The sequence below is a fragment of the Polypterus senegalus genome, chromosome 11 (assembly GCF_016835505.1).
Source record: "Polypterus senegalus isolate Bchr_013 chromosome 11, ASM1683550v1, whole genome shotgun sequence".
Lineage (NCBI taxonomy): Eukaryota > Metazoa > Chordata > Cladistia > Polypteriformes > Polypteridae > Polypterus > Polypterus senegalus.
This window is the reverse complement of record NC_053164.1, coordinates 48,202,642-48,330,607: the sequence shown is the minus strand read 5'-3', so window position 1 is coordinate 48,330,607 and position 127,966 is coordinate 48,202,642. Positions and strand designations below refer to the sequence as shown.

General features: G+C 40.7%; 1 protein-coding gene and 1 long non-coding RNA gene across 2 annotated transcripts; both read right to left on the bottom strand.

Moving 5' to 3' along the window:
- Positions 1–6,831: 6,831 nt before the first annotated feature.
- Positions 6,832–15,969, bottom strand: LOC120538933. The gene is made up of 3 exons (XR_005635535.1): positions 15,720–15,969; positions 7,467–7,527; positions 6,832–7,097 (listed from the first exon to the last, which is right to left on the bottom strand). It is a non-coding gene; the product is annotated as an uncharacterized LOC120538933 (long non-coding RNA).
- An 18,744-nt stretch (positions 15,970–34,713) lies between these two features.
- LOC120538931 (neuropeptide Y receptor type 1-like) lies at positions 34,714–88,669 on the bottom strand. Its single transcript, XM_039768553.1, has 2 exons — positions 88,433–88,669; positions 34,714–36,205 (listed from the first exon to the last, which is right to left on the bottom strand). Exon 2 carries the CDS (start codon positions 36,075–36,077, stop codon positions 34,950–34,952), a length of 1,128 nt encoding a protein of 375 aa, XP_039624487.1. The 5' UTR covers positions 36,078–36,205; positions 88,433–88,669; the 3' UTR covers positions 34,714–34,949.
- Positions 88,670–127,966: the final 39,297 nt, after the last annotated feature.

Here is a 127,966-nt window from a genome sequence, read left to right as displayed (position 1 = left end):
AAACTACAGGCTTAAAAAGGGCCCAAGTAGTAAACAAATCTTACTGTTAAGAGTAACTTTATACAAAGCAAGAAAATTAGCTTAAAATGTTCCTTTTTTGAGATTGAGGAATCATTTGCACAAAAATGAAGACAGATTTTTTTTTTAAATCATACCTTTAATGTTATTTTGGCAATATATGCAGAGTAAAAGAGAAAGATCAAAAGTATGTATAATATTTGTTTTTGTTCTGTGGTGCCTTTTTTGTGTTCCTCAGAGGACAATTTTGGCTTTAGTCTCATCATCATAAATTCATTATTTGAGTTTATTTTACAACATCTACACTATTCCTTCCACCTTAGCACCCATTCTTCAGACCATTTACATTGCCGCAGTCACTACTTAAGGACATCATCTCAAGTCAAGCAATTGAAATAAATGACTTTGAAAACACTATAGTAGTGTTTATATTAACTAGGTAAGATATACTGTAGGTGGAAATGGCACTGTCCGCCAGTGACTGAGGAGGGGAAGCGGGACTCCAATTCAAAAGCTTGGTCCCATGTCAACACATTTCCTGAATGTGCATTGTTCTGGTTTTTCCATTTAATGATTTAAAGTATAATGTAAAGAAATTTTAAAAAGAAATGTCAATGTTTTACCTGGTTTAAGCATACGACTGGATGACTTGACATGTAGCACAAGTAACTTTGAATGTTTTCATTGGCATTTTTATACTGTTTGCTGTGCTCAGGCATTGTTGACTATAGACTCGCATTATATTGGAAATTTGATCTTTTTCATGAAAATATGAAATAAAACCTTTTGCTTGGCCATCACTACAAACGTCAGGGGGTGCGTAACACGCTATATGGCCAATAGTATGTGGACACCCCCCAAATAATTTAGTTCAGGTATTTGAGCCACAGGTGTAAACAATCGAGCATGTATCCATGCAGCCACCATTGACAGTAGAATGGGTTGTATTGAGGATGTCACAAGTCGTCATGTGAAATTGCTGGCCCTTGGCTAACTAAACTAACATTGTGAAGTTTGAATTGTCTAGGAGCAACTACAGCTCAGCCATAAAGTGTTAGACCATGCAGACTCGCAGAGTAGGGTCAGCAGGTGCTGAAGTGCATAGTGTGTGGGGGAAAAAAAAATCTCCCATCTGCTGCATCACTCATGAGAGTTCCAAACTGCCTTAAGAAGCAACATCAGCACAAGAGCCGTACCCCAAGCAGCTGCAGACAAGCCTAAGATAACTGCTGTATGTGCAATGCCATGTGTCGGGTAGAGTGGCATGAAGTGCAGATTCAGCGGGTTAGAAAATGGATGGATGGATAGTTGTAACAGTTCATGTCTCACTCTGGCAGTCTGGGTTTGGTATATGGCAGAAGAACTCTACTACGTAGTGCCTACTGTTAGTTTGGTGGAGGATGGATAATGGTCTGAAGCTGTTTTTCAGGGTTTGGGCTAGGCACCTTGGTTCCAGTGATGAGTGCTGTTAATGCTACAGCATACTGTACAAAGACATTTTAGACAATTGTGTGTTTCAAACCTTGTAGCAATAGTTCAGTAAAGGCCCTTTTCTGTTCTATCATGCCGTAGTGTGACAAGTTTGGTGTTGAGAAACTTAGTTGTCAGCACAGTCTTGACCTCATCCCCAGTGAACATCTGTGGGATTAACTAGAACATCAATTGGTGATCCAGGTCTTATTGTCCAACATCAAAACCTCACCTCACAAATGCTCCCTTGATTGAATGGAGTAGGTATGGGGCACATATGTGATGGTGCGGTGTCCACAAATGTTTGGCTTTGTATGGTATAGAAAAGTAAGTTTTAATACAGCTGTCTACTTCAATTTCAGTGAGCAGCCTATTATGTGAATTAGCTTCAGTTCCCTTTCTCAATATGAGGACCGGTAACATAATTTGTAAAAACATTTCTCTTACTTGCCAGCAGAGGGCACTAACAGGTTTTTTTTTTTTGTTGGTTTGTTTGTTTTAAACTTGTGTTTTGCAACAAAGTCATTGCAGTGCAGGTGAGAACTCCACTGGGTTACTGCTGCATATGACTTTCAGGATTTAAAAAGGGTATGTTAGTCCTGCTGTTGTTTGAAATATAAAACCTTGAAAGATTCTGAATTAAAATACATCAGCCAGAATGACCTTTTAATGGAATCCCTGGTACCAAACCAATCAGTTAGTGAAGGGCATCTGCAAAAGGAAAAAAGGTAAAGGTTACTCCTACTCTGAAAAAAGCAAGGGAAGAGACACAATGATTTGGGCTGTTTAGCCTTTATCAGGTAATCTGGTGAAGATGACACCACTGATGAAGGCTACACAAGCCACATTGTGTCTCTTACTGTTTCTTTTCATTTTTCGGTGTGGAAATAACCTGCGTTGTATATTAAGTTCTTTTATAAACTTTTAAGCAGACTGAAACATTCAGGGTTTTATACATTCATTAGAAATGAAGTATTGATAGAAATACACAATGCCCCATGCAGAGGTCGCCATCACAAAACTGCATCATACCATAAAATTCAATGCTTGGGGAAGCGTGTGATCCTAGGCACCTTGTCTACTGTAAGTGATGGCACCCATACTGTATAACTACAGATCTATGAGTGTGCAGAGCTGAAGAGAAGAAGGCATGTGTGTGTGCGTGTGAAATTTGACCACAAGACACTTTGCACACCTCTGTCGGGGAAATGCAACAAAAGCTCACCAGCTCTTACCTTCAGACATTTCCTCTGCCTCTATGCCGTTCTTGTTCAACGGACATTTTCTTATGGAAATTTAATAAGAACAGCTTTTAGTCTCTCTGTGTAAAAGAGCTTACTTTCTTGGAAAACTATGTGCATGCCATGGAACAGATGCCAGCTAATTATTTTGGTAATGTCAAATTGAAGGTGACATATTTTTGAGCAGAAGGTTGCCAGTAGTAAAAAAATGAATAAATTGCAGCAATTCTAACAAATATGTGGGCATATCTCTTGTTCAAATAGTGTAATTTAATTATTTTTTTTTTTTGTAATTATTTACAAGTTACTGGTTGAAGTTGGGTGACTCTTTGCAGGCATCACCAAGACAGTCTCTCAGTTTATAGGATCACATCCTAATCAGTCTGTGTGTTTATTTTATTTATTTTTTATGCAGCATGTGTTTTCACCAGGCCTGGAGGATGGTGTCTGTAGTCTTTACTGCAATTAGAGATCACACATGTTCAGATGTTAACACATAAAGGAAGGATTTCATGCCTTTGACTGCCAGGTGGGTTTCCTCCATCCATTTATTTTCTAATGCCTATCTGGGTCTGGGTTGTGTGGGCAGCAGTCTAAGTAAAGATGCTTAGACGTATCTTTTCCCCACCACTTCATCCAACTCCTGTGGGGGGATACCGAGGCACTCCCAGGCCAACTAAGAGATATAATCTTTCCAGAGTGTCCTAGGTTTGCCTTGATGTCTCCTCCTGGTTGGACATGCCCAAAACACCTTCCCATGGAGGTTTCCAGGAGGCATCCTGATCAGATGCCCAAATAATGTGGAGCTGCTAATCGCCATACCTGTGCAATGTCCCTGTTATAAAAGGGGGATTGTGGAGAGGAGAAATAAGGAAAAAAGAAAGATGGAAGAATGAAGGTTAGTGGAAAGAAGAGGAAGGCAGGAGCAGAAAAGAGCTGGTGCGGGTGTGAGTGAGCAGGAAGAGCAGGCTCGCTGGTGAATTCAGGCAGCTGGGAGGCAGAGCCTTAAAAGAGTGTTTGGCCAACACTCGCAGGCAGTAAGAAGCGGTCACTCCAACTGAGCAATTTACAAGAGCTGGAGTGACAAGAATTGTAGACAATTCGCCACGGGAGTCGAGGAGGCTTGGGAGGGAGAGCCCCAGTGTGAGCACCCTGATCATTGGGGACCTGAGTCTCGGTCCGGCGGATGAGCTGTATGGACCTAGAGGATGGAAGGCAACAAAACAGAAGTAAGGTCAGCTGCACCTGCTAATAGGGTGACCCCCCTGTTTAAGTTCCCATATGGGAGAAGCAGGAGCTCCTAGCTAAACGGAGAAGGCACCAGGTTTTTTTATAAAGGACAGCTTCCAGCCTGTTGATGTTAACCTAATTTATAGATTGTGGAAATTATGACTCGACACTCTTAAAAAGATTTGGGGCAGCCACCCGTATATTATCCCTAGCTGTAATGGGATGAATTCTGGTAAGAAGTTTCTTGGTTGGAGTCCTGAAATAAACTGATGATGGTTTGTAAAGACAGTCGTTTTAAATAGACCGGAAGTGACCTTCTGACGTCAATTGCGGCTCCAGAACCAGAAGTGATGTTAGTTGAGGCACCGGAGCCGGAATTGACATCTTCAAGATTGAGTCAGACAGGTTTTCTCATGGCTGGTCTGCAGAGATAACCGGAGAAGATTTAGTGCACTCCGCCACCCCCTGGCCTGGTGTGGAATTACCTTCCTTTGGTCCATACAATATACTCTACTCGCACATGTGTGACAAGGATTATTTATTTATCTTAACTTCCACCTTTTATTTAATTATTTTTATGGATTATTTATTTATGGAGATTTGAAGCACTGCACTTTGAACACTGTTTTGGGTTTGTTTTTAATAAAAACACTTGCACACTTTACACCATCCCCTTGCTCCATGTGTGATTTGTCCACATTTGCACAACTCTTCCGGTTACATTACCGACGGTGTTGTGATCAAGAGGCTCCCAAAACTGGAAGAGAGAGTATGGAGCAAGACCCGCATCATCAAAACAACTGACCATTCCTATCCACCTACTCCTTTCATCCCTCACTCATGAACAAGTCCTTGGGATACTTAAACTCCTCCATTTGTGACATCACCTCATCTCCAACCCAAATAATGCACTCAACCTTTTCTAGTTGAGAACCAGGACCACAGACTTGGAGGTCCTGATCCTTATTCTGGCCGCTTCACATTCGGCTGCAAACCACTCAAGTGCACATCTGAGGTAACAGCCCATCCTAAGATCGCTGAACTGGACACCCTACACTCCTTAGCTGTGCCTAGAAATTCTGTCCTTAAAGATTTTGAGCACTTCAGTGACAAAGGGCAGCTCTGGTGTAGTCCCACATTCACTGGGTATAAGTCTGACTTGCTGCCAGTCATGCAAACAAGCTATAGATCTGGTTAAACAGAGTGAATATCCTGAATACTCCTGAAACACCTCTCATACAATATCTCAGGGGATGCAGCTGTGAGCCTTTTCCAAGTCAACAAAACACATGTCCACTGGCTGGTCATACTCCTGTGAACCATAAAGAATTCTTCTGAGAGTAGTAGGCCCACACCTCCAGGAAGGAGCCATAATGGTCCGGTGTATTGTGTGCTTTGGGTGGTGGTGCCTTGGTGGACTGATTTACCAAAACTCTATGGACATGGAATGGGACCTCTCTGGATGGAAAGGAACCTGAACTAGTGCAGTAGGTAGAGAGGTATAGTTGGGCTCACCTCAACGCACAGCACAAACACAGGAACCAAACTCCACTCTAGAGTTGCCCAGGGTGAGATGTTTGGGGTATGTGTGGGCTTCTTTATAGCCCTCCAACTTGGCACATGTGGCACAAGGTTACCACAGTAAGCAAAAAAAGTCCTCTCACTGCAACTTCTGACCTTAGAGGGTGGATGGATATGAATCTTGTCTGTGCTTACGGGCGTTTTGGGGGAGTCCTGGAAAGAGCTCAGACAGTTATTCTTCTGGGGGCCTTTAATGCTCATGGGGGCAACAATGGTGAAATTCAGAAGGGTGTGATTAGGAGGAGCAGTCCTTGAAGAAAGCCTGCTCCAGAGTGCAAGCTATTTCAGACTAGGGTGATGGTTCACCTTTCAGCATGACAATGACCCAAAGTATACAATCAAGAGAATGCTGTAGTGGCTTTGGGGCAGAACTCTGAATGTCATTGAGTGGCCAAGCCAAAGTCCAGACTTAAACCTCATAGAACATGAATACAGAGACCTAAAGATGGCAGTTTATAGACACTTCCCATCCAGTCTAACAGAGACTGAGAGGATCTACCAAGAAAGCTTGTAGAGACCCACCTGAGAAGATACAATGCTGAAATTTCTGCCATAGGGGCTTTTACAAATTACTGAATAAAGGGTCTGAATACTTTTATGAATGAGAGACTTCAGTTTTTGTTCTTTTATGCATTTGTAAACCTTTCTGAAAAAAATATTTTCACTTTATCATTCTAAGTTATTGGCTGTAGACTGTTAGGCAAAAATGTCAAACATATCCATTTATAATTAAAGCTACAGCATTATAAAGTGTGCAGAAATCAGATGTTTCTGAATACTTTCTGAATCCGCTGTACATTGATGCTGTGAGAGGAAATCCTAATGAACCTAGGAAAAGTGTTTAAGATCCACAGAGGTGCACTCCAACTGGGTTTTAAATGCTATGGAGTCAGTCTTCACTGGCCTGGCTGCCACACATGTTGTTTTCTGATTTAACAGATTAACTGATGTTACTTCTTGCCTTCAGGTTTTTAGCAAAATAATTGTTGTGGAGTGTGGATGCTGGTTGGGGTTAGTAGTGTCTATTCAGATGGCCCAGTGACACCAGTAATAACACTATTTAATTTATATAACACATTATCATAGAACAATGTAGCTCACAGCGCTTTACAAGAAGTTAAAGAGAAATTACATGAAAAAAACAATTAAGATTATGCAATAATATTGAAGAATAAGTAACAAAGAAAAAATCTATACAATCTAAAAAAATGATGCAGTAAATATCAAGTAGAAGAGTAGTTAGTGTCCATTGTGAAGAAAACACAGTAAACAATCATTAAGGGTTGGGAATTCCATCCCAGTATACTGTTGATTAAAAATAGCAAAGCCAACGGTCAGTGAACAAACAATGTATAACAGACAAATGATTGAGATGGAGTTCGGACATTTATTGAGGAGGGAACGGAAATGGGGAAGCTGGGAAAAGAGGTGCTGAGATTCTTGGGATGGAGTGATGTCATCAAAGCAGTGCCGGAGGGAATAAAGGAACCCGGAAGTGGCTCTGACTTCTGGTTAGGGTATTGGAGTCAAATTCACTGCAGTGTTTTCTCGTATTTCCTGTTGAAATAAAGAGAGATCGGTTAGTACATTGTCGCTGTCCCCTGCCTAGCGGTTTTGCGCTGCTCGTCGGGTCCTTTAGCTGTTCCCTAATCGCTCGTGTGTGACACCATATATACAATATCATGATTTAAGTAACTAATAATGAATATACTGATAAGGTCAGATGGATGGGATAACAGAAATAAAAATTCAGATAAGATGGGAGAAAAAAAAAAAAACATCTGCAGATTCCAAGGCCAAAAGACCACCCAGCCCCCACTGGGCATTCTACCTATCATAAAAATTCTTAACTCATTCCTCTTTGTTTCCAGGCTTAATATGAGAGGATTCAGTGAAGTTGGGCTTGTGGGCTGCTGAGACACCCACCTTCATTCCAGCATCATAGGTGGCTGCACGGTGCCTCAATCAGATTGCCTGCACAGAAGAACTGCAAAAGACAGCAGAGAAAAACAGAGATTATTATTGCAAATACTTGAAGAATAGGATCATTCTAGCAGGAGATCATCCCCACCACTGCCCCTGAAAATGGCAGTGTGAACCCCACCTGAGCGGACAGTGGGATCCAGTGATCATTAATGAAGAGTTAATATGGCGGGGTGAGTGTGGAGATTTACCAAAGACTGTGCATTTACTTTCATGTAAATTTGAGGACAGTCTGTTCAAAATGTGGCCCCCTGCTGTCCTCAGTAAACAGTTTTTTGATTTTCATGTCTTCACTTATAATTTATTTTTGGATGAGAACCGAGTGGTGGGTAGAGTGAGGATCTTAAGAGTGAAAATGAAGCATTTGTCAGGCACTGACTGAATGTTTTTAGATGTGAATGATGACAGATAGGAGCTCTCCGGACCACACAGCCAACCCTTCACAGCTGGAAGGGTGTGGAGAAGAAGCTGAACGTCATTTGCTGTGGGTGTCAGTTTGGGGCAGAATAACTAGAAATGTAAGCTTTTGTCACAGGAGTGTGGCTCTCATGAACACTGTCCAGCTGTTGACTGATACATACTGTACTGTACTCTCTCACAGCGCAGAAAAAGAACGAAAATCAACATGGACATCGTTATCAGTCCAAAGTCTGAGTTCACTGGGGTTCTGGCTCATTGCTGGAGGGAATGTGCATGGCTTCTGTATTCTGGGATGAATGAGATGGTTTCCATGGCAGCAGCCAGTTTCTCTCTCTCTCTCTCTCTCTATCTCTCTCCATATACAGTAGGAACCTAGTCAGGAATTTAATATTCCATTTATTATTCACAGGCTGGAAAGAGCTAAACTGACTTAGGCAGAAGAGCAAGAAAAAGGAGAAAAGTTTCATCAGATGTGAACATGAATGGTAGGGTGTATCATCTGCCCCATGATTTTAAAAATTGTAAAATAAGCTGTTGGCCCCATGCTGATTTTGTTCTAGCGCCAATACAGATATAATGTGCAAAATATGGTGAAAATATGGCCATGCCTATGTGGGCCTTGATCTACATGAAGTTAAAATTTAAAAATAACAGCAAAATACGTCATATTTTTTATTCTATGAACAAAATAACTGCATACGAGTACATTGACACTTTTCTCACAAAATCAGTAATAGGTGTTCACTGGCATTAATCAGAGATTTAAGAGACAAAAAAAACACTGCAACAGTACAATGAATGTTTGTCATTATCAGTCAACAATCAACATGCTTGTGCTTTCTTAAGTTTGAGGACAGGAAGATATGGAAAAAATTATCCACTGTGTCAACCCTTAACGGGAGTAGCCGAAAAAAGAAGGTGTTTGAGGACGATCATGTTCAATATTTTACAGCGTTGATGTTGACTGGTTTGGTGTTTTATCATTAACATCCATGCTGCGGATGTCAGTGGGAACATCAGTGTCATAAGCAATGTCAGATGATTCCTGCTTTTTATGTTTTGCGACGAACACATCATACCAAAATTGTCGTGGCCCGTTTGCTCTGGATTTCTTTGTCCAACAACACATCACATGCACCAGATGTTGCTGTATGATCGTTCTTCATAGACTGCAAAAAGCGCAAGTTGTCCAGATTTTTTATAATCTTTTCTGCATTGGAAGGCCACAATTGCAATGTTCTGTTTGTGAAAGTTGGCAACACACGACGAGCTTTTGGTATTGCTCTTAGCTTGGCATTGTCATCCAGAAGTTTTATCATTTTTTCACACACTTCTCGTTGAGTTATATCAGAATGTTCACTTCTTCATAGAATATCTTAACCTGCAACAACACCAGCTTAGCTGCTTCCCATTTGGTGCACTTTTCATGGGTCCCACCTTAAATATGAAACATCAGACATCATAAGACGTGAACCAGTTATTTCTGAATCAGCCTGTGTAATTCCACCACCTAATCCATACAGTGCCACATTCTGCCGAGTACTTGGGCTGTGCCCACAGCTTCTTACAGCAGCAAAAATGAACTTTTGTCGCTTGATTCTGCCACTGAACTAATTTTATCTATAAATTAAACGCAATAAAAATGTTTGTACTTTGTACTACTAGTATCACAGGAAATAATGAATGTTTATGAAATAAATGTGTCATGAAAAGTCCCGAATGAAATAACTATAAGCAAATTAGGCAACTGCTGCTAATAAGTATAATCTGTTGTTTAATATAAAATGCAACCAATCATGACCTACTACTAATGACCATTCAATAAAACAAGAGCCGACAAAACCTAACAAAATCTATTAAAAGATGGGTGCTACAAGAATGTGAACACTGCCTGCAGCAAAGAATATTCATTCCTGTAAAAGAAACTTCACATAACTAAGTAAAGCTGCAGTAATTAGCATTCGAGTAATTAACAAGCACTACAAGGGAAGTGTGACTGTGGTGAGGTCTGCAGTAGGAGCGACGGATTCATTCAAGGTGGAGGTGGGATTATGTCAGGGATCGGCTCTGAGCCCTTTCTTATTTGCAATGGTGATGGACAGTTTGACAGACGAGATTAGACAGGAGTCCCCATGGACTATGATGTTTGCTGATGACATTGTGATCTGTAGTGAGAGTAGGGAGCAGGTTGAGGAGACCCTGGAGAGGTGGAGATATGCTCTAGAGAGGAGAGGAATGAAGGTCAGTAGGAACAAAACAGAACACATGTGTAAATGAGAGGGAGGTCAGTGGAATGGTGAGGATGCAAGGAGTAGAGTTGGCAAAGGTGGATGAGTTTAAATACTTGGGATCAACAGTACAGAGTAATGGGGATTGTGGAAGAGAGGTGAAAAAGAGAGTGCTGGCAGGGTGGAATGGGTGGAGAAGAGTGTCAGAGTAATTTGTGACAGACAGGTATCAGCAAGGGAAGGACTAGAGGACGGTAGTGAGACCAGCTATGTTATATGGGTTTGAGACAGTGGCACTGACCAGAAAGCAGGAGACAGAGCTGGAGGTGGCAGAGTTAAAGATGCTAAGATTTGCATTGGGGGTGATGAGTATGGACAGGATTAGAAATGAGTACATTAGAGGGTCAGCTCAAAATGGACGGTTGGGAGACAAAGTCAGAGAGGCGAGATTGTGTTGGTTTGGTCATGTGCAGAGGAGAGATGCTGAGTATATTAGGAGAAGGATGTTAAGGATGGAGCTGCCAGGTAAGAGAAAAAGAGGAAGGCCTAAGTGAAGGTTTATGGATGTGGTGAGAGAGGACATGCAGGTGATGGGTGTGACAGAGCAAGATGACGAGGACAGTAAGATATGGAACAAGATGATTCGCTGCGGCAACCCCTAACGGGAGGAGCAGAAAGAAGAAGATAAAGATTGAACTATTCAGACTGAAGGAGGTCCCCCTAAATGAAGTAATAATTGAAAGATATTTTGCACTTTTAACAGCAGTGTAACATGGAACATTTTTAAACTAGGAACAGGTCAGATTTCAAATGTTGGGGCAAATGATGCACCCTAATGAATGGGTAAATCACCTTCACCAGCGTCTGATCACTGTCATCAGTACAGCTCCTCCTGGCAGGAGGCCCGAGCTCTACCTTTGAGCTGGAGCAGGGTGTTTAATATTCAACTCTCCATGTTATTCTTGTTTTACCCCACTTGCCGTCTCACTCCACTGTTTAACAGGAGATCAGGCACCTTGAGACCAGAGCTGTCCCTGGTTGTCTGGTGCTTTACTATGAAGTGACAAATCCTCATGCAGGTGGGCCACCCCTTCTTTGGGATAATATCCAGTTTTCAAAACAAAATTGAAAAGCTTTTTCATGCTGCAGTTTCTTTCCTCTGAGCAACATGCCCTCTTCAACTCTTTTCTTCGTTTCTTGCTCAGGCTTTGAGCTCAGCAGCATCCATACTGTCTTGGTGTCACTTATCTCTTGGCCGTATCTAGAACTGATGCTTTCCACCTTATTTAGCAGGAGTTGTGCGTGACTACGGAGTTCAGTTATAAGACCGATGTCATCAGAAAAACGAAGATTGTTAATCGTTCTGCCATTCACGCATGCTCCTTTGCTTTCTAGTCTGTCGAGTGCCTCCCGCATAATGTGCTCTAGATAGATGTTAAAGAGATCCGGCGACAGTATGCAGCCTTGGCGTACTCCAATTGCTAGTTTGAACCACTCTGTCACCTCTCTTCCGACTCTTATGGCACTCTGCGTTCGCTTGTACAGGTTCTCCATCAGACTGATCAGCTTTGGGTGTATGCCGTAGTGATATAATACTTTCCAGAGGCCTTGGTGCCACACTCGGTCAAATGCTTTCTTGAAGTCGATGAAAATCAAGTGAAGCTCTTTATCCTGTAATGAGAGATACTTTTCACATAACAGTCTGAGTGAGAAGATCTGCTCAATTGTACCATGTCCTGACCTGAATCCGGCTTGCTCCTCCGCCATTTGCACTTCTATCGCGTTCTTCATCCGGCTCCTGATAATCTCCAAGATGATCTTACTTGCGTGACAGATAAGGCTTATCATGTGGTAGTTCTCGCATTTAGTGGTGTCCCCTTTTTTTGGAATAGTAACTATAAGAGACTTAGTCCAAAGCGTTGGAAATTTTTCTGTGTCCCATATCTTGTTGCAGATCTTGTGCATGATTTGAACCATTGCTCTTCCGCCGCTTTTGATTAGCTCTCCTTCAATGTCGTCGATACCAGGAGCTTTCTGTATCTTGATCTTCATAATGGCTGCTCTTACTTGGCTTTCAAGAAGGTCTGGCTCTTCTTCCTCTCTCTTGCAATTAGGCCATAATTGTTCAAGAACGTCACCATCCGTTTCAATGTTTGCATTGTAGAGGCCTCTACTATATTCATACCATTGCTTAAGAATGTCGATGTCCTTGGTGAGCAGGTTGCCATCCTTGTCTCTGATGTTGTTGCACCTTTCATTCAGCTTAACTCCTTTCTTGAGCGTTTTGACCTATTGAAAGAGAGTGCGCATATCATTTTTTCGGCTTGCTTCCTCTGCCTCGCAGCACTGTCTGTTAAACCAATCCTCTCGGCACTCCTCAATCTTTTTGTCTATGATGATCCTGAGCTGTGAGTATAGTTGTTTCAAATTCTCGTCCTGTGGATTATTGTTCTTCATTGCCTTCACAGCTCGTCGTTGGTCAGACAGGTCGAGCATTTCATCACTAATCCATGGGGCCTTTCTGTATCTCTTAAGGCCAATTACCTCCTCCACTGTTCTCTTAATCGTGTCGTTGACGGCCTCCAGTGCTTTGTCCACGTTCATTTCTTCAACTAGACCGTCAAGCGCTTCAAAACGATTTTTTAGTTCAATCCTATAACTTTCTTTGACTTCGGGTATTCGCAGTCGTTCGATATCCGCCTTCTTTGTGACCGTTCTTTTTTGGATATTGAATCTTAACTTGAAGTTGCCCATCATGAGGTTATGATCGTTGTGCACATTCGGCACTATTGCGCTTGGGAAGCTGCGTGTGTTATGGGCACAGCTACGCCATCTCTGATCGATCATGATGTAGTCGATCATCTGCTGGGTTCGATCTCCGGGTGAGCTCCATGTCCGTTTCCTTGATGGCTTATGGCTGAACCAGGTGTTCATGATGTTCAGTTTATTTAGCCTGCAGAATTGGAGAAGTCGTTCCCCTCTTTTGTTCATTGAGCCGTAGCCAAAGTGTCCCAGCACGCCTTTCCATTGAAGTCGCCCATTATAATCTTGACGTCCCTTCTTGGCGCCTTGTCGATGACTTGCTGTAAGGTCTGATAGAAGTGATTGACAGCCTCATCACTATGTCTTGTAGTTGGTGCATACACTTGAATGATGGTGATGTTATGGCCTTGTCCAGTGAACCGTGCACTGATGATTCTTGGCGACGCCGCGTTCCAGTCGATTAAGCTCTTAACTGCCTTTTTTGAAAGTAACAAACCGTGTACTTTCTCTTCGCCTGAGTACAGAAGTTTGTGTCCATCGTGTTCCACTAAGCCCTGTTTCATTCTTCTCACCTCTGACAGACCGATGACATCCCATCTGAACCCCTTGTTAAGATGGTCGACAAGTAGTTCAAGGCTCTCGTCCTTCCAGAGTGTCCTCACGTTCCATGTTCCTAATGATGCATAATGTTTTGCATCAATCAGCCTCTCTGTTTGTCTGGTCCTTCCCTGTAACTCATTTAACGAAGTAAACCCCAGGGTTGTTGTAAGTCTAAGACGGGGAGCTTGTTTATCCAGGCGACCACCCAGCTGGCATTCTGTTTTGTTAAGTCGTCCTCTCATGTTTTGTTTCTTGTGGATTGATTCACGAGACGGTTCCACAGTCCTCTCCTCGCTAAGCTAGTTCTCTAGCATAGGTAGACGCCATTTACCTCTCTGTTAGGTTCATCCGCCGTTTTGGTAGCTTTTAACTACCAAGGGTATCACCACACCCTGCTCGCAATTAGCGAGTTAGACCAGTTATTTGACCGGTGCCAGTCGTTTGCCGTTGTTATTCGGCTTGGTTTACCGTCATGAGCTGGACAGGATTATTATTATTTGCTTATTATACCAATGCCCTTATCAAAGGCAACTTACAACATTTGAGATATACAATCGGCTACATTCCTTTTGTTTTTTCCATTTGAAGCACAGGCAGTTGAAGATGAGAATTACTTATGGTCACAACTTAGCTTTGATTCCTCTCACCTCCAGAAACTTTGGTTAAATGGCATTTTTCACATTCGCTCCATATGTCTGTGGGTGTCCTCCAACATTCTAAAGACCTGAATCAGCAAAAGTAAGTTTATGTTCACTGTGCCCTCTAATGGACTGTCACCCTGCCCTTTGTTAATTCGTGCCAGAAAAAGCTGATCACAGCATGAAGAAAAACAGGTTGAGAGTATGGATTCACTGAATGTCAGGTAATTGTCTGAGCTGCTTTCTCATTCCCCATTAAGATTCTCTTTGTGACACCTGCTCCACAGTTCTGTAGATTTACTGGGTTCAGGGTGTGACCCCGAGGGTCTCACTGCGCATCACAGTCAGGATTGGCGACGGGACGACTTTTGTTTAATAAAGACCCACGGGGCTGCTGTGCACGCATGTATCCCTGTTGATAGCAATGGTTTTGCTTGTTTAAAATGTAATTTACATTGCAGGGAAACTGAAACGATCTTGTGTTTACCTACATGCGTTCTACGTGTGTCCAAAGCGAATGTAACCTGCGCAGCTTTTCACAAGCGCATACGACTTTGATCCGAAGTTTAAAGCCAGTGCCCTGGCCAGGTGTCTGTGGGCTGACGGACGAGCTCACTTTAATTGACATGGGGGGAATGATTGTTTGAGGAACTCCAAATTTTAGATTACATTTTGATTATCATTTCGACTTTCTTTGTTTGTTTTACATTTGATATATATATATATGGAGAGAGAGAGAGAGAGAGTCCTTTATGTTTTGTTTAAGAGCTGCAATACTGCTGGAGGTGTGAAGGTGAAAAGCGACCCCCACCTTGACTATTGTAGCGCTCAGAAGCCGCTGCAGATTAGGTGAGAACAGCTTTCCCTTAATAAAGAATGCAATTGCCGAAGAGCGGGGTAGGTCGGTCGATCGATCTAAACAAGAGCTCTTCGTGAGAGCAGTGTGGTGGCTCAGCAATCAATTGCACTATAGGAGCGGATTACTCCTATAAGCAAAATTAGGCTAATGCAATAACTGTTAAATGAAAATGTACTATCAGTAAACTGGGTTAGATAGAGTGTGGACATTTAGCAACATGGCAAAGCCGAGCTTTGCAACTTCGCTTATTTTAAACTTAATTATCTTCTTATTTCAAAAGCCTACTCTTTTAGAAAATATGGGCTTTGAAATTTGTTATGTGACCACTAAGAGCAAATAAAACCGACCACAGATATGAAAATCAGCCTGCCTGCAAAGTAGAGGCAGCTATATTTGTACAGAACTTTTCAGGACCAACCGGCTTGGTCCACACCTACCACAGCGAGGCGTAACCACTGTTCAGCCAAGAAAGCTGGTGGTCTGTCCTTGTGTTACCTCTTCTTCATGGTGGGTCTCACATTAAGTTTATCTTCTAAAACGACTTATCTATAGCAGCATCTGGCCTTAGAGGCAGAGTTTCACAGAAAATGCCATATCTGAAACTGCCAAATAAAATGAAAAAAATAAAAATGGAGAAACAAATCCCAACATTGGATAGAAAATGCCAGAAAAGTATTATGGTCAGCACCTGGAGTCATCTTTTCTCTTTGCATCTTTTCTCTTTGCATCTTTGCAGACAACGCTGGTATTTACTGTGTATTTAAGGAAGAAGCCCACTGAAGACCAGTACGTTTCTCAGACTGTACGCTCTTTCTTATTCTTATATGCAGTTGTCCACCTGACCCTTCTTTTTCCATCTTTGTTAGATCCAGTTTGGCCTCTTCTGTCAAGACAGTAATAGATACATTGCATGAAATCTTCAGTTTTCTTGGTGATCTGTCGCATTTTGAAAAAAATGAAAAAAATTAGACCAATATGTTTCTTGAGAAATATGTTTTATTTGGGCCATTTTTAGAAATCCTCATAATATCTTGGTTGTATTTTAAAATCAATGCAATGATATATTGATAAAAAGGTATCAATTTATATTAGACACATGAACCTATCAGGGCAAGCCAAGACTTTCAGACTAAATGGTATTGTATATTGCATGTATAAACCAGTTTTATATATCCAGTATGTATACTTACTTATATTTTTACTATATTACAAATTGTTTCCTTTAGCCTCACTTAAACATGGCGTAGCTTGGATTGGTGATCGGTTGTGTATTTGAGTTTCTTACCTTCCTAGTACCTTCCCACAGTCTACAGAATGACTTTGTACTTTTTAGCTGTCGTTATTGCCTTTGTCTATATAAGCTTAGGAATCTCTTTTTCAAGTCAGCGTGGTTCAGGTAGAATGAAGAGTTTACTAGCCTTTCTCCAGTTGATCTGTTGAATTAAAATGAATGTATTTATACACCAAATCTTTTGAAGAATGATTTTGAAACATTTATTTAATAGAAATCCCTGACACGTACCTGGACTTAAATATCTGAGCACTGGATGGAATGAAGCCATTGAGGATAAACTCCACTATACACCTGTAGAAGTTAGTGAGGACAGATGGAAAACATTCAGGCTTGTTCTTGGGTATTAAGAGAGTACAATAAAGGCACTGGTGAGCTTTCTTGACAGTAGTCAAAATGTTCTGTGTGCACTTCTGTTGAACAGTGATGGCCACTCCAAGAAATGTAAAGTCTCTCACTTTCTCAACAGCATCCCCTCTTTAGGGGATGTTTATAGATTTTGTCTATAGATTTAAATGAGATGCACCAGCAGGTCAAGAAGGCACCGGATGTGGCAGTGGCCAAAGTGATGGGTTGTGTGACAATGAAGTTTGGACCATGACTTCAAAGGAGTTCTGGTGAACCATTTAAAGACTCAGGAAGGGTAAGGGGGATGTGGCTCTGCAAGAGATGGAATACATCAGTGTTTCTCAACCTTTAATTATTTACGACCCGAGTTTTCATAACAGTTTTAATCGCGCCCCCCTAACATTTTTTTTGAAAGGAGCCCACTTTTACCAATTTGATCTTTTTTAATTAATGATATATCTTAGATGCATATTTTATTATACCTACTTAACTTTTATGGACATTTATCTAACTCTATATTTATTTTTCTAGTATCATAGTTTAAGTTAATTTGTTTTGGTTTCAATAGATGTATTTTTCATATTTTTGATTCTTGTTTTCTCTTTTTCACATCTTCGCGCCCCTCTAGGGGGGCCCGCCCAACAGTTTGAGAACCACTGGAATACACTGACATCAAATGGGGATATTATTAAAAAATGGAAGAAGAATTTCACCTGTAGATGTAAGAGAAAACCTGTTTAACAAGCACGTAGCAATTAATGACTAGGTCAGGGAATGCTTGGAATACAAAACATTTAATGTGCTACTTTAGTTATGATGGGGTTTGAGAAACTTTGTTAAATAAAACCTTGATTTTAAGATGAAGAATATAAAGTTCTACTTTAATGACAAACAAACTACGAGATTAAAGTGAAAGATTCAACATGAAAGTTGACATTTCTACTTTAATCTCGACATAAACCTTTTTTTCATTCACTGTGTCCCTATTTTTTTCTTCTTTGTGGCCCTATGACACTCAGAAAGTGGGTTGTGACTCACCTTTTCACATCCATCCATTATCCAACCTGCTATACCCTAACTACAGGGTCAAGGGGGTCTGCTGGAAACAATCCCAGCCAACACAGGGTGCAAGGCAGGAAGCACACATACCACAATACTGTAGGGACAATTTAAGATCACCATTGCACCTAACCTGCATGCCTTTGGACTGTGGGAGGAAACCCACGCAGACACGGGGAGAACATGCAAACTCCACGCAGGGAGGACCGGGAAGAGAACCCGGGTCTCCTAATTGTGAGGCAGCAGCGCTACCCACTGCGCCACATTTACTTTGATATCTGAGCACTTCTTTTTGATTTCAGACACTGTGTGACTTTCTGAACTTGAACTTTGAGTGATTTTGTCACGCTGTCTCACACAATTTCCTTTTGTTTTTTATACCACTGCTTAAGCCACCAAATGGTATGTTTTTCCTTGCCTCCACTTCACTGAACAGGACATCCATTTCACATTCACTGAAATTCTTCTTTTGTACACATGCTTTTACCATTGTCTTTTAACAAAACCGTATTGATTTGCATATTCAAATAGCCATTAGTCTGGGAGGAGTTGGGGTGGATCTGTAGGCTTGTGCCCATATGTTAAAATTCATGTTGATTGAGATTTACACAGTTTTATACATTTTAATTTTTTTGTACATATACACATTTCTTGTTTTCATTCTCTTACAATAATTCTTGGATACGTAGATGTCTCTTAATAGAAATTTTCTGAGAGTAATGATATTGTGGCTATGTCTTCCCAGTGTGGCTACTACTACTACTCTACCAGAGCTGAAACTTTGGACATTGATTGGAAGTGTTTTTAAAGTAGATCCAAAATTGTGAGTTAAAGGGTAAAATGCAGAAAATGGCACATAATTTAAGGTGAACAAGAACACAGGGGGATAGGCAGAAATGGAAGACATTATCCTACATTTTGTAAAAATTGATTGATTTGTATGAAATGATTCCAATAAAATGAATAAAATGTCAAAAAAAAAAAGAAATGGAAGACATTAAGCAAGAGAAAAAAATGAGCCTGACCCCACTTGTATGATCTACTAAGAAGTTAGATGGGCACTCCATCCCAATTTGGTTATTGTTTACCAGCAATTCAAAATGGTGTTTAGTGAGTTCTTTCATCTTATACAAAAATGTGCAAAGTGAAATCAATGCATTCCTGTGCTCATTCATCAGAAACTACAGTGCATACTGTCCTATCTTTGGCATCCAGTTGGTACCAATCAGGCAGCCAGCAGAAGTTGGTACCTCTTGATGGACAGAGGGTTCTGGTTCTTTTATTTTTAAGTAAACAGAAAATACTGAATATGATGCATAGATAACAATGTCAAAACATACTTTTGTTACAGCAAGCACTAATCGTACCAGAATACTAAGTGGAAGCATTTCAGTTTTTCTGTATTCTTTAGGAGATGCTTAGGAGAGTGACTTTTGTTGTCATAAAATTATATTATGGTGAAGAAATGAATGCCTTTTGGTTAAACAGACTGACAAATGTCATTTTAAAGGCAATGGAAAAACAATTAGGCTACAGAAAAGCTCATCTTGAAAGTGGACAGTGCCTTAAGTTACACCAAGTCTCTCCACCTCTCTGTGCTGCAAACACATAACAAAAGATCTGGACTGAGTTACAATCTCATGGTGGTGTTTTCCATGTAAGGCACACTAGTGAAGTGGACTGATGTTAATTTATCAGCTGTGGTGACTATTAGCAGAAGAGGGAAGCATGTCACCCACTTTGCAGGAGGATCGACTCTGATTAAAGCTCTTCATGTGTCTTCTTGACAGAAGGTTACATGGATTAATGACCATCTGCTTGAAAGTATTCCATCTTTTTTAAGAGCTACACTGACACTTCCAGTGCCATTACTCTGTGCATGGCCAAACTCCAACTGTTGTTTCAAAAATAAAAGACAAAATGAAAAAATCTCTGAGGTTCCCTCTTCACCCTGCCTTGAAACACGACACTGATGTTTAATTCTCACTTGATATTTCTCAAGATAGTGCTTTAGGGAGCTGCTAAGATGCCATTATGTTCTCTGTTCATTACAACTTTTGCAGTGTGGAGGACTGCCGGCTTCCCATGCCGGTCCGCACCCCCAGGCCACCAGGAAGAGCTCTCCCGACAGCAGGATTGTGCCCCGAGTTCCAGCAGGGCCTTATGGACTATGTAGTGTTTTTACACAGCCCTGCTGGATACCTTGGGGACCACCAGGAGTCGCTGTAGGAGGGCTCATGGGCCCTTGTGTGCCCTATAACCCGGGAGTACGTCACGGTCACATGACGGGAAGAAACAACGTGCTCCCGGCGTGAAGTAAAGGACTGATTGCCCTGACCCGGAAGGAATAAGGAAATGTGGACTGTTGGGACAGAAACACCTCTGGGTCAGGGGCTATAAAAGAGCGGTACCTCACTCCAGACAACGAGCTGTGCTGGGTGGGAGAGGAGCAAAGTGTCTGGGCGAGGAGAGAGAATATTTGATTTATTGTAGTTTGTGGTTTAATATATGAGTAGTGTGGAAGGTGCTTGGTGCACTGTGATCCAAAATAAAAGGTCTTGGACTTTTACCTGGTGTCTGGAGTTGTACCTGAGGGTTCAAGGGAGCACTAGCTCCCCCTACTGCCACAGCAGGCTTTACTCTCCACCATTTACTTTACACCAAAATGAAGAACCATATCATAGCTTTCACTTTTATATTACTTTAAAATGAATTGTAATGGTATGTCCTTTGTAAGGTGCTATATAAAATAAGGATTGATTTTATTTTTTAATCAAATTCTCTGTGTCTACAGAAGCCTTCTTTACCAGTCCGAGGTGTTGTTATTCTGTACTTTGATGTTTAAGTTTGTCTTCTTGTATTTGCAAAGCTGTTTCTCAGTTTTCCACAAGAGTGGTGGGGATACGCACCACAGATATTACAAAAACAACAAATGTGTTCACATCTTGAGTAGACTTCTGGAAAGGAGATGCCCAGATATTTTGATGTCTCTGCTTCACATTAACTCACTTATCCTGGAGAGGGCTGCAGTGGTATTCTGAGCTTGATTGAACAGGCTATGCTAACTCTAGCAGCTTCCTCCAACTCCTTCTAAGGAATTCCTAATTATTTCCAGTCCATTAGAAAGACATAATCCCTCTTGTGTGTCCTGGCTTGGCCCCTGGGTCTTCTCTAATTTTGTTGTTCTTGATTCAGGCATCCTAATGCCTTGACCAAACCACCTCAACTTTTCCATATCTGGAAAGGAAACAGTTTCTTCTCAGAAGTCCTCCCATATTGCTGAGCTCCTAATACCATGCAGGAAACCCATTTCAACCACCTTTGCTTGCAGTCTCATCAGTTTTGTTGCTATGCACATCTTGTGACCAAAAGTAATAATGGAGATGTAGACCAGTACATCTCAAGTTTTGTCTGACGACTTGATTCCTACTTCACTACCACAGACTAAAACAGCTTCCACAAAACTGCAACTGTTGCTCTGATTTGTTGGTCAATAGCCTGTTTCCTCTCCCTTAAAATCAACACTTCTGGATACTTGAACTCCTCCATCTGGGGAAGGTTATTACCCCTTACCTGTAGGGAACAAACCAATCTTTTCAGATTTAGAGGTGTTAATCATCATCTCAACTGCATCATACTCAACTATGAAACGTTCCAGTGCAACCTGGAGATCACAATCTGATCAGGTGAAAAGGACAACATCACATGCAAACAGTAAAACAGTAAAGATGGAAGCCTAAACTGGATAATCTACAAACCTATGCTGAATCCTGAGATCCTGTCTACGGCAGCCCAAAACATGCAAGGGGAAAAGATGCATAGCAATGTGACATACTGTATGTGAACACAGGTCATGGTTTGTAAAAAGAATAAAAGGAACTGAATCACATGCAAAAATACTCGATACTCTCACAGCACTTTCCAGAGCTTGCCACAAGTTACATTGTCATTTGCCTTCTCATTGTACTGTATATAAAGCATATTTAAACATAAATGGCTGACTCTTAAGATCCTTTAAACAAAACTAGATCCTTTCCTGGATGTGATGTTCAAACTTTTGACAAAGTATCCCACCTTAGAATTTCGCTGGGTGGCTATGTGTGATTGCATATTGCCTAGCATGAAAAGATTTTGGACCACCACCCGACTCTGCCTGTCCCAAGGCACCTGCCTCACCTTCCCATGCAATGTTGAAGAGGTGAATTAGCCACTACACTAGTCTTGCCATGATAAGACTGCAGCAATGTCAGTGATAAAGATGGACCCAACCCCACTCAATAATTCTAACATTACGTTGCTTTTGAGTACATCACAATTATTTTTAACAATATCCCCATTACCAGTAGGTCAGTATCTTCTCTCTCTTGAAGAGAAAACTGCCCTAGCCACATCCCACTTACCCTTCAGGAGTCCTTAAATGGTTTGCCTGAAATTCTTTGAAGTCATTCACCATGGTCCACACTCCATCTTCACACCATCTTAACTTTAACTTAACACATCCACTGCCTTTTTGGCCTGCTGGTGCATCTCATTTAAATCAACAGACAAATCTCCCATTTAAATCGCATCGAGGCTGATTGCTTAAACTTAAGGACTTCCCTTACAGCTGCAGTCTACCTGTGAGTCCTTTTAGATTTGACTACTACTGAGGTCTTAAACAGGTTTTATTTAAGCTTGATGGCACTGATCTCTGCCAAGATTAAGGAGAAGCTTTTCCAGAGGTAAAACCTGAACTTATTTTAAACAGAATTATTGCTATCATTGCAAGAAAAGCTGATGTCCTGTTTGGATCTTCTGTGTCCGTCGGTCTGAGCCTGATAATAACCAAGTGGTGATCGGTTGATAGCTCAGGACCTTTCATGATTGAATTCTCCAGAATATATGACATAGTGAATTGAAAGACAATTCCTAATTCCTGATACCAGGTATGACTGCAAAAAAGGCTTGCGAGTATTTCTACATACATGTGGGACCTGTCCACCTCCAGAGAAGCAGAGAGAGAGATACCACATGATTGAGCCGATGGGTTCCAGAGCAAGTGCTGTGTGTAGAGGTGAGTCTGACTATACCCAGTCAATGTTTTTCAGACTTTCAAGCTTTAGCGCTTCTCCTGTCAGAGTGATTATGCTCCTTGTCTCAAGAGGCAGTTTCCATTACCAAGGTCTGTAAACCTGAATCTGTCCCTCTCTTGCCTGTTACGCCACTGGCATTTCACCCAACCCGATACACATGGAAGAAAAATTAGAAGTTAGGGGTCACATGGTCATTTAGGGCAAAGTGATATGCTTTCCATGTTAAAATATAAACGTTCTTCTTATAAAAATAGCATAAAGGAGTTAATAAATGTCAGAAACCTGTTCAGGCATATCAGGAAACCAGATAAAGTGAACAACAAAGGCAAGAACGTAGCAGGAGCAGGTTGATGTAATACACCAAATGTATGATTAAGAGATTAGCAGATGTCTTGTAAACAATAAAACTGGACAGTTGTCACATACATGGAGATTTCAAGGGTAATGTACAAACTAAGAGATTTTGAAAAACAAGAATATAATGGAAAAAGACTTTTATTTAGGCTGGTTATGCTTTGTGCTAAACACGTCATGTCCTTTAATGATATGTAAGCATTAATCGGCACTGTTATGTGATTTCAGTTATCAATAAGTATGAGCATCTGCTTTTATTCAATGATCATTCTGACCTCACTGTAACAGACTGCTGTGACGTATGCTCCCTCCTCAGCTTGGTGCTGCAAGTGAAATAAATGACGCAGATGGACATGCTTTACTCCAGCCTGATTATTGACGAAAAAAAAAGTTTTATCACACTTATCTTGTTAGAGGATAAGTTTCTTTCTTTAATTATGATGTCACTTTCCACCATACACCTTACACATCAAAATCACAAATTTTAAAGAACACTTCAAGTGTGTACATATAGTTTTGAGGATTACATTTAGGGTGTAAGAGTAAATTGAACAATGATGAGTTTGCTGTGCAGCATTGTGGATGGTGGCTACCTCACAGTTATGTTTTAGGCTCCGCCCAACTGGGCTACATGGGTCTCATAGCCACCAGATGCTCACCTGTAAACACAACTCTTAAGCCTGGCTCCAGGAGTGGTCCTATTATCTCTGATTTGGATGGAATTCTTTAAGATTTCTAAAAAAAAAAAGTAAGTACACCCCATGAAATGAAATGAAATGTTTTTTTTTTTGTTTTTTGACATATGTGGACATATCAAGATTTGATCTTATTTTAAACAGTATCCATAGATAAAGGTAGTAATAACGTCATGCCATGTTTACACTTTGAAGTCCTTTGTATAACTGAAATAAACATAAATGCAAATTTCACTTATGGAAAATGTAAATCCATTTCTACATTTATGACTACCGCAAACATCTAAAGTTTGAATCAATTGCACCAGATCAGATAGGAATGATTAGAACATCATTAGAGATTATCTTGGCTGAACCTACCTTATTAGAACTTCAGACATTTTGTTGAAGTGTGTGTCACCACCAATCTTAGATTGAAAGAAAGTTCAAGCAGTGTAGTGTGATGTAGTGGTTAAGGCTTTGGATTTCAAACCCTGAAGTTGTGGGTTCAAATCCTGCTATTGTCACTGTGTGACCCTGAGCAAGTCACTTGACCTGCCTGTGCGCAAATTGGAAAACCAGAAAGGTAATGTAACCAATTGTATCATAAATGTTGTAAGTCACCTTGGATAAAAGTGTCAGCCAAATAAGTAAATGTAAATGAAAGAACTTGAGGCTTTCGAAAAGAAGGCTGTGGATGCCTTATGCCTGGGAAGGGGTTTAAAACAATCTCTAAAGACTTGGAAATCAACCATTCTACAAGTGAAGAAGAATTGAAGCAGATGTCAACTTAACCTCCCCTATAAGTTCAGCCTGAAAGCAGAACATAAGATGCTGAAAGATGTCTCTAAGAACCCAAGAACTTCATTATGGGATCAACAGGTATTCCTTGTGTTTTGGTGTGAAATGTTGTATAAAAGTTGATAAATATTTTGTATGTCTTTGTTTGTAACTTAGACAAAGCAATGTAATATTAAGAACAGCAATGGTTTGATGCAACACACACCCCTTTAGGACTGAGTCTTTATAATTTTATGTCAAGGATCGGTGCCTAAAACCAGTTTGCCAAGTAATTTTCTGCAGGGCTCTCTCAATCAATCACCACAGGAAAGAAAACTTACCCAGCTGGCAAGCATCAGCTTAACAAATGGTATTGGGGGCAGTTTGAAACTATTGTGAAATACCAGAATTCTATTGGTCTAAAGTTGTCTGTTTTATTTTAAATCAGAAGCCATTAAGTACCATGACACCCTATTGGCTGTAGGGTTTGGACAGAGAATCTATAAATTTACTTGTTTTACTCCTCCTATCCTCTTATACACCATTTGATGAAGGATCATGTCACACACCATGAACTGAAAAGGACAATACAGAGAAGAGCACAGCTGGGCAGCCATATTGAGACAGGCATGCGGCCTGTTCTGAAGAAAGCTGACTAAAAATTAGAACTTAACCAGAATCATTTTAAGTAACAAACAAGTCTGTGTGCCGCCTAAACTGCACATCAGCATTTAACAGGTTGTATGGTTGCTAATATTCACTTGTACTTTGCTTATTATTATCCATCCATCCATCCATCCATCCTCTTCCGCTTATCCGAGGTCGGGTCGCGGGGGTAGCAGCTTAAGCAGAGAAGCCCAGACTTCCCTCTCCCCGGCTACTTCTTTCAGCTCTTCCAGGAGAATCCCAAGGCGTTCCCAGGCCAGCCGGGAGACATAGTCCCTCCAGCGTGTCCTGGGTCTTCCCCGGGGTCTCCTCCCGGTTGGACGTGCCCGGAACACCTCATCAGGGAGGCGTCCAGGAGGCATCCTGATCAGATGCCCGAACCACCTCATCTGACTCCTCTCGATGCGGAGGAGCAGCGGCTCTACTCTGAGCCCCTCCCGGATGACTGAGCTCCTCACCCTATCTTTAAGGGAAAGCCCAGACACCCTGCGGAGGAAACTCATTTCAGCCGCTTGTATTTGCGATCTCGTTCTTTCGGTCACTACCCATAGCTCATGACCATAGGTGAGGGTAGGAACGTAGATGGACTGGTAAATTGAGAGCTTATTATTATTATTTATGAATATTATCAATAATGCATTATTTAAAGTGCAACTTAACTCGTGCTTGTCTTTTACTACACCTAATTGCCTAAGTTATAAATGTACAAGGGAAAGTGGGAAGAAATTTTATATTACAATACCTTATAAACAGTGGTAAGTCTGTGAGATATAAGGCATTCTGACAAAGGCTACACATTAATAATACAAAAGGAGAAAGTAGAGTAATATAGAACTCTACCAAGACAAAGCACCTTGTCAGTGTTGATGCCAAAGCGCATTAGTCTGCCATTAAAGAGAGACTACACAAATGAGATCTGCATTGGAGTTGTTTCCACATTTGCTGTCTAGAAAGAACATAAGCGTAAGAATACTGTACCATTTACCTGTGAACACTTCGACAAAAACCAGGACCTCTGGAACAAGGTGCTTGGTACAGATGAAGCATAGGTAGAGCTGTTTGGCCACAGTATCAAAACACATGTTTAGTAAAAGACGAAAACTGCATCTGACCAGAAGAACCTGATAAAGGCTGTAAAGCAGAGCAGGGGAATTATTATAGTTTTGTTACAGGTTGGACTGCTTTGCTACATCAGACCCTAGGTAGCTCATTGTACATTCTTCATTGTACCAGAAGGTGCATAATGATGATGTCAGACATTCTGTCAGAAGATTGAAACTCACCTGAGACTGGATGAACATGACCCTGACCCTAAACATACCAGTAAACTCACCAAGTAATGGCTGAAAAAAAATGGAGAGTTCTAAAACGGGCAAGTCAAATCCCACATTTCAATACTATTGAGATGCTGTGGGGGGTTTGAAATGGGACTCTCAGGCACTGCACAGCTGAAAGAATTCGGGACAGAGGAGTGGGAAATCCTTTCTCCCAACTGATAACATAGACTGATAGACAGTGTCGCAGGTGGCTGGGGGGGAGACCAAGCCGGGACACCCCGGAGGACCGGAAGAGGGCTTACGCCTTTCCCAAACCACATGGGGGTGACCACGGGTACAGAGCTTGGAAGTTCATCCCTGTAGGGGCTCATGGTCACCGCCAGGGTGTACCCGGATGCCTTGGGAGCCCTGGACCTTGGCACTTCCACCACACTCGGAAGTGCTGGGAGGAAGACAAGTAGGGACACCCGGAGTGCTTCCGGGGATGCAGCCGACACTTCCGCCACACTGGGGAGTGCCGGTGGAAGATTGTCGGGAGGCACCTTGAGCACATCCAGGTGCATATAAGGTTGCACATAGGTTGACTTGAGTCGGGTGGAAGCAGGACGAGGTGGCAAGGAGGTGGCCTAAAGAAGTAAGACATTGTGTTTGTGGCCAGGACTTTGGGGACTTTTTGGGGAAAGTGGAGCCCTTTTGTAAATATGACTTTGTATAATAAATGTGTGTGGGGTGATTCAAACATGTCCGCCTGTCTGTGTCCGGGTCATGTTCCACAACAGTTATAGGAAATGCCTACAGAAAAATACCAGGTATTAGAGCCAAGGTTGGACTTATTTTTTCCAACAGACAGAAATGACATACATGTTCATTTTTAATTGAATAAAATTAATGCAAAGTCAACTTTTTATTGTTTTTTTTAGTCATGTTATTTTTATCTCAAGATCCTGCTTAAAGGAAATCCAAATCTTAATATATTCACATATGTTAAATAAGAACAAAACATTCACAGGGTGCACATACTTTTTCACACGACTGTTTTTGGAAGAACAGTCATGAGAGGTGTTCTGTTTTTGCCCCCTCTCCTTAGACCATTTTGTTGTGAGTAAGTCTGCCTGGAGCACGTATCTCCAGAACCATTGAGGCACACAAACCTTCCATGATGCCAATACCATTGTTCTAGGAGTTGAGAATTTAATGCTTCTTAAGAGCAAATTATGGGCTGCCAAAATTGCACTGACTTGGCAAGCACTCAAGTGTATTTCTGTAAGTCATCTATTTTAATAATGCCTGCTAAATTAAAGGAAATAATTATAATTCTTGTTTATTCTTGTATTGAGTTTTCCATTTTTAGAAAGGCATGGTGGTTCCATGCCAAGTGCTAATTGGCCATGTCACAGATAAACGGCTTTAAATCCTGGACCAGTTACTGTAAGCAGTTTGCTTATTCTCTCCCTCTAACTTAAGAGCCTTTCCCCCAACATCCATTGTGTATTTATTTTAAATTAATTGGTGACTCTAAACTGTATATATAAACTGCTCAAAAAAATTAAAAGAACACTTTGAAAACACATCAGATCTCCATGGGAAAAAAAATCGTCCTGGATATCTCTACTGATATGGACTGGGTAATGTGTTAGGAATGAAAGAATGCCACACCGTTTGATGGAAAAGAAAATTATCAACCTACAGAGGGCTGAATTCAAAGACATCCTGAAAATCAAGGTGAATAAAGGATGCAGCAGGCTAGTCCATTTTGCAAAAATGTCATTGCAGCAATTCAAAATAGTACTCAGTAGTTTGTATGGCTCCCACATGCTTGTATGCATGCTTGACAATGGTGTCCTGGGGGATCTCCTCCCATATCTGGACTAGGACATAACTGAGCTCCTGGACAGTCTGAGGTGTAACCTGGCGGTGTCGGATGGACCAAAACATAATGTCTCAGAAGTGTTCTATTTGATTATGGTCGGGAGAGCGTGTAGACCAATTCCTTCATCCTCCAGGAACTGCCTGCATACCCTCACCACATGAAGCCGGGCATTGACATGCACCAGGAGAAACCTAGGACCCACTGCACCAGCATAGGGCCTGACAATGGGTCCAAGGATTTTCTCATCTGTGAAAAGCACAGGGCGCCAGTGGTGGATCTGGAAATTCCGGTATTCTATGGCAAATTCCAGTCGAGCTCCATGATGTCGGGCAGTGAGCACAGGGCTTAATAGAGGACATCAGGCCCTCAGGCCACCCTCATGATGTCTGTTTCTGATTGTTTGGTTAGAGATATTCACACTAGTGGCCTACTGGAGGTCATTTTGTAGGGTTCTGGCAGTGCTCACCCTGGTCCTCCTTGCCCAAAGGAGCAGATACCGGTCCTGCTGAAGGGTTAAGGACCTTCCACGGCCCTGTCCAACTCTCCTAGAGTAACTGCCTGTCTTCTGGAATCTCATTCATGCCCTTGAGACTGTGCCGGGTGACACAGCAAACCTTCTAGCAATGACACATATTGATGTGCCATCATGGAGAAGTTGGACTACCTGTGCAGCCTCAGTTGGGTCCAGGTATCAGCTCATGCTACCAGTAGTGACACTGACCATAGCCAAATGCAAAACTAGTGAAAAACAGTCAAAAAAGATGAGGAGGGAAAAATGTCTGTGCCCTCCACCTGTTAAACCATTCCTGTTTTGGGGGTTGTCTTATTGTTGCCCCTCTAGTGCACCTGTTGTTAATTTTTATTAACACCAAAGCAGCTGAAACTGATTAACAACCTCTTCTGTTACTTAACTGACCAGATCAATAGCCCAGAAGTTTCAGTGACTTGATGCTATACTCTGATTAACAAGTGTCCCTTTAATTTTTTTGAGCAGTATACAGTATATATATATATATATATATATATATATATATATATATATATATATATATATATATATATATATATATATATATATATATATATATATATATGCAGTCATATGAAAAAGTGTGAGAACCCCTCTTAATTCTTTGGATTTTTGTTTATCATTGGCTGGCCTTTCAAAGTAGGAACTTCCCTTTAATATATGACGTGCCTTATGGAAACAGTAGTATTTCAGCAGTGACATTAAGTTTATTGGATTAACAGAAAATATGCAATATGCATCATAACAAAATTAGACAGGTGCATAAATTCGGGCACAGAGATTTTACATCAATACTTAGTTGAGCCTCCTTTTGCAAATATAACAGCCTCTAGATGCCTCTTGTAGCCTTTGATGAGTGTCTGGATTCTGGATGGAGGTATTTCTGACCATTCTTCCATACAAAATCTCTCCAGTTCAGTTAAATTTGATGGCTGCCAAGCATAGACAGCCTGCTTCAAATTATCCCATAGATTTTTAAAGATATTCAAGTCAGGGGACGGCCATTCCAGAACATTGTACTTCTCCCTCTGCATGAATGCCTTGTAGATATCAAACTGTGTTTTGGGTCATTGTCTTGTTGGAATATCCAACCCCTGCATAACTTCAACTTTGTGACTGATGCTTGAACATTATCCTGAAGAATTTGTTGATTTTGGGTTGAATTCATCTGACCCTCGACTTTAACAAGGGCCCCTGTCCCTGAACTAGCTACACAGCCCCACAGCATGATGGAACCTCCACCAAATTTGACAGTAGGTAGCAGGTGTCTTTCTTGGAATGCGGTGTTCTTCTTCCACCATTTAAAGCGCTTTTTGTTCAGTCCAAAGCACTTTGTTCCTAAATGAATCTGGCTTGTCTAAATGAGCATTTGCATACAGCAAGCGACTCTGTTTGTGGCATGAGTGCAGAAAGGGCTTCTTTCTCATCACCCTGCCATACAGATGCTTTGTGGAAATTGCGCTGAATCGTAGAACGATATACAGATACACCATCTGCAGTAAGATGTTCTTGCAGGTCTTTGGAGGTGATCTGTGGGTTGTCTGTAACCATTCTCACAATCCTGCGCATATGCCGCTCCTGTATTTTATTTGGCCAGCCAGACCTGCTGGGTTTAACAGCAACTGTGCCTGTGGCCTTCCATTTCCTGATTACATTCCTTACAATTGAAACTGACAGTTTAAACCTCTGAGATAGCTTTTCGTAGCTTTCCCCTAAACCATGTTACTGAACGATCTTTGTTTTCAGATCTTTTGACTTTGAGGATCCCACGCTGTCACTCTTCAGAGGAGAGTCAAAGGGAAGCACAACTTGCAATTGACCACCTTAAATACCCTTTCGCATGATTGGACACACCTGTCTATGAAGTTCAAGGCTTATCGAGCTAATCTAACCAATTTGGTGTTGCAAGTTATCAGTATTGAGTAGTTACATGCATTCAAATCAGCAAAATTACAAGGGGACCCACATTTTAGCACAGACAGTTTACCAATACCAATCAATCATCACTTGACTGTCATGGCCTATTTGAGTGCTGTTGCTGATCATGTGCATCCCATCATGGCCACAAATTATTTATCTTCTGATTGCTACTTCCAGCATGATAATGCACCATGTCAGAAAGCAGCAGTCATCTCAAACCGGTTTCAAGAACATATCAATGAGTTCAGTGTTCTTCTATGGCCTTCCCAGTTACCAAATCTGAATCCAACAAAACACCCTTGAGATGTGCTGGAACGGGAGATTCACAACCTGAATGTGCAGCTGAGAAATCTGCAGCAACTGTGTAAGACAATCATGTCAGCATGTTCCAGAATCTCAAAGGATTGTTTCCAAAATCTTGTGGAACCCATTCCATGAATAACCGATGCTGTGTTTAGAGCAAAAGGAAGCCTTACCCAATATTAGTATAGTGTGAATAATAATTTACTCACTGGGTCATACCTCAGTACTAAATTAGAATAAACTTGTTCAGAAAATGGATGGATATTCTTCCAGCCAATGGCAGCATGGTGGTTTATTCAATAATGGTAAGTCCCCCAGATTTAAACCCTGGCAATCATCTAGGTGAACTATGATTTTTTACAAGCACTCTGTTTTCTATCTTGTTTAAGTGACATCTCTAAGCTAACCCAATTAAAAAGAGATTCTTATCTTGTGCCAGGGAGATTCACTCGAAAGAGGCCCTGAATATTCTGTAATAACTCTCACTGGAATAAGCAATCTAAACAAAACATGTGCAATGTGCTTCTTAGTATATGGAGGTTCCAACAAGCCAGGATGCCCCTGCGTCGTAGTGATGAGGTTGACGCCAGACAGGCATTGTGATGTTTAACCTCTGTTTGCAACTTATGGGTCCATACCGCCTGTACCCCCTCACTCACTCACTCGACTTCTCATCAAGATAGTGGTGTACAGCATTAGCAGTGTGTCTTCATGGTGCAAACCTCTCGGGTCACCAATTTATTTAATTGATGTCAGAATCAACTGGATGATCGTGAGTTAACGGAAGGCTACTTCCAGCAAGATGGAGCAATGTGTCACACATCATCAAGGAGCATGGCAACAAGGTCATTTCAAAGGGGCTTTGGCCACCACGGTCGCTGGATCTCACACCACCAGACTCCTTCCTTTGGGGTATGCTCAAAGGAAAAGTCTATCGGAACAAGTCTCACAATGTGGAAGATTTGAAGGAAAACATCCAACAAGAAATCGCTGCTAATCTCCCCGAAACGCTTGCCAATACATTCAGGAACATGGAATGCTGTGTCGAAATGTGTCTGGCAGAAAATGGAAACCAATTCTAGCATCACATGTAATACAATCGATTACAAATATGTTAAGGTATATAATGTATTTCTTTGGTTCAGATTGCTTCATCCTAATGGGAGTTACACTAGAATATTCGGGGCCTCTTTAGAGTAAATCTTCCTGTAGAATAGAAAAGCAGATACAGAAAATGAATGCCTGGGTAATGTTCACTACCATTGTCTTGTATGGTCACACTGGTTTACCTCAAGGGTGGACTGAATTCAACCAGCTGTACCACCTTCACTTCACAACAGGTAAGCATGTTAGTACTTACAAAGGAGACCATCTAGGAAAAAGCTTGGGTTCTTACTGGAAACGGTGTTGGTGCGGCCAACAACTCGCACTTACTCTGTAGTCTGAATGTTCCAATGCCCCAATGCAGTGATGGGGATGCTGTGATGTAAAAATGGTGCTGTTCTTCAGGTGAGATGTAAAACCACCGTCCTGACTCATTAAAGATCACTGAGCATCCTTCGAAAAGAGTAGGGGGTACCCCTATGTTCTGGATATATTTCCCACCACAGCCTAATCATTCTGGCTTCCTAGTCTTCCCCTGTCCCTAACTGGCTATCTTTCTCATCCATTCACCACCCAGTAGCTAATGTGTGTTGAGTATACTGGCACCAAAATAGCTGCCATTGCATCATCAAGGTGGGTGCTACATGTTGGTGCTGCTGAAGTGGCTCTCCACTCTCAATACAAAGTGCTTTAAGCAGTGGGAAAACACTATATAAATGTAAATAATTATTATCATCATCATCATCATCTTTATTATTATTATTATTATTATTATTGTTATTAGTATTATTACATCTCTTGTTAGTCATCTGCTTGTTTTTGAAGTCAATCCACATTCTTTAACCCAAGCAATTATTAAATTACAAATGATAGGTTGGCGTTTGTTTATTTTCTTTTACATCACTTCAATTAACTTTGGATGCAGGAACCACAATCATTTATAAAATATTCTGTTTTCTTACAAATTTAGCAGTACAGTGCTAATGCACATAATCGCCTTTACCTCTAAGGGATGGGGAGACATGATGTTTCTTTTCAAAATAATTCCAGAATTTAAAATTGCTTGTCTTTATTGCAGAAGTTATGAATTTTTACAAATAAACGTCATTTTTTTTATTCAAGGCTTAGAGCTGACACTACTGAAACCATTTAGGACAAGATATAATATTTCTGAGGAAAACATTTTTGGACAGGGGCTGCGCCCAGTTTTTCGATGCAAAAGTGCATCTGCAAGGAGAAAACATCTGATATACTATGAATATTTTGCATTTTACATAGCAATTGGAAAAAAAAATACATTGTGTCTATACAAAATATATACTGCAGGGGAAACTTTTTACAAAGGACCATTTTATAGCAGGACAAAGACTAGAAAAATGACCAAACAGGCCTGAATAACTAGGGATACAATCCTGAGAGTAAGTTAACTCATTTTGCAATGGACTCAGGTAACAAACTTCAGCAAAAGAAATCAGTAGCAAAGACAAGAAGGAGAAAAACTCTTCCAATAGGACTCAGTTGCTTGAGATCAGTTTAAGGTGCTTCTAAAGGTAGCATTCCCAACCATAAGTATTGCAGAATTCCATTACCATTCCATTGTCCAGTTCAATATAATCCACCTGCCATCATCAGATCATGTCGGTCATGCTTCTGGTTATCTCTTTATCCTAATTGGTGCCTTCCTTGATGCTTGCTGAGAATTCACACCACTTGCTTCTCTGATTTTGTGCTGGTGAGCCTTAAGTCTACCAAACATTGTCTTTACCTCAGCATTGGCTTTTACCTTTGATCAGATGATTCCCTTCAAAATGTACAAAGAGGAGTTATAACTGTCAGAAAGTGTTTATGTAGGTGAAACACCCGATCTAGCCAGTTTACTGCTGGGTAGAAATTCCTTTCTGGCTTTGGACTTTCATCACAGGAACCATAAATATTTGGCTGGACTTGAAGCTCCTTTGATGAATCAGCCAAATAAAATATTTCATACAGCAACTTCTAATCTTGAATATTTCTTTGAATTTATTACAGATGCCTTTGAACCTACCAGAAGCCCCTCGTTCTTTGCATGTTTGGGATCATTTGGATATTTCTTTTAGCCTGATTCACAGCTCATCTTTATCTATACCATATTACAGTTGTGATTGTCCTATATTTATATTTAAACATTAAAACTCAACATAGATGGTATGTACAAGTGTCATGGGATATTCCCAGCAATGCTTCCACACATATTCCTTTGTCAACTTCTTTTCCAGCTGTATTAACAGGATAACAATAAAGAAGTTGAAATAAAGAATTATAATAATGGGTGCTGAAGACCTGGTCCAGAATATGTTAAAGGTGATGCTCAATCTATTGATTTTTTGGCAGCCGACATGCCTGATTATACCAGCAATGTTGTTCACTTTTGAATAAAGTCCAAAAAATGCACATAGTCTTTATTGATTCACCGATATTGGGTTGTATTACTGAACAAATACAGAATCAGGTACAAGAATCCATGGTCAAACAGCCAGTCGGTTGTCCATGGAATTTCATTCATTGGCTTAACAATGGGCTTGAACATTATTTAAATGGCAAGAGAGTCTGAATATAGCAGTGAGGATGCATTAGCGGGGATCCTGCAATAATAAGCAGACCCCGGACATTTCAAGGCACACTCTTCTTCCGTTCAAGCGTTAAGACTGACTGATCCATTTCTGAGGGAGGAAGCTTTGGAGATCTCTGTGCTAACAGTGGACAGTGGGAAGTTCTCGTAGCTCTCAGGGGTGCCTCCACAGCGACAACGATACAGAATTGACTTCACCTCCTTCTGAAAGTTGCTATTAAGAAACCCATAGATGATGGGGTTTATGCAAGTGGATGCCATGGCGGTTAGGTGGCACACTGAGAAGATCAGGTTGTGCTGGCAGGGAGGGATTGCTTGGTAGTTCCAATCAAAGAGGGTGTTGAAGACGTTGAGTGGCAGCCAACAGATAGCAAATGCTGCAACAATTGATGCTAACATTACATTGACCCTGTAGCTGTTCCTACCAGATTTCTGGCTTCCATCCCTTGCACGGTCAACCATGTCCTTCCTCCTTCTAAGCCTAAGAAATATGCGAAGATAACACAGCAGGACAAGAAAAAGAGGCAGACAGTACTGGAAGAGAAGCAGGCAAGTTGCATAAGCAAGACGGTGTTTCTCTGAGGGCCACTTCTCCATGCACACAAAGTGATCAGTGAAGGGATCGAAGGGAAGACTGAGATTCTGAAATGGGACATCTGTGAGGATGTTAAAGGACAGAAAAGGTAAAGAAATAAAGCAACCCACCATCCACGTAACAGCCACTGCTAGGTAGGAGTGGCCCACCACTGGCTTCCAGCCTGTGGGATGAATGATAAGCTGGTGTCTCTCAAGGGCAATAAGGACTAGAGAAATAATGGAGACAGTCACTGACATGCACTGAATGAAGGGAGTAACTTTGCACAGAGCCTCACCCAAGATCCATCGGTCCATAAGAGTGTATATCACTGTGACCGGCAGGCACACTATACACATGAGAATATCAGAGCAAGAGAGGTTGGCGATGAGAACGTTGGTGACATTTTGCATCTCCTTCTGACGAGAAATGACAAACACCAAGCAGGTATTGCCTAGAAGACCCACAGCAATCACTGCACTGTAGGCGACAATCAAGAAGGTAGTCCCTCCCACAGACGAGCCACAAAAGTCATCTTTTAATATCTCATCCCATGCAGGAACATTGTTCCACTGGCCACTGTTGTTGAGATAAACAAATTTTGGCAGCTGCTCCATACTTCTTGAAGAGAAGAGAGAGGAGAGCAGGATAAAACCAACAGGACAGCGTATGTCGGAATTTTGGGCAGATTAGCTTCTGAGTTGAGGAATGTAGAAGTTACCTTCTGAGAGTCTCATTGTACAAGCTGTGGAAAAACAAGAAAAGGAGTAAACAACTCTGTCATAACTCTTAACCAAAGTCAGTCTTAGGATTTCTAACTTGGTACTGGATGACTCATTTTTAGAGGGCAGTCCATTAAGACAGTTATGGTGAAAAATAAAAGGACTTTCCACAGTAAAGATGTCCAGTCAGCATCAATATTCTGACTTTCCCTACCTTGTTTAGATTTTTCAGTCTATGGCAGGCTTTTGGGACTTCATCATTGCTTGAAGTGGATCATCTACCTCCCCATTCTCCTGTTAGGAGTCCTGGGAGTTAGTGTATGCGTACTGGTGTGTACCAACACTACTCACAATGCATTATGTAGAAAAAAAGGTTGTTCTTTCAATGGGCGTTCACACTTGGAAGTGGCACCCCACACCCCTGCTTTACAAAAGAGTTTCTGTGTATCAGAACACTTTCAGACCTCCAAGGGGGACATTGTAATATTAACATTTCATCAAGAACATTATATATGTTGGAGGAGAACAAAGATGCTGAAGCTACATGGAGTACCACCAATTCGTTTTTCCATTTCAACCACAGGGCTTCTTGAATATGTAGTGAAAGGAACAGTTGGACAATATTAAAACAAATGGAAACACTGAACTAACACGTCATTTTAGTCTTATAGATGAACTGAAATAATTAAATCAGACTATGCAGTTTCTCATGAGGTCCTCTCCAGACCATTGAGTGTAAATTAAATACCTATGAAAGAAGGTATAGCTCTGGTGCCTTGAGAGCAACAGGTGGAAATTCCTTTACCACACTCAAAAAGGTTGGCTAGCATTGTGAACACACACTAGATTCACCTGAACCTTCTTGTCTCCAAGAAGAACACAATTTCTAATTTGATAATGAATGGATGGCGAAATAAATAAGACGGTTTCATGTTCAGAAGCACTTCGCCTCAGAAACCTTAGTCACGTTGAGTTTCAGTTTATCTATATATGTTTCATAATGCGAGTGGGTTTTCATCTAACCTTTGATCATTTCTTTTGTATTCATGTGCTTTGGGTTGTCATTTGTGGTCGAGGTAAGACATTGGAAGCCCTAAGAATTCCTGGTGCCAGCTGGGTCACCCCAATTAATATGATGCCTGAAGTACAGAAAGGAAATGAGTGTGTGATGGTACAAAACCAAAATGAAACAGTAAGCAATGGCTGCTGTTGAAGGAGATTAAAGCTACTTAGTAGAGTGGGTCTGGCATGGCGGGGCTCTATTCTGTGGTCAACTTTGGTCCAAGTGAGATCCCATCTTCTGGGGATGATGGGCTTTTATAGGATTCTGACCAAAAGGAAAGAAAAGAGACAATACTCTTAGTGGCAGCAGCACCTGCTGTCCCGGAGTGGTCCAATGAGCCTGATCGTCATGCATGCGTGACACATTATAAACAGTTTCTCTGCATGTGCACCGGTGCTCATATTATAGAGGACTGATGAATTTGCTGTGATGCATCACTTTGTAGGTGACTGAGTTCCCTTGCCATGGAGCTGACTTTTTCTGTCTTGGTCAACTGTGTCAGCATATTGTATTGTTTTGGTCTGTTTCTTATTTTCTGAATAAAATTGGCAAAGTCTAAAAATATGATATTTGGTTGGTTAAAGCCAATTAAAAGTGCAAAGCAAGTAGTGTCAGGTGCCAATTTCAAAATGTTTTTCTCTGAATAGGCCTGATATTTCATCCGTCTATTTGTTAAAGAGGCTAACTGTGGTTAGAAGCTACCCCACCAAAAAAATCAATTGGCTGTCCTATGATTTGGCTCGCATTCCAGGCCTGTAAACCTTACTCAAAATTTTATGAGTGTGTAGACCTCATTTCATCTCATTTTCCTGGTAAGGGTCACAATGGCAGCAATCCAAGCATGTCAGCCAAGACCTCCCTGTGCCCAGCTACACATTCCAGATCTTCCAGAAGAATTCCCAGGCGTTCCCAAATCAGCCAGAAATGTGATCTTTCCAGCATGTCTCGGTTCTGCCGCAGGACATACCTGGAGCAGCTCTAGTAGAAGACATTCACGTGGTATCCTTATGAAATGCCCAAACCACCTTAACTGGAGTGGTGACTCTGCTCTGAAGTTCTCCCGAATTGCTGAGCTTCTCACCCCATCATGGGGTGTCAAGCCTAGCCATCCTGTGAAGAAACCTCATTTCTCCCACTTGTGCTTGCAATCCCTTTCTTCTGGTCATTACCCATGACCATAGGTTAGGACAGGGATCTAAATTGACTAATAAATTGAGAATTTTGTCTTTAGACTCAGCTCCCACTTCACCACTATGGACCAGTACAGCAATAGCAAAACAGTTGTTGCCACTCCAATCTGCTTGTAACAAGATCCTAAGACACTTGAACTCATCTACTAAGAGCAGTTGTTCCCCCTCAGCTGGTGAGAGCATTCCACTCCTTTTACAAGATAATACCTCAGACTTGGAGGTGCAAATCCTCATCCCAACCGCTTCACACTCTGCAGTAAATTGCTTGCTTGCATGCTGAAGTTAGTCAGATTAGGCAAAGAGGACAACATCATCTATCTAAATCAACAATACTACCTTTTGCCTCCCCAAATGGACACCCTCACGCCCTTGGCTGTGCCTTGATATCCTGTCCATGAAAGCCACAAACAGGAGTGGTGAGAAGACACAGCAGTGTCAGGTGTTTGGACACTGTTCTTACTGCACTCAGATAGGAAATTAATAGGATGAAAGAATGGCCCTGTCACCCTACATTCCTGCTGCACCTCTCACGGCACATGCCGAGGGACATAATCATTTACTTTTTCCAAATCTACACATGTAAACTGGCTCTCAGTGGATATAAATAAGTGCCAGCATTCAATGTTTTAGTTAATGAGAAGAAAGTGGACACTTTGACCAGCATGCTTCTCTAACATTCAATCGTGGAGTGGGGGACTAGGATCCCCCTTGGCGTTTCTGTGATACACATTCAGATGTTCAAAGAGCATGTGGGGTGATGGTCTCCTTTGGAGTTTCAAATCCTTCCTTACGCTGACATTCATTCAAATAGAAACAATGCTGGCATGTGCCAAACCCTGCTAGAAATTAGGAAGCACTACCTTACATCAAGCCCTGTTGGCTTATCATACTCCTAATACAGCAACTGTGCCATGGGAAGGGGTGGTCTATTGTTCTATGGCCAGGATGGAATCCTCTGTTCCTTCTGTATCTCTGGATCTTCCTTTCAGCACCCTTGCGTATATGTTACCTGGGATGCTGAGGAGTGCGATTCCTCTGCTGTTGTGTAGCAAAATAAAAATCAGGCAAATCTTGGTACTAGAAGTCATTTAAGCCTGCCTGTGTTTGTTTATTTCATGTCAATTGGCACAGTGGTGGTGACGTGCTATGCTACTCTATTTAATTATATTGAATGATGGATGATGAGGCTTCTCTTTTGATTATCATTTTAGACTTAGATTTGTCATTAAATATCACAATTAAAAACATGCACACTGGATTCCTTGGCCATTCTTACTTGGCCCTGTGTGGGTGGGAACTATAATGGACCAGCACATAGCAAGATTGAGTCCTGCCTTGCGTCTGATTCCGTTGCTGCCATGAGTCAGAATTGGATTAAAAGGGTTTGAGAACGTTAATAATTACATACTTCATAACAATGTCTTTTTATGTTTGAGATGAATAGTCAAAGTTAAAATGTTAATACATAAATATTGTTTTTCTTTTGTTAAATTAAATCAATCTGCAATTCTTCCATAATTCTCATTTCTATCATTTTCATGTTGTGACTTTAATAGCCACCTTCTCCTACACTGTCACTTATAACCTGCACACTGGGCCTCGTCCTCCATGATATACACTTCTGCACCACTGTGTTAAAACCGCTGACCCAGACCAAGAAAGACAATGACAATGGCTGGTCAAACATGGAAGCAAGGATTGCCATTCCATCCTGGCTCTCCCCTTTTTATTAGTAGCAAAAACATGGGTTGAGCAACAACCAAAAGCAAAAAAGCTCAAAAATAGCAGCTCAAATTACAGGACAATTCTCTGGTGGGTCCTTCAGAATGAATGCCCTCCTCTTTTCCGCATCCAAATTTATAGTGAATGTCTCAAAAGGGGTGGGGCTTCTGAAGCATGGGTGGGGGTGTGGTCATAGATATTTGGGTGTTTGCTGCTCAGAGCTGCAGGTAAAAAGGGAGCGATAGTTAGTGACAGTCCTCCCTCTCGTCTTAGAGTGGAACAACTTACCTCAACAGACCCTTGAAGGCGTCCCCTAAATGCACGTGTGGCAAAACATTTTCATATGTAACAATTACTTTTTAGGTGCACATTCATGTAGAAGTTGTGATAAAGTATTTTGAAGCAAGCCTTCTCTTACACTGGCTACTACTATTTACATTTTACAAGTAGTCAGACTTCCAGTGTGATGGAAGTGTTGGTGCGGACAGCTGGGTCTCACACAGACAAAATCACAATCACCATCTGTGTCTCCAACATCCATCAGTAAACAAACGTGGCTGTTTAAATGCCTCACTAAAAAGATTTCAGTTTAAATGTGCAGTGCTGCTCCCTATTTAGAAGAAAGAGCAAGACGAGCACTTAAAATTTCATTGTTGCTTTGTAAATATTGTTACTCTCACTCCAGTATATTGTCTTATTATTTTTGCTGACATCTAATAAAGTGCAATCAGTTGTTATTATGTAACTAAATGTTGAAGAAAATTAAATCAGCCTAGCACAGCTGAATTTGACCAAGTACAACTGTCATTGCATTCTTCCCCATCCCCAATAAGTAAAGAAAAGCATTTGTGATTTTAGTCTTTAATGTCCATTTTCAGATAAATCACAAGAAAGGCAACATGGGTAAGTCTGATATTAGAATATGCAGGGAAGGATCTAACATCATGATGCCAACATGGGATTTTTCAGAAACAACTAACCCCCACCCAAAACCCAAAGACCCCAAACCCCTGATTCAATGTGGTGTCTGCAGGCCGAAACAATCAGGGGGAAACCCCACCCTGCTCAATAAAATGGTCAAGTCTGCATCAAAATCAAAAGTGAGAAATACTGTGCGGCATTTAAAGTATGATCGTCGCTCTGTTAAGAAATTAAGTCAGCCAGGGGCCTGAAGTGGTCTTAATCCAGCCTTGAGAAAATGAAAACTTTATAGTTGGCTGTTTTTAATATTGTTTAAGGTATCTTCATAATAACTATTCACAGTGGCTCCAAAATCTGTACTGACCCCTACTCTCTCTTCTGTTTCTTTTTCCGGTTTCTTTGTGGTGGCGGCCTGCGCCACCACCACCTACTCAAAGCATCATGAGGCACCAACATTGATGGACTGAAAGCCAGAAGTCTACGTGACCATCATCATCAGGTCCTTCCATGAAAACCCTAAATACAAAGAGGACTATTTGACTTATGTTAGGTAGATTGCCCAGAGCGGACTGGGCGGTCTCTTGGTCTGGAACCCCTACAGATTTTATTTTTTTCTCCAGCCTTTGGAGTTTTTTTTTGTTTTTTCTGTCCACCCTGGCCATCGGACCTTACTCTTATTCTATGTTAATTAATGTTGACTTATGTTTATTTTTTATTGTGTCTTCTATTTTTCTATTCATTTTGTAAAGCACTTTGAGCTACATTTTTTTTGTATGAATATGTGCTATATAAATAAATGTTGATTGATTGATTGATATAGTAGCTAAACAATGGGCCTGATGTTAGTGGGATAGGCTGTGACTCCTTGTGATCCTGTGGCTGTGATTTTTTGCATTTAGTAGAGAGGACTGATTAGACACGGCTATCTGTAGACAAACTGTGACTGACCAGCTGCCATAATTTTTAGATTAAGTCTAAACTCAATTTCAAGACAACAAATTTAGTCTATTAAATTTAAAGAATGGCTGATTCATTCCAGTTATCGGAATGCACAGGATGATTAATAAAAGGCAGATTTTTTAGGAATGTATTGTAAATTATTGAAACATTGATATCATATACAAATTAAAACTAAAACTCCAAAGGTCGTTTGGTCCAGGTAAATCCTAGAAAAGCCTGAATTACTTTGCACACACTCTCTCCAGTGAAGTCCATATTAAACCTCTGAAACACCTCAGCTATATCTTCCATTCCAGCTGGGTTGCCTATACCCCTCAGCTCCCAGATAGCTACCCTTGGGAGGACTACCTCAGAAAACGTTAACAAAGGCCAGAAGCCTACTGTATATGTTTCAGCTTTTACAGAAAAAAGCCTGCTCCCAGATTGTTATCTTTGAAAGGATTTTGAACAAAATCCAAAAAGCCTAGCAGGGACTGGCTACTGTTAAAAGACTTGCATGAAACACAGAGTCCAGGAGATCCTGCACTTACTTGGTTATCTATATCCTTTAGCTCCTGGATCACTGCCTCTTAAAGAGTTTAATCTGAGTGAACCCAGCTTGCTATATTAACACTGGTCGCTTGCGGTACAATTGCTGATGTCAGTTATCAAGGCTGTTTAGATAGATGGAGTTTAAGTGAAATAATATCCACATTTTCCTTTCTTTTAAACTTTCAAACACTTGAAGTCAAAATAGAAGACAACATACAACCTGAGTGATTCAAATCAACGTCAATACTGCAGCCTTCATCTCAATAAAACCTAGAGACTCCATCTCTACGTAAATTAAGTGACCTTACTTCTGAATCCAGCTGAGGTGTTCTTTATAAATATTAGTTGTTGCACAGCCTTTTACTTCCTAATGCTTGTCTCTGTTGCAGTGCATTTTCATTTCGTAGGTGGCGCTATACTTTTGTCCTCTGACAGAGTGATGTTTCGTTGTGTCTTTACAGCTGTCTCATTCACATTTCTCCTGCACCCCCTCTCTCACCTCTTTAATATCAAACACTGTGTCTCTTCTCTCTTGTTAAAAGTTCTGTGTCATTAAATACTCTCAAAACCCTTTCTTTAATATAAGACCTTGGTAGCTGATTATGCAGGATTAAATTACTGTATATACTCACGGATAAGTGAGTCTGGACTTGATTTTATCGTATAATTTCTTTTATTTTATAATGTCGGTCGTACAAGTCGAATGTGAAAATCTCATGCTATTGGTCCAAGAGATTATGATATGCTAATGCCCACCTGAGAGAGAAACCGTGGAGCACACTGAGTTTTTTTTCTATGTGAGTGTGGCAATGCCTATGTGACCACACGATAATACCCCAAATATTCCGAAGCAACGTTTGCACTGATTTGTGTTTTTTTGTATCTCACACCCTCATACACCTTTATCATAAGAGCATCCCTTATCAACAATGGAATGTTCGATCAGAAGAAAATATGAAGTTGGTTTTAAATTAAACATCATTGAAGTAGAAAAAAAAATTGGTAACTGCTGCAACAAAATTCGATGTGTCTGAGAAACTGATGTGAGATTGGAGGAGGCAAGAAGGTGAAAAAAAAATGTAAGTGTTGCATTTTTGAATGGGTGTGTAAGTCTGGGTCTGATTTTATGATCGATTTTTTGGGTTTCAAGACCCGACTTATACGTGAGTATATACGGTATATCAGTCTAAATCGGACAACTGATAATTTCTCATTTTCTGGGTACTTGTCAGTTAAGTTACTTTTAGCTAACTATGAAAAACATGTTAAATGCACAGTCCCAATCCTCTGCTTCACACCTTTTAAGAAGCATATACTCACTGGCTGGTTTATCTTAGTTTAAACATATACATAGCTATAATACTAACACTGTTTTTAGTACATTATTTGCTTTACATTTGCATATTTTAAATGTTATTTGCATACTCCTATCTCTTGACAAATATCCTATGAGTCATTGATCATGTGGCCCTGCCTTCTGTTATTGTTACAGAACACACTCGGTTTATTCACTTAAAAGCTACCGTGGAATGTGCTACCCTAACCCTAAAATAAATACACACATAAATTAAATATTAAGAGTCGTATTTAGTAAACTGTAAAAAAAAAAAAATATATCCCCATTAAATGTACTGTATATACAACTGCTAAATATGATCAGAAACATAAAGGTGAATTTTTCACGTTCATTAATTCTGAAACTGAAATGTATATTGTATACAAAAGGTAAATAATGTGTGCTTTCAAGCTGCATTGCTGCAAATTTCCTTTCAGTTTCAAGCTGTCATTCTGTTTGATCTTCAAAGGGTTGACATGCAACTGTAATTGCAAATAATTGCACTGACTGATTACCACACTAAAGCTAATTTTCAGAGGAGAAGGTAGCTGATATTGCAATTTGATTGATGGCAATGAAATCTTTACACATCCAGGACTCCCGGTTACATGATGAAGTAAAGAGGTAAACTATCTGTACTAAACTTCAAATTTGACACTTCTTCCTTCCACTGACAGAGATCACGTGTAAAACAATATTTTGTCATTTGAAAAACATTTGTAAGTAAGTGTGTTTTTTCCACATCTTTAAAGCCAGGATGGCTTTTATACTTAAATCCCTTTAAGTGAAACTTCATTTGACCATATTTTACAATATGCAATTAATCGCTATTAATCCCAGTAAACCCTATGTTTAGGATTTGAATTTTTAGTAATTTGACAGCACCTCCCCTCATCGTCCTTTTCCTTAAACTACAGTTCCATGGCGATTTTCTCCTTCTCTCTCTGCTTTTACAGTCTTAAAAAAACATCCTTGTGCATTTTTATTCTCCTCTAGATTCCCATGTGGGAATTTAGCTTCATTCATGGACATTGCCAGTTGTTGAGTTACGTGTTTAGCTTATGTTAGCTTTTCAGTATTTACTGCTGTTTTTTTTATTATTATTATTATCCAACCATTTTTGTCATATACAGTATCTACGTCTCTCTGAGAAGTACTTTCTAATATGGCTATGTAAATTGCATGTAAATATTATCCTGTTTTTTTGAAAAACATAGATTTTATGTAAACTAAGATTATGCAGCATTTCGACTTAATTAATCATTAAATTAGTAACCTTTAGAGTTTCTCTAGGGTGGGAGGTGGTAGGGGGCTTCTTTTTGCCAATTTTGTTTTGTAGTTAGGATTTCATGTTGGCGATGGGGACGGTGGATTATATATATTTATTGGTTAGGATGGAAATTTGTCATAGCAGTATTATAACTGCTTTTCTGATCTTTTTGATTGTTTATTTTTATTCCACTAAAAATAAATAAACAAATAAAAATGTGATCACAAAAAATGAATAAACTCTTTTCTCTTTAACAATTTTTACCTATTGTTGTTTTTATATGTTTTGGAAACTTTGTTTTAGTTAGCATTCTTTTGAATGATTGTAGTAGTTCCCATACTCATCAAGTGCTTGTAGTACGGCCAGGCAACTACGGTACTAGCCACTTCGAAGGAGGCTCATGTTCACTTGTGGAGGGCTGCAGTGGTTGCGGGTTTTTTAATTAACTTCTTAATTAGTCAATCCTTGCTAATATAAGAGATTCTGTCAAAGAATGACAGCTCTGATGGACAGAAGAACTCGCTTATTAGAAGACACTGATTTTATAACTGGAAGTGACTTTAATTCAGTGAGGAAAAGGTTCGACCTTCCTTTAAAAACAACAAGCATCCCATCTCTCAAAAGAGAGGATGAAGCCCTTGGGGATATTAACTGGATACTTACTGAACTCCCTATGGAGTCTTTTGGGATACCCTCTCTGGGAAGGGGAAATATGCAAAACGACCTTCTGAAACCTGGTCTCTGAAACCTAAAAAACTATGAGCTGCTCTTCCTTGGAAAGCCAAATCCTACAAACTCTTCACTTTGTGAACCTGAGAGCTGAGATCCAGTTTGCCAAACCAAAACACTGAAAAGGGTGAGAAACAGCCATCACTTCTAGAAGTGAACTTCACCATGTACAGTAAACTCTTGTGCCAGAAAGACAGCACAGAAAAAGGCACTGCACACCACAAATAAAGGATCATGCAGCAAAGAATAAGAATACACTTTGACACATGAAGAATCTTCCACTTGAACCCGGAGCAACAACAAAGCAACAACTCCACACAACATCAATCATCCATAAAGACTTGGTATCGTAAAACTATTCAAATGTGGTAAGATAAAGTAGAACTCTAAATACCAATAAACATCCATCCTATATGTTTTATATTTATCTGTCTATTGTGTTTCCGTCCAGTCTTATATGTCAATATACATATGCATTTATCATACTTTTGTAATCCTTGTTTTTATTAATAAATTGCCTTATTCTGTTTCATTAAGTAAAACGAGTGCCTAAGTGACCCTGACATAACTCTATTGCCAAAGGCATAACTGATAATCATCCAAGCGAAAATTTCTTTTTCAAATCCTACACCATTGTGGATTTTCTTTGGGTACTTCCTTTTCACCATGTTTTCGGTTAATTGGAAACTCTTAACTGACCGAGTATCAGGGAGCTGGTGTGTGTGTATCCATCCTGGGTGTTGTCTGCTTTCTGACTCATTTAGCCAGGATAGACACCAATTCCATGTTACCCTAAAATGTGACAGATTCGGTAGCTGACTTGTAATTGCACTTATTTGTGTTTTTCATAAAATTAAAATTTCTCTCTATTTTACATTTTTTCCAGTTGCATAATGAATTTAATTTGAGGACCAAAGCAACAACTTTAAGAGAAGAGATTTCACTTGGTCATTAGTTAAATACCGGGACGTCCTATTGGAATTGCCTATATAGTCAGTCATCTAGGTTTGGTCCATGTGATTTGTATTTAAAAAAATATATATATTTTTGCATGTTTTACTCTTGCCAGGTGCTGCACAGTTATGCATTAGTTAAATTTTACAAGTGGCATGGAAACAATTGAGTACATGATTTGAGCTAATTTATGTTTTCTGTTCAATGATGTCTAAAAATTCTATTTGGACGAGAAAGGTCTAGCTACAGACCTCCAGCGACAGATCCCTCTTTGGCTGCTCCAGCTACAGACCCCTGTGACATCATTCAGGGGTCTGTGGCTGGATGTGGAAGGAATGTTGGTTGGAAAGACCACCTACATTGATTTGGATACACTCATGCTACCGGGGAGTGGTGTTGTGTCGCTTGTTGGTTGGACTCTCTGTGTTCTGTACTTACTACAACAAACAACTACTGAATGAAAGTTTTAATTTAATTTGTAATCTACAAATGATGTCCAGTAAATTTCAGATGTAATCTTGTTACAGCACTCTCAGCCTGTACTCACAGAAGAATTCTAAACAAAAATAAATGGAATTAAGTGTTATCATAAGCAGAGGCACTGCTTCTGTTTCCGTTGTGTGATGGAATAGCGTCCTGCCCCATCAGGTCATTTTTAAATTCAAAAGACTTGTAGCTCTGATCAGGTTAATACTTTTCAGTTACTTTTATCTTCAGTTTCTTTCCAAATATTTTATTTAAATGAATATTTCGTGATGAACACACATAGATGCACTTAGGAAAATGTTAGATGTTGAACTTCTGGTTCCTTTGTCATCTGTATCTCATTGTCAACTGGCAGCTGTTTAAGAAAACAAGAAGTAGCTAAGACAAGAAATGAAGACATCTTTAGTCCAAAAGATCGTTCTCAGTTGGTTCCTGCCTTTTTTCTGATCCACTCGATTATGCTACAACTTCCCAAGACCTAACTGGGATTAAGTGCAGTTAATGAGTGGATGAACCTGGATGTGAGAGTGCATATGTTCTGTTGTCTCACACGTGCGAGTAGGAGGCAGCTAAAGGGCCTGAGTAAGTGTAATGAAACATCTGACCAGGGGGTGGCGGAGTGCGCTGACTATCTTTCTTAGTTCCCTACAGACTTGTCCTGGGAAATCCTGCAAGGTTCTGGCACCTCAGAAGACGTCACTTCCGAAGCCGGCCCCTTTGCTGACGTCACTTCTGGTTCCGGCCATTTTGATGACATCAGTTCCTCTCCAGGCCTTTAAAACCTCCATCTTGGGCTACTATAGGCAGTTCTAGTTTGGACTCTATGAGATGCACATCATATTTCTGATACAACAAACCCTTTTGCATCTGGGAAAAACAATATATGGGTGGCTGCCCCAAACCTTTATGATGTCTTTGGCGTATTATTATCACACTGTGAAGAAATGGTCCTTCCTTGGTTATTTCTTACTTTTTTCCATTAGTGTGCTCTAGCTGACTGTGATCTTTTAATAGAAAATTTAGATTCATAAAAATAATGTTACTGATTTGTGATAATAACAATGGGATAGACCAGAGGTGCCAGTGACTAGTTACTCCTCTTAGCCTTTCTTCTATTTTTTTTGCCATGAATGTCTTATTGGGCCTTCAGTTTCTTTAATTCTGAAGCCACAAAATCTAATTTTATGTACCTGTGTAATTATGTTTGTGTGTGGTTTACAATTCCAGACTTGATTGTGTTATCCTGAAATAAATTCCTTTCTTCCTCACCTTAGCAAATTAGAAAACAGGTGGATTTGTGGATTATTGTTATTATTGAATAGATGACGCTCCTTTTCTCTGATTTTTTTTTATTTATTTCTCCAAATCCATTGTTCAATCCACACCTTTTTTATTTACTTCAACCTTCAGTTTCCCACATGTTCCTGTCATTCACTTTCTGCTGCTCATTCTCTGAGTCACATTAAAATTTAAAAACATGATTTTTTAAAGCATTACTAATACATTAGATGACCAAGATTCTTCATCGATACAAAGAGAAATAAAAACAAGCACTCCTTCATTAGTAAGGTCTAACTAGATTTTTTAACAAAATTTTTAAAAGCGAGAAGATGCTTGAAGAGTGGAGAAGAAGTATTCTTCTTCTTCTTCTTCTTTCAGCTACTCTCATTAGGGGTTGCCACAGCAGATCATCTTATATTAGTACCAATTTTCAAGAATAAGGAAGATGGGCAGAACTGCAGTAACTACAGGGGTATAAAGCTTATCAGCCACACCATGAAGATATGGGAAAGCGGGGTGGATGCTAGGCTGAGTGCGGAGGTGGTGATCTGTGAGCAGCAATATGGTTTCATGCCAGGAAAAAGTACTACAGATGTGATATTTGCTTTAGGAGTGCTGATGGAGAAGTACAGAGAAGGTCAGAAGGAATTGCATTGCATGTTTGTAGACTTAGAGAAAGTGTATGATGGGGTGCGAAAAGAGAAATTATGGTACTGTAAGAGGAAGTTGGGAATAGCAGAAAAGTATGTGAAGGTGGTGCAGTATATGTATAAGGACAGTGTGACGGTGGTGAAGTGTGTGGTAGGAATGACAGCCTGGTTCAAGGTGAGAGTGGGGTTACATCAAGGATTAGCTCTGAGACCTTTCCTATTTGCAATGGAGTTTGACTATGATGTTTACAGATGACATTATGATCTGTAGCGAGAGTAGACAGGAAGTTGTGGTGAACCTGGAGAAGTGGAGGTACTGGAGAGAAGGGAAATGAAAGTCATTAGGAGTAAGACAGAGTATGTGAGGGAAGGTGGTGGTGCGAGTGCAAGGAGCAGAGGTGGTGAAGGTAGACAAATTTAAATGCTTGGGTTCAAAAGTCCAAAGCAATGGAGAGTGCAGTATAGAGGTAAAGAAGAGAGTGCAGGCAGGGTGGACTGATTGGAAAAGAGTGATTTGTGATAGAAGAGTAATGCAAGAGTGAAAGGGAAGGTCTGTAAAATGATAGTGACACCAGATATGTTGTATGGTTTGGAGACGATGGTACTAATGAAAAGACAGGAAGCACAACTGGAAGTGGCAGAGTTGAAGATGCTACGATTTTTAGACAGGATTAGAAAAGAGTATAGTAGAGGGAGAACATTTAGAAATGAGTATATTAGAGGGAGAACATTTAGAAATGAGTATATTAGAAGGAGAACATGGGTATGATAGGTGGGTGACAATGTGAGAGACAATGTGGGACTGCGATGGCTTGGGCACATGCAGAGGAGAGATGAGGGGTACATCGGGAAAAGAATCTTGAGGATTGAAACCTCCAGGCAAGAGGAAAAGAGAAAGGCCAAAGAAGAGTTTTATGAATATGGTGAGAAAGGACATGAAGGCAGTCAGGGTGCCAGAAAATGATGTAAAAGGCAGGGATAGATCCGCTGTGGCAACCCCTAAATGGGAGCAGCCAAAAGAAGAAAAAGAAGAAGAATCTTTTGTGAATGATGTTACTTGCGAGCATGTAAAGATAGTTCTCCTCTTTGGATCGTGGTGTGTTTTCCTGCTACCCATTAAAATTTCAATTTCAGATAAATGTTGTTCTGATTTTAATAGTTAAATGATGGATTGTTTCATTAACGCCTATGGAGCCTTCACTTAAACATATCTATAATTACACTTTAATTAGACAGAATTAGAGATATCTTTAGTGCGCCTCAATTAATGACATATCTAATATATACCATTAACTAGTCAAAATGTAATTGAAAACATCTCTAATTTTAATTATCAAAACTCAAAATGGAATGGCTGACATTTGTAATAACGGCATCAATGGCTGAAAACTCTCAACTTGGACAAATAATGATGAAATGCACCTGCTGACCAATAAAATTATTCTTTAGATATTAAAAAGGTAATTTTAATCTGTTAACCTGTTTTATTGTGTGAATAGTTGAGGTAAGGTAGTAAATGTTACAGTTAATTATTATTTATCATTTCCCCAGTATTGGTAGACTAGGGCAAGGGTGGGCAAAGTCGGTCCTCCAGGTCCATAGTCGCTGCAGGTTTTTGATCCAACCTAACTTTTTGATTAGACACCAATTCCTGCCAATAACAAGTTTCTTTTTATGGTTGGTTGGTGTTTTCATTCTGCCATATCAGGTCATTTTTAAATTGTTGATTTTCACCTTTCTGAGGATATCATCCAAATCATTTGTAGCCTGAAGTGGATTAGTAATTATTAGACTTTCAGATTTTTCTCTCCAGTTTCCTTCCAAATATATTATTGATCAAGAGAGTTCACTGTGACTACACAGGGGTGGCAACTGCAGCAAGTTAGACGGAGAACTGCTGGTTCCTTTGTCATTTGCATTTTATTGCTAATAAGAAGCCATTAAAAACAGTGAATGCAATTGCTTGGGACGAAAACAAGCAATTAAAGGTGCATCTTATTGCTAATAAGGAGCTATTAAAAACAGTAAATGCAACGAAAATAACATCTAAAAATTTTGCTTCAGCAGTAAGAGCTTCAACTTCAAAAATTGGCTTCTCATTAAGATACTGGGTTGATCTTAAAAAACTTGCATCCACTGCGGCCCTCCAGGACTGACTTTGCCCACCCCTAATCTAGGAGCTGTGGTCTGTTTACAACTTATTTATTAAAGACTTTATATGGTTAAAAGCGAATGTTTTCTTTTTTCTTAAAATATTTATTTCTCAGCTTTAGATATCTGGAGGCACACATTATGCCCGATTATTTCTTCTCGCTCAGTGAAAGTCAGCATGACCTGACGTTATTTTTTGTTTAACAAGGAAAAAAACAAAACCACAGGGAAAGGAACACATTTGTGGAGGTGCCAGATAACACGTCTGGGGAGTGCAGAAGCCCACCATTGCTCTCCAAAGAGTTCCTTCCTTTAATATAAACTTCAATTCAAACCCACCTACTCTGCATGCCAAGTGTCATTTGTATCCTTGTGTGGTTCTCCTTAATTCAGGGCTGCTGTGGCACTCCTTCCCTGGTGTTCCTGCCAGGCACTTTACTATTCCCATCACTCTGACCCCATGGCTAGAATTGCTCATGTCACACAGTGTACCATGTCAAATGTTTTTGACATCTTCATTTGTCATGGAGTTGATGGTGATAAGGTCAGAGCAGAGCTGGAGCCACTGCTCCTTTTTAATAAATATGACTGATTTAGATTTAAATTAATTGGATAAGCGGGTTAGAAGATGGATGGATAGACATTTACGCTACATTGTAGTAGACTAACAGTTGACTAGCGTTGAGATTGAAAGAAGCTATTACTGGAAAGAATTTAAAAACAGGCACATACTGAATGGGACAAAATAAATTTAAAGTAAAAAAAGATATGGTGGTGCAGTGGTAGCAATGCTGCCTCACAGTAAGGAGACCCAGGTCCGCTTCCCAGGTCTTCCCTTCGTGGAGTTTGCATGTTCTCCCCGTGTCTGCGTGAATTTCCTCCCACAGTCTAAAGACATGCATGTTAGGTGCACTGGCGATCCTAAATTGTCCTATGTGTGTGTGTGTGTGTGTGCCCTGCGGTGGAATGGCACCCTGCCAGGGGTTTGTTTCCTGCCTTGCACCTCCTGTGTTGGCTGGGATTGGCTCCAGCAGACCCCCGTGACCCTGTAGTTAGGATATAGCGGGTTGGATAATGACTGACTGTCTAAAAAAAATATATATTATCATACACTTGAAAAAGACAAATATCAGATATAACAGTAACTTGCAGATGGAAATGAGATACAGTAAGTCATACAACATAAAGTTCATTGCAAAGAATTTAGAGTACATTTAGAGTAATAAACTCTTTCCAAAATTCCCATTATAAGCAAGCAATGAAAAAAGTACAGACAATTCTCAATTAAACTTTCTGTGTTGAATTCTGCAATAAAAATTATCAAAAGCATTGTTCAAAGAATCAGGAGTATTATTACAGGCGGCTAAAAGCCGATGTCACATTACATGACTTCTAGTCGCCAGGTATGTCAGACTTGCTGACTGCTATTATTGATTCATCACTGGACCATATTAGTTTATACAAGTGAACATAACCAAGCATGTCACATTTACCAACAGTCATGGTACACATAAAAAAACGAGATATCAGACATACAAGCTTCTGTTCTATTTGTGAGATCCAAAACACTTAACGTTCCTTTCCTTTGTTGCTGCATTCTATTCATTGCACTGCCGAATGAGCATTCATTGTTCTCATCTATAAGTTCTCATGCACACAGCGCCCGCCCTCATGGCTAAAGACAAAATCAAACCTGCCTGATTTATCGGAGCTTCTCCTCCATAGTTGGAATGAGTTGCTGGGCCTGCCTGCCACATTAGGCGATCGGCTTCACCTGCCTGGGACTTGCTAAGATTATGTAAATGAAGCCTACAACTAAAAATAGCCAGAAAAGTTGGGTAATGTGACATGGCTTTAATATTTTATATTGCGCCCATCTGCATGGCCAATCAAGACAATTATGTTATCTATGCTATTAAAATACATTGTGGAAAGAATCCAGGAAAAGGTTTTTGTTAAGCTGCTATTTTATAAAACGGTGAGTGTTGTCACAGAGAGGAATCAACTGATGTCACCAGGAGGCGCATCGCTCACAGTGTTCGGGGACGGGCTCTGTGTGGCTGACTAAAGGGGCTCTCCATTTAGCCCACACTGCAAGGTGCTCCCCTCTGAGCTGGAGACTGCGGCTTTGCAACTCGTTGCTGACAATCCACCACAGAGCAAATCTTTGAACTCCCATAGAAATGAAGAATCAAAAAGGAGACCTCTTTAATGTCTTTTTGGTTTCTCCTAGACAACAATCAGATCAGATAGAAATGGAGACATTTTCTTTTATCATGCTTCTCAGAATTTTGTCTCCTGATCAGAAAATACCCCGATATCATTAAAAGTGTCTCCTCTTGGGTTTCAGTAGAGATCTCAGTAAAGTCATACAATGGGCTCAGATTTTCCAAGTCATGTCTTGACATGGGTGGCATGGTGGCGCAGTGGGTAGCGCTGCTGCCTCGCATTTAGGAGACCTAGGTTCGCTTCCTGAGTCCTCCCTGCGTGGAGTTTGCATGTTCTCCCTGGGTTTTCACTGGGTGCTCTGGTTTCTTTCCACAGTCCAAAGACATGCAGGTTAGGTGGACTGGTGATTCTAAATTGGCCCTAGTGTGTGTCCTGCAGTGGGTTGGCACCCTGCCCAGAATTGGTTCCTGCCTTGTACCCTGTATTGGTTTCAGCAGACCCCCCGTGACCCTGTGTTTGGATTCAGTGGGTTGGAAAATGGATGGATGTCTTGACCTTTTTTTTTTTTTGCAGTTTAAAAGTATTTGCATTGTGTGCTCAGTATACAATATGAAATGTATTGGCAATTGTCTGTAGTAATAAAACACTTTACTATGATTACAAAATGATAGTCATGCCTCTGAATAATACTTTAACAAATAGACACACTTGATTTTTCAAGAAAAACAGTTTTTCTTTACTGTTTTCTTGATACTGGTAGCATTCACGTAATGCAGACAACCACTAAAGGGGTAACATTTAAGTTAAGTCCTGATATTGGGATGCATATACCAGGTATCATTGGTTTGTGGTGGAATCCGATTCTACCACAAACTTCATTTAAGCACTCCCATTGCCAAAAGCTACAAACCAAAATTAAACACAACAACTATTTGAAAACCAACATGAAAGAAATCATAATTAGAAGTCTAAATTTAGTTGCAGCGCCGCAGAGCCTCCTGGGACGTCAGCATCGTCCGCTGCTACAATAGTATTAGTTGCTGTAATTCATGTCGCTGTGCTACAATTAGATCACACTCAGGCAGGGAGAAAAGGCACGCAGTGTGATGTAGTGGCCAAGGCTTTGGGCTTCAAACTCTGAGGCTGTGGGTTCACATCCCACTACTGACACCTGTGTGACCATAAGCAAGTCACTTCATCTGCTTGTGCGTTAACTGGAAAAACAAAAGGCATGCAACATTTGTGTTTCAAATGTTGTAAGTCATATTGGATAAAGGTATTAAATCCAATAATAAGGGGAATCTGGGGAGCAGATTAAGACAAAATTAGAAACAGACCTCACAACATGTTATGTGCTTTTTAAATTTTGAATCCTTTTACCCGAGTTGTACCTTGTTGTCTCCTTTTTGTCTAAATCTATTTTACCTACGGACTTTTAGGAGAAACTTCTCTGACAAAGCTGATTCTTAAATGAAACATAAATGAGAATATCTTTTAATTCTCATGAGCCATCAAAGATCAACCTATGAGCTGTAAAAATTGACACAATTGCAAAGTATTGAAAAATAAATTACAAATCAGTGAGTATTTCTCAGTTAATACTTCTGAACATTAACACTTCTAATAGAGAGAAATAATTAGTGACAAACAATGAGCAAGGATTAAATGCAGAACTTATTTCAGTTATCTTTTAAACCTAATGTGCACAACCTGAACATTTAACGTCATACTTTAATGCTTCTCAGTGTAGAAACACTACTAACATGGAAATGGTGCTTGTTTCATGCCTGCCTGATTGCTTTCTTTTCCTTAACAAGTGTATATTGATATGCAGCCATATTTCTCTTTTTTAAAAGTTTGTTATCTCTCCAAAACCATTAAATAGCTCAGGCATATTAACATTGTCATGGGAATTAATCACTTTTATTAGTTTTAAAAAATGAATTTGGCTTTGTGTTTTCCAATTGGAAGTAAGAAGGGCAGGGGCAACAAAAGGCCCCCGGCCAATGGGGGCTGATGATGCCTACAAAGTGTCCCATATCAAATTTGGATATCTATTCCCCATCTTCAACTTTGTGACATGTATATGAGACAATTTAGTATTTGTGATTAAAGCTGGTGAATTGACAAATATTTAAAAGCATTACAATGTGTAAATATATTTTATGTATGTACATCATCAGAGAGGGTGGCACGGTGGTGCAGTTATAGCGCTACTGCCTTGCAGTTAGGAGACCGGGGTTCGCTTTGCATGTTCTCCCCGTGTCTGCGTGCGTTTTCTCCGGGTTCTCCGGTTTCCTTCCACAGTCCAAAGACATGCAGGTTAGGTGCATTGGCGATCCTAAATTGTCCCTAGTGTGGTGTGGGTGTGTGTGCCCTGCGGTGGGTTGGTGCCCTGCCCGGGGTTTGTTTCCTGCCTTGTGCCCTGTGTTGGCTGGGATTGGCTCCAGCAGACCCCCGTCACCCTGTAGTTAGGATATAGTGGGTTGGATAATGGATGGATGGACATCATCAGAGATCCCTAAGGCACCATCTCCTGCAAGTGGTTTAAATGCAAAGTGTTGGTGTAGTGGGCTGCACATTTTTTATGCTGAAGAATAAAAATAAAATCTCTGATAGGTACAGGAAAAATGCATTCATTTTCAATGACAAAAATAGTTTTTAGGATTTTGGTAGGCTACTGATTACTTTCTTTAAGTGGAGAGTATCAATACTATACCTTTAAACATCTTAATGGGGTTAACACAAATACAGTCAGAAACAAAAAGGAAAGGAAAAAACTGCTGCAAGAACAAATAGGGTCCTGTAATGGCCTTAATGGCAAGAAATGTATGGAAATTACCGTAATTATATATAAACCAGTAACAGCGTACTGCATGATAACGTGTAGTGAATACACTTGACGTGAGCATTCCTAGTTTTCATCCTCTTTTTCTGTATGTTTAGCGTTCGTTTGCTCAGAGGTTGATGTGTTTGCTGTTTCCTGAGAAGCTCTTCTTTTCTCCAGCCTAGCGGTCCGCTTCTTCTCTTCTTTCATTGCCATCTTTTCTCATTAAAATGTATTAAGTAAGTGATTGTGTTGCAATTACTTTGTAAGTTTTTCATAATTCTTCACTTAAGCTTGCACTTAAGTGTTCAGTCTGCCTCCATAATGATTTAAGATATGAAGAGGCAGAGGAAGTGACAGTGAAGATGGTAGGGATTAGAACAGCGCCCATAGGCATGTGCTACACGGCTGCCCAGCTACCTGCTGCTGAGAGTTGATTCAACAATAAATAAAATAAAAATAAAAAGAGTAATAAAAATCATCACCCCAAAAGCAGACAGTAGATGTCATGTAGTATATGTGTATCAGATTTCAGGTCAATAGGTGAAACGGTTTGCGAGCTACAGGTGATTTAAAATCCTGGACAGAACAACTGACAGCCATGGTAGCGTATTATATAAGAAGATGTGTCTTAAAATACAACCTGATCTTCATCTAAGTTACAATAATGAACAAACACAGTGTGTTTTAAACTACAAACTCACAAATTATTGTAACATTCCTGTACAAATTGAATACATCATTCAAACATTCACAAGTTTAGGCTGAAAAAAGTAAGTGAACCCCTAAGCTGAGTCAGCAAACCTGGAGTCCAATCAATGATATGAAACTGGACGTGTGGTTTAGAGATACTTGGACTTGTCAATAAAGAATGAAACATCAGGAGCTTGATGTTCACAAAAAGCTACTGCTGATATGAAACATGCCTTGGAAAAAAGATCTTAGAAGATCTATGATCAAAAACTTTTGATTTATATAAAGATTGAAAGCGTTACACAGTAATTTAAAAAATGTAGATATTTGTCAGTCCACAGTTCGACAAACTGTGTATAAATGGAGATGATTTAATACTTTAGCTACAATCCCCAAAAGTGGTCACCAGCCAAGATGACTCAAATGGCACAACATAGAATACTCAGTGAGATAACACAAACAACCGTCAGAGTAACAGCTAAAGGCTTGTAGAAATACTTGGTACAGGATAACATTTCTGTTCATGAGTCTACCATGCACAAAATTTTTAACAGGCATGGTGCCCATGGCAGGGCACCAAGGAGGTAGCTGCTGTTACCCATAAAAAGATCACTCCATACCCGAAGTTTCCTGAAGATCACCTTGACACTCCACAATGTTATTGGGAAAATGCTTTGTTAATTCATGAAACTATGGTTAAATATGTTTGGATGAATATGCAGGAGTTCATATGGCATAAAAACGTCACAGAACACCAACATGAAAACATCATTGCAATAATGAAGTAGGGTGAAGGGAAATTATTTGCTCTCTCAGGTCCTGGAGTTCTTGTCACCATCAAGGGGCAAATGGATTTGTACATTTATCAGGGTATCCTACAGGATAATGCAGTAGCTGTAGCTGAAGTTCAGTAGACGTTGGGTGATGCAGCAGAACAATGACCCTAAATATTGAAGTAAATCTACTACAGAATGGCTTAAAAAAATGAAAATCTGCTCTATCGGAGTGGCCCATTCAGAGTCCACACCTTAACTCAGTGGAGATGCTGTGGAATGACCTCAAGTGAACTATTTATACCAGATATCCTAAGAATTCAGTTAACCTGAACAATTCTATAAGGAAGAATGGTCCAAGTTCACTCCATAATGTTGTGCAGGTCTGATCTGCAGCTACCGTGTTAGAGGCACTTGTTAGAAGTTTATTGCTGAGACAGGAGGTTCAAAGAGATATTAAATCCAAGGATTTACTTACTTTTTCACCAAAACATTGTAAATATTTGATGGTTATGTTCAATAAAGACTTGAAAGATTATAACAGTTTATGAGTTATTATCATAATGTGTCTGTCTACACTTGTGACTTAGATTAAGATCAGATCACACTTTATAACCACTTAATTCAGAAAAACAGGCCATTCCAAGGGATTCACATTCTTTTTATTTTGTTGCCGCTGTAATTTTGAAACGAAGGGTTTGGTACTGAAAATATTTTTGGAGAAGATTAGATTTGTTCACAACTAGACCGCATACAGTAATGATCTAAATTTAAATCAGTGCTTAATATCTCATTGTGTGCAGGTGGGGCCACATTTGTAGTGTCAGATGCATTTTTGATTTCAGCATAACTAAATGAACATTACAGAACTAGGAAAAGTCCCAAGAACAAGCTAATACAGTAGTGCCTCGTACTTTAAATGATTCTAACTTCGAACATTCCAGAGATCGAATGCTTAATTTGAGAGAAATTTGATCCAGAGTTCAAATGATACTTCCATGTTTGAACTGCACATGCAGTGACAAAATGTAGCATCAGATGGCGTTTACGTGTGCCAAAGTCATCTCTTGTTCTCACTGAGAAAGCATTTATTGCATTACGCTTGTGTGTTTTCAATGCTCATTTTGCTTTATTTTTGGTGTGTTATGTTATATACAGTAGTATGTATAAGCCCTATCTATTAACCATGGCATCCAAGAAGAGTGCGGAAGCAACAAAGCCTATGAGGAAGATTGTAGTTGTTGTATGGACGATTGAGGTGAAAAAGGAACTTATTGCAAACCATGAAGGCAGTACATGTGTGGAATATCTGGCGGTCCTCAATCAGTAGCGTTAAGAGGCAGAAAGGAGAGAGAACACCAGAAGTACAGTTATTTGGAGTAATGATGGAAGGTGGCTCCCCTGCCAAACAGTAACCTTTCTCTTACTCTCCACCAGCCAAAAGGGACTCAGTTAAACCTAATTTGCGTATTTTATTTATTGTTTTCATGTTTTAATTTACTGCGGTGGGTTGGCACCCTACCCAGGATTGGTTTCTGCCTTGTGCCCTGTGTTGGCTGGGATTGGCTCCAGCGGACCCCCGTGACCCTGTGTTCGGATTCAGCGGGTTGGAAAATGGATGGATGGATGTTTTAATTTATTATTTAGGACATTTAATTGTGTTATTTGTACCTTAAATTATGTGTATTTGGGTTTAAGTTTATGAAAAAAGGGCATTGTTTAGGGTCTGGGATTATTAATTATTAATTCACTTTCCAGTATTTTTAATAAGGAATATTGATTCAGACAATTCAGAGTTTGAACAACCTCCTGAAACAAATGAAATTCAAAGTACGAGGCACCACTATACTTGGAGAGTAAGAGGTAAGATGAAAATTAAATAATTTGATCTTAAATAAACCACGCATATAACATAACATGATTCTAAGACTTAAAGTATAAATGGAATAAGCAAATGGGATGCCACCTTTTATATTATAATACAGTATGTTCTTTGCCAGTGATACGAGGATTGAAGCTGGTTAAGAGAAGATGTTGCACCAATCTTAGAAGCGTTTCTTCTCACAGAACACTGTAGATGCATGCAGCCATTGAAGGCAGCACTTTGTGCACATCAAATATTAACTTGACAGCAGTTCGGACTCATTATGTGTATAGGGATTGGAGATCTGTGTTGCCTGATTAGCCTGTTTGTATCAAAACTTTACCAGCTGTTCTTGTTATGTTATAAACCAGGGATCCAGTTAAAGGAAATAATTGGATTTCCGTTAAGCAATTTGAATGAAATCTAATGATGTCGGTTCGGCTTATTGAGATATTTGTCAGTGTCATGTTTATTTGAATAATTTATAAAAATCAGAACCTTGTGTGTCACACTATTTTGAGTTCTTGTAATGCAGTTGAATTAAACAGATATCATGTACCCAGTACTATCCACTTACTGCACTCCTTTAATCCACTTTTAGGATTACACTGAGTGCAGGGCAGTAACCAATCCTGACCAGGACAAGATTCCATTTCAGGTCACACTCATGAATACATACTTACTTGTTCCCACTCTGCCTTAATTATCACTTTTTTTTGCACATTTTTCCCTGGGGAGTGCATTCACCTCCATTGTTAATAATACATTATGTTTCTCCGTTCTTCAGGCAGAATATATAATTAGCCTTTTGTAATAAAAATTGCTGGAAATGAGTCTCCAATTTATCCCAAGTATATTTACTTCTGACTTTTGTGGTAACTTGTTGACATTGAAATGAGATATTGGACTTGGTGCACTGGGAAATTTCCCTCATAAAAATTTACGCAACCCAGCTGTATGACTGCCATTGACTACACATAAATGAAGGTAGGAAGAGAAGTATAAATACACTGTATATGTACTGCTTATATTCACCAGTAGGAATAGTAGGAGAAAGGGAACTGTCCAAGATGACGATAATTAACTCTGACATTTCAGATATGTTTCATTCTCTTCGTGGTGTAATTATTGCCTCCATTGTTTTTGTGCTTATTTATTCTTCAATTATAACATCATCTCACAGAAACATTGGCTCCAAACAACATCACAGCTATAAGGCACTGAATGATATCTCCCATAAAACTCCCAAGTGAACGTTGCCCTGTGCCTAGAGCAGGCTCATTCCTTTTCCTTGCTGTTGGTTCTGTCAGAGCGAATAGTGCCTGTCTACAGCCCTCCCTGTTCCCAAAAATGAGTTATGATTGCTATGGAACATTATGCAAAAAAAAAAAAAATCAATAACATGAAAGTGCAGGCCTGCGCACATTGAGACGCTGCGAGCGTGATTTATGAGTCTAATTAAATGCAATCTGTAGATGATGTGACAGGGTGCACGGCTTATTTACAGTACCCTCAGCCAGACAAAGTGAAACCATGTTCAATATTTCAGCTGTGTGTGCACCTCCACATACTGTAGAAATTTAAATATTAATCCATCAGTTTTCAAACTCACTTAATCCAATAAGCAAATGTACAAAAAAAAAAAAACATGAACAAAGTACAGCTGGATACAATATGTCAGAGATGCCTACTGATGAAACCATTCAATTTTTTTGTATATTGTGCTTTTCTGAGAGAGTACAAAACACTTTTCTATAAAGTCAAGAGTAATATGCGTTGTAAGCAATAAATTAGATGATCTTAATATCCACAGGCAAAATAGGATGCTGAGTCATTTAAAAAGTATTTTAACTTTCAATTTCTCCATCAGTTTCCTTATGTAGAACAGGTTGCATTTTCTTACACTCCACTAACACTGGCATAACTATTGGATTGTAGGCCAGTATTAGAGGTTTAGTGGACCCACCCTAGCCCTGTGTAGCTATTCTCTCGGCTCATATTTCATTATGCTATGCCTAATTTTATTTTTCTAATGTTGAGTGCACACCAAACCACCACACTTGAAATGACAGCAGCATGTGTGTTATTTTTCATTAACCATTTCTGAATATATTCAAACACAGTAAAGTCAAGAAGCTGGTGGTCTCAAATATTCTATCTAACACCCTTCTTGAATGTTACCTACAGTTTGTACAGTACTCAGAACCCTTCCCTTTTTACACATTTTGTTTATGTTTCCGGCTTGTTCTAAATTGTTTAAATTTATTTTTCCACACGTCAAACAACACTCAAGTATTAAAAATAAAAAACTGAAACATCACAATGACAAAAGAATTCAAACCTTTTGCGATGACATATGAAATCTAGCTCAGGTGCATCCCATGCTATCGATCACCATTGAGAGTTTCCACACCTTGTTTGGTGTCCACATGGGGTCAGTTCAATTCATTGGACATGACTGTGAAAGGCACACACCTGATTATAGAACAGGGGTGTCCAACTCTGGTCCTGGAGGGCTGCAGTGGCTGCAGGTTTTCATTCTGATCTTTTCCCAATCACTGACCAGTTTTCACTGTTAATTAACTTTTTTCCCTTAATTTTATTAGCCCTGTTTTTAAGGACTCAGCCCTCTGAATTGATCTGTTCTTCATTAAATGACAGTCAAGTGGGAATGACATGTGAAACGAGCTGACAGATGACCAGCTAAATAGGGGTTTCAGACTCCAACCAATTTCACTCCAATCAGTTTCTTAATAAGAAGCCAATTCTTGCTGTTAAATAAACCTGTTATTTAATTCCATGGCTTGTTGCTGCTCTCATTCCATCACAGCAGACATTTCCAGAACTGTTGATTTTCTGTTTTGTCTAAGAACACCATCACAATGTTTTGGTGACCTGAAAAGATCAATCATATTGAGACCTTCACCTTTCTTCATTTCCAGATATTGTGGTTAGCTGGTCATGTGTCGGCTTGTTTTGTGTCTCGTTATTACTTGGCTGCTAATTAAGGAAAAAGAAACAACTAAGGGGCCCGAGTCAAGTTAATTAAAACCAAGACAAAAGAAGTTAATTAGCAGCAAAAACACTGGTCACTAATTATGAAGATGGTTATAATTAAAACCTGCAGCCACTGTGACCCTCCAGGTCTGGAGCTGGACACAATGCTATAGAAGGTCCCAGAACTGATGATGTGTATCAGGGCAAAAACCAAGCCATGAGGTTGAAGGAATTGCCTGCAGAGTTTAGAGACAGGAATGTTTCGAGGCAGCCTTGAAGGTTCCCAGGAACTCCGTGACCTCCGTAATTCTAAATGAAATAAGTTTAGAACAACCACAACTCTTCCAAGAGCTGGCCATCCAGCCAAACTAAGCAATTGGGGGAGAAGGGCCTTATTAAGAGAGATGACAAATAACATCTGGGTCACTCTGGCTGATCCCCAGAGAAACTATTTGGAGAATAGAGATGTCTAGATGGACAGCCATCACTTTAACACTCCACCGAGTTCAGCTTTAAGACAGAGGGGCTAAACAGAAAGATCTCCTCAGTAAAAGATACATGAGTTTGAAAAAAGACACCAAATGGACTCCCAAATTGTGAGAAACAAGATTCTCTGGCCTGATGAAATCAAGAATAACCTCATGTCTGTAGGAACACATACACAGCTCATCACCTATACAATACCATTCCAACGGTGAAGCATGGTGGTGGCAGCATCACAGGGTGAAGCTACACAGGGTTGAGGAAAAGCCAAACAGAGCAAAGTACAGCGATATACTTAATGACAACCTGCTCCAAAGTGTTCTGGACCTTAGAATGTGCTGAAGGTCCACTTTCCAACAGGACAGTGACCCTACATGCAAGGCAAAGACAACAATAGCTTAGAGTCAACTCTGGGAATGTCCTTGAGTGGCCCAGCCAGAGCCCAGACTTGAACTCAGTGGAGAGACCTGGAAATAGCTGCCCAATGACGGCCTCCATCCAACCAGACAGAGCTTGAGAGGATCTGCAGAGAAGAATGGCAGGGAATCCCCAGTACAGGTGTGTAAAACTTGTTGCATCATTCCCAAGAAGACTACAGGCTGGAATCGTTGCCAAAGGTGCTTCAACTAAGACCTGAGTTAAGTGTCTGGATGCTTGTGTCAGGTTTTCTATTTTTAATACATTTGCAAAAACGTGTCAAAATCCTATTTTTTGTTTGTCATTCTGGCCTATTGAATGTTGGTTGATGAGGGAAAAATTAATTTAAATGATTTTAGCATGAGACTGCAGCAAAACAAAATATGAAAAAAGTGAGGGTGTCTGAATACTTTCTGAATTACCTGGGCTAATCGTCTTTAATCTACTGCATAACAATCCTGATTTTTTTCCAAAACTGTAAGTGAAAGAGATTGCTGACACAGTTTCTTTTGTGTAGCTTAAACACGAGTACTCAGTGCCATGTGGTGCCTCTGATATCTCCTCCTTCTCTTCCTGCTGCTCTTCAAGCCTCTGCTTTTGCTGTTCTAATCTCCATCTTTCTACTAAAGTCACTTCTAGCAGCAAAGAGACTGCATGAGAGCAGGTCAACACTTCAAGTCTGTGTCATTCTCTCTCTCTCTTGTTTGACTTTGTTTCTAAATTTCACTGACAACTGCATTTTGCTATGTAGTTGTAATTTGCCACTGTTTACTGACAATGATTTTTCAAATTCCATTTTATTCTTGTTTTGGTTTGCTAGCTTTTGCATCTGTTTGTCTCACAAGTAGTGAATGATATCTGTTAGTGAAGCCTAAGGTGCAGAATTGCTCAGATTCTCTCAGCTCCCAGTATGGCACTCAGTCATTCCAATTGTGTTGGATTCCTATATCATTTTTACTTTCACTTTATTATATTTTATGTCACTTGAAGGAAATATGGGTAATTTGAAATAATTAATGACTGCTTAAGGTACTGATGCAGTTCACGTTTCCAGAAACTTTAAAACTGAACAAAGACATGGGCTTGGCATATGAAGTATGACACTTTAAAATGGTCAAAGATTCAATTCAACATGCAGTTGTAAAACAGACATGTCCTCATTAACACAATAAGCCAGGATAGAATAAGAAAAATGTGCTGCTTATTTTTGAAAAATTTAGAATCAATACATTTTTAATGTACTGGTATAGTTATACTTAGTAGATCTCTCAGTGCTCTCGGACTATCTACAGTTACAGAGCTCAATGGCATTTCACCCATCCCTACCTGCTTGTATGGGCAAAAAATAAAAATAATGATCATACTTGAAAGATAATACTTATTCTGCAAAAATTACATGCATTCTGGTTTAAATTTATCTTTAACAACATACTGTATATTTCAGAAATGAGGTTGAAACTGAATTCTTTAATACCTGACATTCAGAGTCCATACTAGGTTATTTGTCTGTGCCATGGGGCATCTTCCAACAGCACTTCTGATTTGATTTAATGCACTTTTCACTAGCCAATCAACAAGCAGTTCAGAAAACTAGTAGGTTAGGGGATCGAACCTTGGACATCAGCACCAGAGGCATAGTCTCAGACGTTGTATCACAATGGTGGATTTTCTTACTTGATAGAGTGCAGATTCATAGGTCTGACGCGAATGGCGCTGACGTCTAAGGTTCGATCCCCACAAAGGGAAGCAAAAGTGCGTACACCTGATGAGCCCAAATTAAGGTGAAACACGTATTGTGTATTCTTCGTATTATCTGGGAAGTACTATATATCATATTTATATATATTTTTTTCTAGGTAATAACATTATCAACAGGTGATTTATTGTATATTCTATAGTACCAGAGTAAGATGTCAGTATTCACCCAACATGTAGCAGTAATGGGACCCTCAGGATTACCATTAGGTATTTCGCATACTGCTTGGAATCCCATAATATTTGGTATGATAAAAAAAATCGTTGGATGCACATTACATTATTAGTATGACGGACTACACGGTCTCACCAAGTGGGCAAACCATGTAATACAACTGACAGAATCAACAAAAATGAACTCTATCTGCTGTCACGGTGAGTTTGCTCCAACTCCTGGTCATCTTTTGGCAGGAAGTATACCTTAACACAAACGGCCATATTTCACAGATGGTCACACACATAAATACTTTTTAACTCCTTGAAATATTCTTTTAATTTATTTTTCAGTTTTGTCCAACATATAAATGTTGAGAAAGAAGTACTCGAGGTTCACTGGCCTCAGTAATGCTGTCAAGAATGACCAAGTGTAAAGAAGTTTGTTCCACATGGTTGTTTTCCTTACCCAGAGTAATTTCTGTAGGACACACTCCATGAAGAAAGCTCATTTAGAACTTTTGAACCATTTTTCTAAAAACAGCCATTCAGCCCAAAATAACACACCAGTTCTATTTACCTACTTTGTCCAAAATGACATCAAGCCGAGTTCTAATCATCCCTAAGTTCTGCTCTCTACCACACTACTTTATAAATTCCTCTGTGTGTTTATGGCTCACTATGTGAAGAAAAACTTTTAATATTTGTGTGAAATTTATGCTAAACAAAATTCTCCTGTGTTCTTGATAAACAGCTCATTAAAAAAAAACAGCAAAAGCTTTGTTTATGTGTTTATTCATGCTTTGACTGCAAGTGTTAATTTGGTAAAAACACATTTCATTTGTGCCTTTTTAAACAGAATTTAGCATCTGTTAAATCCTCTAATACAAGTGAAATCCATAATCAATTAATAGCATGCATTATGGTATGATCTGGTGTGGTGTGGTGTGGTATGGTCTGGTATGGCCTTGTAAGTTATGTATATAGTATGGTATGGTCTGGTGTGGTGTGGTGTGGTGTGGTGTGGTGTGGTGTGGTGTGGTATGGTATGGTCTAGTAAGTTGAGTGTATGGAATGGTATGCTCTGGTCTGGTGTGGTGTGGTATGGTCTTGTAAGTTGTGTATAGAGTCTGGTCTGGTCTGGTCTGGTCTGGTCTGGTGTGGTGTGGTGTGGTGTGGTGTGGTGTGGTGTGGTGTGGTGTGGTGTGGTGTGGTATGGTATGGTATGGTCTAGTAAGTTGAGTGTATAGAATTGTATGCTCTGGTCTGGGGTGGTATGGTCTGGTATGGTGTGGTGTGGTATCTCTCCTGTTTCTTTTTCCGGTTTCTTTGTAGTGGTGGCCTGCGCCACCTCCACCTACTCAAAGCATCATGATGCTCCAATAATGATGGATGGATTAAAAGACAGAAGTCTACGTGACCATCATCATCAAGTCCTTCTGTGAGAACCCTAAATCCAAAGAGGACTGTTTCATTTATGTTAGGTAGAATGCCCAGAGGGGACTGGGTGGTCTCATGGTCTGGAATCCCTACAGATTTTATTTTTTTCTCCAGACGTCTGGAGTTTTTTTGTTTTTTCTGTCCACCCTGGCCATTGGACCTTACTCTTATTCTATGTTAATTAATGTTGACTTATTTTGTTTTCTTATTGTGTCTTTTATTTTTCTATTCCTTATTATGTAAAGCACTTTGAGCTACTGTTTGTATGAAAATGTGCTATATAAATAAATGTTGTTGTTGTTGTTGTATGGTGTAATGTGATGTAGTGTGGTGTGGTATGGTTTGGTATGGTATGGTCTGGTATGGTATGGTCTGGTATTATGGTCTTGTAAGTTGTGTATATGGTATGGTATGCTCTGGTCTGGTATGGTATGGTATGGTACTGCATTGATTGAAGTGCGGTACAGAGACCAGTCTTCAGCCAATGGGTCTTGGGAGGCCACAGAGACAGCTCAATTTTGTTCTACTTTCAATAAGAGATTAATTTCATCCACTTGATCATTTTGTAGAGTCTTGAGATACTGGAAACCACCTCATCAAACCCTTGGAGAGGCCTCAATTCCACTGCTGAAAGAAATACTGCAAATAACAGTATTAGTTTATATCCTTCCAATTTCCAATTAATAATTAAATTAGTCATCTTTTGGCAAGAAGCTACTTAGAATTTTAATTCAAATCCTCTACTAATTAATTGTGCCGTTTGTCTGTTTGTATACTCATTTGGTGGGATTAAAGCAAGGGTTTCAGTCTTGATTCCTGCTGGGCCTTGCTGCACAATCAACATCATTCTGGTCATGTTCTTTATGAAATGGTTATTTGATACATTTATTTCATTGCACATCTTGTTTTCCTATTTGCCATGTACTTGTAGATGTAGAAAAGCCCAGGAAAATTGCATTGCTATTTAATTTTATAGAGTTCAAGATTACAGAAATCTGTTTTGGGTATTCCAATTTTTTTTTTCTAGCTAGTTGACTCATTATTTGCCTGAGACCAATAAGATCTTCTCAGTGGATGAGTATACTGATATCATGTAGGAGGCTGAAAGTCACTGCCTTTTAATAGACCCTCATATATATGATTTGTGCCGTACACTTCTGATTTGTTATGGACATTTTGTAATGCTACATGCCACAGTCGGTGGAGTGTTCAGGACTGTAGTACACCATTATGTAAATGGAAGGAATTCTCTTTCCAGAATGTGTCAGCCTAGTTTAAGGGTGTCCCATTGACTAACCTAACCTTAACATCTACTTCTCGAAGATGCTGTCTCCTGGGTAAGTAACTCCAGATGCCTAAATAAAATGACCAGTAAAGTCAACCTAATTACAACAGTGACACTGGATAGTGGAAGGAAACAGGATGATGACAAGATTAGAAACCACTTGAAAAATGCTGCCTGTCCACTGCCTGATGTTTTATCCTACAGACATTGTAGTTACTGGCTTATCCCAACATGGTGTCCCCCATAATGCCGGTCATCGCCTCATCTGGCTGTAACAGACACATTGGAGACAGACAGTGTTTCTGAGAGACCGGATACTAAAAGGACACTGGATGATTGAAAGTACAGTTCTAAGCCGCCCATTAGTGCATCGGCTTGCACTTCATATTTAATATTTTCCTGAATATGTCTGTGCACGTTTTGTTTTGTGCTCCTGTAGATGAGGGATTAATACAATATTTGGAATGTGGGAGGAAACTAAATATTGGGAGAGCTTGTAAAGTCCATATACATAATAGTCAGGCTTAGGGTGAAGCACAAAATTGAGATACTAACTTGTTTTCCTTTCTCTCCATTAGTTTTAAAATTATTGGTGTGAAGCAGTCCTCTCTTACTGAGCTGTATAACAAGCAGGTCATAAAAAAGGTCAACTTGATTCTGCCAGACAGCATCCGTCTTTTCTTCCTGAGGTTTCAGGCTACAGATTTAAATTCCCAGAACTCTTTTGTTCACAGTGCCATAAGCAATTGAAATTTTAAAAGCTATATGGGCCTGATGACCTCTGAGTTACTCCAGTGTACAGTTATAACTCAACATTCTTATCTGTAAGTCTATGTTTTGATTGTACATTTTTTTTTCATTTCTTGTCTCTTGGCTTACATTGTTGTTCCTGGGGATTAAAATTTCAAACCTAAATGCAAGCTTACAAAGCAGTTCAGTTCAAGTGTTTGTGATAGTCTGGGTTGGCTTCACAGTCCCTCTGTCATAGACAGATGATGAACCATGTCAGGGATGCCAGGGGCCATGACCCGGCCGGGACGACGGGAAGGACCAGATGTGGGTCTGCACCCACCCTGGATCACGTGGGGGTTGCCTTCCGGGTTGCTTTGGGGGCCACGGGTACAGGGCATGGAAGCCCTACCCTGTAGGGGCCCGTGGTCACCGCCAGGAGGCGCCCCAATGCCTTGGGGACCTGTTACCTCAGAAATTCCGCCACACCAGGAAGTGCTGGGGGGAAGATTTATGACGGCGCCCGGAGAGCAGCCGGGAGGAGAGCCGGCACTTCCGCCATGCTGGGGCGTGGCCAGAGGAGGAATGCCGGGAACACCTGGTGCTCATCCGGGTACTGTATAAAAGGGGCCGTCTCCATTCATTCGAGGCTAGAGTCGGGTGGAAGAAGGACGAGGCAGAAGAGAGTGGAGGTGGCCCGAAGAAAGGCATTTGTGGCCAGGACTGAGTGTTTTGGGGTAATTGTGCACGTGACTGAGGTCTGAGTGACCTTTATTTGTAAATAATCATTGTAAATAAACGTGTGGTGGTTTGAAGACAACATGTCCACCTGTCTGTGTCAGGGCCGGGTTCACAACCACGACAAGTGAGGACACACATAGTCAGCAAGGGTTGGAGTAAATTATCTAAAACAAACACTGTCCAAAGTGCAGTGCTTCAAAAAAGATGTAATCCATAAAAATGAGATGCAAAGTGAAGGTTAAAAATATTAACTAGATAAATCCAATAAAAAATAAGGTTAAGACACATGACAGGCATGAGCTCTGGTGCATCCTTCTAAAAACTGATGTCTCCTTCGCTTACCCCAGATGGGATCCTGCAGCCAGAGGAGACATCCACCCGATAGCCAGCCTTTAAGATCCCGTCCTGGGCCCCTGCTGGCATCACAGGGCACCACCCTTCCGACTCCTGTTGCCACTTTCGGACTTAACAAGGGAGCTCTCTTGAGCTACCTTTAGGAGGGTCAGCTGGAATGACCCTCTTCAGCCCCTTTGAGTGCCAGGCATACATTCTGTCTGTCCTTGTGAATCGAGAATTTGTTCTTTTTGGGTCCAGTTGGATTCCAGAATTTCAAAAACTCCTTGCTGGGTCATAACCATGAATGCTGTCATCTCTGACTTTTTCCGCTAGTTCAAGGTGGACAGTTTGCTGTGCTTAAATTATGGAGGAAAACCCACAAATCAGGAGTTAAACAACAACCCTTTGATGCTCCTTTGTGTTGCCTGCAGTTCCAGTCTCGATCAGGCCACCCTGATTAGCACCCCCTGCTAAAGCACATGATATGTCTTTTTTTAAAGTACAATAGATAGAAGCGGCGTATGTTTAGATCCGGTATTAGGCCTTTTGCTGCCCTTTGTCAAGTTGTAAATGGCGCCCCGCCACCCTCTTTGCTATGAGAGCAATCATCACTGCCAGACCTGTAAGTTGAGACCTGGGGACAGGACTGGGGACAGTGAAGTATTTAGGCCCTCAAATTCACAATTTGGGAATGTTGAGTTATAGCAACATCTGTTTACAAGACTGTACCAGAAAAATACACTCTTGAGGGGTGCCATTTCAGAAAAATGGAGGAATTTGGTTGTACTATTGTAGTAGTCTCTACTCGTTGTTTTAATTATATTGTTAAAGGAAATTATTAAAACCCTAAATTATTTCAAATATCAAAATTATAATCTATTGTTAACTATTTATTTAAACTAAAAAAGCTAAATGTATCCATTTTGATGATGGTGAGTTTATTTATTTATTAACTAAGATATTACTATAACATATATACATGTCATTTAAATTAATAAAATAAAATGAAAACTTAACATAATGACAACATTCAGTGAACCTGAGACTAGAATGATTATTTTAAATAGGAATCTTTACCCACAATTCCTAGTTACCGTATGCAAATAATGCAATCTACTTATCCGAAAAAACGCACAACTGCTTTAGCGTGCCCAGACAGAACCTCACAAATGGTGATGAGCAACAGAGGACAATATTTGGTAAGTTTTATCATAAGTTTTAATGTATGTCCATCTGAGAGACGATCACAGTTTGGGTTAAATCAGCTTTTAGCAATTCACTCAAGAGCTACTGTCCTGTTGCTGTTTTGATCGTTTAATTTTATTTCGCAATGCCAGTCTCTTCTGTGCTACAGTTTGAGGATTATTATTATTAGCATCATCATCATCATCATTGTCATTGTTGTTGCTGTTCGTGTTATTGTAGGACTGTGTAGGTCGTCAGATGTTAAGAACGAACATTGCTAGTATGCGAAAATAATAATAAACAATATAATCGGTTTTGAGTCCGAGTGTTCGCAGGTATGTATTGTTTAAAAAAAAATGTTGCGTCACCTGGAGCTGTTTCTGTACAACAGCTTGTGTTGTGCATAGTAAAGACAGCGCAGGCGCTGCTGAGATGCACAACATAAACATGTCTTTGTATTCCATTCAGGACAAATTAAAAATAAAAAAAAAAAGATTGGACTCTCTACATGGGGCTGAAGTAATGCACCGTGACCACCAGATAGCGCCCTAGGCGCTTGCCTAGTCCTCCCATGCCCAGAAACAGCCCTGCATATGGTGTTTATTGGGTAAGTAATGTTAAGCTCGGGTCGTTTTGTCTGCTAGTCTGACTCAACTTGCTCTCAGCCAGACTGCAGCATGCAGCGGAAAAAATCTAGTGGGATCCTTAGGGTCAAAGGTGGGAGTTCTAAAGTAGTCTGTCTTGTCTGTACGGTCCTAAGGAATTTGGTCCAGATCAGTCATAGGGTGTAGTATTGCTTAAGAAACATACAGATATTCTATTTTATATATACGGATGTGAGGGGAATGGGCCTGTGGATAGCACTGCTCTGTTCAGGATTGATTCCTCCCTTACATCTAATCTTTTATTATATGTGATGATATACTATAGCTAGGAAAAAATTAACATCATCAGTAGTGACTTTATCTATCAATCTAGTTTATGTTATATTCATTACCATTTATAGCTAGCACGATCAGGAAATTGTATTATTATTATTTTCCATCCATCCATCCAATGTGTCTGCATTACATTGACATAGGTAGCTGGACTGAAAGCAATGCCAGGATCAAGGCATTAAACAATACTCGATGGCACAACACAACATAACATTCTCAAATGTAGATGGGCTGTGACTTGCCACATTCATCAAATCTCAAAGTGTTCTGCACCAAGGACCGCCATGTCAAAGTCAAATACATGAAGGACTAGATAATGACAGCCACTTCTTACCACAAATTCGGCGTTACAATTGTCACATTGTCACAAACTCATGTGAAAAATAATGTAACAACCTGAGGTGCCAAGAAGAAGAGCTGGCACAGAGGTGGTAAGGCTGTCTATTGGAAAACACCCTCTCCATTTAAATGCCTGTCCTTCTCCCACTGTTATGCCTTTGGAAGGAGCCCTAAGGGAGGAAACAAAAATCTCAAATGGAACTCTGTTTAATTCTTGTACTGTTTCTAGTACTACTATGAGCTATCATGCTAATTCCTTTTTGCTAGTTTTACCCACAGGTTTCTATCTCTCACCTGATGTATTCTCTGACGTCTGGGTGGCATACATCATTCCTAATTGAATCTCTTGCTTACCAGATACTCAACCCTGCCCATCTAGAAGGAACGTCTTCACAACAAGGCTACCATTCAAACCTTGCTGGGTTTTGTTTCAAAGTCCCAGATGATCCATAACAAATCATTGAACATAGTGACACTGTACAAAGACTTAGAAAATGAAGACATCAGAACCAGTCTGAATCTGCACTTGAATTGGTACTTGAGGTGAATGTCAAGGTGAGTCCCTCTAGTGAACAACAACAAAGTTTTATTTTTGTATAGCCCACAATCACATCAAGAATAGGCGTTAACAGACCCTGTTTATTTGATAGCCCCCAGCCTTGACTCCATAAGAAGGCAAGAAAAAACTCCCAAAATACTTTGCAGGAAAAAAAGGAAGAAGTCATGGAAAGGACAATTCAAAGAGAGACCACCTTCCAGGTAGTTTGGGTGTCCAATGGTTGTCAAAATGAGATAATATAACACACAAAACAGAACACAAGTAGTCCTCTTCTCAGAGCTGGATGGGCAATCTATTATTGCCACCTCAGAAATATAATATGGGCGGCACGGTGGCGCAGTGGTAGCGCTGCTGCCTCGCAGTTAGGAGACCCGGGTTCGCTTCCCGGGTCCTCCCTGTGGAGTTTGCATGTTCTCCTCGTGTCTGCGTGGGTTTCCTCCGGGCGCTCCGGTTTCCTCCCACAATCCAAAGACATGCAGGTTAGGTGGATTGGTGATTCTAAATTGGCCCTAGTGTGTGCTTGGTGTGTGGGTGTGTTTGTGTGTGTCCTGCGGTGGGTTGGCACCCTGCCCAGGATTGGTTCCTGCCTTGTGCCCTGTGCTGGCTGGGATTGGCTCCAGCAGACCCCCGTGACCCTGTATTCGGATTCAGCGGGTTAGAAAATGGATGGATGGATGGAAATATAATATAATAACACAATATGATCTCTTCTTGAACAGCGGTCCTCACTAAGTGCAAACACAGAGCACTATAAAAATTCCACCCATCCATCCATTATCCAACCTGCTGTATCCTAACTACAGGGTCACTGGGGTCTGCCAACACAGGAGGACGCAAGGTAGGAAACAAACCCTGGGCAGGGCGCCAGCCCACCGCAGGGCGACTATGACAATTCCCAAGGCAAAACATAAGAAAAGATTATACCATTCATTAAATACAGAGCTACAGATAGAGATTTGTTAAAATACACAAGCAAACAAAGTAGAAACTGATTAATGTAAATTTGAAACTGACAATATACCAATATGTCAATTAATTAATTAAAAGAACTATGGCCAGCTGACAAAGGAGTAGATAGAAATGTAAGAAAGAGATTCAAAGACAAAGTCAGACATAATCAAAGTCCTGGAGACCTCCTGAAAGAGTTAGGTTGGAAGGGAGAGTGAGTGCGAGTTTGAGGAAATGTAGAAAGAGAGAAAGCAATCACTACAGCCATGCAGGATCAGAGCAGAAAGGAGTTGTATAGATTTAAAAGATGTTGCTGTCTGCAAGAAAGTCAGGTAAAGCCTTTTAGAGTCATTTTATGTGCCTTGTCAGTCAGAAAGTTGGCTAGGTCTGCCCACGGACCACCGTGTTCACAGATGGCCGCTACTTTGAGAACCAATGCGCTAATGGGAATGGTAAGTTTAGACAAGATAGACGATGAAGATGAAGATGATGATTATAATAATACGAGCAGAGTCAAGCTAAAGTTAGAAAATGGGATACATTAGAAAATGGAAGGAACCATAACAAAACTGATAATGTCATTTCTCAATGTCGTCTCCACCCTTCTCAACACACTTGCACCACCTGCCTGGAAGTGCCAGCAGAACATAAGGTTTTGTCTTGTCCTTGCAGCCACTTGTTCACTCCGAGTTATTGTTGAACATTACATGCTGAGCGAGGGGTTATGCAGCCAAAAGTGCAAGTTACTGTGACTTGCTGGAGACCAATGTGAAGCCTCAGGTAGTCCTTTTGCTGCAAGACAATGCCTGCCCACACACTGTTAAGAACACCAAGGCTTATCTCCTTATTCGACAGATTTGGCACCGTAGTGTGATTTCCACCTTTTTGGACTGTTAATAAAACATCTGGGTGGTCGTCGATTCAAGGCAGATGACGACTTGAAGAAAGAGGTGCGCAAGTGGTTGTGAGGACAAGACAAAACCTTTTATTCTGCTGGAATCCTGGCACTTCCAGGCAGGTGGCGCAAGTGCATTGAGAAGTGTAGAGACTCCATTGAGAGATGACATGATCAGTTTTGTTAAGGTTTGTTCCATCCATCCAACCATCCATTTGCTAACCCGCTGAATCCGAATACAGGGTCACGGGGGTCTGCTGGAGCCAAACCCAGCCAATACAGGGCACAAGGCAGGAACCAATCCTGGGCAGGATGCCAACCCACTGCAGGACACACACAAACACACCAAGCACACACTAGGGCCAATTTAGAGTCACCAATCCACCTAACCTGCATGTCTTTGGATTGTGGGAGGTAACCGGAGCGCCCGGAGGAAACCCATGCAGACACGGGGAGAACATGCAAACTCCACGCAGGGAGGACCCGGGAAGTGAACCCGGGTCCTCTAACTGCGAGGCAGCAGCGCTACCACTGCGCCACCCTATTTTAATAGATATTACTACTATTAGTAATAATTTGCAATAATTTAATATTGCTACGGTTAGCACTGCTGTCTCAAGGATCCAGCATCCAGGCTCGGACATTCCCCGAGTTCAGGTTGGTGTGTTTTGATTTGGTGAACTGGTGACTCTTACCTGGCCTGGCATATGTTAGTGTGCCCCATAATCAGAGTTGTTCCATGTGCGTGAACTTGGAAAAGCAGATTCGAAAACTGAAGGAAAAATAAATTTAAAGTAAAGGAACAAACAGTGATTGAAATGGAATCCAGCACTTCCCAATGACTGGATTTGAGATTGTGTTATTTTTGAAATAAGGACCTCACTGATGCTGTAAGAAGGACAGTGGGGAATAGAAAGATGACAGATTTGCACATCATGTCTCTAGAAAGACCCTGCCTGGGTGTTAAATCACACCAATTACACAGTACATGTCAACTGTTGAAAATAGGTGGAGAGCACTTAATTTGCAGAATATTTCTTTTCAAAAAGGAAGCTCGTTCCATACCAATGCCAAAAAAGGGAATGTTGCTATTGAAAATATGAATGCAGATGGAGTCAGCCTAACCCTCTTCATCCCTCAAAACTCAGCATCCTCCCCCACACAGCGCACAAATATTCCACATTCTCACAGAGGAGCACATAACATTTCTCCCTAACAATAAATGAGTTTGACAAATCTGAAAATGATCCACAGATTTGATTGAAATCCTCCTAGGCACTTCATCTGACTCTCTCTATCTCTTTGGCATCTGTGATCTGCTTTGGGGAAATCTTGTAACATGTTTCATGTGTCTGCTTTGCTGAGAAATGATGACAGAAGTGGGAAACAGGCATTCACATTTAAGAATAGAACAAAAAAGTCTCTTAACAAAACAGGGAGGAAAAAACAATATGACGCTAATGTAGCAAAGCGATTGTGAAACGGGAGGATTGGCATGGACTTCTAGTCTGCCATGCACAGTAAGAGACTCTGATGTAGAGAAGAGGCATAACAATCAGATAGAAATGCTTTGCATTGTGGGTGATGCTCATAATATAGCTGGTCAGCGCTTTAAACCTGCAGCATGGGTGGGGCAGGGTGCTTGTGGTCAGTTGATAGTCTAGGGCAGGGAGTTAACCTTAGGTGGTGTGGGACAAACCTAATACCACAAAGGTCGGCACCACAGACAGATGAGTTCATTGGAGCCATGGCTCCTGTCAATCATGGAGAATCCACTGAACAGGATCATCTCCAGACAGAGGAGCAGCTTCAGCGACACACTGCTGTCACCGTCCTGCTCCACTGACAGACTGAGGAGATCATTTCTCCCCCACACTATGCGACTCTTCTGTTCCACCCGGGGGGGTAAACGTTAACATTATACAAAGTTATTGCCTGTTATACCTGCATTTTTATCACTCTTTAATTTAATATTGTTTTTTATCAGTATGCTGCTGCTGGAGTATGTGAATTTCCTCTTGGGATTATCTATCTATCTATCTATCTATCTAGATGCCCTTTAATTAAATAAGTAAGAAAAATATTGGACATTCTTTCAAAGTTGCTTTTCAAATAGTGGTGTTACACAAGGCACAGAAAATACACAAAACAATTGACAGAGTAGTGACCCCATGTTTTTTTCATGTATAGTTACCTCATACATTTAGCCTCAACCTCAGGACCCTGCTACACTCGAAAGTTGCTGTGAAACTGGAAAATCCCTTACACCCACTTGATGTCTCCCTGTAACTCCCATCCCACCCTAACATTCTGCCATCCCACAGGTCAGTCTGATCCATCCACAGGATTCTTTTATTCCTAACCTTCCCTGGATCTCCTCCTATTGATCAGCTAACCTACGCAAACTTCTCGTCCACAGCTCACTTTACAGAAGAGAGCCATATTCCCCACCAGGCACTTTGAGCTGTAACAGAAGCAGCTGTGTCACTAGAAAATATGTCACCAACAATACCCTAGTGACTCTGTTAAATTTAATATTAAACAACGGGCCTGTTGCCAGTCTAAAAATCTAATTTACTGCATTTCTTGTAGGAACGGTCCAGCCATCTACATAGATGAAACAGGGAGACGGCTAGCAGACTGTTTCAGGAAGCACATTTTAGCCATTAAAATCAAAAATCTCATTAAGTATATTGTAGAAAACATGTCACATCCCTTGGTCAGAGCCACACTCAGCTCTCCATGTGTGTGTTTCAAAGAAAATCAGAAGATGCAAAGCTCATTCTCAGCCTGGGATCACATATTTCTCTGGGTCTTAATAACCAATTACTTTTTTTAATCTCTCCCTTCATCTACTGTAATGGAAGCTTTTGCTCACCTTCTCTCATCTTCTCCTTTCATCTGTCCCAGCCTGTGTTCCCTCTGTCTCCTTTTTCTGTTACTTGCTCTCTTTTTTTTTAAGCTGCACATCTGATGAATGATATACAGACAAAATGTTGCATCTTTACACTTCCGTTTTCAGTGCTTCAATAACTTTTAACCCTTTTCGTTGTGTCACAGAGAATATTCCCCTGATGCCAGCCTCCTCATTTATGAGGGCAACAAGAAAAGTGGAAGCACATTCCAACATCTAAACCAGGTCTTACACCATTGGCTTGCTACCACAAATGCCTTTTTTTCCATGGTGCCTTTGCTCTCTTTAGATATTGGCATCTTTAGAGACCACCAGCAATGCATTTTTACCGTTCTAATACTCACTCTCACTCCATGTGAGTCTGCGATGGAAGAGACTTTAAAACCCTCGTGGGGTGACTTGCAGTCAACTTTAGAAATAACTTCTAAAGTCTGGGAGGCCTTTCGTTTTCCCCAGGGACCCCAAGTTAGAATTCTCTCTAGTGGTTAGTGCTGTTCCCACATTCCCAGCCATTCCAGTTTCATGCAGTACAATTCTCTGTTAAATGTCTGAACTTTCTCATCTCACTTTGTGCTTTGTATTCCCATAGGGATGTTCTGTCCAAGTAAAGCTTACAGTCCTTTTTTTCTTATTGCGATAAGGAAAGGTACGTACCCAGGTTTCTCCAGGTGCCCACACTGTCTATTAAACATAATTCTGTTCTGGGGCTGTGTGCACTCTATGCCATGAGCCTGGCAGCTACTGGGAACACTCCATGTAGGGTGCTGCTTCCCTTTATATGTGCCAGTGCCCTGCCCATTGTGAGGCACTCAGTACACATGCAGGGTTTATCATCCCCTAGCAGCACTGGCATATGCAGGGACCAGTGGGGTTTGGTCTGTTCTGAAGAACTGATGCCAGTCCTCTGCCAACCTGATGGTGCTTCTACCAGCCACACACCCACCACATACCTTCTGTATATGCAACAAATAGTTTATGTAATTTTATACATTAAAATGCATATATTTTATACGTTGATGCTGACCATTAAGAAAGATACTATGAAGCAAAAATGAATGTAACATTGGCAGCTACTGTAGCTCATTGTCTTACCCAATGTTCTGATTAAGTTGGTGGATTGCTGGGCCAGCAATGCTATGCCTACTGCCAGTTGGACGCCGTATGTGTGCAAGTATCTTGCTCATTTAAATAACAACTTAATTATCCTTCTTTGAAGTCATCTATGTATTATTTACTTATTTGTAACTTGCCAAATGTGAGGGGTGTCAAAGGAGATGCAGTCCACTAATGGCTACAGTGCCAACTTGACCTAAATGTGTTTACTGCACCCCCTTTAGCTCCCCATGCACAAATACAAAGCTGTAGCCCCTTGCCCTGCTCTGGGCAAACTTTTACAAATAACCTATGCCAGGCATAACCCTAAATCATACCAGGCTGTCTCTCCTGTGAGGTACATCAAGCAAAGCAGATGCACATTCCAACCATCAAATTTTGCCATTATCTCTTAATGTTATCTCATCAATTATTTAAAATGTATTTTTCAGATTTGTCCCAGTCACGATATAAGAAGCAGCTGTAAATACTAACTACACGCTTCATGGCTGGCCTGTTGCATCCAGTTTGGAAAGCTGTGTGCACGACAAACGTTAAGTGCCAGGCCATTTCCTCCATATTAAGACTATAATGTTTGTTCTTCACCTGCCTGAGCTGTGATCATCTTATACTGAAGCCCTAGGACTCCAATGTAGAGTACACGTGGAATGTGGTCATCAGTGGGGTCCTTCAGGGGTCTGTCCTGGGACCACTATGTTTTCTGATTTCTAGTAATGACATAGATTCTGGTGTAGTAAATAAACTTGTCAAATCTGCAGATGACACTAAAATTGGAGGAATGTCAGACACTGAGGAGGCAGTAGAAAGAATTCAAAAAGACCTGGACAAGCTTCAGAACTGGGCAAACACCTGGAAAATGCAGTTTAAAGAAGTGTGAAGTGCTACATGTGGTCAAAAGGAACATCAATTATATATAAGATGGGAGATGCTGTCGTACAGGAAGCACAGGGTTAAGGGGTTTATGTTGACAGAACGTTTTCTTCATCAAAGCAATGGGCAGAAGGAAACACAAATGCAAATAAAACATTAGATTGTATCATAAAAACTGTTGAATTCAGGTCAAGGGATGTTATGCTCTGACTATATAATGCATCAGAGAGACCACATGTGGAGTATTGTGTGTGGTTCTGGTCACCAATCTATAAGAAAGACACTGCAGCACTTGAAGCTGTGCGGAGGAGAGTGGCCAAGTGCATCCCAGGTCTTAAGGACATGTCCTACTCTGACAGACTCGGAGAATTAAACCTGTTTAGTCTTGAGCAGCGGAGTCTGTGGGGATCTACTCCACATCTTCAAAATCCTCAAAAGCGCTGATAAAGGAGGCCCAGGAGATTTCTTTCAGTGTAAGGGTGAATCAGATACTCGAAGGTGGAAATTAAGAGGAAGTGCATTTAGGATTGAAGCCAGAAAGCACTTCTTTATGCAAAGAATTTTGGGAATCTGAAACAAATTACCTAGCCATGCAGTTGAAACAGAATCCTCGACAGCCTTTAGGACGTATCTGGATGATCTATTAACTAAGCAAACAAGACTAAAAGGTTTCCTCTCATTTGTTAAATTTCTGATTTTCTTATGAAGATGCCCAACTACACAAACGCATATCTTGCCAGGTGGAGCACCTGCCTTGGAATATCTGTGGAAGTGAATTCCAGCTTCTGTATCCAGAAGGGGTGCCATACTCATATCTGGGAAGCTGCAATGGCCATTTCATTTGTATTCCAGCTTTGCTCATTATTAGAGTTGACAGTTTCACTTTAATTGGAATCCAGGCATAGTTACACTTCTTCTTTTATGTCTTTGATCTAGCAAAACTGATAATAGTACCTTATCTCATTTTATCACCTACGATTGTGGCTGAAACTGAGACGCTCCTTCATTTCTGTGGAAAAGATAGTGTCATGATCAGGCTTTGATTTTATTTTTTTTTAAACTGTTCCTTGGTGTTTAAAAATAATTTGCACATAGTTCACAGAGTTTTGAAGGTCAAAGAATAAATTGGCAATATTGTGTTTATAAGAATTACTTCTGAATGCTTTGTAGTACTAGGATGTTAGCCATTAGCCTGAGGAAGGGGCCTGAGTTGCCTTAAAAGCCTGCATATTGTAATCTTTCTAGTTAGCCAATAAAAGATGTCATTTTGCTTGACTTCTCATTGCTTTCTTTGAAATTCAGAGTTTTGGTGCCTCCTGACTCAGCAGTCTGAGAAAACCTCCACATATATTACATCACTGATATCTGATTGTGCAAGACATCAACCTTTTTGGGATAGTGCCTATTTCTGGCACTCTAGACCCCCAAAACACTCACTTTGAGGCCATTATTGGTCCTTATGTTGTGCAAGAAATGACACCCTGAAAAGTGAAGCTGTGCATGCCACATCAACCAACCCCAGGGGTTCACCCACTAATGGGATATGAGGGGTCAAAGTTAGCTCTTTTAAAATAATTGGAAGTGTTGTTTTATACTATTTCGAGTTTACTGATCATGCTTATGCTTATGCTATATTTTTGATATTTAATTCTTTACCAGTGGTCCTAGTCCTGCTCTCTCAGAAGGTTCAAAATGACAGATTTCACACATAAGCATGAAGGGGTCGTTTTAGACTATTTCAAGGTCCGTGATTGTGAATATGTTGTTATTTTTGATTTTTTATCCTTTACCAGGGATCTAGTCCTCTATGGACCTCAATGAGTGGGTGACAAATAACACATTTCTGCTACAATTGAGACTTTTAAACTGACACACACGCATTTTAATATTTCAAATATTTGATGCGGGCGGCACAGTGGCGCAGTGGATAGTGCTGCTACCTCGCAGTTAGCAGACCCGGGTTCGCTTCCTGGGTCCTCCCTGCATGGAGTCTGCATGTTCTGCTTGTGTCTGCGTGGGTTTCCTCCCTCAGTCCAAAGACATCTAGGTTAGGTGCATTGGTGATTCTAAATTGTCCCTACTGTGTGCTTGGTGTGTGTCTGTGTGTGTGTGTGTGTATATGTGCCCTGCTGGCGCCCTGCCCGGGGTTTGTCTCCTGCCTTGTACCCTGGGATTGGCTCCAGCAGACCCCTGTGACCCTGTAGTTAGGATATAGCGGGTTGGATAATGGATGGATGAAATATTTGATGCAACTATTCTTGTTTATTATGTACTTCCATCTTGTTTTCTATGAACACCCTGAATTAGGATGACTTATGCCAATTTAAATTTTGCTATTTTTTGCTCCCATGTGTTTTTACCAGTGTTAAATATGATTCAAATTTTCCTGTGGTGCTATTTTATTTTTTTATGGGTACCTCCATTCTGGGTATAGCTGTGTTGACAGTTGCTAGGCTTGATGACTTGAAGTGTGCGACACACGACGTCATTACTGTTAACAGTTGGCATCTTACACTCACTTGTCGTCCCAAGATTTGGATTCCCAGATGAATAACTGTCTTGTTGTTAGCTTCTGAAATGCTGGCAATGGGATTTTTTCCTGCTCTCTGACTACAAATGACTTCTCATGTATTTCTTTTGGCTCCTTTTTTGGCTTACAACTTTCAGCTCTGTTCTTCAATCACGATTCTGGCTACACATCCTGATCTTTGTTTGTTTTAATGTTGGCTTCCCGGTTATGAACCCTGCTTGAATTCTCTTTTGTCCGTGTCATCTCCTGATTTCGTTCTCATTCTCTCAAAATTGCTGTCATTCTGTGCAAGCAGTCCAAACAGTGATGTGATAGACATTCCCACTCTCTGAAAAGAATTTGATTTATATTCACTACTTACATTTATCAAGTTGCTCTTTTAAAAAGGCCGGGAAAATTAAACCCAAAAATTACTAAAAAGGATTCTCAAAAGCACACATTTCACCGAAGTTACTGTTTATATACAGTACTTTACAAATGGATGTTTCAGAGTTTCAAAATCATAGTGAGGCAGTAGTGGGGTTAGTACCTGCAAAATTCGTAATGACACGTTTGCATTAATCAACCGGATGACAATTAACAAATCAATGCAAATGGCAAAGGAGCCCTCAGTTCATTTTGTCATATGGGCCCATTTACACCTGAGGGTGTTAATCATGAAGTATTTTTATTAAACGTATTTGGAGAGAAACAGATGAGAACAAAAATGAAGGATTGAGAATTGCTTATCTGCTCTGATCCATGAACCATTTTGATGAAATTCTTAGGAAAGTAACATCTACGGCATACTGCGAATGGAAGAATAAACAGAAAAACTTGACATTAAATTAAATAAGTTCATTCTGAGTTTTAATTAGGAAGCTGGGATTGAACAAAAACCTGCAGCCCGTGACCCGTCATTTGCGTGATAGACATATGCGCGCCATCAAAATAGCGCCGATTAAAACGCGCCGTCAAAATCGCGAAAGTGTCATTAAGTATGAATTACTAGTTTAAAGCATATATATGTGTCTGCGGTGGGTTGGCACCCTGCCCAGGATTGGTTCCTGCCTTGTGCCCTGTGTTGGCTGGGATTGGCTCCAGCAGACCCCCGTGACCCTGCGTTCGGATTCAGCGGGTTGGACAATGGATGGATGGAAATCATATATAATAATGTTTATTTTACAAGTCAAAATTATGAGACGCGGTATGCCTAAGCACGGCACGCCGATAGTACTTTAGATCACGCCCTGCATATGTAGGAAGAATTGCAGCAAGGGCGTCCCACTCTCTTGGCCTCTCTCGCGATTTTGTCGGCGCGCATTTGTCGAAAACCAGTTAGCGGGTTTGTCGGCACTCATTTGTCGGTCGCGGTTATATGTCTATCGCGCTTTTGTCGGTGAACCCCTGCAGTTCAGGGCTGAACTTGAGGACCCCTGGTGTAGAGAATGAGTACAAATCCTTTACTGTCATTATCATTTCATACTGAAAATACGTCACATGCTTTGTATCCGTCTTTGAAATCTCATCTCATTTTCCCAGAATCCTTATGACATGCCCAAACCACCTCCACTGGCTCCTCTTGATCCTGAATTGCTGAGCTTCTCATCCTGCTATGCAGTGTCAGGCCAGACACCCTGTGAAGAAACCTCATTTCTGACGCCTGGTACTTGCGATCTCATTATTTTGGTCATTACTCACAGTTCTTTGAAATGTAAAACATTTTTGATTATTTGCTTCTTTTTTTTTTTTTTTTTTAGAAAAAAGGGAAGTGAGAAATCTGATTTAGGAAAAAATAAATAAATATGTGAAACAGACGCTCAATGACAGAGTGACTGAATGAATTCGGCAGACCAAAAAAGCACTTCACACAGAAAGCCATGTTGTCAAGTCTCAGTTCGCTTGGTCTGAGCCTTAGAGTCATTAGTCACTGTTCTTCAATTAATTCTTAATTGTCCCTGGCAGTGGTTTCGCCTACTTGCTCAATAGCTTACTGGCATGTTCACGCACTGGGCCAAAGCCTACTTCACTTGCACTATTTAATATTGCTCGGGGATGGCATATGTGGCCACTTGCCCCAAAGCTCAGTTAAGTTAATTGGTAACTGTAAATGGTCAATAGTTCACATACTCAGTAATGGACTGAGGTCAACATTAGCTCTGTAGCCCTTTAACCCTGAAATGAATACACGACACAAATGAAATGATTGTGAAATCATCACTCGTCATTTAATGTAATTGTTTGTATTTTTTTTTAAATATTGCAAGGTAGCACTATGTGCTAAAATCTATTTCCATCCAAACTTCTAACATTTAAGTACCTAAACCCTCCTGCGTCATTCAGAATAATCTTTACAGGCCCACTTTACAAGCATGCACTCCCTGTTGAGATCTACTTCAAGATCAAGTTCATTATCATGTGCTCAAGTCAAGTCAGGTCAGGTTGGGGAGCATGCACTGGTACAGTGTTGCCGCACCCACTACACAATGAAACAACTCGGGATCCCAGTTGGCAAACCCCCAGACAGACACGCTGCCCAGTCCCACCCTCCGGAAATGACCCCCTATCTCCCGCAGCCAGGTGTTACATGGCCACCCCTTGGCCTGGTCCAGCCACTCGAGTCCCCAACAATGAGGATCTTACAAGCCGAATCACCCTCAGGGAAACGCGCCACATGGCCGTAGTGCCGTAACTGATGCTCCCTCACAATGTGCCTCATTCGGGACTCCATGAGCAACGGCTCATTCGACACAAAGTCAAACCAACGGTACCCAAGGATTCTCCGGAGAGACACAGTACCAAAGGAGTTCAAAACACAATAAAAATCTTCAGACTGGTGACAATAATAGAATACCAAAATCAGACAAAAGAAGACAATCAATTCAACATCACACACTGAATGTCACATAGACACACAACATATACAGTACTTACTGAAGAACATGCCTTTGAAAATATGAGTGGCAGTTAATCTGGGGATAAAACGCCTCTCTGAATCTACCTGCGTGAATTTTAACAGCTGTTTATAAGGGAGGATCAACATTGACAGTACAGGGTAGCTCAGGTCCATAATGGCACTGTCTGCCTTCCTATTGCAGTATGTGTTGAATATGTCCTCAACAGAAAGAAGCTCTGTGATATTGTGTGCCAACTGTACCACCCAATACAATGCTTTGGAAGCCTCCGATGAGTAGATGCCACACCAGAGTGTTGTTCAGCCAACAAGTATGGACTCATCTGTGCACTTGCAGACATTGGTGAACATGTGTGGAGATAAACTGGGCTTTTTCTCACCTGAGGAAATAAAGGCATTGATGAACCTTCTTGACAATAGTTGATATGTGTTGTGCCCATTTCAGAGCATCCGTGATGGTGATTTCAAAGAAAGTCGCAGTCACTGTGTCAAATTTTGTAAATGTTAGCGCGGTCTGCTTCTTGAAGTCTGCGACCAGTAAATTGGTTTTGCTGACACGGAGGGTGAATTCCCTGTCCTGATAGCACTCTGCTCAAGTCTGTTCTTCGTAAGCCATCTCAGAAGGTGTGTGATCAGAGTTAGAGCTCCGTTTGCCCACGCAGTCATTGGGAAAAAAGGAATAGAGAAGAGGACTTAGCAAATCACCCTGAGGAATACCTTTCTTGAGGACCACTTTGGAGGAAGAGATGATGCCAGTTTGCACATGCTGGGGTCTGTCAGTTTGGAAAATCAAAATCCAGCTTTTAGAGTGTTTACATGTGTGGTGTTGAGCTTTAATAGTACAACAGTGCATTATCTGTAACGATATAGTATATGAACGAGAGGTGGTCCACCGTAAAAGATTTCAGTTCCATTAAGTTTACTTTTGAATAGCACACTTCACTAAGTGCAGGTATAGAGTGCTATAATAAATTCACAGGCGGATCCAAATACAAACTTTAAAAATAATGAGTACATATGACAACACAGATTTATTTAAAAAGACAACAAAAGAGTAGTTCCAGACTGATGCTTACATGTTGTAACGTACGTATAATACTTGACACTTTTACTTTTAAGAGTGCAGAGATAGGAGAGTTAAATTTAAAATGTACATTTCCGGAAAGCGGCTCACTGATGATAGCATTTGCATCAAGTCGTGCAGACCGGACAGGCTGCCGCTCCCCAAATACCTCGTGTAATTCAAGCATTGACTGCCCTTGCAGTTTCAGATACACAGTTAATTTCGATGAGCAAAGAAAGAGCATTCTGGCTCCGGAATAAGTTCAATTAGCTGCGCTAAAATGTCATTCGGGAATTGTGTAACAATTACAGGAGGACGGGGCCACCTGCTACTCCTCAACCAGTGTATCAACTCCAAATTATAACGGACATTTGCCGCGGCCCCGCAGAACACACCGAAGAAACTGCGCAGAGTTTCCTTATTTTCGAAACGTGCGGACCACCAGATTACCCCGAAACTTTTCGATTCCTTGAAGATCACAGAATCCCTTAAGGGTTAACTTTGCAAAGATGTTATTAAACCATTTTCTTGCATTAAACAGAATAAAACACTTGTCAGTTAACGTTGCCCAGATAAACAGCGGCGAGATGAGGGAGTGTTCGGCAGTTGACGTGCACGTGTATCAGGCTACAATTTCAACGCCAGGTGCTTTAAAACATTTAAGAATCAGAAGAAAGCGGACGTCTGCAGTCCATCTCGATTCGAACTATCAGATATTGTTAAATTTGTAGGAAAGCACTCGGAGACCGTCCAGATCATTGGCTACTCCAGTCCGCTACTTCTGCAAGCAACAGGCGGGCTGCGTTCGATTCTCATTAGCAATTCAAGCAAGATGTTCTTGTGCACGAGGCCGTTAAATGCACCGCACAATTTTTATCTTAGAAGATGAGCGATCTGCAAAGTCGGGCTCACCGCTGTCATCAGTCATCAGTATTCGTGGCGGTACGGCTCTGAGCCCGATCTTATGCAAGCGTAACAAAGACCCGCATGCTGCTTTATCTGCAGCGTCCGCCAACTAAACGCAAAGGGAATACAATGCAGGATGTACGCTACGTTCTCATTTTCGGCTTCGCTACAGTTATGGAAATGTAATCATTCTGGCATCAATAATTTATACTGTATTATCACAAAGCCGTGCACATTCTTTCAATGGGCACAGCTTTAGACACCTCATGACCAGCACCAAAGAGAGTCTAATCAAGTTCTAATTTACATTGATTGAAATTAACATTTTATTATTCAGGGAAAATTAACATTAACACTTAGCACCTTATTATTCTGTTTAGAAAGCAGATCGGAACGTTGGAATGCACATCTTTCAACATTTTATTTACCCAACTTCTGATCCAGCATTTTCTATTAAACGTTCCCCTCTCAGAAGCGCTGGGTTACGTGAAGTCCAACTGTGGGTCGGCAGCCACGGGGTCAACACAGGAGTACGAACCCGCCGGGACGCCTCGCACTCTCCTCAGGTACAAGAAACTAACGCACGGACGAAATGCATGCAGAAAATAAAAACCTGTTTTGACGAGCTAATGCAATAAACGTGAACATACAACCGTAATTGGAAATGATTATTCATGCACAGTTACACGATACAGTAGTAATACTCGATTCTAGTGCATTGCGTTTACACCGAGCTACAGTTTTTGAGGAAGTGAATATTATAAATCACTCTGCCTAACATACTTGTCAAAGTGTGCCGGGGAGAGCTTTTATGTTAACTAATTAAAATGACACAGGAATTTTTAAGGTTGATATCATGAAGTAATTGAGATTCATATTTTAAAGAAGTCTTCAGAGGCATCGAATTTGGCTCTTTCGTCAGCGATGCACTGTAAACCGACTGCAGCTATAACAGCACAATACTAGTGCAGAACCGGGCACTTGAGGAATAATAATGAACAGAAACAACTGAAAGCAAATCCGCACCAAAATTTTTTCGAACAACCCCCATCCCATACTACCCGTAAGTCGAGGAGAAACAACCCAAACCACATAACCATCGGAGGGTAACAGATGCCCTAGTGATCATAGTAGGGAATATGGATTCGACTCCGGGAAAAACAAATCATGCAATACAAAATGAATATTTACCGTAGCAGAGAGTCGGGTGCATCCCCACGAAGCTCTGGATCTCTTCGTTGTGCAATCGGTGCAGCGGCACACAGCGCCTGTGCAGAGATCGCTTTGTGTGTGCGCGTGTGCGTGTCTGTGTATGTGTGTGCGTGTCTTCGTGTCTCTTTCTAGTATCTTGTGCGCGAGCTGACAGCCCACAGGCAAACGCTGCGATCCCCCAGCGCCCAGCTCTCCGCATATAAAGCCTCCAATTACCAGAACCAGGTATCCAGCAACAGAGGGGCTTATATAGTCACAGACACACCCACCGCACACACCTCCGAGTGAAAACACCAAAAAAGCAACCGCAAATACAATTGTTTAATCGAAGTTTTTTTCTCTCTTTACAGAAAAATCACTCTGAAGTGTATAAAACATACCTAGGAGGAAACTGTAATCCGTTAGAATCATTCAATATATAGTCACTCTGGAACTTCTTATTCAGTCATCAAGACTGGGAAATAAAGAAAGCCGTGAAGGTCGACAATGTACAAACATCCTCCATTTGGAGGAGAGAAATTAAAATCGTTTTAACTTAATTTCGTAGTCTGCTCATCGAGTTCAGGAGAGCTGCTGACAGCTATTGGTGCAAGGCTGGAGCCATTCGATCTAATGGCGAACATTCTAAACTGGCCCAACTATCATATAGTGGCTTATCTATCTATCTATCTATCTATCTATCTATCTATCTATCTATCTATCTATCTATCTATCTATCTATCTATCTATCTATCTATCTATCTATAAACTAAAATGGTGATATATTATTTTACAATGTACAGTTATAATGTGATCATTTTATATATGTGTTATAACAGCAGATCCAGAGACGGACTGCAATTCCACCCAGCATTGTTTTCTGTTCTGCACCCATGGCTGTCAGGATAGGCTCCAGCTCCACCAGGACCCTAAGTTAAATAAACAAGGTTTGACATGCTATATTTATTTTTATTTGGCAGATGCTTTATCCAAGGCAACTTACAACATTTGAGATCCAATTGGTGACATTTCGTTTTTATTTTTCCAGGTGGAGTACAGGCAGATGAAGTGACTTGCTCAAGGTCTCACAGTTTCTGTAGCAGGATTTGAATCCACAACCACAGGGTTTGAAGTTCAAAGTCTTTACCACGGTGTCCTACTGTGACATATGAAAACACACACATACATCATTGAATTTTTATTAACATTATATTTTTTCCCAGGAATGATAAATCTATGAACTCATTCCAGTTCATAACATGCTGTGTATCACTGGAAGACATCACGCTACATTGTTGCTATTTCTGTAAGTGTGATAAAGCTGTAATCATTCACATATTCCCCTAAATAAGACTGTTAGCAGTGTGTCAAAGCAAATGGTAGACTGCATCACACACAGTAGGCAGTCATTGCCTACAACCAGCAAAGCTCACAAATGCCTTGTGTTAATAATCTAGTCTTAGAATTTACTAAATAATTATGAAAGACATGGTGAAAGGGGGCACTGTGGCGCAGTGGTAGTGCTGCTGCCTCGCAGTAAGGAGTCCTGGGTTCGCTGCCGGGTCCTTCCTGCATGGAGTTTGCATGTTCTTCCCGTGTCTGTGTGGGTTTTCTCTGGGAACTCCAGTTTCCTCCCACAGTCCAAAGACATGCAGGTGACATTAGGTGCACTGGCGATCCTAAATTGTCCCTAGTGTGTGCTTGGTGTGTGGGTGTGTGTGTCCTGCGGTGAGCTGGTGCCCTGCCTTGCGCCATGTGTTGGCTGAGATTGGCTCCAGCAGACCCCCGTGACCCTGTGTTCGGATATAGAGGTTTGGACGATGACTGACATGGTGAAAATTGAAGCAGAAGCAATAAAACACAGCCATCCTGATCACACGCAACTGAGTAGGTGCTGATTGTGGCCTATTTGTCTCATTCTACCAGACTGGGCTTTGAACACAGCAATCAGGAGCTGTGAGGCAGCAGTGGTAACCAGTGCAGAATGAAAGTGATTTGGAGAATTTCATTTTAAAACGCTGTTTAAGAAAATAATGTTGCATTTATTCATTTTCGTGCTAAATGTAAAGCACAAGAAATGTCTACATCAGATAAGCGTGTACTACCCTGTGGTAGTACTGTATGTGTGGTGGTATAGTGGCCAGCCATATCACAGCTCCGGGGACTTGAGTTCAGTTCCTGGCCTGGGCTCTGTCTGTGTGGAGTTTGCACAGTCTTTTCATCTCCACACATGTTTTCCTTCTGGATACCCGATTTTCTTGTTAAACCCCAATGGCATTTATGATTGGTCACTGTGCGGTGGACTGGTATGACTGGATGACTGTATGGCCTGAGATGAGCTGGTGTCCTGTACCGAGTTGTCATCTGGTGCTCTCTGTCTGGTCTCCTTTTGATGGTCACCCTCTATTGGCTGAGTGAGCAACAAAAATGGATGGATAACAAAGTATGTAATTTATATACAATTATAATTTACATAATGGCAAAATGATCACAATCTTTGTGTGTTTTATTGGTGGGACATTATAACTGTACATTTGTGCAAGTGTTCTGTTGTTCTGAGCCTGTACTCAGTGAATTGTGCTATCCAAAAATAAGTGGAACTGAATTATATATTGTATATTTGAAACATACATGCTTGAGTAGTAGATATTTTGAAAGATATTTTCCATAATGGTTATTACATTGTGTACTGTTTATATATATATATATATATATATATATATATATATATTGTCACAAAAATGACTAAAAGACATTGGGAAGGTTTGGGGCAGCCACCCCTATAATTTGTCCCGGCTGCAAAACTGATTAATAAGAACAGACATGTTTACACGACTGAGTCCAAAGCAGAACTGATTAACTGGAAACAAGATGGCAGCTTTAAAGGCCAGTAGAGGAAGTGATGTCATCAGGACCGGAACCGGAAGTTGCGTCATTGGCTGTCCCAGAACTGGGCGGGATTTCCCGAGAATGGTCTGCAAGGGATTGAGAGAGAGAGAATTAGTACACTTCGCCACCCCCTGGTCCGGTGTGGAATTACATCTATATACTGTATATATATAAATATATTGTAGCAGACGGCTGGAGGATGAAAGGACCTGGGACACAAGAGAGCAGCCCCCCTGGTTTACATCGGGGCCATGGGATTGGAGCTTGGAAGCTCAACCCTGTTGGGACCTGTTGCCACTGCCAGGGGGCGCCTGGATGATCCTGAAGCCCTGGACTGCAGCACTTCCGCCACACCAGGAAGAGCTGCAAGAAGATTGTTAGGGAGCACCTAGAGCCCTTCCGGGTGCAATATAAAATGGGCTACCTCACTCCATTCCAGTAGCAAGAGTTAGGAGGAGGGAGATGAAGCTTGTTGAAGAGCAGTGGTGGAGAACGAAAAGAGAAAGAAAAGTATAGAGAAAAAGAGTATTGTGCTGTGATTGTGCTTAGTGGAACAGTGTTGTGCCTGTGGGAAATAGGGAAGACATTTTTTGTTTTTATAAGTATATAAGTATTGTGGAAACCAGCCCTGACACAGACAGGCAGACACCGAAGGTTTCAACACCACACACATTTTATTCATAATTTACTATGTACAATGTCCTGCACACAACCCAGTGCCCCTGCACCAAACACTCTTTAGTCCAGGCCTTTTAATAATGCCTCTCTTCCTGACCGCCTCCACTCCTCTCCACCGAGCTCTGTCCTCTTCCACCTGATTCGAGCCATCGAATGGACAGAGGCGGCCCCTTTTATGTTCACCCGGACGTGCTCCAGGTGCCTCCTAATCAGCTTCCGGCAGCACTTCCTGGTGTGGCAGAAGTGCCTCACGAGCACCTGGTAGCACTCTGGGTGTCTCTGGTTTTCTTTCCCCCAGCACCTCCAGGTGTGGCGGAAGTGCTGACGTCCAGGGCTTTTCAGGCATCTGAGCGCCCCATGGTGGTGACCACGGGCCCCTATAGGGTTGAGCTTCCATGCTCTGTTTCTGTGGTCTCCATACCAACCAGGGTGGCTGCCCTCTCGTGGTCCGGAGGAGGCGTATATATATATATATATATATATATATATATATATATATATATATATATATATATATATATATATATATATATATATATATATATATATATATATTTTTTTTCATAGCATCCGTTGTCTGAGTCCCGATCTGATTGTATTGGTGGTTACCTACCAGGTAGCACATGTGGTTGGTCTACCAGTCGGCAAACATCCGCCACGGGTCCTCTCAGTTGCAAGAAGCAGATCATAGAATGTTACATAGTTTACTGTCAAATAATGCAAAGAGTATGCGACAAATATATATACATATTGTAGAATTAAGGTGTGGACAGAGCACAAAGCATTGGGGTTCCCATTGGAATGTCTCATTTAATGCAGAAGTAGGCCTATAACGCTAAACAGTGCAGATTCAGTCACAATGTGATATGATTCCTGATGAGAATATCGTTCTTCTTGGCTAGCTGGGTCCTGAATGAACATTTTCTTTTGGCTGGGGTGCCTCTTATATTGTGGCTAAGATGGAAATGTCAGGTTATAAGGAAATGGGGTGGAAGTGACATCTGTGGTTCTCCAGTATATCTTCCTGCATACTAAGAATGAAAGTGAGAGATATGAATGTTACTGACTGTGCATCACTGAAATTCTTCCCCCATTTACTTACCTGACCAGAGCCTCCCAAAGCTCTTGTGTGTGACATTCTGAGACAATAAACAGACAAGCCAAAAATTGTAAGAAATTTAGTTTATCATGGTTTTAACAACAAATCAATAATCTGGAAATTAGTAAAAGTTAAACAAATAGAAAAAATAACTTAGTGTGGAATAGATTCTCCCTTCAATTTCCTTAATTGTTGAGGTCTTCTAGGTAAAGGTGTATGTTATAGCGGGTCCACAGCTTAACATTTTAGTGTCTCGTTTTTAAAATAACTAAAAATGTGAATGGCTGGCTTGATCTCTGTGGGTGTGCGTGCTGGCGCAGCAGCAGGAGGTTGGTGAGGTAATTGGGGTGAGACACATCTGCACGTGAGGGTTCAGTCTGTCTCAATTGCTCCATCATCATCTGCGGTGTGCAACTGAGGTACTGCACCCACAGAGGCATATAAGGGGAGGCCGGAATGAGAAAAAAAAGGAAAAAGAATGAGAAAGAAAAGAAAGAACAGAGCTGTGAGAACAACATCAGGGGAAGAGGCAGGATGAGCCAGCCAGCCAGTGCAGTGAAGGGCAGTGCAGTTGTGAGCCCTATGAAGGAGCGAACGATCGGCACTCTAAGCGTCCCTTGTCCAAACTGAATATTGGTGAGGAGTGGGTGCAATCGAGAGGGAGTCCTACCATAGGGATCTGAGGTACGCCAGGAGAGCGAGAAGGAAGACAGGGGTCTGAAGGCATTAACCATAGCTGCTAGTGTCTCTGCCAGCTGAGAGAGGAATGGGTGATCTGGGCAGATGAAGAGGGTGTTACGCTGGGCTCGTCTGACATAGCATAAAGGACCCGATGGCTGTTGGTTTACTCTCATTTTTAATTCTGATTTTTAATCTCAAAGATTATGACCTGTTTTTTAAGGATTATTTATATATTGAATGCACTTATCCTCCTTGAACCATCACCTTATCATGGTGGAGGGGTTTGAATGTCCCAATGATCCTAGGAGCTATGTTGTCCGGGGCTTTATGCCCCTGGTAGGGTCACCCAAGGCAAACTGGTCCTAGGTGAAAAACAAAAACCTTGGACGACGTTTTCTCTTGCCCGGACACGGATCACCGGGGCCCCCCTTTGGAGCCAGGCCTGGAGGTGGGGCTCGATGGAAAGTCTGGGCCTCTCTGCTTAAGCTGCTACCCCCGCGACCTGACCCCGGATAAGCGAAAGAGGATGGATGGATGGATGGATGAATGCACTTATTGGACACTGTTTGTTATTTTTCTCACAGTTCACTTTTGTACCTATCCATTGCTTTGAATGAGTGTTCTCATTTGCTGGCTCATCCCTCAGCACTAGCGGGTTCAAGAGGCTTTAGGGATGCAACCAGTAGTGTGGAGCCAACCTGAACCATCACAAGTTGTAGATAGATTTTTGCAGAAAGAAGAGACAACTTTGATCCACTCAGTTTTGAAGGCATCAAACTGTTGGTCTGTGGTGGAAAAGTATTTCCCTGCTAGTGTGTGTATTTAAAGCAAGGCAGATATTCTTTCTCAATCGGGTGTCACATGTGTGAGCATAGTGGACAGCTTAAAGTCTCTGGTAATGGTAATTCCCCTCCTCTCCACAAGATGGCGCTGTGTATTAATGCCTTTTCTTTTCCTCCCTCTGTAGACCGGAAGATTGACAGCTTAAATATCTATGATGTTACATCCAGTGTCTGTGTCTGTCCACCTTGACCCACCACTCCAGGCTAGAAGTGCTTAAAGTCAGAAGATCCGCAATCTTGGGCAGTTAACATCTAGACTTGCATCTGGAAAGACATTCTTTTTCTAACGTCATTTCTGCAACACTTTTTTTAACTTCTTCTTTCAGTTATAAAGGTTTTGCCTTTGGGTGCCTCAAACCTTATGGGTTTTCTGCCTTCTTTTATACCAGGGTTTACATCTCAACTCTGACAAGGTCAAAACATCAGACTGATAGACTTATTCTTAAGCCACTTCCTGGTGGTCTTTGCAGTGTGGTTAGGATGATTAACTTGTTGAAAAATAACTTGTTGAAAAATAACTTGTTGAAAACAGCTTCTCAATTGCAGCATGCAAACTTTTATATTTCCCATCGGATCTTCAAAGACATCTCTGGAGCATCATTGTACAACTCCAACTGTGATGTATCACTCCACACAGCTCAGACTTTTCATTCACTTCCAAAAACTGCCCCACTTAATGCTGATTTATGGACGGAGGCCACTTTAGACTTTTTCAAATGGATTGAGCGTAGTGTTGCATTGCATTTGCTGTTGCTGTTGCCACCTAACACGTGTTTGATCAACGTATGCTGCTTTGGCTTCCTACATTGTAATTGTGTGGCATTCTCATATAATCTGCTGCTTATGGACTCTCAGGCAAATATCAAAAATAAAGTGGGCTTAATTTGTATTGTAATCACACATAACCCCCAACCATCTGTGAAAATCCAGTTTCCGCTGTTAAATTTGTCCTGGTGCAGACCCTAGATGGGGGGCCTGTTCTTCATGGTGCCCGAGCTCAACATTGTGGTGAGCACAGCACACTGATGATTAGTTGAATTCTAATGCAAAAAAGCACCTACTGAGATGGCCATGTCTGTCTGTCTGTCTGCTCACATGAAACAACTTCTTGTAATTTGAAACACTCACTCTTCAAAGAAATGTGTGAGGAAAGTTAAATTTTTGATTAAGACATCTCAAGTAGAGCATGCTGTGCAAGTTTTGAAATTTCAGACTCGCTCCTTAAAAAGCATTGGTGAATTTGTGAACTTGCCCGTTAACACAGAAAAACATTCCACTAGACTTAATCTACAGATTTTTTTACCATTTTAGATTTACTTTACAGTCACTCCAACTTGTATATTTTGTAGATTTTCCTCTTTTACTTGTCCAACGGCTAGATTAAATTGGTAAGATTTTCAGACGATAAAGTAATAACATCAAGCAATGAAGAAGGACTACAGAAATGAATGTAAAAATTAGGTTACACATGTAAGAATTATGGAATGAAGATCAATATAAAGAAAACAAAAAGTGATGTGTATATCAAAGAATAGGAAGAGTAATAATACAAATTGGAGTAAGTACCTTGGATGAAGTGGACAGCTTTAAATGAACAGTATGCTGTCAAGGGATGGAAGAAGTGAAAAAGAAATAAAAATGTGCATAGCAATAGGAAAAGCAACTGTCAATGCAAAATGAAAATGGCTAACAAATAGAATTATAGAACACTGAAGAAAAGTATAATACAAACAGAAAAATGACAAAAGAGATATACAGTAAATAGATTAGGAGCATTTGAACTGTGGCTATGATGAAGGAATGGAAAAGATCAGTAGGACAGATAAATTATCCAAAAAGTGCTGGAAAGGATGGGTGAAGAAAGGAGCATTCTTGAAGCAGTGAGAAGAAGACAACAAAAGTGGATGGGACATCTACTTTGAGGAAGGGGGATTGATGAAAACAGTGCTGGAGTGAACTAAATTAAGAAAAGAGGACTAAGACAGGACATGTTACATTATTTTAAAGATGGTAAATTATACCCAGAAATGAAAAGAAGAGCAGAAAACAGAATATAAAAGAAAGACTAGTTATATGCCTAATCTCAGCAAGCATTGGGCAAAAGACAGGAACAATCCCTGGACAGGGCACCAGTGCACCACAGGGCTCAAAGGAAACTTAGAAATCAACACAGCCATGATAAAAGAAACAACAAGGAAGTCTTCTTGGCAAAAATGACATAACAGAACATTTTCAAATGTGCTTAATCCAGTTTAGGGTTTGAGCTTATCCTGGCAGAGCAAAACAACAAGACGCCAGCCCATTGGAGGGTCCACTGTTAAGCCTCCATACATGGTCAATTTAGAATCAGCACTTACCTTGACCTGCATTTTATAACATCAGAACACTTGTGACTAAAAACAGACCATTCAGAGAAACAAACTCATCCATCCCATTCACTTCGACTATCTAAAATAACATCAAGTCAAGGTTTGAAGGTCCCTAAAGTCCTACTCTCCATCACACTGCTTGGTAATTTATCGCTTGTGTCAATGTCTCTTTGTGCGAAGAAAAACTTCCTTGTCATAAGTTGTACTTCTCAGTCCTGGAATCAACCTAGTCGTTCTTGTCTGGATGTTTTCTATCATTACTATGTTTTTTTGTAGGCTGGAGACCAAAACATCACTTAGTACGGCAGATGAGGCCTCATCATTAAGTAAGATGGTTCAGTCCTCACTTCCCTTGACTTGTAGTCCACACATTGTGCTGTATAACCCAATATCCCATTAACCTTCTTGATCATCTGTTTGTTATGTGAGAGAAAAAACAAAGTTTCTGGAGAAACACCCATGGGTGAAACCTGCAAACTTCATGCAGCAAATAGCAGGTATCACTGATGAGAAATTATTCAGGTTCTTGTCCTTTTCCATTTCTCATCTTCACTCAGACAGGCAAGCTGTGACTCCAAGGCCTCATAGTCCGAAGCAAATGTTAAAGGGAGCTTCAAGTTTTTAGCTGAGCAACTTGGCATGTTGACTTCTACTTCACACAAAGAACCACATGAAATAAATGACCAGGTAGAGTGGTGCACAGTAGGACGTTGGAGACCTTCAAAGCTCAATTTGATGTCATTTTGGAGAAATTAGGTAGATCGGATAAACGAGCTTGTTGGGCTGAATGGCCCGTTCTCGTCAACATCTTCCTAAGGTTCTAATGCAATTGGGAAGATATCATATTACACATCCACAGGCTCTCTCTCTCTCTCTCTCTCTCTCTTTCTCTGTCAGCCTTGCTGCCTACTCCCTACACCTGACATGAGATTTCTACCTTGCAGGCTGGATTCATGATTCCTCAACATTATCTACTATGAGATAAATGAATTCATTCTCAGTAGAACTTTCACTGTTCGCAGTCAGGGTTAGGATCAATGAACAGGATAGATAGTCGGAATTTGATAATGAAGAGATATCAGATTAAAAGTCAGGGAAGACTGGTTAGGTTTCAGTGTGTAGTGAGACATCAGGACAGTCATTGACAGACTGTGAATGGGAGTTCAGAGAGTGACAGCTACAAAGCTGAGTGAATATTTGGTGAGGGTTGAGTAACGCGCTTTGGGGGCAGTAAAAATGTCTGTGTCAGAAAAATCTCAAATGTCTTAACAGATTCATGATGTAAATAGTGCGGGTAAGTATTATGGAGTGCTGGAACAAACAGCTTTAAAGTCAGTAGGAGATTTTTGAAAACCTTGAAACCAAATGGAAACAAGCTAGCTGTGGGGTGAGGAGGTCAAAGTGCTGGGGTGACTGACAGTTCTGTAAGAAAGATTCATCCATCTTACAAGTCAATTTCTCTGTAAAGCATTTTCAGTTTTGAAAGGCACCGTGTTGTTATAGGATGTCTTTTTATGTAGCCTGATCTCATGAGGAGTTATACTCTGACAGCTTGGCAAGGCTGTTTTCTGCAAAAAACTCAGAGGTGGTATTTGACGAATGCAGACTGAAAACACCCAGTGGAGCAAAGGAAAGCAAAGGATCACTGCATACATTTAATGTCAGAACAAAACTCAGATACTGGAGCTGAGGGATTCCTTGCTGGGCCCTCCTGCATTTTTCTTTTCAAGTTTAGAGTTCTGCTCATTTGGTAGTCATATGCACCACCATTAGAAGACATTCTCAAACTTGTGCATCAAGTGCCAGGCAAGTGCTGTCTCCAGGTAGGACGCAAGTCTACAGCATACAGTCATTCACCAGCTTACCCAACAAATGCATCTTTGGCGATGAAGGAGGAAAACTGGAGGACCAGGTTGAAAACCCACATAAACACCGAAAACATGCAAACCATTCTGTATCAATGCCTGAAGGCCATGTAGAATCCAGAACAATAGTTGGGAAGCCAGCTGGGCAACCCCATTTAATTTAACAAAACAAAAAACATGAGCCTGCAGTCCTGAAAACACAAAATTTGGCCAATCCAGCCTCCCCAATGACAATGTGTGATTTTATAGCTTAGAAGCTCTGTGTCAATTCACATCTGGGTTTAGACAGAGACATCATGGCAACGCCCCTTTATATTTCATCCCAACTAGAATGGGCGGGGCCTTCTCTGGGAACAGTAGGCGGGATCAGTTGCTGGTGGGTTCCTTCCTGAGCTTCACGTGGAGGAGAAAGAATGGTTAGTGACAGCGCCACCTCTCAGGTTGAGGTGGTATTGCTTAGATTGAACCCTGAGGTTGCTCCCAAGGTGCACATGTGACAACAGGGATAAGGACTTGGCACAGGATTCACACTCAGCCTTTACTATTGCACTACTGTGCCACCCACACTGGCAGACAGCTAAGTGAAAGAAAAATAGCAAAAAGCTGCAATCTATCCTTTTAATCATGACAAATACACATAAGTAATATGGCTGCCTGATTTTCTCAGTTTCCCATATTAAGAGGAAAATCATTATTTTATGATACTAATGTTCTAATGACAAATAGCCAAACAGAGAAGGTTTGCATTTTTGTTCATTCAAATTAGTGGAAAAAGATCAAGTGAGAAGGCTAAAAAAGCACATTACATTTATTAGAGGAGACAGGGTGAAGATCCGGAAGGCTGAAGAGGATTTTAACAGTCAGTTTAGCAAGACTCTCAGAAGGGATCCAGCTGCCGCAGATAAAACAGAACGCTTTTGTGAATTCTTGGCACGTTTCAGGCACCACTGAACGCAGCTCCGGCAATGTCATAATGTTTTCCTGGTTTCGTTCATTTCATGTCAGTTTTTTTCCTGCCTGTTTCATAATGATTTACTGTTGGTAAAGTGATTTACATAATAATTTATGTCTTGTAGAATCAAAAGGTGTTTCTACTTCAGCAGCACATCATGCATGCATTTAATGGCAGTTGAATATTCATCATGATCATTCCAGGCTGAGTGTCTCTGGCATTGTGCACTCTCTGTGCAGGAGGTTATACTAATTGCTTTGAAACTGAAGACCTGGAGATGGGGTCTTGAGTATCATTCACCCAGTAAGACTTGTCCGCCTGTATTCTGAAATGTCAACCAGATCTTCATCTCTTGGCACTTTGGATGAGTAGTAAGTTCATTTGTTTTCTCTAATACAAATTCTTTCTACTGGAATACTAAAAGGGGTACTCCTCCAGTGTAGTTTGAGTTTTAACTGAACTTGAACCCAAGCAGCTGTAGGAACTACTCATTAAATGTCAATCTTTAATAATGAAGAAATAGACCAGACATGAGAATGCTGACTCACATCCATTTAAAATGTAAGAAGATCTCCCACCATTGCAAAGAATGACTAATGTGCTTTATTTCTTCTTATTTGGTCATTTTGATTACTTTGCCTTTCAAATATTTTTCGGACAGTTCTCAAATCATTGATAGCAGGGTTTATGAAATAATATAGTGTAGACATTTCTTACATACTTTGCTTTTTGGGTACCAGACAAACCCCACAGGTAGCACCCAACTGTTTAAAAAGACGTCAAACTTCAATGGCCAGAGATGCGCTGCTGCATACAGAACTGAAACACAGCAAGTAGTAAAATGAGATTACTTGATTCCCAGGGTGATTCTTAGTTCCACTAGCCATTTTGTACCGGGTACATTTAGCAAATAAGCATAACAGATGGTGTTTGGCCTTCACTGAAAGATATCAAGTCACTTGAATTTTCACATAGTTTTTGCGCTCATAAGAATTATTTCTGAATGCTTTCAATGAGAAGTTAAGACAAATGACATCTTTTATTGGCTATATGCACAGATTGCAATATGCAAGCTTTCAAGGCAACTCAGGACCCTTCTTCAGGCAATTTGTATATGTGATGTATATAATCAGGCCCAGAAAGTCAGGATATTTTGTTATTTTATTCTTCTTTAATTTACTCTCTTTTGTTTACGCAGAGGCGGCCTTAGGGGTGTGCAGGGCCTAGTGCTGATCAACCCCACACAGGACTAGTTACGTCACACGCTGCTACCAGTATGTGTGGACTGTATAAACTTGCGCGTGAATTTAATAAAAATAATGTTAACATTCTCATTACAGTATTCAGTATAAAGATAACACGCGGACTTTATCAAAATATAACGATATAATCTATTCAAAAAGTGCAATTCATAATTCATGACAATACCACAACAGTGTGAAATGCGATGCGGTGTCATGTGGAAATTAGCTGGGCCTCTTTTAGAAAAGGACCCAAACTGCAAGTATAATCTGAGTCTCAATATGCAGAATGTCATAGTCATAACTCACGTTGATGTCATGTCAGCCGGTTATCATTAGCGATACATGTTTTTGTACATTAATATTCAGACATGTTTATGGTCTACAAATAAAATGTGAGTTTCAGTGTTTCGACAGGAAGTGTGAAATTAACGTGGCGGTATCATCATGAAATCTTTTACCGGTTTCCAGGTTCAGAGACGAAAATCCACTTTTCTTGCCTTCCGATTGGAAAAGTCGTTGATGACATCTTCATAGTCTAACCTGGATGCAATGTCTTATTCTATAGATAGGGGAAGCAAACCCAGTGACTAATGGGCTGTACCTGTTTTAGGAAGGTATTATACTGGTGACCCTTTTCAGGTGATGAAAGTGGACTATGGAATGTTTTTAAAGACGTACATATACAGAATTTGACGTTAAAGAGTGGATTTTAAAAGAGTTCCTCTTAGAAGCATCTCAAATATATATATATACTGGAGAATATAACTTGACATATTCGCTCAAACGGGACACGCGGACCTGAAAAGTGGGGCCCCACTTCCCACCCCCAAACGCCGCCCTTGTGTTTATGCATCCTTCTGTTTATTTTGTCCAATAAAGACACCATTTTTTATGATTTTCTGTCTCCTTTGTATTTTTATTTATTTGTGTTTTTTAGAAGGGATGCCAAGACTTATTCCTCTCACAGTCTATTAAATACAACAGATGAAGCATGACTGTTCAGTGACTGTTCACAGCTTTATAGGTCATAGCTTGTCGCGCTCCAACCACACACAAGTAAAGCACCAAAATCCATAAAGCCAATGCCTGGGCCAGGACTTCAACTTAGGACAACGAATGGCAGTGCTCCACCATACTGAATCTGCTGTAATGTAAAGCACATGAAAACATTAAAAACAACTGGAGCACCGCAGGCAACCCTGTTTAATGCTGAAGTTTGACTTTTTGAAAAAAGTACTGCTGTGGCTTACACTCAGCTGTTTGGTGAATGACCATAAGCTACTTAGTTGGAGGGGCCATGAGTCAATTTTAAGGACGACACCAATGAGTAGGCACTGATTTTTTGATTTATATTAATGAAACAGATTTCAGTATTTTTAGTAAACTTGTGAAATTCACAGGTGGCACTAAAGCTAGAGGAATGGCTGATACTATGGAGGCAGCAAAAACAATTTAAGATGCTGCAGAACTGGCCAAACATCTTGAAAATGCAGATTCATATAGAAAAGTGCCACAAGTGGGCAGAAGGAATGTCAAGATATAAATACAAGATGGAAGAGACACTGTCCTATAGGAAGCAACGACTGCAAACAATTTATGTGTTTATATTGACACAATGTTCTTATTGTGTTGGCCATGGGAAAAAGCAATTCAAAGGGCAAATCAAATGTTAGTTTAGATCATCAAAATGGTTTACTTACATATTGTGGAAGATGACCCGGACACAGACAGGCGGACACGTTCAAATCACCCACAACACATTTACTATACATACTAGCAATTTACAAGTGCAACACAAACCCCTACAAGTCCCCAAAGTCCAGGCCTCTCAATAATTCCTAACTCCTTCAGGCTGCCTCCTTGCCTCCTCTAAGACCTTATCCTTCTTCTCTCCCGACTCCAGCCATCATATGAAGGGAGGTGGCCCCTTTTATAGGCCCCCGGATGTGCTCCAGGTGCCACCTGCACCCCCCCAATGTGGCGGAAGTGCCGGCTGAGCACCCGGAAGCACTCCGGGTGTCCCTTCTCCTTTTCCCCCCAGCACTTCCGGGTGTGGCGGAAGTGCTGAGGTCCAGGGCTCACAAGGCATTGGGGCGCCCCCTGGCGGTGACTACGGGCCCCTACAGGGTTGAGCTTCAAAGCTCTGTACCCGTGGCACCCAAAGACACCAGGATGGTTGCTCCCACGTGGTGTGGGGGAGACGTGAGCCCTCCTCCGGTCCTCCTGGGCGTCCCAGCTGGGTCGCCCCCCCAGCCATCTGCGACAATATAAATAAAGGGACATTATGCTCAGACTATAGTGAGACAACATCTGGAGTATTGTGTGCATTTCTGGTCTCCACACTAAAGGAAAGACATAGCAGCACTTGAAGCTGTGCAGAGGAGAGCAACCAAGTACATCCCAGGACTTAAGGGCATGTCCTGCTCTGACAGACTCTTGTTCAGTCATGAGAAGAGGAAATTGTGTAGAGTCCTAATCCAGGTCGTCAAAATCCTCAAAGGCATTGATAAAGTAGATCCAGCAGAATTCTGACAACTTAAGTATGAATCACTCGAGTGCATCAGAGAAAATTAAGGGGAGGTGTATTTAGGACTGAAGCCATGAAGCAATTCTTTATGCAAAGAGTTGTGGGAATCTGAAGAAAAACCTTCCAAACCATGTAGTTGAAGCAGAAACATTGACAGCCTCTACAAAGGTTCTGTATAAGGTAGCTTAGCTGTTAGCTAAGCAAATAAGATTGAAGGACTGAATGATCTCCTGTTGATTGTCATATTTTTTATGTCAGGGAAGAGACCAGGCTCAAGGAAATGCCAGGGGGCTTCTGGAGACACAAGTTCTTCTTGCGGATGTGGATAGGAGAGTATAACTTCAAAATCCTTCTGCAGTGTACTATTTTAAATCAACAATTCTCAAATAAGAAACACTCTGTCACCAGTTTAGTTTTGAATTCCTTGTAAGTTTTTATATCTCACAGATACTGGTGGTCTTGAGAGATGTTAACCTTATACAGTAGAACCTCTGGTCACAAACGTTTCTGAACACATACAAGTTGGGTTACGACCAAAGAGTTTGCCAAAACTTTGCATCTGTTCATGACCACGCTCTGGTGGCGAACAAAAACACTGGAAGCCAGTTTTCCTACGCACGTTCGTAAGCGCCAATGATTTCCAATTCTCCGTTTTCCATTTTCTTTTGTTTGTGTATACAGGGCCTAACAAAGCAGCTGATGCTGCAAAAGGAGTTACAATGTTAACCAAGCAGAGGCTGGAAGAGGTGGAAAAACTGTTGCTAGTGTGTTTGAACGAGAAGAACCTTGTAGGGAATAGTGTAGGCGAGGCGATCATATGTGAGAAAGCCAGGAAGATTCATGACGATTTACTGAAAAAAAAATCCTTCTTCGAGTGGCGAAGGTGAGGAATTTAAAGCCAGTAGAGGATGGTTTGAAAAGTTTCGCAAGAGAAGTGGAATTTAATTTTTTTCCCTGTGCTTAAAACTCATTAAAAAAAAGTGTTTACAGCGAGTGGTTTGCAAGGATCTAGCGCAAACTCTTACAATGTTAGTTTTCTCTGTTGTTCAAGGTTTTCTCAGTGTTATTCAATGTTTTTACATTTAATTTACTATTATGCTGTGCATTCTATGGCATACTTAACTATTTTTGTGCTTAAAAAATATATATTTACATACAGTTCGTAAGGTCTGGAATGGATTCGTTGTATTTACATACAATCTTATGGGGAAATTATGTTCGGGTCGCGTCCAGAGTTTTGGAACGAATTACGGTCGTGACCAGAGGTACCACTATATTTGAATAATTGGTTGGTTGCCTCTCAGCTTCTGGAGGCTGGTTACCGTCTGTACGGAGTTTGTACATTTTATCTTATCTTATTTGCATTTTATTTTTATTTGCCTTTTTCACTAGCGACTTCTGTTTTCCACCCACATTCTGAATATCTGCAAGACTTTAGCCCTGCTGTGCTCAGGGATATGTCCCTGTCATGGGCCTGATGCTGGCTTCAAGCAGCTCTCTATTGGATTAAATGGGCTTAATACATAGGTAGAGTGCTGTAATATGACAATGCAAGGTGCAAAGAAATATAGCAAAATCATCTCTTTATTTATTTACATATCTCCTCATTTGGAGCACTGTCCAGTTAACTGACTTGGCCAAAGCTTTGGGCATGAGGCCATACTACTCTTTTGACCAGTTCTTTGTTTTACTGTTTTAAACTAGACAAATTGGGCGAGTCAGATTTCATAATGTAAATCACTGCTTCTTATTATTCCAGTCTCAAAGTGTTTGTTTCCTACAAAAAGCATGAATTGATATTCAGTCCAAACTTAACAAATACAAATAGAGAGTTGTGATCAGATTTGCATTGCTCAGACGGTTGAAACCTTTACTGCAAAGCAAAGAACAAGTTTATGCTTCCCAAAGGCTATGGTAATAATTTTCAAAACTGCATCTTCTCCAGCTTTTGTATACAGGAGCAATGAAAATCAAGAACTAATAAGTTTTCATTCCCTCTGGGTTCTTCTGCAACGCACAAATTGGATCCTAATGTTCCTGTGTGTTTTCGGGTTTATTAGGCTGAAAGGGTGAGGCCGCTCTGTTCTGTTAAATAGACACACTATTTTAATGGATGCTAAGAGGCATAGAGATGTCCTACCCTCTTCTCTAAGGAACAATTAGAGTTCAAGTGATGCACAACAATCTTTGTGGGACAAATTATTGCAGAAAATGGTGTAGGGCAAACATTAACATCCTTTCAGTAATGAAAATCTGATGAATGGAGATTATTATCTACTGTATGCACATTGTATGGGGGCATTTGAAGAGCTGGGCATTCAGAGCAGTTTCCTGGTAGAGTCAAAGTAATCCTTCCCTTGTCTCACTGGTCACTTTATTAGGTCCACCTTGCTAGTACTAGATTGGACTCCCTTTAGTCTTCAGAACTGCTGTAATTCTTCATGGCACAGATTCAACGAGGTGCTGGAAACGTTCCTCAGGGACTTTGGTCCATAGTGACATGATAGCATCATGAGTTGCTGCACTTCTATGATGAGAATCTCCCATTCCACCACATCACAAAGGTGCTCTATTGGATTGAGATCTGGCTACTGTGGTGGCCATTTGAGTCAGTGAACTCATCGACATGTTCAAGAGACCAGTTTGAGATGATTTGACCTTTGTGACATGGCAAATTATCCTGCTAGAAGTAGTCATCAGAAGATAGGTACATGCTGTCATAAAGGGATGGACTTGATCAGCAACAATACTCAGATAGGCTGTGGTAAACAAGGCTCAATTATTACTAAATGCCCAAAGTGTGCCAAGGAAATATCCCCTACACCATTTCACCACAACCACTAGCCTGAACTGTTGATACAAGGCAGGTTGAATCCATGGTTTCATGTTGTTGACGCCAAATTCTGACCCTACCATCTGAATGTTGCAGCAGAAATTGAGACTCATTAGATCAAGAAACGTTTTTCAATTTACTGTTGTCCAGTTTTGGTGAGACTGTGCGAATTGTATTCTTAGCTGCCTGTTCTTAGCTGATAGCACACCTGGTGTGGTCTCCTTCTGCTGTAGCCCATCTCCTTCAAGGTTTGATATGTTGTGTGTTCAGAGATGCTCTTCTGCATACCTCGTTTGTAACGAGTGGTTATTTGTGTTAATGTTGCCTTTCTTTCAGCTCAAACCAGTGTGGCCATTCACCTGTGGCCCATGGCATCCACAAGGCTTTTTCACCCGTAGAACTGCCATTCACTGGATATTTCCCCTGTCTCTGATCATTCTTTGTAAACCCTAGAGATGGTTGTGCATGAAAATCCCAGTAGATCAAAAGTTTCCAAAATACTCAGACCAGCCCGTCTGGCACCAACAACAATGCCATGTTCGTTTAATCCAGACAGCAGATTTAACAGGGATGCAGACATCCATCTGTACCAAACTCCCACTTGCATTCTAGAAAGTGGCTGAACTGCACTTCATACCAGTCTCAGCTCTATACTTTATCTTATAACAAAGGTGCAAATCAGAGTTGAACTGACATGAAGAGTGATTCAGACCAGAAGGCACCAAATGGACTCCCATGTCCAAACAAAGATCTACAATTCACTGAGTGACAACTGCAATGGGCAAAATAACACATCAATGAGTAGGCACTGATTTTGCTTTAAGTGACTTTAATCCAATCATAAGAGGTTACACCTTTCTTCAAAAACATTTCTCTTGGGGATCTCTTCAAAAGGACCTCTTGCACACCCTAAAATGTAAAACCTAAAAGCTGATGAGCTGCCCTCTCTTTGGGGGAGCTGAAAGCTGATAGTCTCTTCTCTTCGTGGACCTGAAATCTGAGATCCACTGTCAAACCAACCTCTGTGACAGCAACGGAGCCCAGTCTGAGCTGACTGAGGAGCAGCCATTAGTTCTAGAAGGGAACTTCAGCATCTAAACTCTTGAGACAGAAAGAATAATGCTTTTCTCTATGAAGTTGAAGATGATAAAGCAAAGAGTCTAACTGAGGAAAGCACAGCGCACCACGAACAAAGAACCACATCACAAAGAGAAAGAGTGCACTCCAATGCAAGAAGAATTTTCCACTTAAACAACAGCAACAACTCCAGACAACAGCGGATATCATCCTAAAGGCTTGGCATCATATACTGTAACTGTTTATCTGTGCCAAGATAAATTGGGACACTAAATAGCCAGTAAACAGCCAGCATGTCTGTCTCCCTTGTATGTCTTATGTCCTGTTTTATATATCAATACATATATGCAGCTACCATATTTCTATAATCATTGTGTTTATCAATAAATAATATTATTCTGTTTCTTAAAATGATTGTGCTTCAGTTACCTTGATATAATGGCCGGAGACTCCCCAATCCAAGTGAGAAATGCAAGGAAAAAAGAGAAGGGGCCTAATCAAATGATTTGATTAATTACCAGGACTGCCAAGCAAGTTCAATTCTCACTTCTCCTAGAGCACCATGGGTTCACAATACAAATTCAGCAGTTAAGCAGAATTTTTCACAACAAACACTGAGCACACTAACAGGCAGTTTTGAATGTAGTTTGGCTGTTTTTCAGTAATATACTGTATGCTTATTTTCAACTTTTCACAAATTCAATATACTGTACCAGAAACAGGAACTGCTTGAATGTGTTTGTTAAGAAGTTATTTTTATACGGAACTGATTTTCAGATTCTGAAGAAAGTTGCACATGTGAATTATAATATTGCATGTAACAGTGTATAAATCAGTTGGTTTAAGTAAAATGTGCAGATGTGCACACACTTATCATGTTATTTTTGTTATTATTTATTGGGTATTATCCCAACCACTGGCACCAAGATGGCAACCATATAAATTGTGGGCAAAAGAAGTGTGAAGGTCTCTGAGAAAAGAAAGAGAATGGTCAACCCTCATGTGTGTCCTGTCCTCAGATGCTTAGTGGACTTTGAATGAATACACACATGCACAATTCTCAAAGTGAGGAACCACATGAAAGATTTTTCCTTTTGAAATAGTAGGGGGCTCCGCCCCCTGCTCGCTTCGCTCACCTAACCCCGTGTTTGGTTTACCGAATATACAATTTAAAGAGATTGTTATTTTCATGGGAATTGTTACATATGCATTATTTTACTTTAAAACTTTTGTAAAAACAATACTTGTCCTTTATTTCCGGCCCTGGGCCTGGTTAAATCTCTTTCTCACAGGACGTATAACGCTGCTCGCGTTGTGAAGGTGGGGGCTGAACGCACGCTAAGGAGTTGCAGTTGGATCATCTGGCTTGTTGCTGCTGGCGAGCTGTGTTTTCTGCTTGTTGAACTTTGCATTGAGCAAAGCATGTACAGCAGCTGTCCTTTTGCCACTTTGTGTCTCTGCCACTCACGTTGTGAAATGGGGGTTTGGCTGAACGCACACTAAGGACAAGTGGTTGGATCATCTGTTGGCTTCCTGCTGCTGCTGCTGGCAAGCTGCAAGTTCTGCTTCTCGCTTATCGCTTTTAAGAGCTGGGAGCACATGATGTCTGTTTGGTTAAATATCTGTGAACTTGTTTTAAATGCTGTCTCACTGTCTTGTCTCTCGTGATGTTAAAGTGTCTCTTGCGGGACATCAAAATGCAATCTCTTGGCATCAAGTCTCATGTTTAAGGTCCCTGCGAGACGCTCCGTGGCCAATCTCTTTCATCTCGCGGGTCTTGTCTTCCGAGAAGATCACGTATCATCTCCCAGGTCTCCCTTCCATCAAGATTTTCTTTTATAATAGAGAGATTTTGTGCCTTGTAAGCATTAAGGCTTCTTTCATTCCCATGGAAGTGTTGGCAAATCTCTGTCTTTATCACTGCTTATTATTATGTCATTTCCTAAATCGCTTAATCCAGACCAGGGTCGTGGAGTTGGCTGGGGCCCATCCCAGCGAGCATAGGGTGCAAGGAAGGGCGATAATCAGAGAAAAGATAAAAGTGTTTAAAACTGCCTGCCTGTTATGATAGGACATCATGACTTCATTTGTACCGGAATGTTACAGATTAAGAAATTAGATCATATATAATGTATAACTTTGTGCTTTGTTCTGTAATAACCATTTACTTATAAGAAGTCTTATTCTGTAAATCAAATGTTTTAAGAAGACTTTTAATGATGAACTCTTTTGAGACCCTTGGATGTTATTTAATGGCAGAGGGATATTGTTAGAATGTACCTTTTATCTGAGTGCTTATTGGTGGGACTGAATTGTTTACCAGCTACTATACAGTTACGTCCATAAGTATTTGGACAGTGATGCAATTTTAACAATTTTGGCAGATTTGAGATGATTCAATTAAGATGTGATTGAAGTGTAGAGTTGCAGCTTCAATTTAAGGCATTTAACAAAAGTATTGTACGAGCCATTTAGAAACGACAGCTATTTTTTGTATGGTCCCCCCATTTCCAGGATCTCAGATGTATTTAGACAAACTAACATAATCATAATATAACAATCATTTTCAATAATTGGTTGAAAATCCTTTGCAGTCTATGCCTGCCTGAAGTCTGGAACCCATGGCCATCTCCAAGTGCTGGGTTTCCTCCCTACTGATGCTTTGCCAGGCCTTTAGTGCAGTTGTCTTCAGTTGCTGCTTGTTCGTTGGACTTTCTGCCTTCAGTTTTATCTTCAGCAAGTGAAATGCATGTCCAGTTGGGTTGACGTCAAGTTCATTGACTTGGCCATTGAAGAACATTCCACTTCTTTGTGTTGAAAAGCACTTGATTTGCTTTCACAGTATGTGTTGGTTCAATTAACAACAAAGAGTTGTACTTTACTGACAAGAAGTTATAAATTTGAGTCCAGTCATAAGCTGTAGCTCTTTTCACAGTAATTACCAACAATTTCACAGTGTATTATTGGCAACGTTTTGGCCAGTTATTTACTGTAAGTTCTTCAGTGATTTTTTTCACAGTGTAATTCATAATGGCATGATGTTTGCAATATGGGAGCCTTTCTGCTTGGAGTGCTGCAGTTGGTATTTGTGACGCCATTCATACCACCCTGCTGGTACTGAGTGTACCGTGATCTGCGTTTGTACTAAAGATAAGAATGAATTATTACTGAATACAAGGGAAACTAGAGAAATCAATATACATGACAGCTGTTTCCATTCATATTTACACTTGCAGAGCCGAGAGGATTGGCGATTTGCTTTGGATCACATAGTGGCCTTGAACCGGCAACCTCATACTTTAATGTCCAGTGCCTTGACCTCTATGCCTGACCCTTAAACTCCATCACATCATTTGATTACTGACATGAAACGCCTGACATCGGGGGCTTTCAGAAATGACCTTAAAGGATACTAAATTTGGATAAAGCAGGTTCAGAAAAAGGTGTCCGTGAAAAGCCTTTGAAGAGTGAATAAACCTTATTGGGGGTTTCTGGACTGTCACAATCAAAGCAGACACTGAGAAGCAAATAAAGTCTTTAATTATAATAAGAGTGCAATTAAAAGCAGGATTTGACTTCTGATTAGAGAATCAATTATAACAAAAGCCTGAGGGGTCTCCAAGGGCTGCGGACGAAGCCGATTGCCCTGTAAGTCTCTCCGGCATTGTTTTTGAGAAGCCTTCCCATTCTCATGTGTAGCACAACCTAAGGGCATGGCGAGCGGAGCATAACCGAAAGAGATAATGATTTCATTTTTAATTACAACACAATAGGATAAACGGCTGAGATGTAAAAGACGGGATTTTGCTGAGAGTAGGATGAGCACTTGGATCTTTGCAATGGCAGTTAGCCAGATGTGATTGTATGTCTTATGACAAAATCCATCAGATAAAGGAAAATCCGCTGCCATGCAGGACGGCTTCCTGACAAATAAACAAAGGAGTTCAGGAGTTTTCCAGGACCCTGGCCCTGCTAGAACAATGAGAAGGAGCAAACCCCAGTGCAACTGATTAAAACAACAGAAAACAGGCCAGAAAACAGAAAAACACTTGAGCCCTTACTGTGAGGGAGACTCCACACCTGCAGCTTGTGTTCTTATCCTGTTTCTGAAATAAATAAAACGAAAAGCCCACTTTTTAAAAATTCCCAACAATGGAACAAGCATGCCATGTAAATAGCATGACACGGCTGAGGTGCAGCTGTCTTCTGAAAAGAGGCCCTTGAGATACACTTTAGTAGGTCTTGATGTTTTATAGCACCTTTCACAGAGAATGCAGAAAAGAAGACATTAAACTTCAAAGTCCTCCTTTTTATAGCGCCATTGACATTAAGCACCATCACGTATTCCACACTGAGCAGACAAGACTACCATAAAGTATCAAATAAGCTAAAAAAATCATCCATATATATATATAAAATGTTTCCATCCCCTTGGAAGTTTCCAAATTTTATTGTTATACAACTTTGAATTAAACTTTTTGACCCTATAAACAGAAAAAGACTCTTTAATGTCAAAGTGAAAACAGATCTCTGCAAAATGCTCTAAATTAATTACAAATATAAAGCACAAAACAATCGCCCCCTTCAAGTCAGTATTTAGCAGATATACATACCATTGGGGGTGGCACAGTGGCGCAGTGGCAGCGCTGCTGCCTCGCAGTAAGGAGACCTGGGTTCACTTCCTGGGTCCTCCCTATGTGGAGTTTGCATGTTCTCCCCGTGTCTGCGTGGGTTTCCCCCACAGTACAAAGACATGCAGGTTAGGTGCATTGGCGATTCTAAATTGTCCCGGGTGTGTGCCCTGCAGTGGGGTTGGTTTCCTGCCTTGCACCCTGTGTTGGCTGGGATTGGCTCTAGTAGACCCTTGTGACCCTGTAGTTGGGATATAGCGGGGGTGGATAATGGATGGACGTACCATTAACAGTCTTTGTGCACAGGACTCTATCAGTTTTGCACATTTGGACTCTGCCATTTTTCCCCATTCTTCTTTGCAAAATTGCTGAATTTCTGGTCAGTTTGCATGGGTGGGAAAGGGAGTTCTCGGTTTGATTGAGATGTGGACTCTGACTCGGCCACTCCAGAACATTAACATTGCTGTTTGTAAGCCATTCCTTTGTAGCTTTGGCTTTATACTTGCTGTCATTGTCTTGATGGAAAACACATTTTCTCCCAAAGTGGAGGCTCCTTACAGACTACATCAGGTTTTCCTCCAGGATTTCCCTGAATTTTGCTGCATTCATTTTCTCCTTTACCCTCACAGGCCTTCCAGGGCCTGCTGCAGAAAAGCACCCCCACATCTTGATTCGGCCACCACTATGCTTCATGGTGAGGATAATACGCAGTGCAACATGGCGTTTCATCTGACGGCCAAGAACTGAGTTTTATTCTTACCACACCAAACCTTCTCCCGCCTGAATTCAGGGTCTCCCATTTGATATCTGCCTAGATGTCAGGTATGTTTTTGACAATAGTGGCTTTCCCTTTGACACTTTCCCATAAAACTGCAACTGGTAAGGCAGTTGTATGCACAGTCTACTCCACTGTAGCTTGTAATTCCTTCAGAGTTCCCTTAGATCTCTTGTTGGCCTTCCTCACTAGTCTTCTTTTTCCTTAATCTCTCAGTATTTCTGGACAGCCTGCTCCAGCAGATTTACAGTTGTGCCATTCTCTTACCATTTCTTCATGATTGATTTAACTGGACTCCGCACACTACATACTGTATCATCTACTTTGTGTTTCAGATTTGCAATTCATTTAGTCTACTTTGCAGAGATCTGTTTACACTTTAATATTAAAGACAAATAAAATCCTTTGTGAATCAATATTGCAGAACAAAAAAGCATCACAATTTACCTAAGCATAAAAGCTTTTTTATAGGGACTGTAATTCAGGGTCACAGGGAGCCTGGGTGGGGTGACAGTCCAGCGCAAGATACACTCATGCATGTTTACCCAGTTTAGATTCGCCACACATCTTTGTCATAGAAATCAGAATACCAGAGGCAAACCCACTCAGACTTGGGGAGAACATGCAAACTCTCTACAGGCAATGATGGAGTGTGAGGCAGCAGTGAAACCAAAAACAGGACACGAAAAATGCAGCTAATTGTAGTTTTCTTACTTCATAACTAAAAGTAATATTTCCTCCTGGAGATCCCATTCTACTGCATCTAATATATTTTACTGACATGATTATCCAATCATTCAAAGCACAACCACTTTATTGTCACCAATCCACAATTGGACTGACCAATGAGAACATGAGGAGAACTTTTAAACTCGCAGAAGAAGTGAGTTCAGAGTGTCTGGATCGTAAGTGACATCAGGCTTCTTTGTGCTATTGATCTCCTTTTCTGATGGTAGAAGACGAGGAGAGACATTAGGTGACAGCACCAACCCTCAACCTAGGAGGAACTACAAATTTAGACGAGCCCTGAAGATGTCTCCCAACAGCACGTGTTTGAGACTGGGCAGAGGAACTTGAGTGACCGGAGGATTGACACTGATTGAACAAAAACATGTTGACCAGAATGTTTTCCAAAGTGTATTGAGGACATGGTACATTAAGAAAAAGGAGGCCAAAGCCAGCCACTCAATTAAAAACTAGGCTGCCTTTTGGTGCACATCCTCTGGGCTGGCTGGTGGGAGTCAGGGTTGTTTCCCTGGCTTTTTTTGAAGATCTCACATCACTTTAGATATTTCATGTGTGTAGTCACAACAAGTGGAGGTGACATGAACATGGGATAAAGGTGTGTGCAGCCTCCAAAATGGTCCACAAAGCAGGACAGGACTTTCACCAGCCTGCAAAGGTAAGGCTTACCATAAATCAGCCAGCCCCCAACTGTTACCTGCAGAGTGTAGCCTTCATGAGCCTACAAATGGGGAGCATTTTTTAAAATTTCAAAACATTCTTTAAAAGTTAAAAATTCACAAAATGCTCTTTAATAATAGATAAGTGCAGAACAAGAATCTTTATAAATAAAAATTAATTACAAAAATGCAATTAAAGGGCAAAACAGTTATGCTTTAAAAGTCAAACCAAGTACAAATCTGCAAACTGGTTTTAAGAATCCAAGAAAAAGAGCAAAAACCACTAAAACAAGAGAATAAAAAAAAATACAGAACTAAATCAAAATGACACTGAATGACAACCCGTCACATATGTGACGCCATGGTAGCCCTGCCTCTCATTTAAAGATAGAAAACAAACTTAACAGAGATTACACAGAAACATGAAACATAATAATTCAAAAGTACTGTACCAACAACAGCAACAATAAAACAAAATATATATATAAGCCCAGGCTATAACATAACAGCAAAGATTGTGATTTTGTGACATTAAGAAGGCTGATGGTGAGCTATACACTTGTTATTTAACTCTTTGAGGGCTAATTATTTATATGTTTTCCATTCTGGAACAGGGCTGAATATTTTTTCCAAAAACATTTTTCTGAAAAGCACACAAAGCAATGGTTTCACATAAAGATCAACATAAAATATTTATTTATGACAAATGTCACTTTGTAGAGCCTCTACAGTATCTGAATTCATATACTTATTACATACCTGTTTGTCTCATCACTCATAAGCTGAAAGGCACTTACTGAGCTGATGCAGGTAGCTGACTTTCATTTTCAATCTCCATAACACTTATATCAAAATCATAGTCCAATAAGTCAGTATTTTGCTTTGCACGTTCGCTTCGCTCTCTTGGCAGATGTCAATGCCATTTTAGACATTTTTTGCTCTTTACTACTCACTCACGCACAGATATTCAAAGTCAGGTCAATGAAGCTAACTTTCCTTCTAGCAAAGAGAGTCTACCAATAACATAACGGAGAGTTTTCTCAATGTTTACAGCTGATTTCCGATTAATATCGACATTAGTCAACCCCCGTCCTAACATAGTTAAGGAGATATTTTGGTACCCAACACTCACCCATTCAATGAGTCCGTCAGATGCATTTTAATGGGCAATTTAATTGCTAAAAGTTTGAGTTTTCCAAGCATGTTAGGCATACGTAGTGTTGGCAGAATTTACTAGGTTTGCCTTTGACATGTTTGCTGAAGTTTTCTCTAAAAAATGGCCAGCTTAGATTGAGTTTTTTCCCAGAGCCCCATGATGTTTTACAAGGCCAGTGCAACATTGCATAGCTGTTGGATGGGAATCTCATTGACCAATCTGTGCTTCCTTGCCCAATTTGTGTTGCACATGTTCAGAAGTTTCATGCATGCATACTGTAAGCCTAATTCACCTCACACTATTCCTGATCGGCTTTGTGCATACATGAATAATTAATGGCGTATACATGCAGGCGTGATGTCACTCGATTGGTACTTGATTTGCACCTCATATATGTTAAAAGAAAACGTGTAATATTTTAATTTGAGAGGTACATTAGCTGACCATTTTGAAAATACTTTGTTGTTCTTTACAGACTCCTAGTATGCTGTGTCTTTAACTGCTGGACTAAGCAGGTTATGCTCTGTGTAGTTCAGATCTAGTATTGACAGGGACAGCCTCCCGACGATATAACACTGATCCTTTGCATCAGAGGCTCTGAGGGTGTCAGTTAGTCCTAGGGATAGGTGTTCAGGAGACTCTAGAAAGATAAAGGACTCTGAGTATTTGTGGACCTGTAGTATAATTTCATCTCAAGAAGGCATGGTGGTGCAGTGGTTAGCTCTGCTGTCTTATAGCTAAGGTAAAAAAAAAGGCGATGCGAATTCTGCTGCGTTTGCTCGTCACTAGTTATGTACAAATTACATTTTGGAAACATGGTTTTTCATGTAACTAAATCTAAAGTTTTCTTTATATTGTAATGTTTAGTATACCTATATGAAGACTATTATTGTGTACTCTTTAAGCTGCTATTCACATTGCCTGCCTCAAAGTCCAGTGCCCACTGTGCATTTCAGGCTATTGGTTGCTTACAGGCTTTTTGCAGTAAATGTGAACAACTACTATACTTTGAGTTAGAGCACCATAACACCAGAGGACTCGATGGACATTAATAGTGTCAGGCTTCATTGTTACCGCTGACTGTGGGCACTCAAGTTGATGTAACACTTTGTACTGGCATCCCTTTGCCCTGTAAGTGAGTCACTCCTGCCAATACCAAGGAACTATGTGACAATATGTATGGTATTATCTGCTTTCTTACAAATCTTTCTTAAGAGCTTCATTGTTTTGAATAGGTAAATGATATACTGTATGTATGGCTGGTAGTCAAAATTCTTTATGACATTTTACTTCTGTATAGATATTTACTTTAACAACATTGCTATAATTTAAATCTATCTCAAATTGTCTTTACTATTTATCACTACCTTTATTAAGTGATGCTTACCTTTATTTTCATGTCTCCTTCATTGCTTTAACCTTTCTTTACTCTTCTCTTAAATTATACCATACTTATGATTTCCAAGTATTCTAAGGCACTGTCAATATTTAGTCCATTTTTGCTTAATGCTCTTTCACATTTTGTCTGTAGCTGTGCTACATCATTTCCTTCAATTTCAGGATGGGTTTAAATGCACACAAATCCTCTGTTAGTCTCTGCTAAGCACGGATGTTGCCAGATTTGAAATGTCAAACACCAGATGTTGTCTATTCTGGAGTGTTCTTTGTTATTAGCTGTCTTCAATAACATTCAATCTGACAATATGAATACTTTATTTGATTTCTGGGTATGTTCCACTTATCAATCTCCTCCACTCTCCATCTTGCAGGTGGTTAACTCACGTGGCCTTTTCTCTGGGCTGTATGGCAACCCCTCACCAACCTAGCAGCAGACCTCAGGATCCCAGATTTGGGTGAACTTCAACCCTGAATGCTTATTCCTCAGAACCCACAATTACTGTTGGCTGCAACAATATTTATTTTAAATTACTAAGACATAGAGATGGGTGAGGCCAGGTGTTAGTAGTACACAAAAGGAGTGGCTGGGGCAGAAGCCAGACTCATTCTTGACACTTACTTGGCCCAATTCAGACACATGTGAGCTGTGTGAGGTGGCAGACAGTGGATACGACAAACACAGATCATTGGAGTTGCATGGAAAGAGCCTTGGAAGATAAACGCAGCAGCACAAGTGCTGGAGGTAAGCAGAAAAAGGATAAGGTCTCCAGTAAACACTGTGTGAGAAAAAGGTATGCATTCCACAATCCATTAGACTATGAACCTGAGTGATGATAAAATTATAGTAATCGATAAATCATTGTGCTGTACAACAAACCAATAATTGAAAGTAACCTGCTCAAAAAAATTAAAGGAACACTATGTAAACACATCAGATCCATCCATCCATCCATTTTCCAACCCGCTGAATCCGAACACAGGGTCACGGGGGTCTGCTGAAGCCAATCCCAGCCAACACAGGGCACAAGGCAGGAACCAATCCCGGGCAGGGTGCCAACCCACCGCAGACACATCAGATCTCAAGGGGAAAATAAATAATGCTGGATATCTACACTGATATGGCCTGGTTAATGTGTAAGGAACAAAAGGATGCCACATCATTTGAATGAAATGAAAATTATCAACCTACAGAGGGCTGAATTCAAAGACACCCTGAAAATCAAAGTGAAAAAATGATGCAGCAGGTTAGTCCATTTTGCCTAAATTTCATTGCAGCAACTCAAAATCGTACTTGGTAGTTTGTATGGCCCCCATGTGCTTGTATGCATGCCTGACAATGTCTGGCCATGCTCCTAATGAGACAACAGATGGTGTCTTGTGGGATCTCCTCCCAGATCTGGACAAAGGCATCACTGAGCTCCTGGACAGTCTGAGGTGCAACCTGGTGGCGTCGGATGGACCAAAACATAACATCCCAGAGGTGTTTTATTGGATTTAGATCAGGCAAGCGTGGGGGCCAGTCAATGATATCAATTCCTTCATCCTCCTGGAACTGCCTGCATACTCTCGCCACATGAGGCCAGGCATTGTCGTGCACCAGGAAGAGCCAAGGACCCAGCATAGGGTCTGACAACGGGTCCAAGGATTTCATCCCGATACCTAATGGCTGTCAAGGTGCCATTGTCTAGCCTGTAGAGGTCTGTGTATTCCTCCATGGATATGTCTCTCCAGACCGTCACTGACCCACTACCAAACCTGTCATGCTGAACGATGTTACAGGCAGCATAACATTCTCCACGGCTTCTCCAGACCCATTCACGTCTGTCACATGTGCTCAGGGTGAAACTGCTCTCATCTGTGAAAAGCACAGGGCACAAGTGGTGGACCTGCCAATTCTGGTATTCCATGGCAAATGTCAATTGAGCTCCCCGGTGCTGTGCAGTGAGCACAGGCTCCACTAGAGGACGTCAGGCCCTCAGGCCACCCTCATAAAGTCTGTTTCTGATTGTTTGGTCAGAGACATTCACACCAGTTGCCTGTTGGAGGTCATTTTGAGGGCTCTGGCGGTGATTAAAAAGTGTTCCTTTTAGTTTTCTGAGCAGTATATTTAAAGATATCAAATATTCAACACTGAAAGCAGAAACACAAATGAATATTAATATCCATCCATCCATTTTCCAACCCACTGAATCTGAACACAGGGTCACAGGGGTCTGCTGGAGCCAATCCCAGCCAACACAGGGCACAAGGCAGGAACCAATCCTGGGCAGGGTGCCAACCCACCACAGGACACACACAAACACACTCACGCACCAAGCACACACTAGGGCCAATTTAGGATCACCAATCCACCTAACCGGTATGTCTTTGGGCTGTGGGAGGAAACCGGAGTGCCTGGAGGAAACCCACGCAGACACGGGGAGAACATGCAAACTCCACGCAGGGAGGACCCGGGAAGTGAACCTGGGTCTCCTAACTGCGAGGCAGCAGTGCTACCACTGCGCCACTGTGCCGCCCCTAAATATTAATACATTTCCAATTTTTGTTCAACAGGCAATATCATACATAAGCAATCAATGTGATTAATGATAACGATGACAACAACTCAAAAACAGTGAGATGCTGGAGTTCATGCATCCCTTAAACTACTTCACAAAACAATGAATCCACGGCTGACTTAAAAGGCTCTAGCCTTCAAGCCCCAAAGTGGAACACAAGAATTCAATCTGCAAATGAGCACACATGAAAATTGTTTTGGGACGCAATTTAACGCATACGCGAACTTGTTACGTCTCATTATTTTGGAGTAGTCATCATTTTAATCATTAGTGATGTAATGATTTGTGAGAAATTACATTTGTAGCAAAATGTAGTGCTTTACTTCACAAAATGGTTTCAGCTTTTGCACATGTATTTTCATCTCATCTGCACCTTCTTCCACATGCGCAAAATCATGATAAAGTAGTGTGGTGCAGAGTGAGTAAAATGAGAGGTAGGAGCATATCTAGAGAGCACTTACCCACAGGCACTTTGGAGGTGCTTCTCTGTTGCTAAAATACATTTGCCTTGGAAAGTGGCTACTAGAAAATCTCCAGAATGATCCTGGCTTGGATCAGCTCACAGTGTTAGGACACTTGAGCACAGATAGCGCATCACTAATTATCATAAACCATATTAACTACTTGTGTATAATACAATTTAACACTTTGTCCATTCAAAAGAAAGTGGAATTTTATGAATATTCATTTGTGTTTCGCTGTTGATTATTTTATGTTGATGTTGAGATATATTTAATTCTTTCTTTTTGTAGTGAAAATATGGATCTCCAATTGTTTTGATTATTTTGCTTCCTTTTTGTCATCAAGGTCCAAGGATCTTTTCTCTGCCACCTCCACTGCTTGCTCATTCATGCTGCCAGCTCTGTCTCAGACTAATCACTTGTGCTTAGAGTTGAGACCATTTATATTCCCTTTGGTGAATTGTGCTCTTTAAGTGTTTAATCATCTCTCTCTCTCTTTCACTTTTTCTCTGCAAAGGCTTCTTAGGAGGCTTAGGTCAGGCTTCAAAGTCCACATGGCCCTGTGACAGAATGCCACAGAATAGCTTAAAATTGGTTGAGTTTTGCACTTTAATATTTATAGAACAGAGGCGGAGGTGTAAATAGTTAAGATGTACACTTACCTTGATACAGGAAGTTACTCTGACAGTGAAGCAGTGACAAGATTTGATGCGACGTGGCATGGAGCAGGGAGAATAAATGGCCTAAATGTGAGAGTTGTTTGGTCGTGCGGGCATGGAGGTGCACATGGGCAAGTGGTGGGACCAGATTAAGCTTTCGAGGCCCTAAGTACTTAAAAGATTTTGGTGCCCCCATATATATGAGCTGCACTGAATGACTGAATGGGACAGCCAACATGACCAAGACAAGAAAGATGACGTGAGTCTCATTGGAACGTAAGGCAATTACCAGATTTTAATTTTGTTGTATTTCCAAGATTAATATATATCTTTAACTTCTATTATTACTATTTCATTATTATTATTATTGTGTATATATATATATATATATATATATATATATATGTATTTTTTTCATTTCATGTGAGGGCCCCTTTTTGTGGAACCTGGTTCTGCTGCACCATATGGTCCTTGGTAAATCTGGCAACAGAAAATTTCTGTGGATTCCCCCATCCCTTAATGCCCTAAGTATGTGCATATTTTGCTTAATGGTTAATCCAGCCCTGATGAGTTGGTGTTTGTGCAGGTGAGAGACAAGGCATGTCGTAAGTATTCTGGCATGTGAGTTATTGCGGTGACAATTGAGAGTCGAAGGGAATTGATGAGTTACTAGAAAGGCATGGTTGTATGAAAGCATATCAGTTTTGTGTTCATTCTTTTAATGTTTTTGTCACGTTGTTCCAGTTTTGTCAGATAAGTCAAACCTGTTAAACATGCCAGAGAAAGTATTGAAGATAAGGGATGCTTGAAAAAACCTTCAATTTATGTGAGTGTTGTAGCTGGAGGTTGGCCCTGGATCTGGCCAAGGTGGGGGAACAGGAATGAAGATAAGACGGCATGTTGGGGATTAGTCTTCTGATTAACCTGAAGGTGAAGAAATGAACTAGTCTCAAGAGAAGCGCTTTGATATTGACTCTGAGTGAATATGAGTCAAGGAAGACATGAACAGATAGATTGTTAGCTTATTGATTTTTTATAGTTTTGTACTTTTGATATATGATTATTAGAGGCGACTGTGTGCAGATTGTACAGACCTATAAATACCTGGGACTGCAGCTGGATGATAAATTGGACTGGACTGCCAATACTGATGCTCTATTCAAGAGAGAACAGAGCCGACTATACTTCTACCTTAGAAGACTGGCGTCCTTCAACATCTGCAATAAGATGCTACAGATGTTCTATCAGACGGTTGTGGCGAGCGCCCTCTTCTACACGGTGGTGTGCTGGGGAGGCAGAATAAAGAAGAAGGACGCCTCACGCCTGGACAAACTGGTGAGGAAGGCAGACTCTATTGTAGGCACTGAGCTGGACAGTTTGACATCTGTGGCAGGGCGACAGGCGCTGAGCAGGCTCCTGTCAATCATGGAGAATCCACTGCATCCACTGAACAGGATCATCTCCAGACAGAGGAGCAGCTTCAGCAACAGACTGCTGTCATCGTCCTGCTCCACAGACAGACTGAGGAGATCATTCCTCCCCCACACTATATGACTCTTCAATTCCACCTGGGAAACGTAAACGTGGGTAAACATAAGCATTATACAAAGTTACTGTCTGTTTTACCTGCATTTTTATCACTCTTTAATTTAATATTGTTTTTTTATTGTTTTTTATCAGTATGCTGCTGGAGTATGTGAATTTACCCTTGGGATTAATAAAGTATCTATCTATTGTCGCAGTAGGGGGCGCTAGTGCTCCCTTGAACCCTCAGGTACCACGCCAAACACTAGGTAAAAGTGCAATAATTCTTTTATTATAATAATTATGTGCACCAAGCACACTCCACTACACACTATTCATAGATCAACCACAATAATAATAACAATAACCAATCCTCCACTCCCAGACGCGTTGCCCTCCTACCACCCAGCTCAGCTCATTGTCTGGGAGTTCCCATTGTCCTTTTATAGTCCCTGACCCGGAAGTGTTCCTTGGCCAACAGTCCACAAGTCCTTATTCCTTCCGGGTCAGGGTAAATAGTCCTTTTCCTTCACCCCGGAAGCCCGTCGCTCTTCATGTGACGAACTTCCGGGTCATAGTGCACAAATGAATCTACTGGCCTCCCGACAGCGACTCCCAGTGGTCTCCAAGGTATCTAAAAACTACATAGTCCATGAGGCCATGCTGGAACTCGGGACCCATCCATGCTCTCGGGAGAGCTCCTCCTGGCGGCCTGGGGGTGAGGGCCGGAATATGAAGCCGGCCATCTATCTATCTATCTATCTATCTATCTATCTATCTATCTACAGAGCATCCGGAAAGTATTGACAGTACATCACTTTTTCCACATTTAGTTATGTTACAGCCTTATTCCAAAATGGATTAAATTCCTTTTTTCCTCAGAATTCTACAGACAACACCCCATAATGACAATGTGAAAAAAGTTTACTTGAGGTTTTTGCAAATTTATTAAAAATAAAAAAATTGAGAAAGCACATGTACATAAGTATTCACAGCCTTTGCTCAATACTTTGTCGCGCTGTGAATACTTTCTGGATGCACTCTATCTATCTATCTATCTATCTATCTATCTATCTATCTATCTATCTATCTATCTATCTATTATATAGTGCCTTACATATCTATCTATCTATCTATCTATCTATCTATCTATCTATCTATCTATCTATCTATTATATAGTGCCTTACATATCTATCTATCTATCTATCTATCTATCTATCTATCTATCTATCTATCTATCTATCTATCTATCTATTATATAGTGCCTTACATATCTATCTATCTATCTATCTATCTATCTATCTATCTATCTATCTATCTATCTATCTATTATATAGTGCCTTACATATCTATCTATCTATCTATCTATCTATCTATCTATCTATCTATCTATCTATCTATCTATCTATCTATCTGTCTAGACACATCTAGACATTTATATTTGTTCTATTTTTGAATGGGTCACTAATGACATTTTTGTAGTTCTTGTGAAGAAGGTCATTGGCACTGAAGCCCAAGGTGTAATCATGCTGGGGTTAAGTAGCACAGGGTATCATGCACTCCACCAGAATGTTCATGCCAAAACTGCCATTGGCTCACAATAAAATGAAATTCTTTCATGTAGTAATACAACACCAAAAACACTCAAAATAAATTACAGCCAGGGGCAGATCTACCATCAGGGTGTTCTGGGTTTGTGCCCAGCGGCTCGTGATGGGCAGCGTCCTTTTCCATAGTTCAACTCAATGAAACAATGGATTATCCACTGTGAGTGTTGTGCTGGAACCTTTACTGGCTGGGATGGAACTGAAGCAACATTTCATACTAAGGGATAACTTAATGGATAATGTTGGAGAGTTTGTGCATGCAGGGCAGTTCCTCCCCCAGTATAATAGATGGCAGTGCTCAACTAGCATGGACCCATTTCGGATGTCTGCAGGGGTGAATGGGAGTCATAGTGTGAAGGACATTTCTATCGAGGTCCTTGGGTGCCACCAGGGGGTGCTGCAGAGAAAGGGACTCCCTGTTTCAGGAGTGTTCTGTCTGATCTGGAAGTGCTTCTCAAGGGCTATGCCCTGTTACCAAAAGTACCCTTGGGTCTCACATAAAGCGAGCTGTCCAGCCTCCTCCAGTGAGTCAGAGTTGGGAGGCAGAAGGCAATTTCATTTGGAAGAGGAAAAGTAGTATTGAAAGTTGAATTGGCCTGAAAAGAAGGCATTGTGTGCAATAAAAACCTTTATTTTACACCTGTGGCGTGTCTTAGGTTTTGGGGCCCTGTGGCACCCCCTCTTTTTTACAGTACCCACTCTAATAATCTAAGTCTAAGGGGGGGGGCTACCCATGACCTGCATGCTGAAACAATCAATGAGGGCATATCCCCTTTTCCCTCAATTAAAGAAACAATTGAATATATGTGCGTCAAAATCAAAACTGGGAAATATTGTGCTGCATGACTCAGTATCAACACAGTGCATTTTTAAGAGTATGATCAATTCTTTTTTAAAGTGTTAAGTCACTTGGGGGAGTGTGGGAGCCTTAATCTGGCCTTGAAAACAGCGTATCTAGAATGACAGATACTGTATATACAATTATATACAATACACTTAGTGTGTTTTCAAAAAGCCTTGACCAACAGACTGAAAATAGTATAAATTGTTAGCAATAAAAGGAATTAATGGACGGGCAATAAGTAATGGCTAAACAACAAACCTTCAAAACTCACTAATTACTAAAAGATGGCTTTTTTGTGAGTTTTAGAAAGACTCACAAACAAAATGCAGCATTTGTGTGAAGATTTTGTTCCCTTTTTTATACACTTACCTACAGATAATATTTATTATCCCAGTTGCCGTTATAGCGTATCTTCCTAAAAAATGAGTAAAATTGACTTTATGGATTTTGAAGATGTGGTAATTTGGAGTTTGTGTTGTCATACAGGACACAATGAAGCACAATCACTGGTAAAAACTTCAAAACACGGATGATTTTCTTTTGTTGCCTGGCTGATGCATAAATGTGAGTAACGAGAATTACGCTCTGCTTTTGTAGTGAGTCTGCATCTGTGCCGTGTGTCATTATTTATTGGAACCTTAGGATGGGTACAATATTTTTATTCTAGGAAAGTAACAATTCTTAGTGAAGAATGCAGCAGAAGGACTTTTGTCAGTAAAAACAAGTTAAGGTTCCCATACATCACACAGGACTCTGCTGTCGCAAACCTTTGAGATTTATTTAGGAAAGAGAAGACAACATGTGAGGCTGTAGCTACAAATTAGACATCTTTGACGCAATTGGGTTCTTTGAATTCTGTGATACGATGAATTAGAAAAAAGAACACTTGAAAATAATTCAGCATTGGAGTGACCTGCCTGTACCACCGCTGCCTGCTCTCAGACACTCCAGCATGCTCTCCAAACAAAGACATTTTTTTGTAAGTGCTGATGCCTCCCGATACACATTTTCTATAAACTCTAGGAGAGGAGAGACAGCCTGTGAGGGGACAAGGGCGCTCTGAGGCAAAGGAAAAAGATGGCCTGTTCATCTCCTTCCACCTATTTGTATGGTGTCTTACACTCTGAATGTATTTCATGAAAAGTCAATCCATCAGTACATCCATTTTACTGTATATAGAGTCTTTCATTAACCTATGGGTGGCTTCTTGTCTTGAATTGACTTGTCTCTGCCTTATTTCTTCTGTGTCCCTGACTATACCTACAGTGATCCTGAGAAAAAACTGAAAAAGTCCGACAAAGATTTCAGACAAGGTGGTGTATTATAACAGATGGAGGTTGACTGGCTGACCATATAGTTTTATCCTTACCTTCACCCATATATACAGTAGTTGGAATAGGTGTCATTCCTGTACGATTGGGAGGCAACTAGAGGGCCTGACTAATAGTAGTAGGGGGTGGCGAGCTGCACTAACTCTCGCATTCTCAATCCTCTGCAGACCATCCACGGGAAATCCCACTAAGTACCGGCTCCATTGATGACATCATTTCTGGTACCAGAGCCATTAAAAATGTCACTTCTGGCCCCCAAAGACGTCACTTCCAGGTGTGGCGCTTCCTGTACTGACCTGCCATGTTCTCACTATCAAATCAGATCTGTTTTGAACATTGTACCATTCACTACTCATGAAAAAAATACCCATTTTCCATCCATCCATCCATCTTCTAACCCGCTGAATCCGAATACAGGGTCACGGGGGTCTGCTGGAGCCAATCCCAGCCAACACAGGGCACAAGGCAGGAACCAATCCTGGGCAGGGTGCCAACCCACCGCAGGACACACACACAAACACATCCACACACCAAGCACACACTAGGGCCAATTGAGAATCACCAAAAATACCCATTTTGCAGTCAGGGATATTATATGGGTGGCTTCCCCAAATGTTTGACGTTTCCTGTGTCTTATTGTGACATAGGATTCTCCATGAAGCTCTCATCTTTGCCTGTGATCTGGCCACTGAACAGACTGTGTTCACCTGTCTCAAGTGTGTTGACTATAGTCTTATGATAAGTGCAGGTGGGTATTAAGATTAAGCATTTTGAGAGGCAAACTATGTCCACATTGAAGCACTACTGTATATTTATTGAATGACTGATAAAATGTAAATATGCCCTTTGTGTTTTCCAAAAAATATGTTTGTACAGCATGTTGCATATTCAAACTGGTTAAGTTTAGGGCCGGTTTATGTTAGTCTGTAAAGATACCATGATGTTAACTTATATATATGTATGACACCATTATCTAAAGTAATGTACAATATCTCTTTACTCTTTACAATTGCGTCCACATAAATGGAGCAAAGATGGGTTAAATGTCTTGCTCAGGAGACATGTAGAAAGATGGAGCTGAGGACTGAACCAGTAACCTACTGGTTTAACGTGCATTATACTGCATCCCTACACTTTTTTGTATTTCTTTACTTTTTCACTCTACAAGCAGTGATCAAATTACACTTCTGTCTTTAGAAAGTGTACGATCTTTGCTATCTGTTATGTCAGCAAACTGACAAAGATTTGAGAAAGAACTAGGAAATTGACATTTAAAGAGAAAAGAAGGTCAAAACCGAGAGATCAAAAAGCATGAGCATCACACCCAAAAGAAGAGACAAAAACCAAAGTAAAAATTTTTCAAGTGAAAAATTTAAAAACCAGGAAATTTCAAATAGAAGATTTTAGTAAAAGATCATAAGAAGAAGGGTTTAGCTTTCTACAGCCGATTGAGAAAGTGAAGGTCAACAAACCCTGAAATCCCGGCTCTAACGATACGGGACGCTGCTTTGACAGTGGGAGTCCAGAATAACAGCGACTGTAAGAATGCAAAACAGTAGGCAAAATGGCCTAAAATAACAGACAGCAATTAAACAGGGAATTCAAAAATAAACATCAGAATTAAAGTCTGAATCTCCAAAAGCATAATGAAAGAAATGGAGTCTACATAAAGAAAAACAATACATGGAGAAAACTAATTCTTCTAAAAATTAGAATTAACAATAAAAATGTTAAAGATGTCAAAACCACAGCATTGTCATTTTACCATTTTCTTGCATTAGTGATTTTACCAGGTCCTTTATATTCACTTATGTCTTTTGTGTGTAAAAGTCAAAATTAGCAATCAGGGCTCTCAGGTACTGTGATCAGTTGGGCTGCAGTTACTTGAGAGTCCTTAATATGACAATTGTCTTAGCTTGAAAAATGGACGTATTTGTTACATTTTTAAGATTTTGTGCCCCATAGCCTCCAGTGTAAAGCACCAGTGTGGCAAGATAGTTTCTTAAATTTATATACAACTCTTAATTTTAGAACACAATTTTTCATGGCAAATGCATATATAGCATTTTTGTGAAGCAATAACTTTGACTTGAAAAATATCAATCTTTATATAAGTATTATGTGTTCTTC

Bases quoted from the DNA above. Each gene is read 5' to 3' on its own strand.
- LOC120538931 (XM_039768553.1), bottom strand. From the start codon at position 36,077: ATGGAGCAGCTGCCAAAATTTGTTTATCTCAACAACAGTGGCCAGTGG.